Here is a 134,822-nt window from a genome sequence, read left to right as displayed (position 1 = left end):
AAAAATCTTTTTTAAGATTCATTTATTTTAAAGAAAGAGAGAGCAGGGAGGGAGGGGGGAAGGGAGAGGGAGGGAGAGAGAGAATCTCAACCAAACTCCCTGATGGGCACAGAGCCTGTCACAGGGCTCAATCTCATGACCCTGAGATCACGACCTGAGTTGATATCAAGAGTCTGAGTTAACTGACTGCACCCCCCGGGCATCCCACCAATGGAAAAAATCAATTAAAGATTACTCTACTGCGATAAGGACAGAATTATTGAGGGCTCAGATCCCTTGTAAAGTTTGGTAAGAAACCCCAACTCCCTGAGTGCCTGTGTGAAGGCAAAGGGAACATGGCACAAATTAAAGACAGGGAAAGTCATACATACCAACTACATCCTTATAAGTCATTAAAGAGTAAAGACTGTCACCTCTACACATATTTCTTTCCTTATTGCATAAATGTTTTTTTGTATTTTGATAGTTTTTTGTCTTCCTCTTCCCCACTTCCACTGTTTAGATTTGGCATGTAAGTAGAGGTTAACTATACACTATTTAAATATCAGGTTTATTGAGGTCTAATTTAGTATCTTAGTACTAAGTACCTTAGTAAAATTCATCCTGTTAACATATACAGCTCAATGAATTTTGACAAGTGTACAGTCATACAGCCACTACCATAGTCAAGATATAAAATGTTTCCTTTACCTCCAACATTCCCCTGTGCCCTCTTGAAGTCAATTTTCTTCCACAACACCCAGCTCTTGGCAACAACTGTCCTGAATTTTGAACCTGAACTTTTGCTTTTTATAAAATGTCCTATATATGGACTTGTGCACTATGTTCTCATGTCTAGCATCTTTCACTTGGCAGAGAATATTTTTAAGTGTATGAAGTGCTTAAAGAAGTAAAAATACAATCACACTATGAGTGAACAAAAGACCCAAAATGGAGCACAGAGAGCTAAGAAGTGGAAAAATTAAGAAAGAGAGAGTTTAAGGAATATGTGGGAATAGGATGAGAAGTTCTAATATAATCTCTTAAACTGCAGAAGAGAATGAAGGGACTGGAGAGAAGAAATATTTGGAAAAGTAATTGCTAAGAATTTTCCAGACCAGATGAGAGACAATGAATCCTTAGATCTTGGATGCAGAATGTACCATGCATGATAATTTTTTTTTAAAGAACATCTAAACACAGTAATGTAAAACTCAGAATATCAAAGACAAAGAGAAGTCTTTAAAAGGAGCTAAAGAGAAAAGGCAGATCACCTACAAAGTGAAACAAACCGACTAAGAGCAGACTTTTCAATAGCAACAGCAAACTCTAAAATACTGGAATGGTGCCCAAAATGCTGAGATAAAATAGCTGTCCACCTAAAATTACACATTAGAAAATTTTCTTTCAAGAAAAAAATATGAACTGAAGGTACTTTGAGATAAACATAACCAACAGCCTCTCTGAAGGAATTTATACAGTGTATAATTCAGGAAAAGGGAAAATAATCCCGGTAAGAAGTTCTGAGATGCAAGAAATAACTGAAGGCTAAATAAAAAGTTGTGAACATGTAGGCAAATCTGAACAAACATTTTATAAAATGATCGTAATGAAAATGTCTAATACATAGGGTTAACAAAAAGGTCAAGACATGGTAAAAAGGGATTGGTGAGAGCAATTTCTTTTTTCTTAAAGATGTCTTGCATGAACCTCAAGATAGATGTGGGATTCAAAACCAGCCTGTTCATGCTGTCCCCCTCAAATAAATAAACAAACCTTTTTTTAAGCTTCATAGAAGCTACACAGAGATTAATACAATCAATACCACAGTCGATTGAGTGAACAGAAAGAGGCCAGAGGCAACAGATCTCAGGAAATATTAGTAAACTCCACTTCCTGTGGGTAAAGAACACTCACCTTAAAGTGAGCCACCTCCACACACCACGAGTGCTGAGAGAGCTGGAAACCACTAGGCAGGAAGCAGCTGGTCAGAAGCTGTGTGGGTGGAAGTACAATAAAGGTGAAGGGAGAACAGAGAAATGCTCAGAGGTGGCTGATCTCAGAAAATGCCCACATCACACGCTTTACTGAAGGAACCACCTGTCATTGCATAAAGCATAATAAAAAGGGGACTGGCACATTAGTACTACAAAAAATACTATAAGAAAAAGAGATGTGAAGGGATAGCAAAAGGTAAGAGATGAAAAACCAGACAAGGAACAGATTAAAATTCTCAACAAAAGTTAACTACAGGGGCATGTGGTGGCCCAGTTGGTTGAGCGTCTGACTCTTGATTTCTGCATGTTGTGATCTCAGGGTCCTGGGATCGAGTCCTGCCTTGGGCTGTGTGCTCAGCTAGGAGTGTGCTTAAGGATCTTCTCCCTTTCCCTCTCTCCCCCTCCTAAGATAAATAAAACTTTTAAAAAAGTTAACTATAAACAAAACAAGTTACCGCCTCAGTGGAGAAAGTCTTCATAGCAGAAAGGCGAGAAATCTCTGAATTCAGGATCGAATTAGTAAGGGCCCAAGAGAGAATAAACATGATGCAAAATACAGTTAAGGAACACAGAGGACAAAAGTGACAAAAGCAAACAAAGTGGAATGGAAATAAAGTTCAAATGTCCACTAGAATTTTCTATCTAGGTGCTGCTCTGAACATCGAAAGGATAAACGTTAGCCATGTGTGGCTCTTGAGCTTATGACATGTGAGCGATGAGATCACAGAAGTGCTTTCTTAATTTGATTTAATTTTAATTAATTAAATGACCACATGTGGCTGGTGGCTACCATATTAGACAATGCAGGATGAGAGAGAAAATGATAGCTGTAGAAGATAGGCAAAGGAGGCAGAACCCCACATGTAACTGGAATTCCTGAAGAAGAAAACCAAACCAATGGAGACTTAAGTATTTATGATACAGTTCAAAAATCTACTTCACGATATAAATAAATAAATAAATCAACTTATAAGATTTTATTTATTTATTTATTTATTTTTAAAGATTTTATTTATTTATTTGACAGAGAGAGATCACAGGTAGGTAGAGAGGCAGGCAGAGAGAGAGAGCGAGAGGGAAGCAGGCTCCCTCCTGAGCAGAGAGCCCGATGCGGGACTCGATCCCAGGACCCTGAGATCATGACCCGAGCCGAAGGCAGCGGCTTAACCCACTGAGCCACCCAGGCGCCCCTTATTTATTTATTTGACAGAGAGATAGAGAGCACAAGTAGGCAGAGTGGGAGGAAGAAGGAGAAGCAGGCTCCCCGCTGAGCAGGGAGCCTAATGCAGAACTTGATCCCAGGACGCCGGGATCATGACCTGAGCAGAAGGCAGCCACTTAACTGACAGAGCCATGCAGGCACCCTCAAGATATAAATTTAAAAATCATTCCTAAAATAAAGGATTTGGGTATTTTTTTCAAATCAAAGTATATACCACATGCCAGGGAAAATGGATTCAAACACATCCTTTTTTTTTTTTTTTAAAGATTTTATTTATTTATTTGATAAGGAGAGAGAGATCACAAGTAGAGAGGCAGGCAGAGAGAGAGGGGGAGGCAGGCTCCCTGCCAAGCAGAGAACCTGATGTGGGGCTTGATCCCAGGACCCTGAGATCATGACCTGAGCCAAAGGCAGAGGCTTAACCCACTGAGCCACCCAGGCGCCCCAGATTCAAACATATCTTAATAAAATTATTGGATCGTGAAAACAAAGAAATGTTTGGGAAGCCAGGTATCTTCTACTTCCTCTAAAGAAAGTCACATATAGAAGAAAAAGATTCGAGCTGCCTTTGGATTTCTTCACAGCATCACTCACTAGCCAAATGTGCAGCAATACTTGAAAAATACTCAAAAGAAAGTGAAAACCAGGGATTTACCACCTGGCCAGGCTGTGTTTCATTAATATGACTACAGACACACAAAAACTAGGGGGATATTGTTCCAATGAGCTCTCCTGGAGAAAAGAGCTAAAGGGTAAACTTTAGTCAACTAAAAGACTATTGCAAAGACTATGACTATAGTCTGGTGAACATTTAAGCTAACATATAACCACTGGGATAAGATTAAGGTAAAATTTGGAGATCAGGATGGCAAATCAGTATTTAAATGTAATATGGTCTGACAATACATACATTATAGGATGAATAAAAAAATAGGAGGGGAAGGGAAAAAGAGGATGGCAAATATATTAAATTGGATAACTGCCTCATCTGTAATAGCCAGAGGTCAAATAGCCATTCAGAGATGGCAAATCAAGTAACAGATATAGAACCATATTTAATATTTCAAAGGTAAACATAAAGAAAGGTATTTTTTTTACAACTAACATTAGACCATAGGAAAAAAGGAGGGCAATGGGAAAGAAGACAAAACACATTGATTTTTAACACTAGCCACAGTAGGAAATTCATACTATCTAAAGAAATAGAGAATTAAGGATATTATATAAAATTATAATAATAAAAAGTAACATTGGAACAAAAGTGAAAACCTCTCTAAATATCAGAAGAGCCATACAACAAAAAGCAGGGCATTGTGAACATACTGAAAGACTTAAACAGAAAAATATAAAATACGACAACTTAAACCAAATATACCCATCATATCAACAAATATAAATGAGCTTAAATCATCCATGAAAAGAAAATTATTTTCCCAAACAATAATCCAGAAAGGTAAGATGTGAAAGGATATACAAAAAGTAATTTCAAAAATATAATAGGTAAATACAAATTTTTGAAAAGTGAGGTCTTGCTCTTAATGTCAGAAAGATAGAATTCAGATACTAAAAGAATTAAAGGAGGCAAAGAAGATTGCTCCGTAATTCTAAAAGGCACAATTCACAGTAAAGATACAACTCTGAATATCTATGTAATAAATAATATAGTAGTCAAATTAATAAGGTAGACATGTTAGGAGAGATAGAAAGAAATAAACTAGCAGGATGATACTTTAATTCATTCTTTTCAGTATTTATAAGTACCTATAGATAAAAGCAAGAGTTAAACAGATGCATATACACATTCAAACCTAGTGTGTGCACACACATAATTTTATTCTCTAATATTGAGAATATACTTTCTTTTCAAAGGACCATGGATACTCATCAAAACACACATGAGAAACCTCACTGAATTCTCAAAAGAAAAATAACAAAAACTTCATTCTCTGAATTCAAATGCAGGAATTAACAATAAAACCAGAAAACAAAGCTTTTACCTGGGGTCTTGTTCTTGGGGTCTCACAAGGTCTGCCAAGCTACAGTTTCATGTGAGGCTCACATCATCTTCAAGCTCACATTGTGATTGGCAGAAATTCATTTCTTTGTAGCTGTAAAACTCAGGGCAGTTGGAATCTTCAAGGCCAGCAGGAAAGATTTTCCGAGTTCAGGGCAGGTCCTAAACCCTCTTTGAAAGGGCTTACCTGATCATGTCAGGCTCCTGCAAGGTAATCTCCCTTTCACTAACTCAGAGTTAACAGATTAGATGCCTTCATTACACTGGCAAAAATTTCTTCCCCCTTGCCATGTAACATAGCATAATCATGGGAGTTTTCATAGAACCTGTCCACCCTCAAGGGAAGGGGATTTTACAAGGATGTAGAATGTTGCCTACTACACTAATTAAAATATAGCAAACAAAAACTAGGGAACATATTAAATAAAAACATGAAAGACAACACCTTATGATGTTGATTATTTCAGAAATATAAAGATAGCTCAAGAATATCATTTACACAGATACTAAGAAGGCTTTGATAAGGTTAAAAAAAATGCTTGATGTAAAAACACACTAAAAGTAAGAATAGCTTCTTCTTTCACACTATAAAATAAATTTATTTTACCCCCAAATCAAATATGCTGCTTAATGAGAAAACAGCAGGAGCATTTCCCCTGAAATCAGGAAAAGACAAAGATGCCTACTACCTTGACTGTTATTAACATTATACTAGAAATACTACCAATGCAATTGGAAGAGAAAAAAAAAAAATCAGTAGTATAAACATTGGAAGGGGGGGAAGCTATTACTATTTATACACCATGGGACTATGTACATGGAAATACAAGATAATTAATTGAAAGCTACTATAAACAATAATAAAATCCAGTAAGGTAGAGTACAAAATATATGCAAGTATGCATATATTTTCATATGTGCAAACAATCAGAAGGCAGACTGAAAAAAAGGCCCCACTTATTATAGAAACAAAAATATAAAATACCCAAGGATAACCTTAATAAGAAATTTGTAAGACCTAGTGCAGAGGAGGATGGGGTCTAAAACATTATTAAGCACACAAAAGATTTGAGCAAAAAGACCTTTTCTTGAAGAGTGAAACTTAATATCAAAGAGGTTTCAATTTTTCCTTTTTTTAAAAAAAAACTTTCTTTTTTCTTTTTAAAATCTCTTTCTTTGGTACATCTCACTGGCTCAGTCTGTAGAGCATGCAACTCTTGATCTCAGGGTTGTGAATTCAAGCCCCACGTTGGTTGTAGAGATTATTTAAAAAAATAAAATCTTAGGATGGTTCAGTCAGTTAAGCATCTGCCTTCCACTCAGGTCACGATACCAGAGTCCTGGGATCAAGTCCTACATCAGATTCCCCGCTCAGTGGGGAGTCTGCTTCTCTCTCTGCCTGCAGCTCTCTCTACTTCTCTCTCTCTCTCTCTGACAAATAAGTAAATAAAAATAAAGTTTGAAATACATAAAAATTTTAAAAAAGCTTAAATACTTGTCCGTAAAGCAAGTCTCAGCAAATTTCAAAGAACTGCTATATTGATCACACTTTGTGACTGTAAAGGAATTAAATTAGATGTAATAACAAAAATATTTTTAAAAATTCTCCACATATTCAGAAATTTAAAAATATACCTCTAAAGATGTGAATTCTCCCCAAACTGATATATAGGTTTAATGCATTTCCTATTAAAATCCCATCAAGATTTTATGTGGAAGACACAAGATTATTCTAAAATTTGTATGAAAAGGGCAAAGAACTATAATAGCTAATACAATTTTGAAACAGAAGAATAAAGTGGGAGGATCATTTTATCTAATTTTAAGGCTTTTTATAGAGCTACACTAATCAAGACTGTGTATTATTGACAGAGGGATAGACACATAGATCAAAAGATCAATGGAACAGAATAGAGTAGTCTGAAATACACCTACACGAAAATGCCCAGCTGATTTGGGACAACGCTGCAATAGCAATTCAAGGGAGGGAAGACTGTCTTTCCAATGCATGGTGCAAGTAATTGACATCTGTACACAAAAACCCACATGAATCTTGACGTAAGTCTCATACTTTATACAAAAATTAACCCAAAATATATCACAGACTTAGATACAAAACACATGACTACAAAACTTTCAGGGAAAAAAAGGAAAAAATATTCAAGATATAGCTCTACACAAATATTTCTTAGACTTTACACTGAAAACACAGTCAATAAAAATAAAATTAATAAACTGAACTCTATCTGGGCACCTGGGTGGCTTAGTCAGTTGGGCATCTGACTCTTGGTTTTGGCTCAGGTCATGATCTCAGGGTCCTGGAACTGAGCCCCACATGGGACTCTGTGCTCAGCAGAGTCTGCTTGAGATATTCTCTCTCCCTCTCCCTCTGCCACCTCCCCACCCACATGTGCACACTCTATAAATAAATAAGTAAGTAAGTAAGTAAGTAAATAAATAAATAAAACCTTAAAAAAATAAATTGAACACTACCAAAATTAAAAATTTTGCTCTGCACCTGGGCTACAAGGTTGGTTCAACACCTGGAAATCAATCAATGTGATACAACACATTAATAAAAGAAAGAACAAGAACCATATGATATTCTCAATAGATGCTGAAAAAGCATTTGACAAAGCACAGCATCCCTTCCTGATCAAAACTCTTCAAAGTGTGGTGATAGAGGGTATATGCCTCAATATCATCAAAGCCATCGATGAAAAACCCACAGCGAATATAAATCTCAATGGGGGAAAACTGAGAGCATTTCCCTTAAGGTCAGGAACACCGCAGGGCTGTCCACTATCACCACTGCTATTCAACATAGTACTAGAAGTCCTAGCCTCAGCAATCAGACAAGAAGAAATAAAAGGCATTCAAATTAGCAAAGAAGTCATATGATATGATACTTTATGTGGAAAACCCAAAAGACTCCACTCTAAAACTGTTAGAACTCATACAAGAATTCAGTAAAGTGTCAGGATATAAAATCAATGCACAGAAATCAGTTGCATTTCTATACACCAACAGCAAGACAGAAGAAAGAGAAATTAAGGAGTCGATCCCATTTACAATTGCACCCAAAACCATAAGATACCTAGGAATAAACCTACCATAGAGGCAAAGAAACTGTACTCAGAAGACTATAAAGTACTCATGAAAGAAATTGAGGAAGATACAAAGAAATGGAAAAATGTTCCATGCTCATGGAACTAATCAAGACTGTGTAGTATTGACAGAGGGATAGACACATAGATCAAAAGATCAATGGAACAGAATAAAGTAGTCTGAAATACACCTACACGAAAATGCCCAGCTGATTTGGGACAACGCTGCAATAGCAATTCAAGGGAGGGAAGACTGTCTTTCCAACAGTGAAAATATTGTGAAAATGTCTATGCTACCTAAAGCAACCTACACTTTTAATGCAATCCCTATCAAAGTACCATGATTTTTTTTGCAAAGAAATGGAACAAATAATCCTAAAATTTATATGGAACCAGAAAAGACCCCGAATAGCCAGAGGAATGTTGAAAAAGAAAGCCGAAGTTGGTGGCATCACCATTCCAGACTTCAAGCTCTATTACAAAGCTGTCATCATCAAGACAGTATGGTACTGGCAAAAAACTGACACACAGATCAACGGAACAGAATAGAGAGCCCAGAAATGGACCCTCAACTCTATGATCAACTAATCTTTGACAAAGCTGGAAAGAATGTCTAATGGAAAAAAGACAGTCTCTTCAACAAGCGGTGTTGGGAAAATTGGACGGCCACATGCAGAAGAATGAAACTGGATTATTTCTTTATACCACACATGAAAATAGACTCAAAATGGATGAAAGACATCAATGTGAGACAGAAATCCATCAAAATACTTGAGAAGAACACAGGCATCAACCTCTTCGACCTCAGCCACAGTAACTTCTTCCTAGGAACATCGCCAAAGGCAAGAGAAGCAAGGGCAAAAAGGACTTATTGGGACTTCATCAAGATCAAAACTTTTGCACAGCAAAGGAAACGGTTAACAAAACCAAAAGAAAACTGACAGAATGGGAGAAGATATTTGCAAATGACATATCAGATAAAGGACTAGTATCCACGATCTATAAAGAACTTACCAAACTCAACACCCAAAGAACAAATAATCCAATCAAGAAATGGGCAGAAGACATGAACAGACATTTCTGCAAAGAAGACATCCAGTTGGCCAAGAGACACATGAAAAAATGCTCCACATGACTTGGCATCAGGGAATTAAAAACCAAAACCACAATGAGATACCACCTCACACCAGTCAGAGTGGCTAAAATTAACAAGTCAGGAAACGACAGATGTTGGCGAGGATGTGGAGAAGGGGGAATCCTCCTCCACTGTTGGTGGGAATGCAAGCTGGTACAGTCACTATGGAAAACAGCATGGAAGTTCCTCAAAAAGTTGAAAATAGAGCTACCCTATGACCCAGCAATCACACTACTGGGTATTAACCCTAAAGATACAAATGTAGTGATCTGAAGGGGCACGTGCACCCGAATATTTATAGCAGCAATGTCCACTATAGCCAAACTATGGAAAGAACCTAGATTTCCATCAACAGATGAATGGATAAAGAAGATGTGGTATATATATACAACGGAATACTATGCAGCCATCAAAAGGAATGGACTCTTGCCATTTACAACTACATGGATGGAACTAGAGGGTATTATGCTGAGCGAAACAAGTCAGTCAGAGAAGGATGATTATTATATGATCTCTCTGATAGGAGGAATTTGAGAGGCAGGGTGGGGGGTTGGGGAGGTAGGGAAGGAAAAAATGAAATAAGATGGGATGGGGAGGGAAACAAACCATAAGAGACTCTTAATCTCACAAAACAAACTGAGGGTTGCTGGGGGGGTTGGGGAGGATAGGGATAGTGTGGCTGGGTTATGGACATTGGGGAGGGTATGGGCTATGGTGAGTGCTGTGAAATGTGTATGTCTGGTGATTCACAGACCTGTACCCCTGGGGCAAATAATACGTTATATGTTAATACGAATAATTTTTTTAAAAAGCAGAGTTGTCTGCAGTGTGTGGGAGTTATCAAGATATACCCTAATAGATGCGCACGCGCGCGCGCGCACACACACACACACACACACACATCCCGTTAGCAAAGGCTGGAAGACTTATTAATGAATGGTGTGTAAGGAAGTGTTTGTCCATTCACTGCCTGCCTGATCACAAAGCTAAACAAGCAGAGATTATAGTGGCCACATATGACAAAGAATAGACTTTACAGAATTAGTTCAGGAAAGTCACTAAACAAACAGCAGCAGCAACAACAATAAACGGCAACACCACCACCCTCTGGGAAGTGAAGGGAATCTGATTTCCAGAGTTGCCACATTATGTTATTTAAAATTTCTAGTTTTCAACAAAAACTTAGGAGACATGCCAAGAAGCAGGATAATGTGACATATACAAAGGGAGGAGAGGAAGCAGTTAATAGAAATTGTTTCTCAGGAAGCTCAGATAGATGGACTTCATTAGACAAGGACTTTACATCAGCTATTATAAACATGTTCAAAGAGGGGTGCCTGGGTGGCTCAGTTTGGTTAAGCACCTGACTCTTGATTTCAGCTCCAGTCATGAATTCAGGGTTGTGAGGTGGAGCCCATTCTGAATGGGGCTCTGTGCTCAGTGGGGAGTCTGCTTGAGATTTTCTCTCCTTCTCCCTCTGCCCCTCCTCCTACTCTCTCTCTCTTTAAAATAAATAATTTTTTTAAATTAAAAAATAAAAAATAAAATAAAATCAACTTTATTGAGGTGTGGAGCCTGCTTAAGATTCTTTCTCTCTTTGCTCCTCCCCCTTTATCTCTCTCTTTTCTAAAAAAGGTTATATATATATAATGTATATAATATAATGTTTCATATATATATTATACATTATATGTGTTATATATAATTTTTATATATGTATGTATATATATACATTATACACATATATACATTATATAATGTATAATGTAATATAATATATACATTATACATTATATAATGTATAATAATGTATATACATTACATTATACATTATACATTATATAATGTATAATGTATATAATGTATATAATGTATAATGTATAATGTATATATATTATACATTATATAATGTATAATGTATATATTTAATATACATTATACATTATATCATATATGTTATATATATATACAATTTTTTTAGAAGAGAGAGAGATTATATATATATATATATATATATATATATTTATTCAAAGAGCAAAAGGAAACCATGACTAAAGAACTAAAGGAAAGTATGAGAATGTCTCACCAAATAGAGAACATCAGTAAAGAGACAGTATAAAAGAGAACCAAATAGAAATTCTGGAATTGGAAAGTACAATATAACTAAAATGAAAAATTTATTGGAGGGGCACAACTATAGATTCAAGCTGGCAGAAAGAGGAATCAACAAACTTGAAGACAGCTCAGTTGAGATTCTCCAGTCTAAAGAATACAAAGAATAAAGGAAAGGAATAGAGAATGCCAGAGATCTATAAAACACCGTGAAGTATACCACTATATACATAATGGAGGTCCCAGAAGGAGAGGAGGGAGAGAAAGAAATACTTGAAGAAGTCATAGCCAAAAGCTTCCCAGACTGGGTGAAAACCATTAATCCACACATCCAAGAAGCTCAACACATTCTAAATTAGATAAATTCAAAGAGATCCATACCTAGACACATCAACATTAAACTGTTGAAAACCAAGGACAAGAGAGAATTTTGAAAGTAGCAAGAAAGGATTAAGGAAGCCTCAGTAAGATTAATAGCTGAATTCTCATCAATGTCAATATTCTGGGTGTGATATTTTCTGTAGTTTTATAAGATGTTACTATTGGAGGAAGCTGGATAAGGTATATGTGGAATCTGTATTATTTCTTACAGTTGCATGTGGATCTATAATTATCTCAAAATAAAAAATTTAATTTAAACACACACACACACATGCATGAAAAACAGCTTTTGGGACCAAGATGAAATCATAATAGAAGTGTAAAAAATATTTAGAAATGAGCAGCAATAAAAATACAATGTATAAGGCTTGAGAACAAACAAATACTTGATAGTTCAAGTAAACTTATAGTCTTGAATGTTTATATTAGAAATTAACAAAGTCTGAAAATTAAAGAACTAGACACCCGACTTAATTAGAAAAATAACAGAATAAAACCAAAGAAAGTGGAAAGAAGCAAATAAAAATGATTAGAGCATCAACAAAATAGAATAAAGAGGATAAACAAAGCCCAAAACTAGTTATCTAGGAGGAAAAAATTAAAATTGACAAGAAGGGTAGAGAAAAGAAAAAATATTAGTGACGCAAAGAGGGACATAATTACAGATGCAACAGAGACTTAAAGACAATATTTTGCAAAACTTAGATGGAGAGAATTCTAGAGAAATATAACTCAAGAAAAAAAAAATCTCATATAATTCTATGCCCATTAAAGAAACTGAAGATAGTTAAAATTTCTTACAAAGAAATCATAAGGATTAAATAACTTATTAGGTGAATTGTACCAGCTTTTCAAGAAGGAGTTCATTTTAATCTTTCTTTTAAAAAAGATTTTATTTATTTTTTTGACCGAGACACAGCGAGAGAAGGAATACAAGCAGGGAAGAGTGGAAGAGGGAGAACAGGCTTCCCACAGAGCAGGAAGCTGGATGCAGGGCTTGATCCCAGGACCCTGGGATCATGCATGACCTGAGCCGAAGGCAGACACTGACTGAGCCACCCAGGTGCCCCAGTTCATTTCAATCTTATATAAACTCTTCCAGAAAACAGAAAAAGAGGAAATATTCCCAATTCATTGCATGAGATTAATAAAGCTTAATTCCCAAAGCAATCATATTACAGCCAATCTCACTAGTGAACCTAGATGCAAATATATTACAGTATTAGCAAATCAAATCAGTGATGTATAAAAGAGGTAATAAATCATGACAAAGTCGGTCTAATTCCAGGGATACAAGAATGGTTTATTATTAGAGAACCAGTTCTTCACATTAACAGTAAAGGAGAAAACCAATTACCATCTTAATGGATGCAGAAAAGGCATTTGATAAAATTCAACACTCATCATGATAAAATAACATTTAGCAATGTAAGAATAGAAATGATCTTTCTTAATCTGTTAAAAGGTATTTAACATACACCTAAAGTAAACATCATTCTTAATGGGGAAATGTCAGAAGCATTCCCTTAACTGAGCAACAAGATAAGGATTCTATGATCACTGCTTCTATCCCACATTGTGCTGAACGTCAGTAAGACAGACAGATTGAAAGAAAGAGAAAGAAAGAAAGAAAAAAAGAAAGAAAGAAAGAAAGCCAACCTAGTATTTGAAAAGGGAAGATCAAAACTATTATTCACAGATAATATAATTATCTAAAGAGAAAACCCTTAAGAACATACCAATTATTAGAAATAATAAGAATTTAGCAAGGTCATTAAATGTGAGATGAATTGCAATAATATATTGCACTCCCAATACCAGCAGCTAACAGAAAAATATTTAAGATACTATTTACAATATAGACAGTCATGGCAATGACCTGGCTAGATTATATTTGAATTCTAGCTTGTCCTCCAGTCTCCTGTCAATTGTGAGCCCTCCTTAAATCCTTCCAATAAATTCTTTTTGCCTGAAAATGGCTAGATTTGGAGTTTTGTTGCCTGCAAACACATATCCTGTACTTATGTTATATTACTTGATATTTGGAATAAAATATGTGTCAGGGGTCCTCAAAACCAACCCCAAATTCAATGATGGGCTAGGAGGAATCATAGGACTCTGCCTGCAGCTGTATTTACACAGCTATGATTTATCACAGAGAAAGGATACAGAGCAAAATCAGTGAAGAGAAAAGGCTCATGGGTTTAATCTGGAGGAAACCAGACCCAAGCTCCCATGAGTCCTCTCTCAGTGGAGTGACACAGAACAAACTACTTCTCTCAGCACTGAGTTGTAACAACCTGTCACGTGTTGTTTACCAGCAAAGCTCATTAGAGACTCTGTCCGGGGGTTTTATCAGGGGCTGCTTACATAGGCACCTTCTGCCTTCTGGAACTATTCACATTCCAGACTTCCAGAAGGAAAGCAGGTGTTTAGCATAACTATACTGTTTGCACAGATAGTTTAGGCACAGTTGAGCCACCCTTATCAGTTAGGGTGGTGAGAACCTTCACAAAATCCAAGTTCCCAGATGCCAGCCAGGGGCCAACCTTGTAAGCAGGACTTTTAAAGGATGGCTGTTGGGCCTACTATGCTAGCTTTTTTCTGTATGATGGGCATTCTTTCTGCCATACTGAATTGAGTAGCTAATTTATTATAGCCACTGGTCAATTCATTTACTTAGTTCTGGAATAAAATCATTTATTGTTGAATATATTTCATATGAACTTATATGAAATTAGTTTTAAAAAACCAAGTAATACTATGAGGCATAAAAATAAAACCAGAAAGGGATGGCTGAGTAGCTCAGTCAGTGAAGAGTCTGCCTTTAGCTCAGGTCATGATCCCAGAGTCCTGGGATCAAGTCCCACATCAGGGTCCCTGCTCAGTGGGGAGTCTGCTTCTCCCTCTGCCTGCCACTCCCCACACTGCTTATGCTATTTATAAATAAATAATGAATAAATAAATAAAACAAACCAGAGATCCCTGCTTCATCCCAACTCCTGCTCTCCCAATTCGAAAGCAGCTATTTCAAACTCTTCAGTCATTTCTTTCAGTATTTATCTTTCATTTCTAAATAGCGTGCCTTTACTGTTCTTGATCTTTTGAATTATACGTTATTATCTTTCAACTGTAGACAATGAGGATTTAATCCTCTTAGGTCTCCCACCACTCACCTCATATTCCTAAAATTGTTTTATCATAATTATTAGCTACCTCTCTGTTCTGTTTTCCACTATTATAATTATATAAACATTTGCAAATGAGCCATATTGGCTCAACTGAAATTACATTTCTTTTTCATGTGAGTTGTCTTTCCTGGATTTAGTAAATGCCTGTTTTAAAATGTTCATATTGTAAGTACATATTATTAAATTCATCTACAAACTCTCCATCAGTATTTAAAAACCTCCTGTCATATGATCAAATGCTTCTGCTAATCTATCCATTCCAATGGTTTCCAGGGTCCTCTCTCTGTCCTCCAACTCCAGTGGTTGTATTCTAGGGGTGGCACACAATTTTTCTCAGGATTTCCCTTTACCATAATCCTGAGGTTGCCTTTTATTTCTCTCTTGTATTGGATCCATTTTATAGATCCCATGACTTTCATTTTTCTTGATTATTTTCTCCATCATTTTTGTGGAAAGGGTCATCCAATTGCTTCCTGAGAAAAGATAAGAGAACTTGCACCTCTGAAGATGTCTTTATATTATTTCCACACTTGATTGGTATTTTGGCTAGACTTCTATAGGTAACACAGTGTTCTCTCAGTATTTGAAAGGGTTATTATTTTGGCTTCTAGCTTGATATTATTCTGATTCTTAGTCTTTCTAAGAGATCTTTTTTCTCCAGAAGCCTTTAGGATCCTCCCTTTTTCTATTGCTATTTTAGGCTTTTTTTGCATTCATTGTACCAGAGCACTTCATTCTGTAAACTCACTACCTTCCTTTCTGAGAAAATTTCTCACTTCTCTTTCTAGATGTACTGTAAAGGAGATGTCAGGCTTCCTGAATTCATCCTCAAATTCTCTTTTTTAGGTTTACTTTTCTATTTCTTTCTCCTCTCTGGGAGACTTCCTCAACTTCACGTCCCAAATGTCCCTTTATATCTTTAAAAACCTTACATATTTTTCAATTTCAAGACTTTCCTCTTTTCTTTTTTGTCTCTCTCTCCCTGATAATATCATGTTCCTGTTTCAGGGATGTTACCTTTTGAGGCTGATACTCATTTGCTTGTCAAGCTTTCTTGTTTCTCTACATTGACTATTTTCCTTCTGTTTCCTTTGTTTTGGGCTCTGAATCAATCTTCTGGTGTTCCTTTCGCCTTTCTTTGCTTATGCTTGTGCTCAGCCCATACCATCCTCCCAGTTGACATTCAAACCAAATTTTAAGGTGGAGCTGAAATTGTACCTTCTTCACAGGACCTTCCTTCTTTTCTCTCTTCTCTAAACCCTCATGCTACTTTGCTTGTATCTCTCTGGAGTGGCTTATATGCTGTATGTATGTTTATTAATATATGTGATTTATTCCTGTGATTAAAGCATGGCCTTTTCACCTTTGCAGTCTTCACAAGCATAAAATAGAAAGTTACCTGCAACACAATTATCGAATGAATTATGTATTTTCACATATCGAATGAATTATGTATTTTAGTGTGACCCAAAGAGACTCCAGAGAAGTTGAACTGACTTATCATTTTCTCAATCTTTGGGCCCCCAGTCCCAGCAGGGGCTCCTATGTAATCTTTTGCTACCTCTTAATTCTTGATAATTGTAGCAACACTGTAAATGCCTCCTAAGTCTGAACTTGGATAACCTTCTCCTTTGTTTCTATGTCCAACCAGCCATCAAATTACTGATCTGTCTTCTGATCGATCTATCTATCTATCTATCTATCTACCTTTCTTTTTCTTTCAAGATTCTATTCATTTATCTGAGAGAAAGAAAGCATGAGCAGGAGGAAGGGGAGGCACAGAGAGAGAAGCAGGCTCCCTGATAAGCAGACAGAATTTGAACCCAGGACCCGGGATCATGGCCTGAGCCAAAGGCAGATGCTTAACCAACTGAGCCATTTAGCTGCCCTATTGATTTCTGATTAGAATTTTCTTTTCCCTCTTCTTTCTCTACCATTTCTTCTATTATTCTGGTTAATGTCCTTTTATTGTCTTAATACTTAATAACTTATAGTAAATTCTTCCTGGTTTACCTAATACTATTCCTAGCTCTAGCTTATCCTACACATAATGGGGACCATAATAATAATAATTGAGTTAATAAATTGGTAACGAGAAATAGGTCCATGTATATTGGACCTATTTTGTATATGTGCCCACTGTATCTTTGGAGAATCACCTTCTGCCTATGTCCTCTGGTTCTAGTAGTGGACAATGGCCAGACTTCATTAGAGTACCATGTCTTTCTGGTCATAGCTATCCATTCAGGTTGGCTGAGAGACTGCTGGAGACAGTATCCTGATGACATAATCTAAGTCTTTTGGCTTTGCCTAAAGCCAGATATACTCTTGGACTTTCTGATTATGTGAGTCAATAGATTTCCTTTATTAAACTAATTTTAGTTTGATTTTTAGTTTCTAATTTTAGTTAGATTTTTGATAATATGGTATGTAAAGCACTAAGCATACTACTTTGCATAGTATTAGGTATCGTTTTTATTATCCTTATACCTTTGCCATATCCTATATCCAATTCAACCTTTTCTTAACATCTGCCCATATAGACCAATAATTTCCTTGTTATTCCATGCATATTGTTCCTTTGCCTGGGCTGCCCTGCCACCAACCTAATAATGTCATTCTACACTCTTTTCGCCAATTCACATCCATCATTATTTAGAATCTGGCTTTGAAAAAAGCCTTCCATCTTCCTTTTGAATAATGGTAGCTCCAAATTGTTCAGTGTCTTATCTAATTTCTCCTGCATGTGTTTTCTAATTATTTCTAGTTTGCTTCTTGAGTGTACATTACTCAAGGCAAGGAAAAATATGATCACTGGGACCTTTTTAGGTTGAGATTTTGTCATTATTTTCCAAAACAACTTGCCCAGGGTTGGACACACAGTTGGTGTTCAGTGAGTGTCCGGTATAGGAATAAATGAATGGAATTAAATTTAGAAGGTATGATAGTCAATTTAAAGCCAGTTGTTAGCCTAAACTTTTTCCTTTTTCTAAGCAAACATTATATTCTTTTTTTTTTTTTTTTAAGATTTTATTTATTTTATTTGACAGACAGAGATTACAAGTAGGCAGAGAGGCAGGCAGAGAGAGAGAGAGAGAGAGGAGGAAGCAGGCTCCCTGCTGAGCAGAGAGCCCGATGCGGGACTCGATCCCAGGACCCTGAGATCATGACCTGAGCCGAAGGCAGCGGCTTAACCCACTGAGCCACCCAGGCGCCCACAAACATTATATTCTTAATCCAATTTCATTATGGCATAAAACTATCACAATGATTCCAACCTCAAACATTCTTCCCATTTATGGTTTCATACTTCTTTTGGCCAAGGTCTAAGGAAGGAATATTCTTTTAAAGATAATGTAACAATCAATCAAAACCTTTTTTCTCTTGTCATACATATTTTATTAATCCAGTAGTATTGCATCTGACCCTTCAGAGGTTTCTTGCCTTGGTAAACTAATGATAATAATAAAGCATTGAAGAAAATATCTTGAGATGCTGAAAAAAAAATTGAGGGGGATAAATTTTATATTTTCCTTTCCTTTTTTTGATCTAAATGGTAAAACATGCTTCTACTCCAAATAAATTAGTTTCTACTAAAAAACACAAAATTTCGAAAACTACTATTTGTAAACCAAAGGTCTGTGCCTGTGTTAGTTGAACTTAATTGCTATATGGGTTAATGGAAGGGTTGAGGGCTAGTGAATTTAAACTCTTTAAAATAGATAAAGATTCCAGCTAATTAAATTTAGTACCTCTGGGATTTTTGATACACATTCCAAATTTGTTTTTAATGACATAATTGTCCCACGTTACATTTAAGATTACATCATTGTAAACTGGTTATGTGTGGAGTTACACTAACAGAAACCAATCCCAGATGTCAAAAATAAGTAAATAAGGGGCGCCTGGGTGGCTCAGTGGGTTAAGCCGCTGCCTTCAGCTCAGGTCATGATCTCGGGGTCCTGGGATCGAGTCCCGCATCGGGCTCTCTGCTCAGGAGGGAGCCTGCTTCCCTCTCTCTCTCTCTCTCTCTCTGCCTGCCTCTCTGTCTACTTGCGATCTCTCTCTGTCAAATAAATAAATAAAATCTTAAAAAAAATAAGTAAATTAAAAAAATGTCAAAAGTAAATGTCAAAAAAACAAATTACAGTTGTTGTGAACAACTGTAATGTTACCATTAAGAAAGTAGAAGTTGCAAATAGAAGAGAAACACTCCTTTGAATAAGTTCTTACTATGAAAACTTTGAATAGAAAGACCTGGAAATTCAATGTATTAACTTCATGCTTTTTCAAGAGCATTTAAATCATTCTTTTTTACTTACTCTTGCAAGTGAAAACCAATGTATTTTCCCAAGGTATCTTATTCATTAAGTTTAGTGGGAAAAGAGCTCCCAATCACACAGATGGGAGCTGTGCTAAATAAATTCTGTGAACACTTACCAAGAAATAAAAATTATTAGTCATATGTATAAATGGATGTAGCTCATATTTTAAAAGAACAAGAAATGAAATTCAGTATTCTTGTTTCTTTTAGTTTTCAGGCCCCCCCCCCCTTTAACTAACAGTAATTGTAGTAGTATCTTGCCTCTGGGGCTTTCCCTTCCACAATTAATCATCTTGATACTATCTACACCTTCCCTCCAAATGATTATTCCCCCTAGCTTTAGAACACTTGACATTAATTCATACTCCTCCATCATCACAGTTTTCAAAACATTGCCCTGCCCTTGCTTAGCTCCACAAGACACTCCATTTTCTTTCAGAAAATTGGCCAACAGAAGAATTTTTGCTATCACTGTTTTCACTTCTACAAGGTGCTACTGTGTAATAGGAAAAACATCTTTGTAATACAAATTAGATTCCTTACTTTCATCAAATTTTCAAATTCAAAACACAATTTTTTAAATTCCTAGGGTAATGAACATCTATACTTCAAAAGTCGCAGTACGCTCCGTTTAAACATTTGGAAGACTTGCATCCTAAGACTATCTTTCATCCTCTGACTCTAGAATCGGTGTCCTTGATCATCATAACCAAGCAAGAAATTGTGAGAAGCTTCACCAAGCTACACCACCAGCGCGGGCAGAGGAAACGCTTTCAAAATATGTCATTCATCTTCACATTTAAAGGCAGTCTATCCATACATCTTTTACGCCATCATTAAATATTGGTACTTAAGACTTCAGTCATATGAGGTAAGCTTTCTGATTTATAGGAGAAAGGGGGGGGTGGCAAAGTCGTCTCCTCTTCTTAAATTTACTTATGGAGACAAAGCCAGTCTGATTACATCTGAAAGTCTGAAGTTGCCATTTGTCAAGTCTTTTAGAAAGCCGCTTATTGCATTAAATTAACCGATTCCTAGCCAAATCAGGTTTAAGGAGAGAGTGTTTCCCATGTCTACAGTGACAAACGAGTTATCAGACGTCCTTAAGTAGACTGTCAAACTTTTATGTTTACTCTTTCTAAACACATAGGGAGAGAATAGCACATAACGAAAAGTCAGGTCTTTTTCTTAAGAAGGATGTCCTACAGGGAACAAGATGCGCACCTGTACACAACAGAGGGTCTTTTCCTGCTGTCCTCACTGGGGGAGGGGATGGACATCGCTAGACCTTTGTCCTCCGGACCAGAGCACGGCCGGGGAGGAAGGGCGACTTTCTGGGAGTAATGCAGGCACCTGCACCTCAAGAAACTATAGGCCGGTTTTGACTCCAATGACTGCCCTGGCTTAACCTCTGGAGGAGCCCTCTAGCTCCGGGAGGGGGTTCGTTGCCCCAAACCGTAGTCACCTCTCCGCAGGGACAGGGGGAGGGGACGACTGGGCACTCTAAAGAGTTAGGGAATCCCCGTCTTTCCCAAGCAGACCCCAACGTCCCCCGCTCCCTTGTGGGGCTCGCCCCGCGGCGGAGGCTTGGCTGGGGTGAGCCTTGGCCGCGGCGGGGGCAGACCCCGTCTCTGCTCGGCGCCCCTACCGCGTCCGCACCGCCACCGTGAGGCCGAGCGGGGGACGGTGCCCCGTGGCGGCGGCGGCTCCGCGCTCCTCTCCGCGCCGCCCCGGCCGCCGCCGCGCCGGGGACGGGCGGGGGGATTTTCTTCCCGTTCCCCGCTCTTTCGCGCTCTAGCTCCTGTTCAGCGGGAGAGCCCGCGGAGCCAGGGAGGGAGCGAGGGAAGGGGTGGAGGTGGCGGGGGGGAGGCCGGAGGGGCGGATCCTGCCTGGGGGCTGATCCCTCCCTCCCCTCGGCCGGGCTCCGTGGCGGCAGCGGCGGCGGCAGCGGCTTCATTCCCCCTCCTCCCCCGGGAGCGGCGGCGGCAGCCGGGCCGGGGCCCCAGCGCGGGCCGGGAGGGGGCACGGCAGTGGCCGCGGAGGCCAGCGCGGGAGGAGGTCGCGCTCCGCTCCCCGGGCCGCGCCGACCTGCTCGACGGCTGGCCCGCCAGCGCCCAGGGGCCCCGAACGGTGGGGCCGGGCCGGCGGCTGAGGTAATGGGGGTGGCAGCGGGGCCGGACAGAGCGAGGGCGGGGGCAGCGGGGCCTACGGGGACCAGGGATTGCGCGGGTGGGGGGGCGACGAGAGGGAAGCAGGGGGCTTCCCGAGTGGGGCGGGGGCGGCGCGAAAGCGCTCTCCTGGAGCGAGGGCTGCGGCGGGGAAGAAGAAGCGGGTGAGGGGGGAGCTGAAAAGCGAGGACCCCCTCCCGCAGCCGCCATCTTGTTTCCCTCCCCCCTGGCCCTGGCTGGCGAGCCGCCGAGCCCCGCCCCCGCCATGTTCTCCGATTGGTCAGACCAGAGGAGTGTTCCACCCCCTGAGCGTCCCTTGCACCCCAGGTTCCTCCTGACGGGCAGGTGAGACGACCAATGGGCGCCCGCCTCTGTGCCCCGCTGGTTCGCTGGCGCTAGCTTTCTCTGTCTGAGGGTCGGACTCCGCGTCAGTCTGTCTCTGGCGCTCTCGCCCCCTCCCCTCAGGGGTGGAGATGTTATTTCCCTCCTTTCTCCTCGGAAGGGTCAAGATTCTTCTGGAAGAGGTGCCCTTTTAAAGGAGCAAGAGCCTTAGTTGAGTCTTTCCCCTGTCTCATGAGTCTCTCGTGGGGGTGCAGGGGATACAGCCTAATTGCAGAAACTCCTCGTTCTTTGGGGACCTGGGTGGGATGGACGAGTGGGGGCTTAGGGGTGCTGAGGAGCCCCCGGGGGTGTTGGGGGTATTTGGAGGTGTTTGTGGGAACGGCTGTGTGGGTTGAGAAAATCCCGCCAAAAAACTGGACTGTAACCTCCTTGTGGGCGAAACTCATTTCCTCAGCAGGAGCCCTTCCCTCTCCAGAATTTGCCCTTCCAGTGTTTAGAGGCAGGGGTAGGACCCAAGAGGTTCTCCACAGATACTTGCTGCCTGGATGAGGGCTAACCCAGGCTGCCAAGGAGGTAGCAGGTAGGGAGGAAGAATATACAGCGCTTTAACAAAGGAGGCTCCATACCCTCTGTCTAAACTATTTCTGGTTAGTGTTGAGGTAGATTTTCATACCTTTGCAAGGATCTCCCTTCCCACGAGGGGAGGGCCGGGTGGGTGTGGGGACAATGAAGCAGGTCTTTTGGCTGGGACTACCCCCAGGGAGTTGACATTTGTCAGGCATATAGTGGCCAAGGGCCTCTGAAACCTGGACAGAATTGCTGTGATGATTCTGTTGGGGTGTGTCCCTGCCTGGCCCTGTTCCTCAGCCAAGTTGTTTTTGTTTGTTTCAGTCACACCTTGGGATTGGAAAACCTTTTAAATAAGGATGTTAATAAACCTTATTAGCGTATGGCAACCCCTAAAAGGTAGATTTTATTCTCATTTTATTGGTGGAGTCTGGAGGCACAGGGAGATTAAGTGACTTTCTCCAGGTCACACAGGGCCAAGATTAGCACCTGGAGTGCCCCAGAGACTCATTTCGTTCTAGACCATGGCATCTCTGTGGTGTTCTTCCCAGTGAAATGAGTTCAACCCATCATCTCGGTTTGAATTGTAGCTTTATCACTCAACTACCTTTGGGTTGAGTGATACTTTTCTGAGCTTGTTTCTTCATCTGTAAAATGGAGATGATAAAAGCTATTCTGCCTCCCAAACTAGTGGAGAGAAATTTTAAGAGTAAAGGGGATTGGGCCACCTGGCTGACTCAGTTGGTAGAGCATGCAACTCTTGATCTCAGAGTTGAGTTCAAGCCCCACAGTGGGGGTAGAGATTACTTAGAAATTAAAAAAAAAAAAAATAGTATCTTTTAAAAAAAGGAAAAGGGATTTATAGTTTGCAAAAGTGTGCTAAATTATCATCGTCTCTACTTCATAGATAAAAATGGTAGATCCTGCAACCAAGGTGACAAACTCTTTTTCTCTTCGAAATCCTCTCACTGTGCGTACCTTCCCAGGTCTCTGCCCACACCTTGGGGTACCATATCCCCTAATGTCTTTCCTGGTAGTGATGGCCTCAGTAACTGCTACCACAGCTCCTTACGGGCTTGTCATAGTTCCCTTTACCCAAAGAGTGATGTGGGAAACTTCAGGGCTTTATCCTTGCTACACAAGGGTAGATTAGATGTAAGTATTTTTGAGGTAACAAAATGCTTTGAGAGTTTACCTCAGGTGTATTCCCAGTCACCTTGGCTGTAGGTCCAGTGAGGGTCCCAGATAGGCCACTTAAAACTCAGTGCCACTTGGGGCCACTCCTAGAACTTCCAGTGTTTCTGCTTAGAGATGTACTAGTCAGTGCATCCTCAGTGCTGTGATTTCCAGAGAAAACCATGCATACTGTAGTTTGAAGTCTTTAGATTCCACATAGTAGACATTTCAGGTGCTTTTGCCTCTTCATTTCTGGGTGTGGTCAGGAGATAGGGTTTTTTGATCATTGTAAGATTGGTTGGGGGAGGGCTCTAGACCAATGAGCTTTTGATCCTATGATGGGGCCACTGGTCATGTACAGAGCTTGCAAGTGCATATTATTCTTGTTTTCTTTTTTTCTGAGCCCTTGACCTCTCCTTCCTCTTCCATAGTTAGCTATCCCACAGCCTTATGTATATCGTTAGAAGTTTAGATGTCTCCCCATGTTGTACTGTAATGATCTCTTTACTTTTCTGTCCCTTTAATTTGATGGAGCACCTGGAGGGCAGGGATCAGGCAGGCATGTTGCATTTCTTTCATGCAACTAATACTTATTTAGTGCTTACTTAAGAGCCAGGCACCATTCCAGGTCCTGGGGATACAGCAGCGAACAAGATAGACAAAAATATTTCCCCTCACAGAGCTTACTTTTTTTTTTTTTTTAAAGATTTTATTTATTTGACAGAGAGAGATCACAAGTAGGCAGAGAGGCAGGCAGAGACAGAGAGAGAGAGAGAGAGAGAGGAGGAAGCAGGCTCCCTGCCTAGCAGAGAGCCTGATGCAGGACTCGATTCCAGGACCCTGAGATCATGACTTGAGCTGAAGGCAGAGTCTTTTTTTTTTTTTTTTAAAGGTTTTATTTATTTATGTGACAGATCACAAGTAGGCAGAGAAGCAGGTAGAGAGAGAGAGAGAGAGGAGGAAGCAGGCTCCCTGCCTAGCAGAGAGCCTGATGCAGGACTCGATTCCAGGACCCTGAGATCATGACTTGAGCTGAAGGCAGTCTTTTTTTTTTTTTTAAAGATTTTATTTATTTATGTGACAGATCACAAGTAGGCAGAGAAGCAGGTAGAGAGAGAGAGAGGAGGAAGCAGGCTCCCTGCTGAGCAGAGAGCCTGATGTGGGGCTCGATCCCAGGACCCTGAGATCATGACCTGAGCCGAAGGCAGAGGCTTAACCCACTGAGCCACCTAGGTGCCCCACTGAGCTTACATTTTTAATGGAAGGAAGCAAACATTCATGATAAATAGGCAAGTAACATAGCATAATAAAAAATTGTGAGTGTTACAGTGAAAAGTAAAGCAGGATGAAAGAGGTTTGCAGTTTTAGGGAAGAGTGGTGGGAGAGGCTCTCATTGAGAAGCAGTGTTTGTTTAAAAAAAAAAAAAAAAAACCAAAAAAACAAACTTGAAGGAGCAAGCTGTGTGGATGTCTGAGGGACAGGATGTTCAGACAGAGGGAAGAGACAGTCTTCTTTCTTGGTGGCCACTCAGGTGGAAGGGTAAATGAGTGCATGCCTGAACCTTTAGCCCAGTCTCCTGGTTTCTCCTTAGGCCTGTTCCCTTGATTCCCTGGTGCCATGAGGAAGCCTCGCCGGAAGTCGCGGCAGAATGCCGAGGGCCGGCGCTCCCCATCCCCCTACAGTCTGAAGTGCTCGCCTACTCGGGAAACCTTGACATATGCCCAGGCCCAGCGGATTGTCGAGGTGGACATTGATGGACGCCTGCATCGAATTAGCATCTATGACCCACTCAAGATCATCACAGAAGATGAGCTGACCGCCCAGGATATCACCGAATGCAACAGCAACAAGGAAAACAGTGAGCAACCTCAGTTCCCTGGCAAGTCCAAAAAACCTTCCTCCAAGGGCAAGAAAAAGGAGTCCTGTTCCAAGCATGCGTCCGGCACTTCCTTCCACCTCCCACAACCCAGCTTTCGCATGGTGGACTCAGGCAGCCAGCCAGAAGCCCCCCCGCTGCCTGCTGCCTATTACCGCTACATCGAGAAGCCACCCGAAGACCTGGATGCAGAGGTAGAGTATGACATGGATGAGGAGGACCTTGCCTGGCTGGACATGGTGAATGAGAAGCGGCGTGTAGATGGGCACAGTTTGGTGTCAGCAGACACCTTTGAGCTGTTGGTAGACCGGCTTGAGAAGGAGTCCTACTTGGAGAGTCGCAGCAGTGGGGCCCAGCAGTCGCTTATTGATGAAGATGCCTTTTGCTGTGTGTGTCTGGACGATGAATGCCACAACAGCAACGTCATTCTCTTCTGTGACATCTGCAACTTGGCTGTACACCAGGAATGCTATGGTGTCCCCTACATCCCCGAGGGCCAGTGGCTCTGCCGCTGCTGCCTGCAGTCTCCCTCCCGGCCTGTGGATTGTGTCCTCTGTCCCAATAAGGGTGGCGCCTTCAAACAGACCAGCGATGGGCACTGGGCACACGTGGTGTGTGCCATCTGGATCCCTGAAGTCTGCTTCGCTAACACCGTGTTCCTGGAGCCCATTGAGGGCATCGACAACATCCCACCTGCCCGCTGGAAACTCACCTGCTATATCTGCAAGCAGAAGGGGCTGGGGGCAGCCATCCAGTGCCATAAGGTAAACTGCTACACAGCCTTCCATGTGACATGTGCACAGCGGGCTGGGCTCTTCATGAAGATCGAGCCCATGCGTGAGACCAGCCTCAACGGCACCATCTTCACAGTACGCAAGACTGCCTACTGTGAGGCCCATTCACCGCCAGGAGCTGCCACTGGTAGGAGGAAGGGGGACTCCCCTGGGAGCCTCAGTGAGACTGGGGATGAGGAAGGGCTGAAGGAAGGCTGTGGAGAGGAAGAAGAGAAGGAAGAGGAGGAAGAGGAGGAGGAAGATGAAGGCCAAGGTGGGGTGGGTGGCCCCCTCAAGGGGGTGCCCAAGAAGAACAAGATGACTTTGAAGCAGAAGATCAAGAAGGAGCCGGAGGAAGTGGGCCGAGATACGCCCTCCACTGTCCCCATGGTCACTGTCCCACAGATACCCTCTTATAGGTAAGCCTGCCCAGGAGGGCTCCCCGTGGACCGATGGTTTCTTTTTGGGCTGGTATTGGTCCTGAGCCAGGACCTCATTCCCCAAGCATGGTTGGTGAACGTTTGTTCTCTTCTGTGCTGTCAAATTTAGACTTCTCCTTTGGACCCTGGTCTGGTTTGTGGTTTTGATTATACCCTGAGAGCAATGTGTTTCATTTGCTTCCAGGTGAGACAGTTAGTTGCTTAGAAACCCAGGTGAAGGGTGTCTAAAACAGTATTTTTCAACAGGTGCACAAGTGGCATTTGGGACAGGACAATTCTTCATTATTAGGACAGTCCTATACTTTCTCAATGTTTAGCATCTCTGATCTTTGTCTGTAAGTGCCATTTGCGTCCCCTCCCTCATTGCATGGGCTTTGTGACAAACTCAGACACTCCCCCACATATGTTACCAAAAGCCCCTGTGGGGATAGGACTGAGAACCACTGTTTCAGGGGGTCAGTATGGATGTCTCTTGTCTGAAAGCTCTGTTCTGGGAATGATGGGGGCTTTATGTGAGGGGGTGGTGGTGTGGGGAAGACATTCTGTTTCTCTTCTTGAGAAGCTTTTAGATTTAGGGGAAACAGGCTCATTCGATTCAGCTGTATAGCTAATCCACCTTGCTTCCTACTGAGTCTATAGAGGGACCATTGTACCTATTTTTGACCATCAATGAAGTAGTTGTTGGAGGGCAGAAAAGCAAAAGATCAGAAAGATTTCCCAGTGGATGCTCATCTGAAGGGTGATATTCTTTAGAAAGTAAACAGTATTAGAACAGGAAGGAATCTTGGAGATTATTGATCTAATGTAGTCCTTGCACCTTCTCCCATACCCCCAGATGAAGAAACTGCTGCCACAGGAGGTAAAGTTGTTCACTCCTTTATTCATTCAATGAGTTGTTTATTGAGCACTTACTATATGCCAAGTCCTGTTCAAAGGGCTGGAACCAGGTGGGAAGCATAGAACCTAACCACAGGCTGGGACTCATGATACCTCCAGGCTCTGTTCCTGTTGGCCTGTTTCTCTTGTTGAAAAGGATAGGGAGGAAAGTGTGCTAGAGGATAGCAGGGAATGAGTTGTTGTAAGGGGAGCACACACCCAGACTTGTCAGTCTGGGAAGGAGGCACAGTCGTGGAAAGAGAGTAGGAGGGGAGAGGCTCTTGTGGCAATCCATGGCTGGAGTTAGAATTCAGTCAACTGGAACCGTCTTTTAGTCACAGAGCTGTTTTTGGCTACACTCTTCCCTGTTGTTGAGCTGGTCCGTGCTTAGTAACATCCTTAGGGTGGCTGTGTCCTGCGACTAGACTTTTTTTTTTTTTTTTTGGTTGTTGTGTGTGCTCTGATAGATGTATCTTGCAGGGGCCAGCACAGCACGCTGGCTAAGAAAAAACTAGACAGACCTGCTTTGAATGCTTCTGTTATTACCTGTGTGACCTTTGGCAGGTTACTTTTTTAAGCCTTATTTCTTTGTAAATGAGTCTCATAGGGTTGTTGTGAGAAATAAATGAGATGGTATAAGTAAAGCACTTAGCACAGGGCCTGGTAAATAGTAAGCGCTCAATAAACGGTGGCTACTGCTGCTGCTGCTGTTATATTATTCTTTTCCCTACCTGCACAGATGCTGTGGGAACCCTCCATGGCCAAGAGGTTGTAGAGGGAGGGGACTGCCTGCATCTGGGCAGGTGTGCTTGGCATGGGCATTGGTGGGGGATCTGTTCTCTGGGGAAAGGCCTAGGCCTTGATTTCGTAAGCTTGGCTTTGGGGCAGGAATGTCTGACTGTGGAAAGGCACAGGGCCTGGGTGAGCAGTGTCCAGCCCACCATGCCCATAGCTTCTACTTTCTTGTTTAGCCACACTTACCTTCCTCTCAGTGGAGTGAGATGAAGAGAAAAAGTGGAGGAAACCCAACAGGGGCACAGAGGCCTTGCTTCCTCTGTGGAGAGCCAACTTTGGGACACAGGATGCTATAGCAGAGAGATCATCGATTCACATCCCATCCAGCTCCTTCAGCTTCCTAGCTGCATTAGTGACTTTGACAGTTCATCCAGCCTCTGTTCCTAAGCTGCCTTTCCATCTTTTGTTACTGTGAGACTAATGTTACCAATCTTACAACAGGGCTAGTAGGATAAAGATTACAGGCTCTCATTAACTCCTGCCCCTTTCACTCCCACCTCTCCCACCCCGCCCCCACCGCTGCCCCACGTATTATTGGCTTAAATCCTGACCTTACGACCTCTATTGGGTTAGTTTAGCCAGCTAAGTTTGCAGATTCTCCATCCTCTTATCCAGTACTTTTTTTTTTCTTTTTGTTCAAAATTAGACCTTTTTAAGCTGCTGAGATCTTTCATGAAAAACCAGAGGTCAGACAGCTCCAAGATGTTGCAGCTGAGCTCAGAAAGCAGTAGCCTGGTGTACTTCTAGTAGTTTCCCTTCCAGCTTGCCTGTGGATTATTCCCTGATCTGGGGGGACCCTCAGCCACAGGGCAGAGGAAGTAGTGACCACATTGCCCACGGTTTACTTAAGTCCCTGCTCTCTTTTGCTGCCTTTATCAAGAGTTCAGGGCACAGGCCTGTTTCTCAGGATCCAGGACCGTAGGAAACAGGATTCCTGGAAAAGTATTCTTTTGGAGAATCAGGACTATAAGGTAGGAGATGGAAAATCAAGTGATACATCTATCTCATGCCGAATCTGAGCTGCTTAACTTTGCTGTCTTTTTTTAAGCCTTTCTCTGAGGTGAGGCGTTTGGCCACTTTATTCTTCCTTTATATATAAGGCTCAGAAATGAAACGGGGTTTAAAAGGAGGCTGTAATCAGGGTTGCCCACTGACCTTGTCTTTCACTTCCCTGTGCCTCTACTCAAGGTTGAACAAGATCTGTAGTGGTCTCTCCTTTCAGAGGAAAAACCAATTCATACAGCGGCTTCACAACTACTGGCTACTGAAGCGGCAGGCACGGAATGGCGTCCCTCTCATCCGGCGCCTGCACTCCCACCTGCAGTCCCAAAGAAACGCCGAGCAGGTAGGTGAAGTGATCGAAGGGGTAGAGGAGGTGGAGTGTGAAGGAGGAGGAGGGATGGTTGGGGCACCCTCCCTGAGCCCTCTGCAGAGCCTTTGCCTGTAGGCGGTCACCCCTCCAGGTGGCATCTCCCAGGCATGACCTCCAGCATGTAGAGTTCTTGGGCCCAGACAGCATCTCCTTCTAGATGGGGGAGGCTTGACTTTGAAGCAAATTCTAGGGGAGAGTAGAGAGCAAGCCCAGCTTTCCATAGATATAGGGAAAACTTCATAGACGTGGCAGAAAAGAAGAAGTGGGTTGAATGAGGGCCAGGCAGTCGGGTTGCATGAATTAGGACAAGGAGTACTTTCCTTAAGACACTATACTGACATCTGCCAAAAAATGTTTCGTAGAAAACACATGAATATGCCATCTAAATTGTTGCACAGAGCCTGGCCAGTTGTGGTAGCTTTTTAGCCACAGAGCTCCTGCACGTTTAGCATTTACTGAATTGGTTGGAGACCTCCTGGTTTTTTTTTTCTTGTTTTGTTTTTCAACCGTCTTTAGTTCTTTTTCTATTTTCACTTGCTCCATTACTTCTGCCTTCTAATATTTCCACACCACCACCCCAGAGATGAAGCAGTCTTTTATGTGACTCTTATGCCCTCTGAGTTCTATTTGCTTGCACTTTGTCTTTTTTACCTAAAGTCCTGAAGTGCAAGTCTGCACTCCTTGAAGTGGTCTGCCTGCTCCTCTGTAGGCTCCTCTAGAACATCAGACACCTCCTTCCAGCCCAGCAAGCTGTACCTCACATTCTCACCATATTGGCCATGGTGCTGCATTTGACATCATGGAATCATGGATCACCTCGTCTTAGAGCTTCTCTGTGACCCCATTTCCCTCCTCCTCCATGTGGCTGGCTGCACCTTGTGTTGACCCGACTTTTTACTCCTCTGTAATAACATTCCCAGGGGCTCTACTGGCTGCCCATTTGCTGGGAGAGCTCCTATACTCTCAGTAGTTATAAGGAAGTGTGGCAATAGCTCCATGTTTCTTGTCTTGTCCTCATTCCTTTTTTCTGATCTCAGTCCCTCTGGGGCAGGGGCCCCACAGATGTCCACGTAGATACTGTTTCCTAGAATTCAGTTATTGGAAGCTGAATTCATTATCATCCTTCCTCTTGGTAAATGTATTTTTCCTTTTTTTTTTTTTTAAGATTTATTAAGAGAGAGAGAGCAAGGGGAGAGGCAGAGGGAGAGAATCCTCAAGGAGACTCCCCACTGAGTGTGGAGCTTAACATGGGGCTCTATCCCAGGAGACCATAGCCTGAGCCGAAATCAAGAGCCCGTTGCTTAACTGACTGGGCCATCCAGAGGCCCCTCCCCATTATTGACATGGATCCTTCTCTCTCCTAACCTCTGGCATTCCCCATCTTGGAGTTAATTTTGATTTTTCCTCCACGACAAGCCACAGTCAATCAGCTCTTATGCTGTTTTGGGAGGAGTTTATCAGTATGTGGTCCTTTGTCCCCATGCCACAGCTCCTCTGCTCACCCATGCCCTTCACCCCCTTAATTTCAGAAATAGCTTTCTAGGGAGTCTTCTACCTCTAATTCTTTCTTTGCTGTGTGACGGATACTGTCTTACACACCATTTTCCAGTATATTCCTTTTCCAGAATATATTCCCCTTTCTGGGCAGGCCACATCCAGGTGCTTTGCTGGAGTTGAGGCTTCTTACCAGCTGAATTCCTAGATATTCCTTGGCTTTTGTGGTTCTCTAGCTGTTCTGCTCTGGCCAGGCTATTTTTTTCATCAAGCAAAGAATCACTAATTCTGCCTTCATACTTCTTCCCTGTGGTCTTGGTTTTGTTCACTTATGTCCATCACCATGTGAAACCCTAGTAAGATTGCTTCTATGGTAAGCCTTCCCTGGCCCTCTCCAACACACTCAGATCCTCTCTATTTTATATCCTCTCAGCATTTTATATTCAGTGTATCTCTTGAGTTTTTATTATGTTTATATTGCTATGCCCTTGTGTGTCAAACCCTGTGCCTCTTCTTCCGCCAACTCTACTGTAACCTCTTCTAGGGTAGGAATCATGATTTTTGGTGCTGGTGGTATTTTAAGGTATGTTCAAGTTAGTTAGTACAAGCTTGTAGTAAGAACTTCACTTTGTTTTCTAGCCAAGTGGCAGCTCTAGGGTGAAATTCTTTCAGTTCAAGGTGTCTGTTAAGTTTCCTTCTGAAACTCTTTCTAGCCCCAAGGGGCACAGCTGCCCCCTGGCATCCTTAGGAGGCAGGGAAGCAGTCCTAGCTCTCACTCCAGCCGTGGTTATTTTGGGGCAGTTAAGAAATGTTGCTGCAAGGCTGGGGGAACTCAGGAGGGAGTCATGGGGCAGAGAAGGGGCAGAAAGGTTCTCGGGAATGTGGCTCAACCAGGGTGCAGGGCCCTTACCTCTCGAGACCCTGAGAGGCTGGAACACTGAGAGGACTCCGGGCATGAAGTGGGTCTCCAGCTCCACCTTCCTTTCCCTTCCTTCCTGCAGCGAGAGCAAGATGAGAAGACGAGTGCAGTAAAGGAAGAGCTAAAATACTGGCAGAAGCTCCGTCATGACTTGGAGCGGGCACGGCTGCTCATTGAGCTGATTCGCAAAAGAGAGAAGCTCAAGCGGGAACAGGTGGGGAAGAGCTGCCAGCCTCGGGTCTTTTATTCAAGATCTCTTTCTCCCACTATCAGTGTGACATCAGGAGAGCCAGGAACCTCTGCCTGGTGTCCACTTCCTCCCTTTCCGGCTCAGCACTGGATGCTCCAAGGCCTGCTAGTCTGTACTGGGTATGATGCTGCACATGGCTTCTAACCATGGGGATTCAGCATCTGGTGGCCTCACGCAGAGGCTTATTATATTACCTGGAGTTTCTGACTCAGAAAATCTCAGACAGAGTCTGATCTTGAGTATTTTGAAAAGCTTCTCAGGCCATTCTGATGGGCATCACTGCTGGCCTGGGAGCTTCCAAAGGTTTTCACTTGGCCCTTAAAACATTTATGGTCTTGATTAATTGAAATTTTCCAACCTTTAGACAAGGAGGGTCTGAGCATCTAAGCATGGGGAACGTTGAGGCAGGTAGTGTAACGCAGGGGTTAGGAATATGAGCTGTGCCACCAGATGATCTGAGTTTAAGTCCTGGTTCTGTCACTTAGTGCTCATGTGACATTGGTAAGTTGCTTAATCTCTTTATACCTCAGTTTCCTTGACTATAAAATGGGGGGAATAATAGAACCCATGTCCTAAGGTTGTGAAGAGGCGATATATCAGTATGTATAAAGAGCTTAGAACAGTGCCTGGGCACATCATAGGGGCTATTGAAGTGTCAGCTGGTGTCCTCATCATTACCGATCATCTTTGCCTCTCTGAAGTGTCCACTGGCACACTCTGCACATGGCAGAGAGTAAATACTATTAATTGAATGAATGACAAGCCAAAACTGTTCTATTCAGTCTAGGCATAGCAGCTGTTACTTGTATGCTTCAGAGGCCCGGGTTAAAGATGTTCCTTTCTTTCTTTGTCCAAACCTTCCTTCACTGTTCAGCCCCAGCACAAGCCCTTCTCTCAGAGGCTACAGGCTTCTGAGAGACTGGGCAGCTCTTGCTGTACCTAGCATGTGTGGGTGGCTTGGAGGGCATCTCAGGACTTCTCCATGGATTCAAACTGCCTGTGCCATCTCAGGCCCGGTCCCACAGCTGAGCTTTGCTTCTTGCCTCCAGTTCAGGGAAGTAAAAGGGAAAAGGAAGCAGACAGGCCTGTTTTGATGTCACCAGGAAGAAGGAACATTTCATAGCCTAATCCATGGCTTCCCAACCTTGTAATGTTAGGGCATACGTAGAAAATCTCATTTGTGCAACATACTACTATAAATGCACAAGGCTGTTGCTCCCTGAGGAGGGAATCCTCCAGGCCCTTGTTATCCCCAGCCAACCCAGATGCCCGAAGGGCCAGTGGGATCAATATCTCAGCATACTAAGTGAGAATTCTGGCCCAGGTCGCATTTTAAATCATCAGTGTGCTCTTTTGATGAAGTCAGACCTGGTTTTAAATCCTTTCTTGTCGGGTTAGTGACTTCTCGTCCTCCTCTTTCCAAACCTCAGTTTCCATATTTGTAAAATGGGGATAATAACCATTTCTCCCTCAGGGTTAGTGTGATGATAAACTGAGGTAATCTAGAGAGGCAGCATGGCATAGTAGTCAGGAGCACACACTGGAATCGGACTGTCTGGGACTGAATCCGGACTCTGCCCATTATTGGCTGTGTAGCTCAGGCCAGTTACTCTGGCTGTACTTCAGTTGCTTCTTTGTAAAATGCCTCATCTGTACCTACCTCATTATATTATATAAAATGCTTGTATTTATATAAAATATCATATAAAATGTTTAGAATGTTACTTGGCATTTAAGAAGGACTATGAAAGTGTTAACATATTATTGGAAGTTTTTGGTATAGTGCTTGATACATAGGTGCTTGATACAACAGCCACAAAGTGGTAGCTGTTGGTCATTATTTCTGGGCCAAGGGCTGGGTGATTGCTCCTCATATACTGGTCAGCTTATGTCCTTTGAAAATTTGTTGTACATGATTGGCGAAAGTTAAGTTATCAAGAAGTTGTTGGGTGCCTCTCAGCAAGGGATATCCTGATCTCTTTCCACCTTCTCCACAGGTCAAGGTCCAGCAGGCTGCCATGGAGCTAGAGCTGATGCCCTTCAACGTGCTGCTGAGGACCACACTGGACTTGCTGCAGGAGAAGGATCCAGCTCACATCTTTGCCGAACCTGTGAACCTGAGTGAGGCAAGTTCCCTCACACTTCCCGAGCAGTGAGCCCCTCCTGAATCGGAAGCAGGGTCTGAGTAGGCCAGAAAGGGGTTGGGCCATAGGGTGGACAAAACCTGGGGGTTTCTGGCAAAGCTAGTAGACTTGCCCAGGGTGAGGGGTCAGGAAGCCAGGGGGAACCAGGGCCCTGGGGCTTTGCCTGAGCCAGCGTGCCAAACCAGAAAACGGGGAGGCAAGAGTACCGGTGAAGGGTGCATCTGTTTGGCTAGTAAATGGTTATTGTAATTGTACAGGTTTTATATGTTTAGGTTCCAGATTACCTGGAATTCATATCCAAGCCAATGGATTTTTCTACTATGAGGCGGAAGCTGGAATCTCACCTGTACCGCACCTTGGAGGAGTTTGAGGAGGACTTTAACCTTATAGTTACCAACTGCATGAAGTATAATGCTAAAGACACAATTTTCCACCGAGCAGCTGTCCGCCTGCGGGACCTGGGAGGGGCCATTTTGCGGCATGCCCGGCGGCAGGCAGAGAACATCGGCTATGACCCCGAGAGGGGCACCCACTTGCCTGAGTCACCCAAATTGGAGGACTTTTACCGCTTCTCCTGGGAAGACGGTGAGAAGCCTGGATGGGTGGGGAGAAGAGGGACCAGGAGGAGGCACAGGGATGGAGCCCAGAGAGCCAGGGATCAGGGTGGGCCTTGGAGCTATATAGGGTAGACATGAGGAGGAGAGCTGAGAGTAGGCACAGGCTGAGATAAACCTGCTTGTGGCTGCAGTAGTTCCAGGAGTTAAAGTTTAACTAATTCACCGAGTATTTCTTGAGTGGCAGGAAAGGAAATCAGGTACTTGCTGTCTGTTTGAAAAGCTAAATCCTTACGAGGGATCTTCCTCTTCTGGATGCCCTCCCTGTGGCTTTGGAGCATGGAGCAGGGAGAGTGCAATGCTAGTGTATGCCTGGCTCTTTCAGAGGAGTGGAGGTAGAGGAGCAGGAAAACGGAATTGCTTCTGAGCCCTGCATTCTGCCTGTCCCTGCTCTCTGCTTCTCGGTGGCAGTAGCCAGTCACAGGCTGGGGGATTGCCAAGCTGCCTCGTGCCTGCTCCACGGAGCCTGTAATTATGATGTGAACTGCTTCCTGCAGATGTTTCCCAGATTCTGACCTTGTCCCTGTGGCTGCCCTCTGGGTGGTGGTGATACCAGGGCCAAGGCCTCACAGTGACACTGCTAGAAGCCACTGGCCCAAGCATTCCAGGAGAATATTTTGCATCCAAAGGATTCAGTCCCTTCCCTTTGCCCTGGGCTGGGCAGGTCCTTCAGCCCCTTCTGTCCTCCCTTCTCCCTGGCAGTGGACAACATCCTCATCCCAGAGAACCGGGCCCATTTGTCCCCGGAGGTGCAGCTGAAGGAGCTGCTGGAGAAATTGGACCTGGTGAGCGCCATGCGGTCCAGTGGGGCCCGGACCCGCCGCGTCCGCCTACTGCGCAGGGAGATCAATGCCCTTCGGCAGAAGCTGGCGCAGCCACCACCACCACCACAGCCACCATCACTGAACAAGACTGTGTCCAATGGAGAGCTGCCAGCAGGGCCCCAGGGGGATGTGGCTGTGCTGGAGCAGGCCCCACAGGAGGAGCCAGAAGATGATGGGGACAGAGGTGAGAGACGGGGCAGTCAGGGGGTTGGAGGCCTATGTAACGGAATAAGAGTTGAGCTGAAATCCCATAGTGGAAGCATCCTTCCCTGAGCTTAGGTCTGACCCTTGTGGGCAAGCAAAAACTGTTGGAGGGGTCACACTTCCATGTATATCCAGGGATGATATCCAAAATATTTAATAATCAGTAGAGACCAAAAGTCAGCAGCGTGGATGTTGGCTGTTGTTTTGGAGTGTGTTCTTGGGGACCACTGACGGGGATGTTAAATTGCTAGATTGTGGACAGGTTTGGGGAGTTTCAGAGACTGGGGCCCAGCAGGTCTTCACTAACCAGTAAGGAAGCATTATAGTGTTTTGTACCTGATATGACTATATTGCACATAATAGTTAAATATTAGCTCACCTTGAGCCATCATGCAAATAGGCTCTTAGAGCAGATTAAGTTGGGGTAGGAGAATAGAAAAGGAAGAAAGACCCTAAAGATGGTCTGGCTTCTTGAGCTACCTCATGGCTTTGACCCCAGCTGGCCAAGTCTGCAGACCTATCCCAAGCAGAAAGGCCAGATTGCAAAAGACGTCCGGAGTCTTTTCTTACCAGTCTCACCAGTCATAAAGCTGAGCTGCTTTCCATTCTTCCCCTTCATTGGGGGCAAAATTGTACTCCTCATACAGGTCCTCAGAGCTGAGCCTACAGCTTGGGGGGATGATCTGTCATCCACACAGCCTAGAAGGGTTCGGTTATCTCCAGAGCGTAAGGGGTCAAATTGCAAGAAATGGTCCATTTTATTTTAGGTTGACCAAGAATAAGGACATGGCTGGGAGGTCCCATTTAGCAGTCACTCTTTCTGATTCTTTAGGTGGCAGTCAGCATGCCACTTGTATCCTACTCCTGGACTGTGGCAGTGCAGCCCAGTGACTGGCCAGAAGAGCTTTTCCCAGTGAGTTTCAAAACAAAATTCCCAGGCCTCTCTTCTCAAAGAGTCAGAAGAAGGAAGTCTGGGCTGTGGCTTGAAAGTTGTAATTTTTAAAAGTTTCACAGTGGGAAAAGACCAGACATGTTTGGGAACCACTGATGTAACTTACTTGCTCTAATTTTTCCACATTTGTAAACTTATTCTCTCTGTTTGTACTACTTGCTTTACTTGGGTGATAGGAGACAAAATACATTGGCAGAAGGAAAAACACTTGAGTCGAATGCGCATTGTGTACTTCTAATCTGTAAAGCTGAACTTGCCTGAGGATGGAAGCCAGCTGGCTTTCAGTTTTCTCAGGTGTGGAGTAATGGTTTGTAACACTCATTTCATCAGATTCACCTGGTAAAGCTTTTTAAAAAAATATCCCATAGTTAGATATTTAGTTTCAGTTGGTCTGGGATAGGACCTCGACACTGGAATTTTTAAGAAACTTCCTAGGTGATTCTAATACACATGGTTTAGAATCATTAATGTAGATAAAGCTTAATTCTACATTCTCTTTGCCTCAGACAAGGAGACCTGGCATATGCGTCAAGATTTGTAATAGACCATGCCTTTGGTTCTTGGTCATCAGTGTCAGTATCTGGCTTGTAGGGGCAGACTTTTTCTAAAATGTTCAAGCAGGTTCTCTTTTTGTCTAACAGATGACTCCAAACTGCCTCCCCCACCAACCCTGGAGCCCACTGGGCCTGCTCCTTCCTTGTCCGAGCAAGACTCGCCTCCAGATCCCCCTACTCTGAAACCCATAAATGATAGCAAACCTCCAAGCCGATTCCTAAAGCCCAAAAAGGTGGAAGAAGATGAGCTCTTGGAAAAATCCCCTCTGCAGATTGGGAGTGAGCCCTTGCAACGCCTGCTCAGTGACAATGGCATCAACAGAGTATCTCTGATGGCCCCTGATGCCCCTGCTGGTGCCCCACTCAGTGGTGTGGGCCGCCGCACCTCAGTCCTCTTCAAGAAGGCCAAGAATGGGGTTAAGCTACAGAGGAGCCCAGATAGGGCCCTGGAGAATGGCGAGGACCACGGTGCAGTGGGCTCTCCTGCCTCTCCGGCCAGCATCGATGATGAACAGCACTCTCGGAAACGGCCAAGGAGCAGGAGCTGTAGTGAGAGCGAAGGGGAGAGATCCCCCCGACTGGAAGAGGAGACAGGTGACCACACCGGTGACTTCTCTCCTTCTCATCTGCTTTCTTGCTTTGCCTTGCCAGCCAGCACCCCCCCCCCCCAACACCACCAGTAGGCTGCCTCCCTCATGGTCCCTGTGGACCCAATAGAAGCATTGAGGGTCCGTAGTTTACGTTTGGGCCTGGCGCATGAGTAGGGGCCTGGAGGAAAAGGCTTTGAGAAAGTAATTTGAGACGGCCAGATTGTGTCTGGGGCCCTCTTTGGCCCTAAAGGGAATGCAAATCTATATGCCATAAAGTAGTTCCTACCTTCACTTTAGTTTATTCATTCATCAGATAATTCTTTGAGGCATTATCTTAGGCATAAGGGGAAAATCAGTGAGCAAAAGGCGAAAATCTCCCTTGTAAGGGAGAAAGACTAAAAGCAAATGAGTAGATTGTATATTCCATTAGAAACTGTGGCAAAAAGTCTAGCAGGAAAGGGGAATGGGGGCTATTGGGGTGGTATTAGAGAGGGTGGCCCGGGGAAGCCCGAGTTGAGGACATTTGAGTAAAGATTTGAAGGAGTTGGAGGCATAAGCCATTTGGGTATCTGGGGGAAGAACACTTCAAAAAGATAGGCTAGCAAGTGCACAGGCCCTGGAGGTGGAAGTGCCTGTGTGCCTGGGCCAGTGAGGAAGCCAGTGTGGTTGCAGCAGCTTTAGCCAGGGTGTGGGTGGAGATGGGGCTCCAGGGCTGGCTAATGGGGACTCTGTCACTAAAGAGTCCTTACTACACATCCAGCACAAGCTGGTTACAGGGTTATACAGTAAGTCAGACTGAGTTCCAGCTCTAGAAGAGTCCACAGTCCGGGGGGAGACCAGATGGTGTCCTGAGGTGCACAGATGTTAGAAGGACCATACGTGGTTGTGTGTTGGGGACACCACTGCTGGAGGCAGGCAGGGACTAGGAACTAGAGGACTTGGGCTTCACGAGGGGGCGGGGCCTGAGCTGGTCCTGTGGGAAGAAGGCAGAATATCGGGGAGTAGATGGAGCCAAGGGCTCAGGCCCATGTGCATGGGAACAAGGACAGAGTGCCTGTGAGGGACAGTTTGAAGAGAGGCTTCTTGGAGCACCAGGAGCCAAGGCTGGATGGGTGAGGAGGGCCTGGAGGTGCAGACAGTGTTGTGCAGTCTCAGTGGGATGGGGGAGGGCAGCTTGCTTGGTGGGAGGGGCCCGCTTTGGGCTTTTGCTTTTTGTGTTGTTCTCGTTCTTTTATGTGGTGGCTTTGGGCTGTGTGGCCAGTATATGCTTTTTGTCTTCCCACCTAACACTTTGTTTCTAGCAATACCTTCCCTTCCCCGTCAATAGATTAGTATATGGAATCAAGAGTCTGAGGCCTGGAGTTAGGCAGACCAGGGTTCAAGTCCCATCTTCTGACCAGTTGTATAGGTTTGGGCAGATGAATTAACCTTTCAGACTTATTTCTTATTTCTAGTAGGAGGCTCTAAGAATTGGAAATAGCCTGTGTGAAGTACTTGGCACGCAGCAGTCGATGGTCGCAGTTACCGCGGTCGTCTCCGCTCTGTGAGGAGCAGCCAGACAGCACTGAGAGGGCTGTGCACTAAAAATGAAAAATCCCACTATTGGGAAATAGGTCTGGGTGTCAGGCTCATCCAACCCGAGAGGGCCTACTCTACTGCTTGGGAACCTGCTAGAATCCGTTCATTCCCCAGCATCCCAGAGGCCTGGCACCCAGGAATATTTCTGTACAACTTTAGTGGAGTCTCCCAAAAATAGGTGTTGATCTTTGGCAGTCAAGGCAGCTGAGACGCAGCTGGCTTTGTGATTTAAACAGAAGCTGTAACATCATAGAGGCAGAGTCAGGTTAGAGTCCAGATATCTTGGCTCAGGCACCTGCTTTTACAGGTGTAGCTTGTACTCACAGTTCTCTGGCCAAGGTGTCTGACCGAGAGCTCTTGAGCTCTTGGCTCAGCTTCCAGACTCCTAGGACTCTGGAATGTGATTAGGAATCAGGGACTAGAGAGGAGAGTTGGAAGCCTTGGCAACTCATGAGCCTCACGTCCCTGGGATGACCAGACAGCCTTCATTTCCTCCAAAGGGCCCCTTTCTATAAACAGACTTCTCTCATTCATACCTAATACTGTCCTCTTTAAGTAAGAAGGTATTATTTTCAGAAATGGAGAAGAAGAGGTAAAGAGGACAAGGGCCATGTATTTCAGAGCCCAGTCCAGGACCTAGGGAACTCTTGACTCCCAGGCCAGCAAGGTCAGGTCTCCTTTAGAGGTGCTCAAGTCCCCTATCCTCAGCTCTGACCAGCTCTGCTAGGTATCTTGGGGTGGGACTGACACAGCCACTACACTTCCCCAACCTCCCCTGACACCATCCCAAAAGAATGAAGCTAGCTGTTGCCAGCTGTGTGATAGATAGGGTGTGTGAGTGTTTATCTGAAGAGGCAAGGTGGGTGGGCTCCCCAAGAGGCAGAGGAGACTCCCTGATAATTGAGACTTGAAATTAGAAGCAGATCCAGGGACTTAGGAGCCAGCTGGTGTAGGGAAGTCTTGGTATTTCCTTTTGTAGCCAACTGACAGTAACTGGTGTGAACTGTGTGCTGTGTTTCCCTTAAACCAGAGGGATGGGAAGGAAAATGCAGTGTCTGCTCATTGCCCTAGTCAACATTTCCCCCAAATCTTCACTGGGTCCTTTCCACCACCCAAGACCTGTCTCCCATGTGGGAAGAACAGCCACCCTCTTCCACCTGAGCCCTCCTGAGTCCTCACTGAGCCCTCATGAGGCAGCTGCCTCACACACCAGCATGGGTCAGGGGAAGGGGGTTTCCGAGTTGAGGCTTATTCTGTGTCCTTGGCAGGCGTGACCAACGGCTTTGGAAAACACACTGAAAGCGGGTCTGACTCCGAGTGTAGTTTGGGTCTCAGTGGCGGACTGGCATTTGAAGCTTGCAGGTAAGAACAGTTGTTCCCAAATCTTTGTTGGCAGCTCTGCCGCCTCCCCCTTTATTCTCTGTTCAGCTACAGATGGAACCTCCTCCTGCTTATCTAAGATTTTTCTTCCCCCACTCCTGCTATTTCCTGAGGCCTCTGGTCTATAGCACTGGTAACTCCTAGGAAATGGGGATAACCCTTGCCTCTTAGGCTGATCCGACTGGGAGGGGAGGAGTGGCGCTGATGGTTTGTGGAGCTGAATTTGGCTCCAGAGGGCAGGGACAGCCAAATCTCTTTTGCCCAGCGAAGTTAACATTTGAGCCAATCCCCCACCTTTGCTGCTGGGCCACTCTGATAACCCAGTTACAGACACGGTTTTGCCCTTTGCCTTTTGGGGTATCGTAGCAAAGGCATCTTGAGAGGTGTGGTGGGCAAATAAGAAATGAGCAGATAGGAAGTTTGGAATAGCCATTTATTCAAAGGTCCCAGCTCTTCTGCCATCCTCGAGTTGGGAACGGATGGGTTTCTTTTTCCATTCTTTTACCAGAAGGGAGGCTTTCTGAGACCAGAACATTAAAGTTCCTTCCAAGTCCAAGAGTTTATTGGATCCCTACACTCTATTATGGGTGCTCTGCCAGACACTATGGAGAGTGGGATTATTGGAAATGGGAGACCCTCAGTGCCACAGAGGAGAAACAAGTTGTCCTGAAAGCGAACTCATGGTCCCCCATCATGGCCACTGAATGGATCCTGGGTTCAGAGTAGGGGAGGAAAGGTCCCAGGGCAGCACTAAAAGACTCTACGTCCAGGTTTGAAGTGCTTCTAAGGCAGGTTGAGTGTGTGTTTTGTTAGTACTCACTCTACTGTGGCTACTGGGCTTCTGGGGGCAGGGGCCATGTGTGGCTGTGGGAGGACCCCTGCCATGGTATGTGGTTCCTTTGAGATTTCCCTCCCACCAAGCCTCAGAATCACCCTAGCTTTCTTTTTCCGTGGCCTCTAGAGATGTAGGGGCAATGGATGGGAAGAAACACAGTATTAGGCATAGAGGAGGCAGAGCTTTCAAAATCTTACAAGATGTTTTCACCTTGGTCCTGGGTTGGAATTCCTGAGTCCTTTCAAAGATAATGATGCCTGGAAACCCAGTTCATCGGCATAAGGTAGGAGTAGCTTAACAAACTATCCCCTCTTAGCCCTTGACTAAGGTTGGAAGGTGTGTTGGACCCTTTGCTCCATGAAGGGCTCTCGTCCCAGCCATGAACCACAGGAAGGGAGCCAGGCCAACCTCTGGTTAGCCTGCTGATTGGGCCGTGTGTTTGCTTTTGTGTAGAACTCTATTCCATGCCACCAGTTTCTCTAGAGCCCTGCTTAGTGTGGGAACAATGCCCTTGGAAGGCATTTCCTCTTTAAGTCAGTGGGACTCAGTGGAATTTCAGGGTTTAAAATAGGTTCAGGACTTCCAACTGTAAGATTTTTTTTTTTTTCTTTTTCTTTCCTTTTTTACTCCCTACACTGTGGTGATAAGTACATAAAGGAAGATTTTACTTACTAATTTTTTTTTTTTAAGTTTTATTTATTTGAGGGAGAGAATATGCACACATAGAGGGTAAGGGCAGAAGGAGAGAGAGAGAGAGAAACTTTAGCAGACTCTGTGTTGACCACGGAACCTGATGTGGGACTTGATCTTGAGACCCTGAGACCATAAACTGAGCAGAAACCAAGAGTCAGCTGCTCAACTGAGCCACCCATTCACCCTTTTAGTTACTAATTACTGGAATCATATAATCCCAGAAGTAGAAAAAACCTTGAAAGAACCTGTGTTCACTAATCCTATTCCCTTGCCCGCCTATGCTGGGGTTTATCTCTCCTGATGATATTCTGAGCCCGACTGGGGCTGTGCCTTCTATGGGTCACTTACTCAATTATTAATAATTGAGCACCTATTTCAAGCCAGGCATTGTTCTAAGTACTGATAAGATGTGTTCTAATGGAGCTTATCTTTTAGAAGGGACAGATGAATGTTAGACCAGTAAACAAAGTAATTATAGATTGGGTTGGCTGCTTAGATCTACGTAACTTGGGAAGAGGGCTGAAATGCAGGCCAGGTTGAGTCACTTGTGCTTTTCTATGAAATAGGAATACACGGACCTAGTTTTGTTGTATCTTCTTTTATTGAGCTCTTCCTCCTCAGAGCTCAGCTCATCATTTGATAGTACACAACATTAGTAGTTTATAATATTTAAAGTGAGAAATTAAAATTTACTGCCATTCATATAATAGTATTTGTTATATAACTACCATCTGTCATTTGTTGAGTACTGGGTATGTGAGTACCCTGTGTATTAATGCAGTAGATCCTCACAGCAGCCCATGGGGACACCAGCCTCAGAGAGGGTAGGTAACTTGCTCAACGTCATAGAACGCATGAATAGAAGAGCCAGGTTCTGAACCCAGGTAGTCGGCTCCAGAGTTTTTCTCTTAACCTCTCTGTTGTGGCCTCTTTTGTCACATTTGAAGATGTCTCCCCCGATCCATGGTAGGAACTTTGAGAGACCTCAGAGTCTGTAAGCCCAGTGGCAGATTTTTATAGGGTGAGTGGGAACTGAATCCGAAATGTAAACCGGGTGTTAATTTTTTTTTTTTTTTTCCTAAACAGGTTCTAATTTTGACTAGCAGGAAAAAAAGCTACCAACCTGCCAGTTACTGAAGGATTAGGATTCATTGGGTTCTGGTTGTGCAAGGTTTTCTGAATAAGACTATAATATGAAAACTTAAAAAAGAAAAAAGGCTATAATAAAGTCAGCTTTGATTCAGTTAAACAGGAGTACCCTACTCTCTCCAGCCAGTCCTGACGCCGGCATCCTTTTATCCCATCAGGGGTGTCCTAAGCATTTCTACTCTTCTGCAGATTGGTGCCCCATCTTTTAAGCATTTCTTTTTTGTTGAAAAAATTATAGGAGTGATGTTTCTCACTGTTTAGATGGGAACAAACCCTGGCTACATCATGCCCAGAGGCTTACAACTGTGGTGTACGTTAGAATTGCATTGAGAGCTATTTAAAAATATAGGTGCTTGGGTGGGTTCCACGTATACCATTATTCTGATATTACCATTCCCATTTTTGCTTTAGTACCTTATAGTCTTTGTCTAATATATATATATATTTTTACTTCTTTGCAGTAACCATATGGGAAAAAATTGGTCTTATTTGTTAAAAAAAAATCCATCTCTGTCTAAGAAAAACTTCACACACAAAGTGGAAGTGAGAAGTGGATTTTTTTTTTCAATTAAAAAATGTCTTTTCTAGTTAAGGAAGTAAGACATGTCCTTTATAGGAAGTTTGGGAAAGAGGCACATTTTTGTACCTCAAAAATAAATTATTTTCTAAAGAAGCAGCATGAACCATAGAGTAAAAGAATTCTGGACAGATGTGAGACTGGCCCTTCTCATGACTAGGGTGCTTAAACCTTGGAAGGATTGACAAGTGCCTGGATTGACCTTTCCTCTGGGTGAAGGCCAAGGTCCCTGGGCAAGGAAGCAGGCATCTCTATCCAGAGCCCTTCCACACGGATGAAGTGGTCCCTCAAAGCCTCATAGGAACTTTGTGGTTGGAAGCATATCGTGGGTTAGTGCAAGTTATTAGGGGAAGGTGAGAAACTATTCTCCTTGAAGGGTTTTTGCAGCTCCCCTCCTCTCAGGCATAGGAGAGCAGCAGTGGATGTATTAGTCATTGAAATTGCTCATTTTGCTCCCTCTGCCTTCTTGGTCTATATGCAGTGGTCTGACGCCCCCCAAACGCAGCCGTGGGAAACCAGCCCTATCTCGTGTCCCCTTCCTGGAAGGTGTAAATGGAGATTCTGACTACAGCAGCTCAGGTGAGGAGCAGTGTACTGGTGGATCTGGGGAGGCGGGGTAGGCCTTCCAAAGAACCAGCTTTGTGGGCTGCAGCCAGACCCGTAGCTCCTAAAACCCTTGGGCATGGAGATGTCTCTCCCTCCCAGGCCATCCAGGCCATTCAAACTCTTTTTTTTTTTGAACTTCATCCTAAATTTGAATAGTAATATATGCCCATGATAACAAAAATGAAAAAGGTACAGAAGGCTGCATAATGAAAAACCAGGGGTCCTTTCCTTAGAACAACCACTGCTAGCAGTTTCTTTTGTGTCTCCCTAGATGAAATTTATATAAGCCAAGACCTTTGCATATCTTTAGGAGAGTGCATAGAGAAGCTAATATACATGTGTTCCTCTAAACCGTGCCTTTTTTCAGTTAATAATCTATCTTGGAGATGCTTCTGTGCTTTTTATTGGCTGCCTGATGTCCCATTATCTAGGGGACAGTCCTTCACAGATGGGCATGTAGATTGTTTTCACTTCTTTATTATAATCAGTGAGCAACTTGTACACAGATCATTTTGCATCGCTGGGGAGCACGCACTTCTGTAGAGAAGTGGAGCTGCTGTATGTGAGAGAAGTATGTACTTGTAGTCTCCAGAGACATTGCCAGTCTGCCCTCACTGGAGCGATCAGTGACAACCTGGATTACTGAATCTCACACATTGCCCTGAGATTTCATGCGATCCAGTGCTTCCAGCTACATCCTCATGAGACATTCTATTCTGGCTGGTCCAAACAGTGACATACATGGACCGAGGGATTCAAGAACAGGACAAGGCAGGGCCATAGGAGAGGGCTGGTTGGTGCTCAGGTGGAGTGGGGACAGGGCGGGCTGTTCTCCGAGTCCATCTCTGTGCAGCCCTCCTGTGCAGCGGGGCGGTGCACTCTGGATGCCCCGTGAAGCTTCCATATAACACACAGGCGTCAGGGCCTCTCTTCTTTCCTTTTCCCAACTGCTTTACTTTTCCTTAGCATCAGTTTCTTTCTCATACGTGTGTTGAGGAATGCATGCCTGTGTGTTTCACTGTTGTCTGACTGTCAACGCCCAGAAAGCAGGGCTCATGTCTAGATGAATTGGATCAGCATCTAACACAAAACTGGCAGCGGATTGGCACCTACATTGTGATTCTGGTAGTGACATTTTACTCTTATTTTTAAAACCATATACTTATAAAATGATGCCAAAGGAAATTTAAAAATTTCGACCCTCTGATGTCCCATCATCACCTTAACACAGTTGTCTTCATTTCTCTCTGTGGCCTTCTGTTTATTTTAGGCACATTTTTAACAAAATGTTAATCCAGAACATTTCATTTTCTGCATTTTTCAACGTTTTCTCATACTTTTTTCATGTTGACATGATCTTTATTTATCTCATACTAGTGGAACAACGTATCTTCTAATCAGTGCATTATAGTTTACTTAACTCTTTTATTGTTAGACTTTTGGTTATTTCCAACTTTAAACATTATACATAATGTAGTAAATGTGTATTTTTGTTCAAAATCCTTTTATTCATTTTTAAAGTTATTTTTCTTTGAATACATTCCCACAGAAGGAATGTACTGAAGCAGATGATTCATACTTTTTTTTTAATGGCTCTTGAGACATACCGCCAAATTATATGTATTTTTTAAGATTTATTTATTTTTAGAGAGAGTGAAAAGGAGAGAGAAAGTGCATACATGCAAGCAGGGGGAGGGGCAGAGGGAGAGAGTCTCAAGCAGACTCCTGCTCGGCATGAAGCCTGACACAGGGCTCAGTCTGCACCCTGAGATCATGACCAGAGCAAGAATCAAGAGTCAGATGCTTAATCGACTGAGCCACCTACGTGCCCCCTGCCAAATTATATTCTTAAGGATTAGACTGGTCTGGAGTTTCTTCAACAGTGTGTGATTGCACCAGTTTCCCCACAGCCTTCCTCTTTAGTATTAGATTTTATCCTTTTGTTGTTACTGCTTTTGACCCAGTGCATAAAAAGCAATACCTTGGCGTGCTTGAGTGGTTCAGTCTGTTAAGCGGTTGCCTTCAGCCCAAGTTATGATCCTGGGGTCCTGGGATCAAGCTCTGTGTTCAGCTCTCTGCTCAGCAGGGAGAGTGCTTCCCCTTTCTCTCTGCACACCCCCTCCCTGGCTCATGTCCTCTCTTTCTCTCTCTCTCTCTCTCAAATAAATAAATCTTTAAAAAAGAAACAATACCTCATTATTAGTAGTACATTTTTAAAAAAATTATAAATGAGGGTGGTAATATTCTTTAGGAATATAATTTCCATTCTGGAGAAGTCTGGGGCCTTTTCCTTGATTGTGCTTGGTCACCTTGAGTTCTCAGTTTCTAGCTGTGGGGAGGGGAAGGGAGGTTCCTCTTTTTGTTCAGGAGCATTTGTGAAGTCCATCCATGTGTGCTGGTGCATCGGGTGTAGAACAGAGTAAGCTGGAAAGATGTGGTGCTGCCCTGAGCGGGACACCATCTAAGGTTCTGAGAAAAGCATGTCCATGAGGGACCTGCAGACCTGCTAGGCTCTGCCGAGTCCTGTGTATCCAGGTGATGTGGGTGGCCAGGCGTGGCCCTGTCAGGAAAGAACTCATTTATTAGCAAGTGGTTTTCCTGGGATGTCTGTCCCAGGCATCTTTTTCCATGAAGCCTCTATTGGGAGGCTCACCACGCAGGGAGGCCCAGAGAGCAGGTTGTGGTTTTGTCAAGTTGCATTGTCATTCTTCTTCCTGGGGTCCTGGTGATGAAGCAGTCATATTTTTCCAAGGAATACCATCCTAGGGTTCTAGTCCAGAGGTCAGCAGACTAACATATTGCCTGTTTTTTTGTAGGGCCTGCAGGCTAAAATGGTTTTTACATTTTTAAATGATTGAAAAGAAAATCAAAAGAAGAATGATATTTTATAACACATGAAAATTGCATGAAATTCAAATTTCAGTGCCTAAAAATAAAATTTTATGGGGACACAGCCATATTCATTCCTTTACAGAATATCTATGGCTGTTTTCATGCTGCAACAATAGAGTTGAGTAGTTGCAACAGAGACCCTGTGGACTGTAAAACCTAAAATATTTATCATTTGGCCCTTTACAAAACAAGTTTGCCGACCTCTGGTCTAGTCATAAGAACTAAGGAAAGGCCAGGGAAGAGGAAGGGTGGAGGGGATGTGACTGACTCATTCCTGGGTTGCCCCAGTCAAATGGAGGCCACAGGCAGGCCTCCTGGGCACCATTCCAAGTCCCCTTTGGGTGCTGTCTCCTCCCCTCCCCCACCCCCAGGCAGAAGCCTCCTGATGCCCTTTGAAGACCGCGGAGACCTGGAGCCCCTGGAGCTGGTGTGGGCCAAGTGCCGAGGCTATCCCTCCTACCCTGCCTTGGTGAGTCTGCCCCAGACACCACTCTCTTCCCTCCCCTGGGCTGTTCTGGCCCCCGTCTTGCCTTGGGGGCTTATCTGATTGGATCAAGCCAGCAGAGTACGGTGGGCGTCAGGGTGCCTTTAGCCACAGAAGAGAGGGAGGTTTTACCCCAGTCTGGGTGGGTCAACCCATCAAGGCCCCTAGCTTGGAGCACTCAAAATAGGGTAAAAGTATGAAGACAGAGACTTGGGCTCATAAGGATTTAATAGCATTTATTTATTTGCTTATGCATAAAAGTAATGTATGCTTGTTGTAGAGAATTTATTAAATATTTGTCATGCAAATTCTTGAAATACTGAGGAAGGTATGGTTTTTCTCATGTTGTGGGGAAGAAAATTGAGGGTCTGTCTGTTGCCTGTGGTCATCTAGCTATTAAATAGCAGGGTTGGAATTTGAGCCCAAGGCTCAACGTGTGTGATGGCAAAGCCTGTGTTCTGAGCCACTAAGTTCAAAATCACCCGTAGTCTCATCTATTCGGAGATTACCTCCTGGTGTATAGCCACTCAGCTTTTTAAAAAAATGCATAAATATGAGATCATACTCTGTTTAACCTCCCTTTCACTTAACAGTGTACCGTGAACACGCATGTCTTGTGCCATTAAACATTCTTTATCAACATCACTTTAATGACTGCATTATCCTCAGTTGTATGCATGCACCTTATTTAACCATTCTGTAGTTGGTCATTTAGGTTGTTTAGAGTTTTTCACTATGACAAATAGCTGGCAGTAAACATGACTGTAATTTTACTTTGTGCACATCATGATGGTTTCTGTACAGTGAATTCTTGGAGGTGCCTTCTTGGGGCAAGGTCTCTGCAAAATTCTGATACAAATTGCCAAACTGCCCTTCAGTGTCTACTCCCACCAGTAGTTGCTAAAATTTCTCACTTTTTCCATAGTAGCAGTAGCTAAAAATTCCATTTTTATCACCTTGATTGTTATTTCTTAGAGCTCCCTCTGTACTGGGGAGGTAATGTCCATCTGGCGCTGGAAGATAGTGATTCTAAACCTTTGGGGCATGCCAGAATCATGGAGGAATTTTTTAAACAATACGGATACTGAGGCCCCATCTCAGAACGACCCAGTGAGAATAAGGCCAAACTAAGCAATGAATAGTTTCTTAATTTTAATTTAATTTTATTTTATTAGAGAGCAGCATGAGATGGGTTGGGGGAGAGGGAGAGAGAGAATCTTAGGCTCCATACTCAGTGTGGAGCTTCATATGGGGCTTGATCTCACGACCCCAAGATGATGACTTGAGCTGAAATCAAGAGTTAGGTGCCTAACTGACTGAGCCACCAGATGCCTCTAGCTATAAATATTTTTTTAAAAACCTTCCCAGATGATCTGTAATCAGGATTGTGAACTACCCTGCCAACTGCTTGCATGTATACATGGTTCTGGGCTTCTTCTCATGGTTCTTTCGGGTCTAATAGCGGCTTCTTAAGGTCACGAAGGCGGAAACTCTGACCTTTTTGGGCTGGAGGAAGCTACAGCTCTCAGAGGTTGTACAACTTGCTGGGGCCATACTGGAATGCCTTTTGCCTACCTCACTCCCCCTATAATGGCAGGTGGGGGTATCCACGCAGTGATCCAACTGCTGAGGAGTTTTGGGCCTGGAGTCTGTGCCCTGTTGTCACTGAGACCCCAGCATAGTTGCCGAGGAAGTGCTTAAAGCTGTACAAGTTTGATACTCGTTTTTTTAAGTCTCACAGTGCAAAAACAAACAACAACAGAAGTCTAAAACTGGTCTCTTTTTTTCCCTTTTTAGTTATCTTCTTTATCATAACATTTTCTTTCATGATTAAATAAATTCAGCCACCACCTGAGAAAACCCACCACTTGAACACAGCCTGTGTTTTTATTTTGGTTTACGCTCTCCCAGTTCTCCTGTGCATTCTTAAATGTGTACTTGTGTCCATAATGAATATATGGTTTTCGAATGGTTTTTTTTGGCTCTTGTTTTTTAAAAAAAAAAAGTCTTTTTCTAGAAAATAATGTGCCTGTACTATAGAAGTTTTGGAAAAGTAGCAGGAACCCCACCGTTCTAGCACATCAGCTGTAAGCGTTTTGCATCATGTCTTGTCTCTGTTTATGTAGTAAGGCTCTAATAATAATGTATATAGACGTTTATTAGATAATGCGTTAAAGTGTATCACAAGCCATGTTGTTTTACATCTGCATAACATTTGAGCGAATGGTCCATCGTGTGTTATTTTGGGACATATTTGCCTGTATCTTCTTTAAAAAGGGAGGAGAGCTCTCCTTGAGGGGCGACTTACCCACCTTGCTTCTGCCCAGAGCAGGGGCGGGGGGTGGCATTTTTCACCATCTGCCCACTCTCCTCCCTCCCTTTCCAAGGCAGGAACCAGCATGGCTTAGTGAAGAGTGGCCCCCGCTATCTTCTTCAATTGAGGAAGTTCAGGAGGGCTTCGGTCCCAGGGGGCACAGACAGGCTGGGAGATAGAGTTTTGAACAAACTACACAGCTGGGGGCAGGGTAGGGGTGGTTCTTCCTTAGAGCACACTCTTAACCAAAACACCTGCTTTCAGCTGCTTATCTTGAGAGGGAACTAGGGAAGCTGGCAGACACCCAAAGGTAAATAGCCAGAGCAGTTTATTATGAGAACAGGCCCCCTGGGACAGGGTATAGAAATTAAGATTGTTCCATCTCTGGAGAAAGCTGTTTCCTCAGTACATTTCCAAGCCCCTCTGGCCTCAGCACACAGAGATGATCAGCCCACTGCTTTGGAAACGAGGTCTGTGTAGGGCAGCAGGCAGCAGAGGCTCAAGCCACTGTGGCCACAGCCAGCCATGTCCTCCTGTGCCTGGTGCTTTCCTCGGTCAGCTGATAGCTAGCTGTCAGCAGACTTCTCCACATCAGTAAGAAGATGAAATAAGATGGTGATGTGTGAATAAGTAGGAGCTTTGGTCACTGTCAGTGCTTCCTAGAGCTAGAGGTCATGGTTGTCAATGTCACCAGGCATTTTGCAGAGCCCCTGTCCTGTGGAGCTTGCAGCCCCGAGCATTAATTCCTCTGGTGGCCCTTCTTTCTAGGGCCCCTCTCCAGCAACCCTCCAAGTTCAGTCTTACAGCATTTTTCTGATGCCCACAAATGTACCTAGTCCACACAGCAGGCAGAATATAGTCAAGAAAATAGTGGGCAGCCAGGGCCTCTGGTAGGTAGAACCAAAGGGATGGGCCCTGTTGCTGTTGAAGAAGCTCCTTCCTAGCGGTGGTGTCTAGGAAGGCCCCGGAGCCTTTGATATGAATTGCAAAGGTTTTAAAGGGAAATTGACAAGGGCAAAAATGGCTTCTACTCCCTTCCTCTAAGGGACATTGGGAAGAATGAATTTGCCAGTCTGGCCTGGACATCACAGATACCCCCTCAATTCTGACACACATACACCAGTGTCCCCTCCCCCCACCCCTGGATTCACGTTGCTTCTGTTTCAGCTCTGGACCCCGAAGGTTCATGGAGCAAGCTCACTCATTGGAAGAATTGACTGAGCAGGGCTAGAGGATTAGACCAATGAACTGGGAAAGGAGAGCCGAGACTTCCATTTTGGGGTTCTGGGTGGTCACAGAAGAGGTCAGACCCCTTCATCACTTGGTTGTGGGCCTGGCTAAGGCCCTGCATAGCTTGTGGGGGGCAGGTTCAGGAGGGAGTTCTGGTGCAGTGTGCTCTGCTCACCCCCTCCACCCACAGCTAAGAGCCATCTTCTTTCCTGCCTCCAGATCATCGACCCCAAGATGCCCCGGGAGGGCCTCCTGCACAATGGTGTCCCCATCCCTGTCCCACCTCTGGATGTGCTGAAGCTGGGAGAGCAGAAACAGGCCGAGGCTGGAGAGAAGCTCTTCCTTGTCCTCTTCTTTGACAACAAGCGCACCTGGTGAGTGGGTGCTCCCGCCAGGAGGTTGCATCAGTGTGTGGGCTATGGGCCCGACTGGGAGGCTGTGCACACACTGCCATGCTGGGGAGGTCCACAGAGGGCTCTGGACTCCATGACCCTGCCTCCACCCACGTAGGGTGAAGCATTACCAGCAGCTGGCTGCCCCTGGCACGTTAATAATAACTGTCTCAGGTCAGATTCTCTGGGAAACACCTGAGGTGGAGATTTCTGTAAGGAGGCTTACTGGGGAGAGCTGTGGGGATGAGGGATGCAGGGCTGGGCAGAGGGACCTGTTGAACAGGGTCACACTTGCTACAGAGGCCTCCGCTGTTCCTCAGGGGAGCTCGGGAGCTGGAGGGCTTGTTAGCGATGTCACAATTTTGGTCTGTGCGTCTGTGCCTTTGTATCCTCCTGTCAACTAGTCAATGAATGCTGGTTGCCCCTGGGTGGGGGTCGGGGGCGGGTGTCACCTTGGGCCAGGTAGCTCCCTTGGTGGAGGGTGATTCCTGGAGAAGATTCAGCTGAGAGCCTCCCCATGGATGTGGGCATATGTGTCTTGGTCCTCGGGTTGGGGGATGTAGAGTTGGAGTTCTTCAGTCCATGGCAAAGGGCTTACTTGCCCTTCAAGATTTCTCTTAGCAGCAGGAAACTTTTTTCACTTCTGCTTCTATAGAATGAGGTAGGACTAGCCAGTCCAGATAATAATAGTTACTATTAATTGTTTACTCCGTGTCCTAATGCAAATTGATTTACATACATAATCTCATTTAATCCTCATTAAATCTTCCATCGAACCCCTCCAATCCATTTTGCAGCTGAGGAAATTGGGGCTTGGAAAGTTAAGACCTCATAGCCAGAACTGGGATACAAACCATGATCTGGCTGCAAAGGCTAGCTTTTAACCATATGTTAGATTCACCTGGGGATCTTTAAACACACACTCACACACACACACACACACACACACACACACACACACACAGATTCACCTGGGGATCTTTAAACACACACACACACACACACACACACACACACACACACACACCTGGGGATCTTTAAACACACACACACACACACACACACACCCCCCCACCCACCCACCCACCCACCCACCCACCCACCCACCAGCTGTGGTCACCACCAAGGAATTATTGATTCTTGGTATCAGCCCCAGTTCCTAGCCATAGTTCCCCAATGTCCCAAGGCAGGGTGAGGGCTAACCCTCATATGGGCCTCTCTTTGCTTCCAGGTCCTGACAGCCCTAAGCAGAGTGAGTGGGGCTCAGGGAAGGGCCTGGCTGCAAAATAGGTCCTTTGGAGACGACCTGCCTGGAGTGTCCCTGCCTGTCTCCTCCTGTTCTGTCGCCTCCCCTGGCTTTACTTGTCCTAGGCAGATGGCCCAGAGGGGCCCCCTCATGTGACCCACCACACCCCAGGCCTCTTGCTGTGCTTGTGTTTTAGGCAATGGCTTCCAAGGGACAAAGTGCTGCCCCTGGGTGTGGAAGACACTGTGGACAAGCTCAAGATGCTGGAAGGCCGCAAGACCAGCATCCGAAAGTCTGTGCAGGTGGCTTACGACCGTGCAATGATCCACTTGAGCCGGGTCCGGGGGCCCCACTCCTTCGTCACCTCCAGCTACCTTTAAGGGCAGGGCCTGGCCTGCGTCTGCCTGTCCTGCCTCTGTCCCATGAGGAACAGAGGCCTCTTCCTGCCCCAGCCAGTCATATGGCTGGCAGCTTCCCCCCTCCATGGCAGGCCAGGGACTGGGTTGTGTCCTCCCCATGGGCAAGGCCCCAGTTTTGACCAACTGCGTGGTTCCCCTGGTGGGCCTGCTGTGTGCCAAAAACTCCCACCTGAGCTTGCTCAGGGGCTAGTCCACTGATGAACCAGTTAGAAGTAGAAATAGCTGTGAGGCTTAGGCCCAGCCAAGGAGATGGACCTGAGCCCAGAATGCAAGAGGTCCTAGGCTCTTTCTCAGAGGTGTGCCTGGCCCCTTCCTCCCCACTTCCAGCTAACTACGCCTCAGGGCAAGTGAGGCTCTGACATTGACCCCAGAGGTGCTGTGGATACACGAGGGTCCCGCAGGGAAGCTCACGGAGCTCACCCTCTCCCCCCTCATCACCCATTCTTATACCTCTTCCCTGTCCCATCTTCTGCACCAGGGCCGTCTCTCTTTTTCCCATGTTCCTTTCCTTTCTTTTGTGCCAAATGGACAGAAACCATCACCAAACTGGTCTTTTTTTTCTTCTTCTTCTTTTTATGTCTCATTCCCTTTGAGGCCAGCTGCTATGCTAGGTGGGTGCCTCCGCCTGGTTCCTCAGGGCCCAGGACAGAGGGCAGCCTACCACTCGGGTGACCCCTCTACCAGCACATCCCCCCACCCGTATTTGCTGCAGACACGCAGCTGGGGCCAGGCTCTGAAGGCTTGCCTCCTTGACCGAGGCGAGGCCCCTTTTCCCCTCTTCCCCTCTCCCTGTGTGCCGAGTGGCGGGCTGAGGCTTGGTGGGCTCCTGTCAGACCAGGCTGGTTGGCCGAGTGTCCATCCGTCCACTTGGGTGGCAAGGGCTGTGGGGTGCATCCGTGCTCTTCAGCTGGGTCTGCCGCTAACCCCTCCTGTCCTGTCTCTGTGGGCCTCACTGTCTGCCGCCATGGATGGTGGGGCCCTGCAGTCCAGCCGCCCCCTGCCTGCGCTCTGCCCTGCCCAGCCTCTGCTGCTCCCGCTGCCGCACTCCAGGGGACACCATGCTTTTGTTTCTCACTCTCTGTCCTCTTCCCTCTCCTCCTTTCAACTCCCCTCTCCACCTTCACCTTCTTAAAAATGGAAGGAAAAAAAAAACAACTGTGAAACGGGGAATGCTGACTGACAAACCAACACAACTTTCAGAGGCTTCGATGTCTATTCTCTGGATGATTCTTTTCACCTCCTAAGCACCAAAGCCGCCAGGTCGCAGGCCACTGATCGCCATGTTGATTTTTAATCTGATGTTCTTTTTAATTGTTTTAAATTTTTCATAGGGGAGTTTTGGACAAAACAAAGTCACTGGGGAGATCACTGCCATTTTTACACACTCGACTTTTTAAAAATACAACCAACCAACCACCACAACTTCTTATACATTTGGGACACGAGCCAGAGTTTAAAAGGGAACCAACAAAACTCTCTATAACATAAAGGATGGGGTTTTGGATTTTGTACAATAATAAAAATACAATACAGCATATGGCTAGGGAAGGACATGGTGTATATAATTGTAAAATACTGTTCTAAATTATTGAGGCCTATAGTTTCCATTACTGGAGTCCTCCGTTGTGTGGCTGAGTGTTTTAAATGCACACAGTTTAAATGCCCAGGTTTGTTTAAAGGAGCCAATGCGTCCCCCTCTCCCCAGGTAGTCGGTCAGCTGTGGATTCTGTGACCTTTGTCTCAACCTGTGTTGTAAGATCTCGGGGCTTTCTCTCTCTTTTCTCTGTGTCTCTTTCTTCCCCCGAACACCTTCTCTTTCTTAGTCTCTTTTTTCCCCCAAGCTCCTTGACTCTTTCAGTCTCTCTCTGAGTCTTATTTTTAAAACTGCTCTTTTAGAATGGGAAGCGGCTCAGATCCTGCTGTGGCTCGGGGCCTACGTGTCTCAGTCGCGTCTGCTGTGAAGCACACGATGCTCTATTTATTGTAGAAAGTGACTTTATTTGCTTTCTAGAATTGTTTATAACAGATGGTATAAGAGAGGTAATAAACAGAGAAAAATCTATGCTTGTAAAGAATACAAAAGTTAATTTTACCTACTATAATATGACTGTCTGAAACTTATTTTCTCTCTGAGAAATAAATGTTCTAATGGGCAGTAATTGCTGTGCTGTGTTTGGTATCGTCTGTGGGGGCCCGCCCCTTGCTTCCTAATTTCTGTAGCCCACTGCCTCCTCAGAAGGTGGGAGCCATTAAGAATGGGGCTGTCCAGCTGTTGCAGGCTCCCAGCTGGAAAGGGCTCTGTCTGTCTTTCTCTTGGACTCCCGGGAGGGGTGTGAAGGTGGGCTCCAACGTTGTTTCCCTCCCAAATAGCTCCAGTCTCTCAGTCCTGTGGAAGGTCCAGCCTTCCGGCCCATGGCTCAGCTTTCCTGTGGCCCTGTTCCTTCGGGAGCATCTGTTCCTCATGCAGCAGGAGATGTAGCCCCGTGTCTCTAGCACCTGTTTACCAAGCTTGCCAAATCTGAGACTAGAGGATGCTCGCGTCTCCTCTGTCATTGTTGCTGTCCCCGTTCTATAGATAGCTGGGACACACAGGCCTAACGTGGGCCTGGCTCCTCCTGGCTCGCCAGAAGGGATCCTAGCGCCAACCTGGTCTTCATTTTGCAGATGACCAAACAGATCAGCAAGATTAAAAGCCTTGTCCAAGGCCAGCCAGCCAACTAATGGCAGCAGAATCCCACGACAAGGATCTGGCCAAGGGTTTCCTGGTGGGCTCCACAGCATCTCAGGGCTATGCTGGCCTTTTCTGTACCAGCCCCCCTCTCTCCCTGGCCATATATGGCTCCAGCGTTTCTGGAAAGGGACATCTTGAGGAGCAGAGAGTGAGTTGCCAGGGACAAACTGCTCCGTTGCTGGGCCCGGGACAGCATTTCCCCATCCCCTCCCCCGTCCCATCTCTGCTCCTACCTAGCTCCTGTGCTTGGCTGAGAGTTACGTGTCACAGCAGGGTAACTGGAGGACAGAGGTCTCCGGATCGCCTCCTCCAGGTGGCCTTCTCCAGGTGGCCTTTGAAATTCTCACTGAGGTCACTAGAGTGTAAAAATGCTTAATGTGATAATACAACATTGGCATGGTATCTGCCATGTGCTGATAATTTTGGAATTATGCGTTGGGGGTGCAGAGATGCACACCCCCGGCCCACAGGATGCAGGTCCACAGGTGGCTCACAGCCTGATTCCTGAGACATGTTGCGGACAGGTCTGAACAAGGAAGCCGGTGTGAGGGTCCCACAGAAGGGAGGAGTTTGAGAAAGACACGACATAACAAAAGCTTTCAGAAGAATGCAGCAATTCAGTCAATCCTTTAAATGGGCTTAAAAATCCCTCTATATAAATTTATATTATGAATTACAAAGGCAATACTTAAGGCAAGAAGGGACGCTCACCCCATAAAACCATTATGAAGATTTTGTTTTATTTTATTTTATTTTATTTTATTTTATTTTATTTATTTGACAGACAGAGATCACAAGTAGGCAGAGAAGCAGGCAGAGAAAGTGGAGGAAGCAGGCTCCCTGCTGAGCAGGACCCTGGGATCATGACCTGAGCTGAAGGCAGAGGCTTAACCCACTGAGCCACCCAGGCGCCCCTATAAAACCATTGTGAACAGAAGGAGAATGCCCAGAGGGGCAGGGTTTTAGCAGGTGAGGATGAGGAGAAAATGCCTTGTAAAGAGAGGAAGCAACACAGGCAAAGGCAGGGTTCAGGGAGCTTTTGGCGGGTGCTCTTCTCCAATGACTGGTGGCCGTCTCCATCTCTGTCTGCCTGGTGGTCACTGAGATCACAAAAGGGTGTGATGGTGTTCAGAGCCCTGTCGCTCATGGGCTGTGTGACCTCAAGTATGGTACTCGGCTTCTCTGAGCCTCCCAGAGGCTGACTTCAGAGAGGACCCTGAAGCCAGGGAGAGGCATTAGCACAGCCTTGGAGGATTTGAACGGGTAGGAGACGCGACTGGAACTTTGCAGCCAATTAGATGTCAGAGTCAAAAAGCAAGAGTGCAGACAGGGTTGCCACCTGGCTGGAGGCATCAGCTGTGGGTTTGAAGGGGAGAAAGGAGAGCTTAGTTTTGATGAGTTTGTGCCGCCCACAGGACATCTGAGAAATACCCTCAGCAAGCAGATGGGCCTGGGCCCCGAGTTCAAGAGGAAGATAGGAGCACTTGACAGAAACGTGGGGACACCAGAGCCCACCAGGGCAGTTTACGACAGTGGCCAAGGAAAAGCCCCTCATATCTGGAGCCCGGGGTTGGGGGTGGAGACAGCCTTCAGGGGGGTTCTGGTCACTGGGGAGGGCCTCACACTGAGGAAATCCAGTCCTAGGGAGCAACGAGGCCCACCCACTCACTTCACAGAAAGAGGTGGGTCACATGGGCTCAGCATCACAGAGCAGGAAAAGGCCATGCTGACCAGAAAGACCCCAGAACCCAGCACCTTCTACTCTCCACGGGCCCATGCATTCAGAGCCCTCAAGGTGAGCAGAAGCATCCTTAGCGAGTTTTATCAATCCCGTGATTAAAATTCATGGACCGAAGCCTAGAATATCTTGATATTGGAGCATGTGGGGGTACTGACTAGAAATACATTTCATTTTCCTCACAAGTTTAAAAATATAATTAAAGACATTTGCCAGACTCTGTCAACTTGGCCACTTCCATTAATGTATGAATTGTCATTAACCCTTGAGTGTGAATTTGCCTTCCAGATAGACTCCCCTGACCTGGCGAGGCTGTAAACTTTGAGCTGGAGGGGTCTCTCACTCAACCTTGGCACTTGGGGTTGGCCTTCTGCTCACCCTTTCCCTTCAAGGATAGCAGACGGTACCAAGGGTGGAAAGAAAAGAAATATATATATATGTACTTCCTACAAGTTGAATACTCTTGAGAGGGCCAGGACTCAGACTACCTGGAGTAGCAAAAGCTAATTGTCCCCAAATCTTAGAAGGGTTGTGTCAAAGAACCTGGTGTCCTTTGCTTGGCCCCAATAAGGCTGGTTGGAAGGATCTGGTTTCCGTCTAACTGCCCTTGCTCTTGAAGCGATGTGTGAGCTCCTTCCTCTTCCTTTCAGCTTTGTAGACTTCTTTAGGGGATGAAGAAGAAGTATTGGAAATTCGGCCCTGATGGCTCCTGATGTGCCCTCAGGGGACAGTCCCCTCTCCCCTAGCTTCACAGTCCAGAAGGGCCCCCACGGGATTTTACAAGCTGGTACTGGAAGATTGTAAAATTTGCTCCTTGCTGTCTCAGTCAGGATTTGTTTTTTAAAGCACAAAGGAGAAAACAAGATTATATTATAAAATTATATAATTTTAAGATTATATAATTATATATAAAATATATATTAAAATTATATAATTATATATAAAGTTATAAAAATGATTTTATATATAAAGTAAGAATATTATATACCCAGAAATAGCCATTTCCACCATTTTCGTGTCATTCCTCATAGTCTCCTGTTTTTTCCTAGACAGAGCACGTACTCCAGTTTCTTGCACTGGGTAGCTGGGTAAATCGGCTGCCCCGAGAGGCTGTGGGTTCTGACATCAGAGCAGAAGTTCTTGGCATGACCGGAACTCAAGGTCAAACACGTCTCCTGCCCGTCTTCGGCTTTTCTTCATTTGCTGTGTGTTCTGAACCGATCCAAGCCAACTGTTGCTTGTTTTTGTTTTCTTCCTTTTTGTTTTGCTAACATACTGGTAGTCTCCAGCGGTTGAAATTGAATGGGAATTCTACCTCTCTGTCCTAGGAACTTTGCTATTGGGTGTATATTTCCATGGAAATAAGTCCTAGACCAAATTCTGCCCTGTGTTCAAACATCTGCAGAAGAAGGACAGCCCCCAGTGGCTACACCATTTCTTCTCTAGCTTGAGCAGTTCCCACTCTGCTCCAGTACAGCCACCAGCACCTGGCATGAAAGGTCACTCCGAAGATACACAAAACACTGTTCTGAGGGCAAGGCCAGCAGCCAGGTTGGAAGGGCAAGTGGCAGAAGCAATGGAACTTTAGACCTTGAATTTTATTTTATTTTTTGAAGATTTATTTTTCTATTTGAGAGGGGGAGAGAGAGAGAGAACACATGCATGAATGGGGGGAGGAGAAGAGTGGGGGGAGGGAGAGAGAGAGAGAGAGAGAGAATGTCAAGCAAACTCCCTGCTGAGCACAGAGTCCCACGCAGGGCTCAAACTCCCAACCCTGAGATCATGACCTGAGCCGACACCAAGAGTTGGACGCTTAACTGACTGAGCCACCCAGGTGCCCCTTTGTTGTTGTCTTATATACAACTGTACATATAGTAATTAAGGTACACAAACCTCAAGTTTAATCTCCGTGAATTTGTACATGTGTCTCCACCCTAGAAAATGTGCCCTAGAAAGCTTCTTGTACTCCTTCCCAGTCCATAGCCTCCTTCTCCAAGGGTAACTACTGTCAGATGTCTACAGCCATAGATTAGTGTTGCCTGTTTTTGAACTTCATATAATGGACTCCTACAATATGCGCTCTTTTGAGTCTGGCTTCTTTCATTCAACGTTAGGTCTCTGAACCCCATCGCTGTTTTGCATGTAACTCTAGTTTGCTTTGAGTAGTATTCTGTCGTACAAATACACTGCGGGGTGTTTGTCCATTCTCCTGCTGGTGGGCGTCGGGTTGTTACTGCTGCGGGGCTCTCATGCTTGAATAACACTGCTGTGAACATTCTCATTTGTGCCGTTTTATAGACATGGAGCCCCTTTCTCTTCAGAATATCCCCAGGAGTGCTGGGACTTGGAGTCTGGCTTTAAGCATTTAGCTTGAGCATAACATTTATGTGTTTAGCATTATGAGTTTCTTCCAGTTTTCCACTGGTTGTATGCTTTGTGCTCCCACATCAATGAATGGGAGCCGGGTCGCTCCACATCCTCACCAACACTTAGCACTGTTAGCCCAGGGCTTTGCTCCTGGCAGCCTTGTTGACTGGCTTCCACTAAGCTCCACTATACAGTAAGGGTTCTCCCCTCCTGGCTAAGGTGCTTTTGCATTGGGGAACCCATTTCTCACTGCCACCCAGATGTGTGCTCTGGCTCTTTGCGCAATAAGGTACCTCTTGGTTCAGAGTAACACAACGCTCCCTGGGTCTCTTCTCCTTAACCCTGGCAGTTGAGCTGGAGACTACTGAAGCCAGCTTCAGGGTCACGATTCTCATCCAGACCCAACCTGCCAGCACTCCAGTCCTCAAGCAGTCCAGTCCTCAAGCAGGGCAGAAGGCCCTCCAAATCCTTGCCTACTGGCTGATGCCACTGTTTTGTGCCTTTACTTCTCTGGCTGGGGTCCTCAGGAACATGTTCATGACCCTGGTTCCTGTTGAGTTAGCGTGAACTAAGGATGTGCCGGGAGATTTCAATGAGGTCCTGGAGGAGAGGAGTAAAAAGGAATGAAGAGAGCCTGTTTGCCGTTGACTGCCCTTGGTGACACACAAGCACATTTTAGAGTCATCGAGGATGAAGGCTCAGAAGAGTGAAGTGAAGTTGTTCAAATCACCAGTAGGACGAAGGGCTGAGATAAGAAGGCAGGGTCGGGGAAAGAGACCGGGGGAATCAAAAGATTGCAGAGCCAGAACTGATGTGGGCAACTGTTCGAAGCCGGCCGTGTCCTTAGGGGTGAGAGAGTCACCTGGTTCTAGGCCTGACCTGTGGGACGAGGACACAGACTCCCCAGGGCTGTCCAGTGGGGTTTCTGGCTCCCTGTGCGACCCTGGGCACACCCAGGTTTGGGCCCTCCAAGTCCAGCCAGACATCCTCCTCCCGGCCAACCCCCCCGCCTCCTTTCCTCACACCCTCCCTTTTCTTCCCCGTTTCCCCACCCATCCCTACCACTCCCATTTCTCTGTCTTAGAACTTTATTATTTTTAAGTAGGTTTATAGGATTCAACATTTTAAAAACTCAAGACAATTTCCTTCCTTGAGCCAAGTCTCCCAGTTCCCCTTCCGCAGGCAACTAGTTTTGTCCGCTGAACAGGTAACATTCCAGAAATCCGTGAACACCGGTGTGCGTGCACATGCTTGGGTGTGTCCCTTTTGCACACGTGGTAACATACCTTCACACTAGTCTAGGCCTTCTCTGAAAATCATTTTTATTAAATATTGAGTATCTACAAAAATAGCAGTTATACAATAACATATAAATAAAACAAAAACTCCACAATGTAGTAAGACATCTGGTGTCTGCCACCTGTCCGAGACAAAGAAGCAGAGCTTTTTAAATCTCTTCCCACCCCGCACCTTTTTCCCCCAATACTATCCCGAATGTTGTACTTATCATGCCCCCCCTTTTTTCCTCTATAGTCCTGCCATATGTTTAAATCAGCACACAATAAATATGGTGCACTGTCTCTTCTTTTGGGATTTCGAAGAGAAGGAAGTGTATCACGCATGTGGTCTTATGCAACTTGCTTTTGTCCCACCGGTGAGTATGATCCAAGATTTGGTCGATGTGCCTGCCTGCGCTTGGTTCGTTGTCACTCGGTACAGAATTCCTTTGTATTAAGAGGACACCATTAATTTTTCATGGCACTATTTAAGGACATTTGGGTTGCTTCCCACTTTTGGCTTCTAGGAACAGTCCTGGTGTGAATGCTCTTTATCACTTCTTGCCTGGTGTGTATGTTGGGGGGCGTGGGGGTTGGTGGGAACTTGGGTTCAGGTTGCCCTCGGGGATTTGCAGGCTCCCACGGAATTCACAGCGTCAACTTCAGTAGCTGATGCCAAACTCTTTCAGAGTGCTTGTGACAATTCACACACTTGCCAGTGTGCTCGAGGTTTCCCTTTGCCCCACTTCCTAGCCAATACTTGGAATTAACAGTTTTTTTAAAATTTCCAGGCGGGTATGTGTGAAATCATCACTCATCATGCTTTAAAATTTGATTTCCCTGATGATGCACATGGCATTTGTTACTTAAAATATATCTTGGTGATTGTGGCATATCAGAGCAATGAGGACTTCCTCCTCCTTGCCTGGGCTGGAGAGTGTTTTATCGCATGCGAATCTGACTGATTTTACCAGCTCCTTGTTGGTAGAAGGCATGGAGTCAGTTCCAGTGTTTCCCAGACAATTCTTCAATGAATAGCTTTGTGTCTCGGTGGTAAAGGATGTCCCGATGTGGAAGAGTCTATATTCAGGAACTTTCTGAAATGTTGAGATGGAAATGGAAGCCCATTTTTGCTCCCCTCTGGCAGTGCGCCTGGCTATTTCCAGCACTTTCCCTTAATTCCCCGAGCTCCCCCAGGTAGGAGCTGTATCTGTCCTGTCTTGTGCCATCGCACTGTCTTCTTCCTTAGAAGGTGGGGACATTCATCTCTGCCCTCTGCCCCAACCCAGACCCTGCCCCACTCAGACCCATCCTGTTGGCCCTACACTGCTGCCCCCACCTGCACAGAGATTCCTCAGGGATGGGCCCTGCCCCCCAGCATCTCCTTCTTAGGACCATCCCCGGCTCAGACCTAGGCCCTGTAAGAGAGGGAAAGAGAGGATGAGTCTCCAAGGGGGCAGGCAACATATACACAGAAACAACCAGAAAGGCTAGGATGGATCACAGCCCAGCATCCAACAGCTGTGACACCCTGAGCAAACCCCCTTGACCCTGAACGTCACTTAATGTGTCTCTGGGGCTGGGGACGGCGTGGGACCAAGCACCCAGAGCACCCCCCACGTTTATGCACTTGGAAGTGGTAGCTTTCCTCATTATCAAGGATACTTCTAATTCAAGGATGTCCTGGTGGTGCTCTGACAGATGCAAATTCTGGATCTGAGGTGCCTGGAGGAAGGGGAAGGAAGTCCAAATCAGAGGGCCTTCCTGGAGGAGGAGGTATTTTTGTGGCCTCCATCAAGACAGGCTTCATTTAGGCAAGTGGGAAAATCTCTCTGGAGGAAGGGATTCTTGAAATCAGGAGTGTGGAGGGTGGAGGAAAGGTTTGAATATGCTTAAGGACAGATGAATGATTTGGGGAGAGACATGGAGTGTAAATGGTGTGGGACTGAGTGCCAGGGATGTGGCTGGAGCTCCACTGGAGGCCTCAGTGGGCATGGTAGGTCCTAGGGTGGGCTCAGGAGACATTCTGATTTACGCTCAAGTTCGAGAATTGCTGTTTTCAACAGTCAGGGCCTACACCCCCGCATGAAGGGATGTGGGGCTCAGTGGAGCTGAACCCAGTTATCGGAGAGCCCCGCAGCTGGTCTGCAGGGGTTTCCTTGGGGAGGAAGAATTGTACATTACACTTGACTCAGGACCCTTTTGCAGCTACCCACCACCGCCCACCCAGCCTTGACCTGGTACCCTGGAGGCACAGGGACTCCCTTGGGCCAGGTGCCTGGGGCAATGCATGGAAATGGAAAAGAACTGTGAATCCCCCCCTCAGGAAGTTTGGAAGCTGATCTGGAGAGTGGGAAGCCCTGGCTAGTTAAACAGCTACAGCAACCATTTTTCGTCTGAGTGCTTTTGAACTCAGCCTCGGCCTCCCATGAGTCCAAGTGGGTTTGACCAGGAGCCATTACCATGCTTCTTATCATGCGCCTTTCGTGCAGAAACTGAGCCTTAAAGAGATCAAGTGACGAGCGCAAGGTCGCACAGCTGGGAAGTGGTGGAACTGGGACTCACGCCCAGCCACCTGATTCTAGAGCCCACATGCTGCTTCTCGCCCCCTCTCCCCTTCCTTCCAGCGGCCCCCCTGGATACTACATTTACACGGCCTCAAAACTGAAGAGTTCAAACGGATGTGCAGTGATATTCCTCTTCATCTCCTTCCTAGAGACAACAAATGGGAAGAGTTTCTAACACCTAGTTTTAGCATCTTCTGCGCCTATATAAATACATATACTCCATAGAGACTCTCCCCTGCTCTTTTTGGACCAAAAAGTGGTAGCATCCTACATACTGTTTTGCACCTAGTTTTTTTTTTTTTTCTTTCTTTCTTTACTTAGTATTTCTCAGCGGTCTTTCCATGTCAGTTCACCAAGAGAATTTATTTTCCTTATCCTGCTTTATAGCCCATATTCATCCCGAGCTCGGGTCATTTTCCATGAGCAGGAACCTCTGCTGGATAATGGTCTAGAAGGGGAACTGCTGACCACACTCAGCACCATCATTCTATTATCACCAAATCTGCTCATAGACTTAACAATAAAACCACTTCTTTCTCCAGTAATCTGACCTCCCTCGCACTTTCTCTTAGAGACTCTGGCCATCTGGGTACACCGCCTGTCTTTTGGGTCCCTCTGGGTAAGAGAAATGCCACAGGCTGGATACTGCACCCCGGTGCCCAGCACACGGGAGGTGGGAGCTCAACACAGTGAGCCACAGGCCCTCTTCCGGAGAGTTCCATTTACTCTCATGGAATCTTTCCTCATTGGGTCAAAACAACCTTTCGTGGGCCTAGTGGGATGATCCCCCCCCCCACCACCCCGCCTTTGCAGCGGGGGCAAGGGGAGGCTTGCGCACACTTGGCCTAGGCCTCGGAGGCTGAGGAGGATCTAAAACCCAGGGCTCCTGATTCCCAGCAGACTCACTGCCCCCAGGGCCGTACTGCTTCCCAGCTGCTCTTACACTGCAAGGAGTGAGGGAGGAACGACATGCCCGCTCTACTCTCTGGCTGGTTTTCCACACAACAATAGGAACGGCATGGGGCCTTTCAAGTCAGTTTTTATTTGCCCGTTTATTTGCCAGCAGAGATGACAAAGATCAGAATATCGAGCCAACGTCTTTTTAGTCCTCCCACACTCCAGGCGTCTCCCTCTGCTCCCATTCGCTCATTTACCTCTCAGAGGCCAGGAGGATAGGTGCTGTTCTTACCCTGCCCCCTTGTCCAGGTGAGGTGAAATGAGGGGTAGAAAGGAGCAGAGCTGAGATTTAAACCCAGGCAGAGCCCATATTCTTAACTTCTCTATACCAAGGCCTCTTAGTTTGAGAGCAAACAACAGCTTTCCATAGGTGACACTCATAAATTATCATTATAATATTATTTCAACCTTCTCCAGAAATGGTGGCTATCTCCTTGATGTTTTTCTTATTTTTTATTTCTTGTATTATTATTATTATTACTGAGAGAGACACCGAGAGAGAACATGCATGCGCATGAGGGGAGGGGCAGAGGGAGGGAGAGTCCCACGCAGACTCCACGCTGAGCCTGGAGCCCCACATGGATTTTTGACCCTGAGATCATGGCCTGAGCGAGAACCAAGAGTCAGACACTTAACTGGCTGAGCCACCCAGGCGCCCCCTCCTTGGTATTTCAGGGGAAGCAAGAAGACCCTTCACCTATTAAAAAATGAACTACCTTCCCATCGGCTCTGGGCTGATTTCAATTGCACGGGGAGAGCGGCGTCTCTTAGGCTGACAGCTTGGATCCTTGAGGAAATGAAATTCTCCCAGGTACGTCCCCCCACCCTCCCCCTTTTAATGCTCAGGTCTGTCTCTCCTGACAGAAACAGCTCTCTCCCTTCCTGTAGTTCTTATAAAAACAGGAGAGGACATCCCTGAATGTAACATTAAATTGCACTGTTAAATATGTCTTTACAAGCTCCGTCACTCACCCTGTCAGTTTTGCGGATTCCTTGAAGGTCTGAGCTCCCTGCTCGCTGTCCTCACTCCACTCGTCCTGCCCACGATGCTCTGATTCTCTGTGTGTGGTGCTTTCGCCATTCACCGATGTCCTGGCCTCCCGTTTCCCTCCCTCTCCTGCAATGCCTGGGCTACTCAGTCCCAAGGTCAAGCCCTGGACAAGCCCAAGATCAAGATCCCACATTAAAACTTCTTCCCAGCTCACTCCTTCAAGCCTCACAGGTCCCACGGGCCCCACAGTCACTGACCTCATCGCCTTTCCACAGTGCCCTTCAAGCCTGCCTCCCCTCTTGTCCCAGCCTCAACTCCACCGTTACTTATTACAGCTCCTTTCTTTAAATTTTATGTATTTATTTGACAGAGGGAGAGAATGAGTGACAGAGCGCATGAGAAGGGAGAGGGTCAGAGGGAGAAGCAAACTCCCCACCGAGTGAGGAGCCTGATGGGGGACTTGATCCTGGGACTCCAGGATCATGGCCTGAGCCAAAGGCAGTCGCCTAATGACTATGAGCCACCCAGGCGCCCCTTAACAGCTCCTTTCTTGTCTATACCTCATCTCACCCCCAAGACAACCCCCCAGGGAGGCACTGTCATCACCCCCATTGTAGGGAAAGGGAAACATAGGCACAGGGAGCTTACACCAGGACACACAGAGTGAGGAAGGATCAGGGCTGAAATCCAAACCACCTTGTTTCAAGAGCCTTGGGCCTATAACCTTTTCTCTTCAGGGCTGGAAGTGTCACACCCAAGTGACTTGTCAGTTTAAGCAAGTTTGCCCCAAACAGGTTTGAGTCCTGTCTGCAAAAGGAACTTGACCCTTCTGAGACAGGGTGTGGTGTGGGCAAGATGGGCCTGGCTTGCTCAGCGGGCTGCCGGCTGCACTTCAGTCCTAAGTCCAAAGGGGAAGCCGCAGAGGATCAGGGAGAGGGGCTTGTCCCCTCCCACGTGCTCTTTTGGGCCGGGGCTTTCTGCACCTCAGCCCTGCTTGATTCTCACCACACACCTCCACAGGGAGCCAGTCATGGAAGTGACATTCGAACCAGACACATTTATTCCACTGAGAGGCTCCCAAGGCTGTGTTGTTACGCGGGACATACCAGAACCGCACAAGTAAGGCATTTCTGAGCTGTGAGCTTGGAGTCTTAAGCATTCTCAGTCACAGCTGAAGCTCTGACCATTTGGTCTTTCCTTTCCTATCCCTTGAGAACAGGAAAGTATTGGACTGAGGGGAGTTTTCCCCTGAGATGGGGAAAGGAATTTGAGCCCACTTGTCATCAAGTTTTGACTCCAAAAAAAAGGAAACAATTTGTTCTAATTTGCCAAACCTTAAGTCAAATGCTTTGTTTTGAAAACCGAATTGTCTATGGGATCCCGAGTTTGGCATTTTGTCTTTTTAAAGGTTACTAAATCTGTGAGAGTTCTTTTTTTTTTAAATATTTATTTATTTGAGAGAGAGAGAGAGGTCACGAGTGGTGAGGCGGTGCCAGAGGGAGAGAGAAAATCTCCAGCATGGTCCCCACTGCGTGAGGAGCCCTAATGGAGGACAATCTCAGGACTCCGAGATCAAGACCTGAGCCAAAATCAATAGTGGGCCACTTAACCGACTAAGCCACCCAGGCGCCCCGAGTCTGTGAGATTTCTAACTAGAGCACCCCATGGGGATAGAAAGAACCGTGGCCTGGGAGTCAGGATCTGGACTTGCTGTGTGACCTTGAGCAGTTACCTCCCCTCTCTGGGGTTTGGCACCATGGAAATGAAGGGTGTGCTTCTGATGAGCTCTGCATTCCCCTCTAGACCCGAAGTTCTAAGATAGGAACATGGGCTCTGGACTCAGACACTGGAGTTCAAGCCCTGTTTCATCATGACCAACTGGTACATGAGCAGGTTGGGCAGGTTGCTTAACTACTGTGGGATTCAGTTTCTTCACATGTAAAACAGAGATTGATAATGACTTTGTCATAAGGTGGCAAAGCCTGTTTTAGAAAATTCATCTAACTTGCTTGGCATAGGGAGCCGGCATAAACAGAAGATGCACTCAAGTTAGTACGACACGACCATGATGAAGTTTCTTTCTGTGTTCTTGGAAATCCATAAAGAACCAGATCACAAGGAGCACCTGGGGGGCTCAAGTGGTTAAGGATCTGCCTTCAGCTCAGGTCATGATCCTGGGGTCCTGGGTTGGAGCCCCTTGTCTGTCTCCCTGCTCAGTGGCAAGCCTGCTTCTCTCTCTCTTCTGTGCCTCCCCCTCCACTCTTGTTCTCTCCTGCTAGTTCTGCTCTCTCTCTGTTAAATAAATACATAAGTAATCCTAAAAAAAAAAAAACAAAAAAACAAAAACCAGATCATAAAAATCTGAACTTCCACCAATAAATAGTTATTGAGCACATATTTTGCATTTGTGGAGAACCCTTTCAGTTGGCTATACCCATTCTCAGCCCCTTGTTTGGCACGTCCAGCCACAGAGACTGGAAACACAGATACTCTGTCAGCCTCACTCAAAGCTTGGGGTGGCCGTATGATCCATGTTTTGCTGTGAGACATAAGCTACCAATGGCTTCTAGGAGAACTTTCTACCCCTGTGATAAAGGAGTCACCAGAGGGGAGCCCCCTGCCACAGTCTTTTTTATTTTTTTCTCCCCTTACATATGAATACATTATGCGGGGCAGTGGCAGCGTTCTTGTAACCATGAGGCACACCACAAGGAGAAAAAGCCAACAAGCCAAGCATATCATAGGGTATAGCTGGAAAGAGCTTGGGTCCAGCAGCTGCTGGCTGTTAGACTAGTCACCATTTAACAATACAAGCCCTGTTTGTTTAGGTGGCTATCAGCTGGGCTTCCTGTTCTTTATAGCTGAGCCTGTCCTCGCTCATATATCATTCAATAAACACTGGTTAAGTTAATACTGGTGCCAAGCCCCATTCAAGGTATGAAGTTTATGGGGAGGGAGAAGACATCCTTAAGGCTTTACAATCTATTCAACAGGAGAGTCGATATTTTTTTTAAGATTTATTTATTCCAGATACAGAGAGAGAGAGAGAGAGAGCATGAAAGCATGAGTGGGGGTGGGGGGGGAGGGGCAGAGGGAAAAGGAGACAAGCAGACTCGCTGCTGAGCATGGAGCACGACCTGAGGCTGGATCCCAGGACCCTGAGACCATGACCTGGGCTGAAACCAAGAGTCTCTGGCTTAACCAACTGAGCCACCCAGAGTCCCTTTTTATTTCTTTTTAATACAATGAAAATGTAAGAGGTCTTACAGTTGATGTCCTTCTGTGTTAGCACGAGGACATAAAGGAAGGACTTCTTTCCTTTCTAGACTGTAAATGTTTTTACAACAGATACTTTTTCTTACCAATACCCCTCCAGTGCCTTGCCTAGCATATAGTCAGTGCTCAATAAGTAATTGTTGAATGTGTTAACTGTGAGGGCAGCTTACCCTGCACAAAGGATGATCTCACTTTTATGCCCTTCTGAAGTTAGGTGTGTCCGTGTGACTTGCTTTAGCCAATAAAATATGAACAGAATTGATATATGTTGATGGTAGGCGGAAGCAGGTGAGAGCTGGAATGGATCTTTGTTCTTTATCTGCCCCTGGTGCCATGACCATTAAAAATCATCCCAGGGTCCTGGGATTAAGCCCCACATCCAGCTCCCTGTCTGCTTCTTCCTCTCCCACTCCCCCTGCTGTGTTCTCTCTCTCAAGGTCTCCCTCTCTGTCTGTGTGTGTGTCAAATAAATCCATAAAATCTTTTAAAAAAATGTTATTTTTAAGTAATCTCTATAATCAATGTGGGACTCGAATCCATAATCCTGAGATTGAGAGTTGCACGCTCCGCCAACTGAGCCAGCCAGGCACCCTTATGATTTTTGATAAAGAGCTAAATTGCTTTTGCAAAATGGTAGAACCAAAAATGTTCTGTCGTTGCTTATGAGAATTTTGTTTGACATTACACATGCAACACTTACAGTCAGGACATACCGCTCTGGTTCTGCTCATATGGTCTAAATATGGGGCTTAAGTTATAGATATTGTTAACTGAGCTAGAAGGCAAAATATTTCCTCTAAAAAACAAAATTGCAACCCTTTATCGAACAGCTAAGTAACCATTAAATAGCCAAGCAAATAATCCAACATTATGATTTTTTAAAACCTCTTAGGTTGTTTGTTTGTTTGCTTAAGATTTTATTTATTTATTTATTGCCAGAGAGAGACGTAGTGAGAGAGTGAACACAAGCAGGGGGAGTGGGAGAGGGAGAAGCAGGCTTCCCAATAAGCAGTTTGGTTAGACAGCAAAGGTCTGCATCATCAAAAACCGTGACAGCATCCCAACAATGAATTGGCCCCCTTTTGCCTACTATAGGACTAGGGAAACTGAATATAATAAATATCACTTTGTTACTCTGACCCTCATTTTCTCTTCTGTAAATGGGGGTTAAAAAAACCTTCTAACTCAGTATCGCTGTGAAAGCCAGATGAGATGATTATCTGAAGGTCTCTGAAAACAGATTAAGAAATTTACTAAGGGGCACCTAGGAAGCTCAGTCGGTTAAGGGTCTGACTCTTGATTTCAGCTCGGTTGTGATCTCAGGGTTGGGATCGAGCCCCAAAATGGGCTCCGTGCTCCACACTCCGCTGGGAGTCTGCTTGAGATTTCCCTCCCCCTCCCTCTGCCCATCCCCTGCTTGCACTCTTTTCTCTCAAATAAATAAAATTTAAAAAAGAAATTAGCTAAGTATCATGTTTTGTTTTCACTCATAATAAGACAGCTAACATCTATCCTGCAGTGTATAATCTATAGTAGTTCTCAGACTCCAATGTGTGTATGACTCCTCTGGGAGTCTTGTTTATTTATTTATTTTAAAAGATTTTATATAATTATCTGACAGAGAGACAGAAACAGCAAGAGAGGGAACACAAGCAGGGAGAGTGGAAGAGGGAGAAACAGGCCTCCCTCGGAGCAGGGACCCCGATGCAGGGGCTCGGGGTCATGACCTGAGCTGAAGGCAGAGGTTTAATGACTGAGCCACCCAGGCACCCCTGGGAGTCTTGTTTAAATGCAGATTTTCAGGGGGTCTGGGGTATGAGGTGCTGCTTCTGGCTCACGCACCACACTTTGAGTAACAAGGGTTTGCTGCAATTTGCAAGCATGACATTTTCTAATAGTAGATTCCAGGCTGACTTCAAAATCATCTGTTTGCACAGTCGTTATGCTTTCCACATTGTCGTATGATCAAAACAACCTATGGCCTTTAATATCCTACAGGTGATATAATTGAATGGCACAGATTTAGGAGGGAGAAACTGGAGTTTATACAGGACTTCCCTAAGTGCACTTGACATTTGCATAGATACTAGCTAAAAAAAAGATGTGGTCACATATATTTGGTGAACCTTAGGTTAGGCAAAATTAGCCCAAGTTCTTTATTGTAGTGTTATAACTTATGATGCTTTCTTTCTCGTGTAAGTCACATAAAACCCAAATTGAAATTGCTTAGGTAAACACTCCTCTCCCTCCCCCAATACAAGAATTCTGGCCCCAGAGAAGTTTCTAGGCTGGTTAATCCAGTGGCTGACTGATGCCATTAAGGGCCCAGGTCCTGTCCCTCCTCTTGCTCCACCACGCACGGCACGTGGGCCCCAACCTCAGGCTAGGTATCCTCATGATCAGAAGATAATGATGTCAAAAGAAGCATCACATCTTGATGCTGGCCCAAGGTGAAAAAAAATGGGCTGTTTCTTCTTTTAGTCTTTTTCTTCCAGGTATTTTCCAGTTCTAGAATTTCCATGAAGGTCTTTCTGTAGTTTCTGCTGTCCGCTGAGATTCCCTATCTTTTCATTCAAGTCCTTTCCTTTTTCATGTTTTCTTTTATAGTCTTGAACATAGTTATAATTGCTGCTTTAAAATCTGTGCCTGCTCATTCTTCCATCTGGGGATCTTGAGTCTGGTCTCCATTGATTGAGCTTTCTTTGTCAGATGGGCCATATTTTCCTGCTTATTCTAATGTCGAGCACCTTTTGGATGGTATCCTGAATATTGCAAGTGTTATGCTGTAGAGAAACTGGATTTCTGTTGTTCTTCTAAAGAGTGTTGCTTTCTGTGTTTGTTTCAGCAGGCAGTGGAGTGGGCTGAACTCCCAAACTGCAAACACTGTCTCCTCACTGGCAGACATGAGCAGACATCTTAGTGTAGATCTTTTGCTCTTAGCTGTGCTGCTTGCTGTCTGTCCTGCGCAAGCGAGCTTCAGAGATGCATGCAGTCTACACACAGAGTTTGGGGCTCTCGTTTTGTGGCTCCTTCTCCTTTCCAGGATTTCGCTTCTCACTTTCCAGCCATGTGTTTACCAGAACTCTATCCTCTGGTCTTTCTTTTCCTTCCTTCCTTCCTCCCTCCCTCCCTGCCTCCCTCTCTCCTTCCTTCCTTCCTTCCTTCCTTCCTTTCTTTCTTTCTAGATTTTATTTATTTATTTGAGAAGGAGAATGAGAAAGTAAGAGATCACAAGCAGTGAGAGAGGCAGAGAAAAAAGTAGACTCCCAGCTAAGTAGGGAGTCTGACGTTAGGCTCAATCCCGGACTCTGGGATCATGACCTGAGTGGAAGGCAGACACTTAACCGACTGAGCCACCCAGGCACCCCTGTCTTCTGGTTTTTCATGCCAGCACAACTGTGGACTTCTATCCCAATTTTAACCACCCCACATGCACCTGACTAGAGATTTCCCTCAGGTAAAAAGTATCAACAATTTAAAAATGAATCCAGTGCTATTTCCTTTTTTCCATTATCTGAGTGCTTTGGTCACTCTTCAATGTCTTCATAGTTGTTTTTTATGATAGTGTCATGAAGATCATGTGTGGTCCAATAGGTGCTGCTCAGCCTTTACTGGATGCAGATTTTTTTTTAAATTTAAGTATAACTGACATGTCAGTTTCAGAGGCATAACATAATGATTTGATATTTGTATGTATTTGCAAAACGATCATCACAATAAGTCTACTTAACATCTGTCACCACATGTAGTTACAAATTTCTTTTTCTTGTGATGAGAATATTTAAGATTTACTCTCTTAGCAGCTTTCAAATGGACAGCACGGCATGAACTATACCTAGCATGCTGTATAGTGTACTCCTAGGACTTATTTATGTTATAACTGGAAGTTCCTACCTTTTGAGCCCCCTCACCCATTTTGCTCACCTCCCACCCATTGCCTCTGGTTCCCAGCAGCCTGTTCTCTGTATCTGTGGCCTTGGTTGGGTTTCTTTGTTTTTGTCTGTTTAGATTTCACATACGAGTGAGGTCATATGGGATTGTCTTTCTCTGTCTGACTTATTTTGCTTAGTATACTGCCCTCAAGGTCCATCCAAGCCGTTGCAAGATTTCATTCATTTTTATGGCTGAATAAAATTCCATTATGTGTATACACATATGCACACCACAGTTACTTGATCCATTTATCCACTGGTGGACCCTAAGCTTGTTTCCGTATCTTGGCTCTTGTGAATAATGCTGCAGTGAACATGGGGGTGCAGATCTCTTCTTGAATTATTGTTTTAATTTTCTTTGAGTAAATGCCCAGAAGTGTTTGACCATATGGTATTTCTGTTTTTAATTTTTTGAGGAATCTTCATACTGTTTTCCATGGCGGCTGCACTAATTTACGTTCCCCACAACAGTGCACAAGTGTTTCCTTTTTCTTACGTTCTTGCCAACATCTGTTGTTTCTTGATTTCTGATAATAGCCATTCTAACAGGTGTGAGATGATATTTCATGGATGTTTTGAGTTGTATTTCTCCAATTTTCAGTGATGTTGAGCACCTTCTCATGTACCTGTTGGCATCTGTATGTCTGCTTTGGAAATATATCTATTCAGACCTTCTTCCCGTTTTTTAATCAGATTTTTTTTTTTTTTTGCTATTAAGTTGTATGAGTTATTTTTATACATATTCTGGATACTCACCTTCTCAGACATATGATTTGCAAATATTTTTCCTATCCCATCAATTGTCTTTTCATTTTGTTGATGTTTTCCTTTGCTGTATGGAAGCTTTTTAGTTTGCTGTGGTCCCCATTATTTATTTTTTTCTTTCATTGCATCTGATTTTGGTGTCAAATCCAAAAACTTATCACCAAGACCAATGTCAAGGAAACTACTGCCTATGTTTTCTTTTAATTTTATGGTTTCAGGGGCTTTTGTTCAAGTCCTTAATCCATTCTGAGTTCATTTTTGTGTGTGGTGTAAGATAATGATCCATTTTCATTCCTTTGCACACGACAGTCCATTTTTCCCAGCACCATTTGTTGGAGGTGTGACAGGATTTTTTTTTCTCCCTCAGTGCCTGCAGTTCTTGGTCACACTGCTTTGAAGAATGAGGAGGTAGAGCAGACAGAGATGCAGGCAGCGAAGCAAGGTGTATTGAGTGATAGCAGAGTGATAGTACAAAGCTCCTGAAGAGGGTTGCCACTGGAGATTTTAAGTCTAGATGTTTTTATGGGCTTGTTAGCAGGCTGTTTTCATCTGATGACCCCTCCCTGTGCCTGTTACCCAATCAGGTTTATGTCACCAATCTATCACCAGGGAAGGGGTAGAGGGCTCCTTTCAGGGCACTGTAAAATCCTTCCAAGGGTGGTCTTCTCTTAGGGTGCCCCCTCACCACTGTCCCTGCCTGTCTGCCTTCCAATTATCCTTCATGGGAGGCACTGTCCTTCACTCATTGTATGTTCTTGGCTCCTTTATCATAAATTAACTATGTATGTGTGGGTTTATTTCTGGGCTCTATGTTCTGTTCCATTGATCTAAGTGTCTATTTTTATGCCAAGTCCATACTGTTTGATTACTGCAGCTTGTAGTATAGTTTGAATCAGGGAGCATGATGCCTCCAGTTTTGTTCTTCTTTTGCAAGATTACTTTGGTTATTTGGGGCTTTTTATGGTTCCATATAAATTTTAGGATTGTTTGTTACATTTCTATGAAAAATGCCATTGGAATTTTGATGAGGATTGCATTGACTCTGTAGATTGCTTTGGCTAGATGGACATTTTAACAATATTAATTCTTCCAATCTATGAGTACAGAATTTCTTTTCATTTATGTCTTCTTCAATTTCTTTCATTAATGTCTTACAGTTTTCAGTCTTTCACCTTTCAAGGAGGTTTTTCACCTCTTTGGTTAAATTTATTCTTAGATATTTCATTCTTTTTGATGAAATTGTATGTTTTCTTAATTTCTCTTGTTAAATAGGTTATCATTAATGAAGTGCAATGGATTTTTATATATTGATTTTATATCCTGAAATTTTACTGAATTCATTGATTAGGTCTAACAGTTTCTTGGTGGATTCTTTAGGATTTTCATTTTTTTTTCTCTTTTTAAAGATTGTATTGATTTGAGAGAGAGAGAGCACCAGCAGGGTGACAGGGAGGGGGCAGAGGGAGAGGGAGAGGGAGAACAGGCTCCCTGCTGAGTAGCAGCCAAGGAGAAGAGGACAAGGATGTGAGCTCCATCCCAGAACCCTGGGATCATGACCTGAGCTGAAGGCAGATGCTTAACAGACTAAGCCACCTAGGCACCCCTCCTCCTCCCCCTCACCCTTCCTCCTCCTCCTCCTCCTCTTCTTCAAGAGTTTTATTTTTAAATAATGTCTACACCCAATGTGGGGCTTGAACGCAACAACTCTTGAGATCAAGACAAGCATGCCCTACTGACTGAGACAGCCAGGGGCCCCTTAAGGATTTTCCATCGTAATATCATGTTATCCTGTATGAAGAGTTTTTGTTAGTCTCTCTTTAAAAACCAAAGAGGCCTTTCTCAGAATTCCTCAGCAGGTTTCTTCTGTCTCCCTGGCCAGAGTTACAGTCATCTGCTCTTTCTTAATTCCCCTTGGGGGCGCCTGGGTGGCTCAGTCTGTTAAGTGTCCTGATTCTTGGTGTCAGCTGAGGTCATGGTCTCAGGGTTGTAAGATCAAGCCCCAAATGGGATTCCATTCTCAGCATGGAGTCTGCATAAGATTCTCTCTCCTTCTGTCCCCCAGCCCCCGCTCTCTCTCACTCACTCACTGTCTCTCTCTCTCAAATAAATAAATAAATCTTTAAAATTTTTTTTAAAAATCCCCTTTGTTCTGGGACTTGCTTGCCCTGAAGGGACATTGTTGCCCTGAAGAGGGTAAACAGAATTAGAGTTTGATTAGCTAGGAAGTTGAGAACCTCTGTTAAACCAGAAACCAAAGGAACTTACCTCCAAGGATTTTTCAGAGCCCTTAATATGAAGGTTTTCATTGTGGATCTCCAAGTTCTTTTTGTTTGTTTGTTTGTTTTTTAAGGTTTCTGTTGGTTTGTTTAAGATTCATTTATTTGTCAGAGAGGGAGAGCGTGTGTGCACAAGCAGCGGGACTGGCAGACAGAGGGAGAGGGAGAAGCAGGTCCCCCACTGAGCAAGGAACCCTATGTGGGATTTGATTCCAGGACTCTGGGATCATGACTCAAGCTGAAGGCAGACACTTAACTGACTGAGCCACCCAGGCATCCTGATCTCCAAATTCTTATCCCAATCTCACCTGAAGTATTTCTTAACTTTTATTTATTTATTTTTAGAGATTTTATTTATTTATTTGTCAGAGAGAGTGAGAGAGACCACAGCAGGGTGAGCAGCAGGCAGAACAGGCAGAGGGAGAAGCAGGCTCCCCACTGAGCAAGGAGCCTGATGCGGGGCTCGACCCCAGGACCCTGGGATCATAACCTGAGCCGAAGGCAGATGCTTAACCAAGTGAGCCACCCAGGTGTCCCTAACCTGCAGTATTTCTTAAACTTGATTATTTGATTAAGAAATCCTCTATCCACCGAGCTTATGTCAGAACTGAGTTCTGCAGGGTACTGCAGTACTGGTCTCAACTGGAAACAGCAACTTTCCTGCACCATCTTTGGCTACAACCCTCATGTGTGCTTCACCCAGCACTGAGATGTTTGTTTGTTTGTTTATTCATTTGAGAGAGAGAGAGAGAGCATGAGCATGGGGATGAGCAGAGGAAGAGGGAGAGAGAATCTCAAGCAGATTCTGCACTGTGGAGCTGGAGGCTGACGTGTGGCTTGATCTCATGACCTGGAGATCATGACCTGAGCCAAAATCAAGAGTCAGACGCTTAACCACCTGAACCACTCTGGCCCCCCCCAGGCATAGGTTTTATCAGTGTTTTCAACTTGACAGCTGTTTTTGAACTATGGCAATGGTTTTGACCAAAACTTGAAGTCTGAACCAATTGCTGAAATAAACACCAATAGTGGCCAAGTACGTGTTATCTCAGTTTTTGATGAACTGTTCCTGGAAGGTGGGTTTCTCCAGGAAAATCTGAAGAAAATGAGTTTTTCCTTGTAACAGCTAAATTTAGGGCCCAGGGCTTTGCTCTGATAATTATTTAAACTAAAGTAAACTAGGGGTGCCTCGGTGGCTCAGTGGGTTAAGCCTCTGCCTTTGGCTCAGGTCATGATCTCAGAGTCTTGGGATCGAGCCCCACATGGGGCTCTCTGCTCAGCGGGGAACCTGCTTCCCCCTCTCCCTCTGCCTGCCTCTCTGCCTATTTGTGATCTCTCTCTGTTAAATACATAAATAAATCTTAAAATATAAAATAAAATAAACTGAGGAAGTGGTGACTTTCCTGGGTTTACTACTTTGCAGGTTATCTAGACTCTGGTGCTGGGGAATGCCGCCTCCCTCTAATTGTCCTAAAAACAGTTTAAAATATGTTTTTAAAAAACTATTGAAAAGATGATGTAAAAAGACTGGTAAGGACCATTTGAAAGTAGAAAGATCCCCGCCATCCCACCACACAATGGGTTTCACTGTTACAGTCCTTTTCCACTTGCCACATTTTTATGTACTGCTTTTCCTTGATTCTAAAACAACATCACTTTTAAGATGCAGCATCAGTTTACTAAAAGCTTTTTAGGGAGAAAAAGAAACCACCACAAGAACCTATTAAGAATGTCCATTGATTATAAGATACATTCTAAGATCAGAAACTTTAAACTGTAAGGGGCAAAACTCATGCCTTAGGATTGAGGAATATAGCAGGAAAAAAATATTGATCTATTTTACTTTGCTATGTATCAGCAAGGGCTTTATTTTACTTTTCTCTCTCTCTCTTGTTTTTTTTTTTGAAGTAAGCTTTATGCTCAACAGGGGTCTCGAACTCATGACCCCAAGATCAAGAGTGAGATGCTCTGCTGAGCCAGCCAAACGTCCCCTAAACTTTCCTTTTTCTTTTTCTTTTTCTTCTCCTAACAAGTGTTTTATTTGATTTTTGAATTGGAAACATTCTCACATGGCTCAGCGTTCAGAAGGTACAAACGAACTGTCAGTGGCTTATCCTCCACTGCTCACCTCTTCCCCTCCCTCAGGCCCCCAGTGTTACAAGCCTCCTGCGTGCCATTCAGAGGTAGGTTAGCGAGTGAAACCGTAGATTCCCTGTCCCCTTTATAACACAGATCATAGCTTATTATACTCTCTTCTCTGAGCATTGCTTTTTCACTTAATACTATATCATTAAGATGGCTCAACATCGTGTCCAGCCCATGTTGATTTCTTTTGTTTTTCTAAAGCTACATCACAAGCATATCTCTAGCTTCCTATATAATTGCGGTAATTATCCTCTTCGATGACTATTTGATTTTGTGGGGTGGCTGGGCCACATTTAATAAGAACTCCCTGTTGTTGAGCATCCAGATTGTTTGCAGTGTTGCTGTGACAGGGCACTCGCTATGACCGTGGACTCATTCAGCAAGTATTTATTTGACAACCAACAATTGTGCTCCTCCTATGTACCGAAGGACTTTCCCCCAAGGGGCAGACAGGCAAGCCGCTGGAGCCGTTCTGGAAATAAATAAGAGCCCAGAAGTGTTTCCATTCCCCCAAGGAGTCTCTGAGTACAGTCTGGGCTCCCACATGCGGAGCGGAGAGAAGGGCTGTGATGCACCCATCCAGGGCACTGGCCTGTGTAAAGCAACAAGTGGGGTCACCGCTTATTCACTGGGCCTGTGAATGTTCTTAATGCGCATGCCCTGCAGACCCAAATCCCGCCTCCAGGTGCTGACCCGGCACAGCCAGGGTCACTGCTGCGCTGAAATTTACAAAAATTTCTAAATGCAGACGGAATTAACAGTGGTTACCGCTTCATAAGCATCTACCATATGCCAGGAGAACCCTCTGTGGGGTAAATATTATTTTCCCATTTTACAGATAAGAAAACTAAGACAGAGATGTTGAGTAATTTGCCAGCGGTGCAATGGTGAGGCTGGCATTGCAGCCCCTGGATTAAACCCTGGCAGCACTTTCTGTCTTTGTTTTGTGACCCCTGGCCCAATTCCTTTCCCTTCTTAAATCTCAAGGAGGGTAAGCTCAAGTGCCTTTAGTTCTCACTTACAGGATGCGCGATCTCCTACTTGGAGCATGGCTTTTCTTCCTCTCCAGAGAATTGCCTGCCAGCAGCTTTGAGATGGGGGCTCTTCTCCTCCCCTGGGAAAGAGGGTGCAGAGCCTCATCTCATCCTGCCGCTGTACAGCACAAGGAGACTCAGAGCCCGGGGCGGGCCCAGACCTAGGCACTCACAACTAGTCTTGGGACCGCAGGGCTCCAGCGGCGGCTCTCAGCTCAGACCTGCCCCCACCTTCCTTTGTCTTTCCTCCGCCCCCCTCCCCCCACACACCCTGGTTCCATAGACAGGTCCCCATCCCCTACCTCTCTCAGTTCCCCTCTCCCTTGTTCCGCAGACAGCTCCCCTGTCCCCCAGACAATGGCGAGTCTGAATCTCATCACCCTGGCCGGCGTGCTGCTGAGACCGCTGCCCTTCTGACCCAGCGACAGAACACATGTAATGAAGCCGTCCCGCTGATGCCGCGGCTCCTGCCCCGCTTCTAATAATTCAGTGTCTTCTCAGCTATTGCAAGGAAAGGCCCTCTTCACTTCAGAATCTTTCAAATGCCAAAACAAATAGCAGCTTATGGGAAAACGGGACTGTCCATACATTCTTCTTTGTTTACAGTCAAAGGAGTAACAGTGAAAACAGCACAGAAGATGGTGAACACTGGGTTTCCACCTGCAAACCCTGGTCCCCCACCTCAGAAGTAACCACCCATTAGTAATTTCTGGAATTTTACAAGCACACACATACGAAATCCCATCTCCCCCCACCTCCCCCAATGCCCTTCAACATAAATGAGAGTACACTGTTTGGATCCTTGGGTTTTTTATTTTCATTTTTCCTACTTACCAATATATCTCGGAGAACTTTCCATATGAGTACATCCGGATCTCCCTTATTCTTTACTATGGCTAAGGAGAATTACATTTATGACCATGCCATAATTCATTTACCTAGCTTTCCACCGATAGGCCTTTAGGTTACTTCTAGATTTTTTGCTATTACAATTGTATTGAGCAAACCTATGCATAGATTTCTGGGGACTCCTGTATAAGTATGTCTGTAGGATTAATTTCTGCAAGTATTTATTTTAAAACAGGTGGTGCCAAACTTCCCACCAGACTGTAGTTTTCCAATGGAGATAGAACTAATAACTTAGGCTTGATGGTTAAACCATTTAAAATAACCCAGACTCTATTTTGTATGGGAGAGCATTTTCATAACTTGAAGCCACAAAAACACAAATCATAAGGGAAAAAGAATGGTACATTTTAAACTTCTGTACCATAGAGACATCATAAAAAAAGTTAAAAGACAAGCCACAAACAGGGAGGGGATATTTGCTATGCATTTAATATTAGCTCGTATTAGTACCAACATCTACACATTCCTGACAAAAGACAAACACTGCTCCCACCCTAGAGTTTTAGAAAAGGTTAAGAACAGCAATTGAGAGAAGAGGAAACTGGATTGACCAGTGGATGGAAGAAATGATGCCCAGCCTCACGAATAACCAGGAAAATATCCATTGAACAACGAGATAGCATTTCATGTCACTCAGATTGGTAACATTTTTCATTCTGGTAATACCAAGAGAAGCAAAGCCATGAGACCTCTTACAAACTCTCAGTGGGAGCACAACTTGGCACTACCACTGTAGACAGCAGTAGTCAAATTGAAGGAATGCTCTTTGTATTAACTATATTTTCTTATTTTGTATATTCTGGAAGCTCTGGCCTGTGTGGCTTCCCTGACTGGAGAGGGACTGCCCTCCTATCCCACCCCTCACCCTAGGGCTAGTCAATTCTTGGAGAGAACAAAGAGCTGGGAGCACACACCATCTAGAGCCCAGACTCTGACCCACCTCCTCTATCGGGCTCCCATACTCTGGGAAGTGACATTCCTCTGCCCTCATCACCCAGAGCAAGCTACCAGACAGTTAGAGACCACACCTAGAGTTCATAGCCCTGGCATGGCATGTCTCCTGGTCTCTGGAAATGTAAGTGCAGATGTCCCTCCTTAACCAGTGGCTCACTTTCCGTGATTTCAGTTACCAGAGGTCAAACATGGACCAGAAGCAGATGATCCTCCTTCTGACATCATGCCTGAAAGCCAGTAGTAACCCCATGCCATGTCCCACGCCTGTGACGTTCACCTCACGTCATCTCATCATAGGGGCATCTTGTCATCTCACATCAGCGCGAGAAGGGTAAGCATGGTACAGTAAGATATTTTGAGAGAGAGACCCCATTCACACAACTTTTATTATAGGATTTTGTTATAATTGTGTTATTATTCATTATGGTTGCTAATCTCTTACTTACTGTGCCTAATTTATAAATTAGACTTTATCATAGATAGATAGATAGATAGATAGATAGGAAAAAACATCATATATATAGTGTTTAGTACTACCCGTGGTTTCGGGGATCCCCTGGGGGTCTTGGAGAATGTTCCCAGCAGAAGGTGGGACCACTGTAATAGAAACCTTCTTTCAATGGTATTAGCCTCTCCCATCATCACTCAGTCCCTTTGGAACATTCAGGTTTTGTGAGTACAATTAATACACCCACACCATGACCTGAAAAATTCCCATGCCCTACAAAGGAAGTGTTCACTGCAACATTGTTAGTTATAGTGAAATGTTAGAAACAACCAGAAGGTCCATCAGTAGAATGATAAATATGTTGTCCCACAATCCCATAATAGGTTACCCAAAAGCAGCAAAACGGAAAAGACGAGAGCCTTGTGTATCATAACACTGGACGATAATGGCAAATCGCAGAATAAATCAGTGTGTTTGCTTAAGTGAAATTTAGAAATATGTTTAAAACAATACTATACATTTTTTAATAAATACTATTCATGTAATAAAAGTGTAAAAAACATGGAGGAGACAAGTTCTGTCCAATCTGGGAACCTGGTTTCCCATGGGAAGGAGAGAGGGAGGTAAGATTAAGAAAGGGTTCAAAGGAGGTTCACCTCCACCCTTCGGTGTTTCACTCTTTTAAGCCCAAACAAATATTTGACTGAGATGTGGTAAAATGTTAAGGTTGTTCAATATGTCTGGTAGGTACTTGGATGTTTGCTGTTCTATTTTGGGTACTTTACTTTATGTGGGAGCTATTTCATAATGAGAAGATATGATTTAGGCTGCATGAATTATCTCAAGGTCATATAAAGGACAACATGACAGGATCCCTGCAAGCTCTGTCTCCACTTCCATTGGGTCAGATTTTCTCTCTCTCCCTAAGCTTCATTTTTTAAAAATTGCTGACTTTTTAGAAAAAGGTGTAAACATTTGCACCACATTCACCACGGAGAATACACCAATAGTCGATCAAAGATTCTTTTGCTAATCTCAGGGTGGTAGCCAGCATCCAAAATCAACCCTTGACAATTCCTACCTTCTGGTACTCACATCCCTCCTACATTTTACCAGGGTTGACCCATGTGGCCGATGGAATATGGCAGAAGGGCCGGTGTCACCTTTGAGATGAGGTTATAAAAAGATTACAATTTCTATATTGGGTTCACGCTATTTCTTGTTCTTCTCTCTCTCTTTCTCTCTCTTCCACTCTCTCTCACTTCCTTGCATCTCACTCCAGGGAAAGCACACCACCCTCTTGTAAACAGCCCCTTGGAGAGGTCCATGTAGTGAGGCATCAGAGCTTTCTAACTCAGAGAAGAACTGATGCCCACCAACAGCCATGAGAGTGTTGAACCACTCAGACAAGCCATTTCTGGCTTTCTAAAGCTCAGAAACTATGTAAGATCATAAGTGTTACTGTAAGGTATTAAGTTGTGAGGTAATCTGTGACACGGAAATCGATAACTCATAGACTCCATTGTGTCTGCCATGTTTCCCCCACTGGGTACTAGATGACTGTTATACTTCCAAACGTCGAGTTCTCACAGGGCAGCATCTCAGGCAGGAAAAATGGCGGATGGAGCAAAAGGGGCTTTCCCTATGTACCTTTCTCCTTTTACCAAAGAGGAAAGTCTTCCTTAGAAGCCACCAGAAGATTTCCCCTTGCTTCTCACTGACCGCAATTGGATCTAATGATTGTTTCTAGATCAAGGTGGGGGAGGGGTGCCTGGAAAATCAAGGATCAGGTCTTTCAGCTGCTTTATAGGGGTGTGGCCAAAGAACAAGTGGACAGGGAATGTCTATCATGGAGCTACCAGCCCTTCCCACAATTTCACTTTGTCTTGTTATTTCCACCCGGCACTCTTCACTTTTTCCTTCAAACTCTGTATTCACCGTGAACTGGAAAGTTAAGTCTGAATTAGATTCAGGTTAAACATTATTGGCAAGGTTATTCATGGGCGATGCCGTGACCTTCATTCTCACTCACCTCAAGAAACAACCCGTTTCTTCACTAAATAAACGTGTTACAGGATTTGAGCAGAGGGTGGTGTGCCATCATTGAACACTAACCCAGAATCCAGATGCTGCCTTTCTCTCTGAGAGCTGTGCCTGGCAGGCTTCACATATTTCATACTTATGGGAACTCCGGGTTCTTCCGTAAATTCGTTCCAGGTTGCCTTGTTGGGATCGTGCGTGGTGAGCAGTCCCTGTTTCTTGCCTGGGACTGCCTCAGGGACTGATGAGTCACATGGGCCGTGCCAACTGAGTTCAAAACCCCTGATGGGATTATGAGCCGACTTGAAAAATCAAATGCAGAAATTCTGGCATGTGATCTTTTCTTGATGTCCTCCACTTGAAGTTCTTAGGGCTTTCAGTGTAAAGTCAGAAACAAGGGGAGATGAGAAAAACCTTTTCAGGTGTTCAACTCCAAGGCCCAGGACAGGAGAGACCTGCGGCCCATGGGCCCTCATCAATGTGGGCTCCATAGGGACTGTGGTCTAATCCAGCAGCCAGGCCTGGGAAGCGGAGAGTGGGGCACCAGAGGCCACATCAGGACAAGGCACTGTCCTTGAAAGGGTAGTGGGCCCCAGCCTTCTCGAGCTCAGGCAGCCTGTGTCGTCGAGCAAGGTGGTCTCGCTTCCTATTTTACTGGGGATAGCGAGCTGAACCTCAAAAAAGAATACTTGTCCTAGGTTGTCTTTCTTTAACATAGCCCCGTGCCAACCCCCTCCGACTTCTCATGCTTCTCTGCAGCCTCAAGGACAGGGGTCTCTGCTCCCCTCTCTGGAAACTTCCCTCCCCCTGCCTCCAGCACCAGCATCTTCTTGTCTCCTCGGACACTTTTCCAAGTTAACCCATCCTCTACTCAGTCTCCCCCGCTCTGCCCCCATTTCCTTAAGTCAGCCAAAGGCTGCCTACCCTTCCCGACCCCCAGGCTGAACACGCGGAAACTGCAGTGACTCACCCTCATCCAGCCAGTCCCCTGGTCACGAGAGGCTCTGCGGCCGTTGTTGCATTAGCTTGTCTCCCTCCTGCTGCTGCGCTAGCCTGGGCGTCCACATCTCTAGGAGGCTATGGCGCTATGCTCCTTCCTCACCCTCCAATGCAGGTCTCCTTGCCACGCCTGAGCTCCCTGACAGCTCCTCCTTCATGTCACAAGTAGATCACGCCTTCCTCTTCCGACCCCATCTTTCCATCCCACCTCATCTCCCACGTCCATCTGTTCCAGAAGCCTTGACTCTTCTTACCCTTTAATAATAACAGACGTACCGCATGCCCGGCAATTTATAGCCATATCTTTCTAGCTTCTAGCTTCTTCACATCCCCCAAACCATGCTACTCGCCCTTGTATTTGCTTCCCTGGTAGGAGTCTCAGTGCTGCACAAGTCAGTCCTTAATTACAGACTGCCTCCTGCGTTTCTCTGGTTATTTCACATTGGCTGGTCTTATTCCCAAGAAGAGGTGAGCTTCATACCTCTCTCTGCACACATGTGCATGTGTGCGTGCCCACGGACACATGCATTTCCCTGTTACACACTCATTGGGTCAAAAGGTCTCTTCCCAGGGGCACCTGGGTGGCTCAATGGGTTAAAGCCTCTGCCTTCGGCTCAGGTCATGAACTCAGCGTCCTGGGATTGAGCCCCACTGGCTCTCTGCTCAGTGGGAAGCCTGCTTCCTCCTCTCTCTGCCTGCCTCTCTGACTATGTGTGATCTCTCTCTCTCTCTGCCAAACAAATAAAAAATAATCTTTAAAAAAAAAAAAAAAGGTCTCTTCCCAGATGGAGGAAGCAATTCTGTATCTGGGACTATCCACCCAAGAGAGAAAAGTCCCTTCTTACCAAATCCTGATCATTGCCCGCATTGTGGATTCCAGGCTGGACCAGGGAGGCAAAGCATGCATGGGAGTTCCTTGCGTTGGGGGGAGTATTGACATCACATTGTAACAGAGTGGGGAGCTGGACCGAGCATCGAGTAGGGGACTTGGTGTCCCATTCTAATTCTGTTTCTGCCACTGCATGGTCTTGTGGGGGAGGAGAGAGATGTGATCTTGCCAGCTTTGCAATATCCGAGGCAGAGAAATTTGTGGACTGAGGCGGGGCCCTCCTCTCCAGGGCCACTGTGTACAGCTCCAGAGGGGGCATGACCTGTAGCCAAACTTGGTCCCCAGGCACCAGCCCCTTGGCCCTTAGGGCTCCAAAATACCTCTGCCCCCGAGGTCCCCATATCTGGCCTCCCTAGCTGTGCATTCTTAGGGTTAAATATTGTCATCTCAAATTTATCATTAGAAGAGTGTGCTGTGCGAAGCTCCAGACAGAGTGATCTAGAGTTCAGTCCGATTTTTTCTTGTATACTTAGGAGATGACATGACAGTCTGGGACTTGGTGAGAGGGTGCTACAGGAGAGTGGGTCAACGTAGGGCTGGGGAGAAAGGGTGGGGAGAGATGGAGAGGTGGTGATGGGTGCGGCCCTGAAGCCTGACTTCTTTTCCTTTGCCATTTTGCCCATGGCCATGTCCTAATATGTGAACACACACACAAGTTCTTTTGCAAGAACAAATAAAAACAATTGTGTAACACACCACGCACGCCCCACAGGGCCTGGAAGAGGAGCCCAGGGAGGGGTGATGCTGGCAGAGCCATGGGTGGTGTAGGGTGTCCCCCTCAAAAACCATGACCGACCTGTTGGCTCTGGCCCCTGTGGGGGTGGGGACACCTTCTCCTTGGAGGGAGGCCAGCATAAAATTCCTTGGCTGTCGCAGCCTGTCAGAGAGAGAGAGGAAGCCTCTGATAACCATCAGCGGAGGTTTTGCAACTCAGTGTGTGGAGCCTCCTGGGCTGAGCAGTGCCTGCCTCCCTGGGATGGTCCCTGTGGCAGCTGCCAATGTTGCCCGTCGTCCGCAGCACAGTCCAGGGGCTGAGATGACTCTAGCCACACGATGAAGTCTGGGGGGTGCCCGCACGCCCAGGACACTGCTCGCACATTCAAGGTGTCGTCTGCACCTCGACTGGGGTCCGAAGCCTTTCACCAGCCTTTGGGACTGCCTCCTGGAGGAGCTCGACAGGCCCAGGCAGTGGCTGCCGGTGCCATCCGTGGGTGTCCCAGCCAACCCAGGAGAGACGGCCCCTTTCTAGGTTCTGAGTTGGCAGGGAAGCTTGGTCGGAGTTCCAGCAGGAGAGCAGCAGCCCGAGAGGCGAGCACCGAGGGGCCGAGGAGATGGAAGAACAGGTGTTCAAGGGGGATCCAGACACCCCTCATTCCATCTCCTTCTCTGGTAGTGGATTTCTCTCCTTCTACCAGGCCGGGGCTGTGGATGCCTTCCGAGACTTGGCCCCCCGGATGCTGGAAACCACCCATCGCTTTGCTGGGACGTCAGCAGGTGCAGTGATCGCTGCTCTGGTCATCTGTGGAATTGAAATGGGTAAGGCCTTTGTTCTGGGTGCCCTGGGGAAGTCTCTGGCGAGAGTCCCCGAAGTGGAGGCTGAGGATCATTTGGGGGTGCTTCGGGGACAGAGCCAGGCCTTCTGGGTGGTGGGAAAGGAAGAGGAGTGTTGAGTGGCCGGCAGGCAGTCCTCAAATGGGTCATTTGAGGTTGGGGTCATCCAGATCCCAGTCTCTGACCCACTGGGTGAGTGTGGACCCACCTCTCCCACTCCCCCAACACTCTTCTGCGATGCCCTGTGTGCCAAGGCCTGAGAGAGGGAAAGACAGCAGCCCCCTCCAGCATCCTGGTCTTGAAAGTCATGTCATGACACAGTCAGACATTGGGGTAAAGTGTCATTCCTGTTTGGCCTCTTTTAAAGTGCACATCTCCTTGGGTGGGGCAATGCTTCACATCTTTACCACTTTGGCAGGGTAGGTTTGTGAGCTCACCTTCTAGGTGGTTGGCGAGCTAGAGGCCTCATGGTTACGGGGATGAACCAGATGGAGAGAAACCGGGAAGGAATCCCAAGGATCTCACTTCACCTTCTTTCCTGCTAGTCCAGGTCCCCAGAGAGAAGGATGGGGTCCCACCTCTCACCCAGAGGGAGAAGCGCCCCCCTGGGCAGGGAAACTGGACAGATGCCAGGCAGTCCCACACGGCAGGTCTGGGCCAGCATCCTTATGGGCTGCCTCAAGTGTATTTATTCATTCACTGTGCTACTGTAAAGAGCCCGTGCCCCTGTGAAGCAGACATTCTAGAGAGATGAGGCAGAAAGTAAACATTCAGGCAGGTAACTTGATGATGTCACCTCAGGATGCCATGAGATCTACAGATAAAATGATAGCAGGAAAGGGACAGAGAATAAAGTGGGGGCTATTTTAGGAAGAGTGATCAGGGAACACTTTTTGGAGCAGGCAGCCTTGGAACAGAGACCCGAGTGATGTGAAGATGAGAGAAAGAACTTTCCAGGCAGGGGAGTAGTTGGGGAGCCAGGGAGTGGGGGCAAGGAGAAGGGAGTGGGGGCCAAGGCTGGAGAGGCAGGCAAGGGTCAGATGGTGCACACTCAATGCTTGGAGCAGGAACAGAGGAGCACAGACAGGCTAAGGGGGTGACGTGGGGAGGCAGTGAAGAGTGTGTGCTCCAGGTGGATTGGATCCCAGCTCTGCCGTTCCACCATGTGGACCTGGGGCAAATTGTTGGATGCTCTATGCCTCCGTTTCTGCAACTGTGAAGCAGAGATTTTACCTGTACCTAATTCCCAGGGTTGTTAAAGGGTTAACTGAGCTAGAGTGACTGGTTTATCACAGTGCCTAGCACATGGCAACTGCTTGGTGTTTGCCAACTACCTGGTTGGGGATTTTAAGGAACCTCGACTGCTGGGCAGAGGGAGTTGGAGGGGGAAGGGCGGCTGCCAGGAGACTAGCAGGAGACTATGGCATGTGGGTCTAGGGAGGGATGAGCACGGCAGGCAGCCGGGTCTTGAGGGGCAGTGAGAAGCTGGTGGGTTCAGGATGTACATTGGAGGTTAGACCCAGTGAGACTTGCCGAAGGGCCAGGGGCAATGCAGGAGGAAGGGGTGCCGGTGGGCTGCCTTTCTGCCTGGGGACCTCTGTGCTGGGTGAGAAGTCTGTCTTCATTTTAAAGAATAATAGTGATGCCCATTCACCAAGTACCTCACGGGCAAGATAATTTTTTCCTTCAAATACCTCAGAAGTTATACATTCTTTCTCACTGTAAAAAATTCAAATCATGCAAAAGTGTATAGGGTTTTTTTCTTTTTAAAGCCTCTGCTCACCCTCCTTGTCCCCAGTTCCACTCTCCCTTCTGTGGCCAGTTCTAAGGGCTCTGCGTAGATCCTTCTAGATCTTTTTTTTCTTTTTCATTTAAAAACATTTTTTAAAAATTCCAGTATAGTTAACATAGAGTGTTGTATCCTTTCAGGTGTACAATTTAGAGATTCATCAATTCTATTCATTATTTGGTGCTTATCATCATAAGTGTGCTCTTAATCCCCTTAACCTATTTCACAATGCCCCCACCCACCTCCCCTCTGGCAACCATCTGTTTGTTCTCCGTAGTTAAGAGTCAGTTTGGGGGTTTGTCTCTTTTTTTCTTTATTCATTTGTTTTGTTTCTTAAAGTCCACATAGGAGTGAAATCACGGTATTTGTCTTTCTCTGCCTGACTTATTTCACTTAACATTATACCCTCAAGGTCCATCCACGTCATTGCAAATGGCAAGATTTCATTCTTTTTTCTGGCTGAGTAATTATCCATTCATCTATCAGTGGACACTTGGGCTGTTATTATAAAAAATGTTGCAATAAACATAGAGGTGCACGTATTCTTTTAAATTAGTGTTTTTGTATTCTTTGGGTAAATACCCAATAGTGGAATTACTGGATCAGATGGTAATTCTATTTTTAACTTTTTGAGGAACCGCCATATTGTTTTCCACGGTGGCTGCCCCAGTTTGCATCCCCACCAACAGCACACAAGTATTCCCTTTCCCCCACATACTCACCAACACTTGTTGTTTCTTATATTTTTGATTTTAGGCCTCCTGACAGGTGGGAGGTGCTGTCTCCTTGTGGTTTTGATTTGCATTTCTCCCCAATGATGAGTGATGTAGAGCATCTTTTCATGTGTCTGTTGGGCCCCTACATGTTTTCTAAATGCTCAGAGCCCTCTTTGAATATAGCAGTTAATGCTCCCGTTGCACAATAGACCCTAGAAAAACCTTCAGAAATGGGCTGCGTGAGAGCCCACATGCTCTCTTGTCTGGGAATCCCAGAACTCCTGCCCTTGGAAATAGTCTGCCTCTAGGATACTCTCCCTTTCCGGGTATCTGTGTCACTCACCTGCTCTGTTGCTCCCTCCATCTTCACATCTTTACTGCGGCTTCTTAAAATACACCACCTGAGAGAGTCAGTGGAGTTTCATCCTCTGACATACACAGACTTGTCAAAATGCATTTGTTTCAATCAGTTCAACCCATACTGCCCAAAATGGACTCGGACAGGCTCTGGGAGGCATGGACAGCAGTTGGGAGGCACTGGAACTCATGGGGACACCTCACTGTAGGTGTGACCAAGGCCTGGACCACGCACATGCCCGTAATCAGGATGGAAGTTCAAGGAGGAGTGAGATGCACGTGGGACTTGCCCTTGTCATTCATCAACCAGTTCATGAGATTTACCCACGTCATTCGGTTTAACCACCGCATAATTTACTGTTAACTAGCACTTCCTTGTATAAGGCACTGTTCTAAGTCTGCGGCATATTAACTTACCTGGTCCTCCCAGCAATCCCCTGAGGTGAAAACTATTATTGTCTCCATTTACAGAGGAGGAAACTGAGTCACAGAAGGCTTAACTAACTTTAAAGCGATACACACAAGCACAAGGTAAATCTGGGATTAGAACATGGTCTGAAAAAAAAAAAAAAAGAACATGGTCTGGCCTCACCTTTTATTTACTTATTTATTTATTTTTATTAAAAATTTTTTGAAGATTTATTTATTTAATTTTTTAAAAAGATTTTATTTATTTGACAGACAGAGATCACAAGGAGGCAGAGAGGCAGGCAGAGAGAGAGGAGGAAGCAGGCTCCCTGTCGAGCAGAGAGCCTGATGTGGGGCTCGATCCCAGGACCCCAGATCATGTCCCGAGCCCAAGGCAGAGGCTTAACCCACTGAGCCATAAATAAATCAGGCACCCAAGATTTATTTATTTTAGAGAGAGAGTATGCACAAGCGGGGTGGGGGGCAAAGAAAGGGGGCAGGAAGGAGACTCTGCTGAACATGAGTCCCATGCAGGGCCTCACTGTCACAATCCTGAGATGGTGACCTGAGCCAGAACCAAGACCTGGACACTTATCTGACTGAGCTGCGCAGGCATCCCTGGCCTCACCTTTTAAACCACTCTGTTTCTTGACAAAGCAGGGTCAGGGAGTACAAATACTGGTTGTACGGATCCTGGGGTCAAGGAAGTCTCTCGAAGCAGATGGGAATTTGCACCTGGACCTGGAGAGGCTGAGGGAGTAAGCCACAGGAATATCTGGGGACAGCATTCTGTAAAAAGGGAGAGGTGACTAATGTAACTCCCTGTCATCAGTCAGAAACAGCAAGAAGGAGGACTCCATTTCCTGACTTTCTTCGAAGATCTTTACCTCTTTCAGTGTATGTTCCATTAAGACTATAACACGGCTCATCTAGCCATTCTGTAGATGGGATGGCCACGGCATGAACATCCGTGTTCATGTCTCTCAAGCCCACATAGAATGTTTCCCTAGGATATTCATTCACATTAACATTACCAGACCTGGGGTGCCTGGGTGGCTCAGTCAGTTAAGCATCTACCTTTGGCTCAGGTCATGATCACAGGGTCCTGGGATGGAGCCCTGTGTCCAGCTCCTTGCTCAGTGGGGAGCCTGGTTCTCCCTCTCCCTTTACTGCCCACCCCCTGTTTTTGAGCTCTCTCTTTGTCAAATAAATAAAATCTCTTAAAAAAAAATTACCAAACCTGACTATTCTCCAAAGTGGTTGTACCCATTTAAACACTAGCAGTGTGTACAAGTGCTAATTTCCCTACAATGTCACCAGCTCCTGGAACTGTCAGACTTCAGTTCTAAGTCAATCTAATGAGTGTGAAACTACATCTCATTTTATTTTGGTTATTTAATCTTCGTATCCTGATTGGTAGTCATGTTAAGCATGAATTTGTTGTATGTATTATCTGTGTATTTATTGGCTACCGTGTGCCCTCTTCTGCGACCTGCCTGTCTGCTCTTGAACTTTTCCTGTTTTCTTTTTCCACCATTGCCTTGTTCTCTTTAACTTGCAGCTGTTCTACCCACAAATCAGGTGTCAATCACAAGCACTGCAGCTCTTCTGTTCCACTCCGTGGCTTGTCTTTTTATTTAGGATCTCTTTTGTCATTCAGAAATCTTAAGCACAGTCAAATGTATCAGTCACTTCCTTCTACACTTTCTGTGCTTTCATATCTTTACTTTGTTACAATGATCTCTTCTGTATTTTCTTTCAAGTTTCTAGGGTTTTTTTTTTTTTTTTTTTGCTCTTAATTAATCTTCATTAATCCAGCTGGATTTTATTTTGTGGCTAGTTTGAGGCAGAAATCAGAAGGTTTCATTGTTCTGCCACATGATAACCGATGCCCTCACACCATTTATAGGCAATCCTTTCCACAGTGGTTTGAGATGCTCTCTTCTGGCTCACTCAAGTGTCTGGATTCTCAAGGGTCTGTCCCGGGAGTCTCTCTTCTCTCTCCGTGGCAAATTTGTATATTTCTGCACCACAGCTCACTGTTTCGATCACTGTAGCTTTGTTACACATGGCAATTCCTCTCCTCTGCTTTTTTCTGAGTTCTTCTTCAAGTATTGCCTCTGTTATTCATGACCCCTCTTTCTCCTTGAGAAAAAAACTCTGTTGGGATTTTAATTGAAATTATATCTTCCCATTTATAAATCTAGTCTCTTTCTTCTGGCCTTTTGTGAATCAAGAAAGATTCTGTGTCTTTTTTTGGATTTATTAGCTTTTGTTGCTCTGAAGAATGGGTTCTTTTTTCCAATGGCATTTTCTAATCTAATTGATTACTGTTGATATAAAGGAATGTTGATGGTTTTTGCATACCGATCTTGTTTTGAGCAAACTTGTGAATACTCTATATAGTTCCAAAAGTTTGTTGGTAGATAATTTCATATTTTATATGTAAACAATCACCATATCTCCATAGAACCAGAGGTTTATCTCTTTTTAAAAAAAAAAAAATTCTTCGGGTTGCCTGGGTGGCTCAGTCAGTTAAGCCTCCGACTCATGATTTCTGCTCAGATCATGATCTCAGGGTCATGAGATCAAGCCCCATGCTGGGCTCTGTGCTGAGTATGGAGACTGCTTAAGATTCTCTCTCCTTCTCCCTCTGCCCCTCCCCTCCCACTCGTATGCACATGCTCTCTCTCTCTTAAAAAATAAAAATTCTTCAACACGTGGCATGTGGGGCCTCTCTCCTGGTCACACTCCCTCCTCTTCTTCCAGGCTGGGCTTTCTGCCCTGAGATTACATGTTTTTTTCCTGTGAGAACAGAGGCAGCAGTGGGTCCACCTTCTGGAGACACGTGCCAAGCCCTGTGATAGGACCAATTTGGGGTACGTGAAAATGTTTGTAAAAACACTTAGCACAGTGCCTGGTTTTCATTAGTGATGCAGTAACGGTTTCTGTTCCTTCATGCATCTACCCAAGAATAGATGGTCTTTGTGACAACTGGTGGGGGCACTCAGAATTTCCAATCTGGTCAGAAGTGGGTCTGGGAACTTGCCTCCAGCTGCAGTTGCATAATTTTGAAAAATAAAATAGCTTCTTATTAAATAATGGGGATTTGGTGGATTTAAAACCCCATCTCTGCTTTAGCTATTACTTGGCACCTTTCCCCCAATAAAGACTATATGGTAAGAACTTCCTTCTTTCCTTCCTTCAACAAGTATTTTCTTTTTCTTTTTTTAAATTTTATTTATTTATTTGACAGAGAGAGAGAGTAAGAAAGCACAAACAGGGGTAGTGGCAGAGGGAGAAGCAGGCTTCCTACTGAGCAGGGAGCCCAGTACAGTGCTCAGTCCCTAGACCCCTGGATCATTACCGGAGCTGAAGGCAGACACCCAACCAGCAGAGCCACCCAGGCACCCTTCAACAAGTGTTTTCTGAGCACATGCTAGGCTCTGCAGAGGACACAGAATTATAACACAAAATGAAACTCCACCTTCACCCTCAAGGAACTTAAAGCCTACTCAAACTTAAAGGCAGATACGAAGTGGGTATAATACAAGAGAGTTCCCACTGAATGCTGGCCAATTCAAAGGCAGGGGAATGCAGAGGAAGGGAGCGACACCTCCAATGGTTGGAAGCCTCACAGAAGTGGCATCTGAGCTGGTGTTTGAGAGGTGAGGAGAAGTTCACGGGGAGGGATAGGTTGGGCAAGTGCCTAGGCTTCTAGTGAGGACAGGGCATTACAACACAACAATAACACATGGGGAAATGTGATGCCCCCAGGGGGTGGGGACCCTGTACCAGTGTCAGAGAAGCGGCTTTTGACTCTGTGAGAGTTACCCAAGATGCAAAATGGCCGCTCCTAAAAACCCAGTATAAACATAATTCTAAAAAGAAAAAATTTTTTCATGATAGGATACCATGCTCTACTGCCGTAATTTTACTGTTCTCTTCCAGTTATTAAAACAACCTTCATTATATCAGTGGTCCTTGGGGCACCTGGGTGGCTCAGTGGGTTAAAGCCTCTGCCTTCAGCTCAAGTCATGATCTCAGCGTCCTGGGATCAAGCCCCGCATCGGGCTCTCTGCTCAGTGGGAAGCCTGCTTCCCCCTCTCTCTGTCTGCCTCTCTGCCTATTTGTGATCTCTCTCTCTGTCAAATGAATAAATAAAATCTTAAAAAAAAAATCAGTGGTCCTCTCAGCTGCACATGCGAATCACCTGGGGGGCTTTTAAAATGTCCAGTGCACAGGCTTCTCACCAAGCGAATTAAATAAATCATGATCTCCCAGGGTGGAACCCAGGCACTAGTGCTCATTCCAATTACAGAAGTTTCCACTATTTCAGCCGTGGGTAGGGGGAGACCCAGTGCGCTTTGAAACACTAAGATGTAAGGGCACCTGGGTGGCTCAGTTGTTAGGCAACTTCTTTCAGCTTAGGTCATGATCCCAGAGTCCTGGGATCAAGTCCTGCATCAGGCTCCACGTTCCGTGGGGTGTCTGTTTCTCCCTCTGATCTTCTCCCTCTCATGCTCTCTCTCTCTCTCAAATAAATAAGTAAAATCTTTAAAAAATATATTAAAAAGAAAAACTAAGATGTATGACCTCCCTAAGACTCGATGAATGTCTGATGAATTTCTGACCAGGCAGTGGAAATGGTTCGGGCATTTCCTATGCAAACCTGCCAAAGGCCCATCATGGTCTTAGACTAATGGCAATTCTCTGATTATTAATGGGGAATGGCTTTTTCCAGGATAAAGAGAAACCATTTCACTAGAGTGCCCTTAGGTTGTATTAGATTCTGTGAATTCCTCTAACTGGCCATAAATGAGGAAGACTGATTTTTGATAAGGGATTGTTGGTCCATCCCTTCCCCTTAGCCAATCCACATGTTGAAATCACTCTTCGGACAAATTGGTAGATGCCCCTGGCCCAGAGCTGCCCCTGACTGTCTTTATTTTTCTCTTCTTTTTTTTTTTTTTAAAATTTTATTTTTTATTTATTTTACTTACTTTAAAAAAACATTTTTTCTCCCCTATTCTTCTCCACACTTTGGTCTTTAACTTCCAAAAACAGCTTTGTTGAGATTTAATTCACATACCATCCAATTCATCCACTGAAATCACATAATTCAATGGTTTTTGGTATATTCACAAAATGGTGCATCCATGGCCACAATCATTATAGAAGATTTTGATTACCCCCCAAAGAAAGCCCATACACCTTTAGCTGTCACCTTTGAATTCCTGCAAACCACCCCCCAACAAGGGTCTGGAAGTCACTAATCTACTTTCTGTCACTGTAGATTTGTCCAGTCTGGTCATTTCTTACCAATGGGATCCCACAACATGTGGTCTTTTGTGTTCAGCTTCTTTTTATATTTTTAAAAATATTTTTCTTAGATTTTATTTATTTGAGGGGCTCAATCCCAGGACCCCGGGATCATGACCTGAGCTGAAGACAGACACTTAACAGACTGAGCCACCCAGGTATCCGTAGGCATCTTTAAGTAACAGAGTATTTTCAAGTGCACCCATGTTATAGCCTGTGCGACTGTTTCATTCTTTTTATTATTGAATAATATTCTATTGTGTAGCTATCACCCATTTTATTTATCTGTTTGTCATGTGATATACATTCAGGTTGTCTTTGCTTTGGGCTTTTATGAATAACTCTGCTTTAAAACCCTCATGTTATGTTTTTAATACTTATTAATAACTTTTCTTTAATGAAAAGATTGCAAACCTGTCAGAGAGGGCAGTATCATGATTTCCCAAGGACCCATCCTATAACTCCAGTAATTATCAGCATTTACTAGCTGGATTTCAGCCACAGACTCCCTGCCCTGCTTGGCTTTGTTTTGCTTTCTTTCTTTCTTTTTTTGTTTTGTTTTCTAATAATTTTAAGCTCACATGGAAATTGCAGGAAGCCTCACTGGGCTCTGTTTTCCGCGCCAGTGTTCCAGAGCAAGTGTCTCTGCGCAGATAAGGACTGGGAGCCCAAGGAAGCCCAAGGGAACAGGGCTTGTTGAACTGCTCGTAGCCCAGATAGTGAGGGGCAGGCACCTGCTCCCGAAGCTGTTCCCCAGTTCTTCTCAGTGGGTGAGGGGAGTAACCAGCGGACAGAGCTGACATTTAGCTGAGCTCATCAAATGACTTTGTTTCAACCTCTAAAAGTAATTATTTCCCAATACTTCTCACACTGCCTTCCCAACAATGATAACTCTGGCCTCCCCATCCTTGCCCACACCGCCCCAAACACCCAAACCACTAAATAAAATAGTAAAAGGGTGGGGCGCAGGATCAGGGCTGGCTTCGGGAGCTTTTCTTTTCGCTTCCACAGCAGGTAGACTCAGGATGCCTCTGTTCTCTGCCTCTTTGCTCCAGCTGTTCCCTGAGGAATGCGTCCCTGCCTCTCTCCCCATGGAACATCTCCCCTGCCTCCAAAGCCTACCTCAGACGTCACCTCCCCTGAGAGTGAATCCTGATTCCCTTCAGGCACTGAATCCCTTGAGGTCCCACAGTCGGCTCTCTGATAGCGCTTGTCTCACAGGCCAGAATCCCTACGGGAAAGAGCACCTGACTAGGAATCAGAGATTTCTGAGAACCAAAGTGTCCCGTGGCCAGATTATGAGCCTAGCTGGCCACACGCATTGTTTTCATGTGGTCTTTCACAGTAGGATTTGGTAAGGAAGGAGGTGGGGTTCAAGCCAAAACTGGTGTGACCCCAACATCCAAACTTTGTCCACCCCTCCTTTCCCTCTGGTCCCAGGAATCCACTCAGCAGTGAGTGACCTTGGACAAGCCACCTTGAGCTCAGCTCAGTTACTGTACAACGGGGGAGAACAGTGCCTGCCTCCCCCTCTCCACAGCCTCTCCCCTGACAATCACAGTGGTCTCTATGAAGGAGCATTGCAAACTAAGGGACTGATAGTCTAGTTGCTTTGGTTGGGTAGCAGAGGCTTCCACAAGACGGAAGAGCATTGCTCATTCATGTGGTCTTTGCACTCTAGTCCCCCAAGGCCACAACTGACCACAGGGAAGAAAATAGAGACTTTATTCTGGGAAGCCAGGTTTCCATTAAAAATTGCAGGTTCCAGTTACTAAGGGAGAGGAAGAGAATGGATGGTGGGAACAACTAGCATCTCTGCCACAGCCACCATAGTTGGAGATATGGTGGTGATGGAAAAACTCAGTCCCTGTCTGGGACCAAGACCATGACTCCATAATTGCCAGGTCAAGTCCAGTGTGTTGGCTGGGAGGGTCTCATTTCTGAGCCATCAGTAGGCTCCCCCACCCCTCCATGGCACCTGGGGGTGTGAGTGCCTCAGTCTTGCTACTGGGGCCTGGGTGGGGCACCATGACACCCCTTACATCCCCCACCAAAAATGACCTTCTGGTTTTCTCTCGAGAAATATTACCTCCTCCCCAAACACCTTCCCATTGTACTCTACTGTATCTCTTTCCATGATCTCTAGTTTACCCACAGACTCTGTCTGCCTGTCCTAGTGCTTCATGATATATGGTCTTAATTGTTTCAGAAGCTGGGTCTTATTTCATCAGCTAGATTGGGTGAGCCAACTGAGATCTCATGGGTTCCCTGGCTCCACAAACTGCTTGTCCAACAAGAAATGCTTGAAAATTCCTGATGATTGCTGGCCATTGGCAGGTATGATGTTGAATGTATTTCTGCAATTTCTATTTTGGGGTTTATCTGACTCTTAGACAACTTTCTGCACTTATGGGTATGGATATGGATAGAATTTCACAGAAGGAAGGTCAGTGAGTCCAAATTTTTCATTCTACAGATAATTGTATTTAGGCTTTGGGAAAGGAAGTAAGCGCTGAAGGCAGACCTTGTTTAAGCCAGTGGTTTCCAAACTGTGTTCTGAGAAACCCCAAAGTTCTATGGGAAGGAGGGAGGTTGAGGGGCAGGGGAGATAGGGAACAAGAAAAGGACACACACTGAAGCCCCTGGGACCTTCCCCAGCTTCAAAAAGTATAGTCCTGCTATTGTCCATTCTTTTAAAAATTTCATTTAGAGTAAATTTTCCAACAATTTTTTTTTTAAGTTTGAAAGCTGCTGTTTGAATCTAATCTACGTAATGTGCAAAGAAATTAAGGGCCATATTTTGAATGAATTACGGTGATAAAATAGACTATTCATTCATTTGTTCATTCATTCATACTAGGTCCTAGGGATCTAGCAGTGAACGAAACAGCTGTCTGCCCTCATGAAGCTGACCTTGTCTTGGTGAAATCAAGCCCTAAATCATCAAACTCATAGCAAAACATCATCATGCATACTCCAAGGGGAAAATAAAGCAGGAGAAGGGTGTGGTGAACGATTAAGGGATGAAGTTTCAGGTGCAAAGTTCAGGGGAGGCCTCTCCAGGCAGAAGGGAGGGAGGAAGAGTCAGGTGAGCTCAGAGTGTTCCAATGAGAGACCAGTGGCACAAACATGCTTGAATTCTCAGAAAGGAAGGCAAGCTGTCCCTCTGTGCAGGGAATAGGCTTTAAAAGGACCTTGCAAAGTACACAACAGGGCCAGAGGAGCAGCACAACAGGGCCAGAGGAGCAGCACAGGCCCTGCCCCACATACATGTACACAACAGGTCCCAGCACGCCCCCTCCCATGGAGAGAGAGTCAGCTACAGGCGTGTTGGTCTGCCTCCTGCTAATCATAGTGAGTCCTTGGCCAGCCAGTGACCTGCCTTCCCTTGGTTTTCCCATCTCTAACCTAGGCTGGGGTGGGGAGCACATGCTTTGGACATCGTAGTGAGGGACCAAAGAAGTCATGGATGTTACTAGCACAGTGCTTGGCAAATATTAGTCACAAAATAAGTCTTTGGTGAATGAAGGCTGAGTGAATGGATGAACAAGTAAAAAAACCCAAAAACCAAAAAACAAAACAAAACTATCTTGAAATAGAAAAGCATAGATACAGCAGCATTTTTTCAAACTTCACTGAAGAATGTCCTTCGTTGTTAAACTTACTAAAACAAAATGACTAGACTGCAACCTGGTCCAGTTGATATTTTTAATATTCTAACTGTGAGCTCATGGGCACGAGGACTTAGTTTTTGTGGGAATTCTGTGTGATCTGGGCAGTGACCGGACCTACCTGAGCTGGTTGGCCTTGGCCTTAACCTGCCTCCCCCCAACCCCAAGCACCCTAGGGTTATCACCAACTCAGGATCAATTGCCTAAAAGCAGGCAAGGGGCTTTGAATTCTTATGGATGACTTTTTTTTTTCCCCCCACCCAGAGCCCTAGGCAGAAATAAGCTCCTGGCACCTTTCACTGGCCCAGCAGTTAATGTAGCATCCTGGCTTTCAGCAGGGGTCTCAGTGCCCCTCACACAGCCCAGGACCACAGCCTCTATCCCTTCCGGTTTCTGGTTTGATAACCATATCATCAGCTTTCTCTCTCCTGGCGCTGGCTTTCAATTCCTTCATTTGTTCCTCCTCTTTCTTGTGAGTTCAACCATATCTCACGACTTTTATATCAGGCTCTCTGTTGTTGTCGTTGCTATTCCTGAAGCTGGAAAGTTTCCTGGACTGCTGGAGCGGAGTCTCTTCAAACTTCTTTAAAGACAGGAATGAGAACCTCCATTTCCCCCCTCTGCGTGCGTGTGTGCGTATGTGTCCCCGCATGCGTACGTGCTCGCACGCATGCGCATAGGTGTGCGCGCATCCCAGGCGGAACCTGGAGTTCGGTCCTGGGTGCTGGGTGCGCTTTCAGAATCAAAATGTCTTCTTCGGATATCATTCTCAGTTACTTATCTGCCTGAGATGGCAACAGTTCCTGTAAAAAGTCACTCTGCTCTGATTCATGTCTTGGTGTCATGCTATTAACAGCCATTTATCAAGCACCTAGAATGTGCCAGGCACTGTGCTCAACGCCTTGCACGAATCATTTTCTCTAATTCTCTCACAACTCCATGAGGCAGACACTATATTTATACCCATTTTAGAAAGGAGGAAACAGGTATTTAGAGAGATTAGATAACTTGCCAGGGTTTATACAGCAGAGCCAAGACTGAGCTCTCTTAATTTCTACCTCCTCCATCCTCTTAAATCAACGAGTTCAGATGTTGCTTTGCAAGCAACTCGACTGTTTTCCTGCCAAACTCTGTGGCCAAGCAATTATTTGCACATTGCTTAAGAAACTGAGATCCAATGACGTAATAAATGCAAAAGGGACTTTTTAATAAAATGCCATAGAAATCATATCACTACACAGTGATGGTTGGTTGTAATGACCATGTTGAGATTGGCATCTTTTAAGTCGCTCAAAGTAAACATATGCTTTACATGTTTAACCTCTCCAGCCAAGTGGATAAAGGTTCATTTTCCCCAAACAATCCTCTCAAACTCTTAAGGAAGAGAATTGAATGGCAAATCTGGTCAGATGCTGAATGTGTTGGTTGCACCTACAAACAAATTGTTAGAACATTTAGAAAACAACTCATGCAGGGCCCTTCCTGCAATCTGTTTCCCCCAACATCAGCAGGCATTAACTGAGCCCTTCCTGAGTGGCAGGCTCTGTGTGTCTGACAGCTGTGGTCATCTGTGTTTATTGTTTTGTTTTGTTGTTTTTACTTCAGTTATAATAAATGTGTAACTTTGGAGTATTGTTGGATTTACAGAAAGATTGCTGAGCTCATACAGATAGTTTGGCATGTCCTTCAGCCAGCTCCCTCCTAATGTGAGCATCTTCATAACTATGGTACACTTGTCAACACTAAGAAATCAACATTTGCACGTTACTATTCATGATGCATTTCACCAGTTTTTCTACTAACATCCTTTTTCTGTCCCAGGATCTTATCCAGGATCCCTTCCTGCATTTGGTGGCTCATTTCTAAACCCGCTCACTAAATACTAAGATAGTATTGTCTTCCTTGCTTTACTTTGGGAGTAAATTCAGCAAAGATTGGTGAGCTCCATTTCTGATTCTATAGGGCAAACAGGCAAACAAATGATAAACCTCCAAACCTCCTTTGAGTCAGGATTTGACCCATTGCTCCAACTCTGTCCTCATAAAACCACCGCTTAAGGAAAATTCTCCTCCCTAGCTCCAGCTCAGGGCCTTGATAGGGATCAGGATTGGGCTTGACAGAGAAGACTGTTCTGTGGTTTGCTTTCTCACAATTCCAGGTCCAGCTGAGTCACTGAAGGTTTTGCCTTTCTGACCACCATTGGAAAGATTCCTAACAACACAGTAGAAAAGACACTCTTTGATGTCCCTCTCCAGTCCAGTCTTTAAATTTTGTTAAATATTCATTATTAATTTATTCAGCATACCTTCATTTACTGTAGTGTGCTGGGTACTGAATTAAGTGTGGGGGCTGTAATTGGGAACCAAACAAATAGTCTCTGTTTGTGAGATATTAAATAGTTTATTTATTCATTCTTGAATACCTACTAATCGTTGAACACTGGGCGAGGCTATCATGGGAGAGAAGGGTCTTCTTATGCAGGCCCTGTCCTCAAGGGATGCAGCTAGCCAGAGAAACAGGACAGGCCACTCAAGGCAGCCTGAGATAAATGGTGTGGAAAATAATGGGAAAAAGAGGGGGAACGGTGGGAGTGAACAGGGAAGGCTTCAAGGAGGAGGCCCAGATCTTAAGCTGGGCTTAAGGGTGAGGTCTGCATGGTTTGAAAGAAAGAAAGAAGGAAGGAAGGAAAGAAGGGAGGGAGAGAGGGAGGGAGGGAAAGGAGAGGGAAGGGGAGGGGAGGAAGGAAGGAAGGAAGGAAAGAAAGAAAAAGAGAGATGTGTGTAGAAGGGTAATAAGCAGGATTGTGTACTTGTGTTTAACCAAGAGAGATGAGACAGACCGTCCTGAGGAGGGGCTCTGGGTGTGGGGTTAGAAGAGCAAATGTTTGAAGACGTGATTTGGGTTCTGTTGCTCTAAAAAGAGTCTTCCTGTCTGCCAGGGACATCTGAGCCCTAGGAGGTATGCCTAAACTAAGTCCTGAAAAGGCAGATCCCAGGAGCCTTCATGGAACCACCTCTTTGCCTCACAGTGGGAAACAGGCTCTGAGAGACAGAGGGCATGTCCCCAGTGGAGGCAGCCAGCTGTGGTGGAAAGAACACCAGCTTTGGGGCCTTCAGGATGTGGAGGCCTAGCTCTGCTGTTTTCCAGCTGTGTGACCTTGGGCGAGTTACTGATGAGCCTCTGTTTCCTCATCTATGAAGAGATAACCCTCAAGAGAGCATCTTGAAGATGAAATGAGACAGTGAGGCCTCTGAGCCTGGCATAGAGCCAGCACCAGGGAGAAACCAGGAAGTGGTAGCAAACATGGTAAGTTCAGTAAGCAGCGGGGAGGACTAGGACACTGTGGTTTCTAGAGCTTCAGGACTCCTGTGACATAGGTGGAGAGAGATATTGGTAACAGAGCCGACCATCCGAAGTCTCAGACAGCTGGGGCAGTGAGTGTCCCCAGTCAGCAGAAACAAACTTTCATTATCATGGTGTTGGAAGATGGAAGCATGGGTGTTACTCTGTGGTGGCACCCTAACTTGAGCATATCTCGAATGAGGAGATGTTCAGAGATGGCCTTCAGTCTGTAGAGCAGAGACTCGCTTGGAGGTCTCTTGACCACCTTCCCCTCTACCCCCACACAAAATAAAACAAAACAGAAACAGCTTTTAAGACTAGAGAGTGACTAGTTCACAGCTCTTGCATTATTCTGGGGTCCCCTCAGTAGTGAAGGGAGAGTCTGACGGGTAGGACAGGCCAGAGCCTAGAAAGGGGACAATGTTGGTTTCTACCTTGGAGCAGGATCCTGAAGACTTCTGGGCTCACTAAAGAAAAAGAGAGAACAGAGCAGGGGCAATGGCCCTCAGAACATTCTGAGGTTCCAGAGAACCTTCTAGATACATTCCCTCTCTGCCTGATTTATCTCAAGGTGATCAATAGATCCTTCAGTGGAAAGTTGGGGAGATGGTGTCCGGATTCTGGGGGAAAGGCACACAGGGGCTGGGTGAGGCCCCAAGTGCTGGAAAGAGTCCCACTGGTATCTTGATAGGAACCAAGGTGAGGAACAAGTGGGAGGCACTGTTGTTTCCATGGCAAGCTGATATAAACCGATTTGAACTTTTAAAGCCAGTTCTATAGTAAACTCTTAGGGTTAGAAAAAGGTCTGTGTGAAAGATTGTTATCACCCATAGAAGAGTATTGGCTTGGGTTTGTTTTGTTTTGTTTTGTTTTTAGTATTTACTGTAGATCAGAGCTGTTTTTGCCTTTGGCTAAAGCCTATAATGTGCATTCAGAACAGAATAGAAAAATACAAGTTTTCTCATACATTTTTCTTCTAGTTCCTGTTAACATAGACTGTGTGACCTAGGGTCTATCCACCTTGATTCATTTCTCCATCCATCCAACCACACAGCCAGCCAGCTGTGTTTATGGAGCTTTGTATTCATCCTGGGCTTGATTTCTTATCTGCAAAAGGAGAGAATTAGTCTGGTTTCATATTTTGACCTAAGCTTCTAGAATCTTAGTAGTTTCAAGGTGGTGCTTTCAGCAACCACCTTCCTAGGGTGGGATGGGGGCGACTCAACAGGGTCTGAGACCCCACTTGGCTTCAACCTAGAACAGCTCTGCTTTTAGCTGTCTTATGTATTGGATTTCCACTTGTGATTTCTTTGGAACAAGGGCTCCCTGCCCGCTGGCCCAGAAGGTCTTCCCGTGGCAACACTGCTGCTTCAAGCCAAACTATTTTCCAATCAATGGCCCTGCAGTGTGGGGTATGGAAATAAAATGGTGAATAAGCGAAGGTCACTACCCCTCGGGGGCTCACTGTCACTGTGAGGATCAACTGAGAATGTAAGCGTGAAAACCCGCTTTGGGTAAAAGACTGTTGTTAAGATAATAATAATTTTTATTATTATAGTGAAGTTGGGCAGTCAAGATATACCCACAGGGAAATGCAGCCTATAATTCAGCCCGCAATTAGGGACCAGGTAGGAGGAGCAGACTCCCAGGTGCTCCACGCAAGGACTCTGAGAATTGCAGGGCTTTCCTGGGAACGCAGCTCTGCTCGCCGCTGTCTCCCCTGGGGTTGCTGCGACGCCTGCTTAGCGGCCCCCACCCCCCGCCGCGCTTATCGCTCCTGCTGTCGGGGAGCGGGGCTGGCGGCAAGAGGAGGGGGGCGCCAGGCGGTGATTGGCTGAACCAGAGGTTGTTGCTAAGCTACCAGTCCGCGGGAGACTGGGGCCACGTAGTCCCATCCTCCAGGGCACATCTCTCCCCCACCGCACACCCCATCCAGGCACCCTGTGAAGGAGATTCCCCAGCAGTTTAAATTGTCAGCTGCCAAATACCCATCTTTCTAGGATTTTTTTTTTTTTTTCTTTCTCCATTTAGCAGGAGGTCATGTGGAGGAGGGGAAGAGAAGCTGTTTTATTCGCGGATCACCTTGAAGAAGCTGCTTCTCTTTCTGGACCTCAGTGATTCCTGAGGTCCATTCATTTATTCATTATTCATGCAGGCATTCGTGTTGATTAAGTGCCTCCCATGTTTCAGGCACCAAATTAGGAAATACGGACAAAAGGATAAATAAGACAGTGACCATCCTTGCTCTCATGATGCCATGTTGGCAGGGCGGTAGAGGAGATTAGATGCTTAAGCAAATTAATAAGATAATAAGACAAACCTATATCTAATCCCCTTCCTTCCTTTTCTGTGATATTTCTAAGCCCTGCGCCTTTTTCGTACTAAATCTGTAGGGCCCCCCAGGTTGACAAGGGAGGGAGTGCGGACGTTAACAGTGCCTTTACTGCATGACAGCCAGCCTATCACCCCACTACAGTCTGAAGCAGAGGGACATGCTCATCTCTACAGTCCATTTACTGTGCTCTTTTGCATCCCCAAGTAAGCCTAAGCACACCTCAATAAAAATATGGGGCAAGAATCACTGTTTCCTGTTCAGGTGAGAAAGCCAAAAGCCAGAAACATCAAAAAGACTTTTTTTTCCATGGTCACAAGGAAAATTACTGCCGTAACCTGACTGATAGCGAGCACATACTACATGCAGGCGCTTTAAAACAAAACAAAACAAAAACAAAACCCAATCTGCCTCCTAACCACCCACTGAAGGAATTATTATTCCCATTTTATAGGTGGCAAAATTGAGACCAGAAGAAGTTAATTTGACTTGCTGATGATGGCCCAGTTGGTGTGTGGCAAAGCTGGGATTTCAATCATATCCCCTGGCTCCACAGCCTGAGCTTGTTCCGTAAAATGGGTCTGGTCCTAGAAAAGAGTCAAAACTCTCTGAGTGGCTGAGACCTGGAGTGGCTTCCAAATGCCCTTTAAATCTCCTAGTCCGGGATCTTACTTATTTTTCTATTGAAATTCTTGGCACAATAGGCTCATAAACTTGATGCATTGGCCACAGGTACCAACACAGTTGGCCTGGTTATCCATTCATCTATCTGGGATGATCTTGCCTTCAAGCTTTTACTGGGTAATGACATTGAGTAGCTCTTCCCTGTGAACACCTCCATCACTTGCTTTTCCTCCCTGTCAGGTTTTATTGAACAAACACTGGGCACCCACCCAGGGTCATGGGAGGCTTGGTAGGCAAAGGTGAGTATGGTCCATCCTTGCCATCGAGGAACTCCCACCTTATAACAAAGGTTTCTGAAGGGCCTTCCCTAGGCAAAGCACAGTGATAGGACTTAGAGAGGGGAGGACCATAAGGATCTTCCCCCAGAGAATCTTCTTCTTGGCTTAGGAGACAGAGCGCACTTAGATAATAAAAGGTGTGAAAGGAGGTGGGAGGAAGCAGAAGTGTATGTAGCAAGCGTGGGTTGGGGGTGGGAGAGCCAACCTCGAGTCCCCCGTGGTGCTGCTTTTAAATCCCATCTTGCTGTGGTCAGTGTGGGATACTGTGTCTCAGAGCCCGGCAGCCTGCAGCTTGGAAGGAGGCCTTTAAATGGGAGAAGGTGCTGGAAAGTACAGAGATGCATAAAGAAGCAAGCTAAATTTATCCCTTCTCCCAGAACCCAGCAATTGCTATGCTTAACACTTGACTTTCTACCGACAGAGTCTTGTTTAACCAGAAGGTTAGTTGCTTCTCTCTTGGCTGGGAAAAGAGAGAGAAAGAAGGAAGAGACACATTTAAGCATCTGCCTCTGGCTCAGTTCATGATCTCAGGGACCTGGGCTCGAGTCCCGCATCAGGCTCTCTGCTTGGCAGAGAGTCTGCTTCTTCTTTTCCCTCTGTGATTTCTCTCCCAGACACATAAATAAATAATCTTGAAAAAAAAAAAGAAAAAAATAAAGAAAGAAAGAAAGGAAGAAAGAAAAAAGGAAGAGACAAAGAGAGACAGAGAAAGGGGTTGTTGGAGACTCTGAAGACAGAGGCACAGGGAAAGACCTGAAAAGGAGCAAGGAGAGCTAGGGTTAAAGGAGCCTTTGCTCCACAGCCCCAGGGAGCAGCAGGAGAGAATGTGAAGCTGGGTACCTGAGTGGGAGAAGTCAGACAATCTCTTGTCCCCTCCCTCTCTGACTACATGATCCTGGCTAGAGGGCTGCTAATTTCTCGACAGCACCACTTTTTCCAATGGGAATATCCTGGGGATGTCTATACTATTCCTATTGTCTTGGCCACTGCTTTGTCCCTGTCACCCATCACCACTCCTGATGAACTAAGAGCGGACTGTAAATGGATGCTATATAAAAGCCATGATTAAAACAAGCAGTATGAGACAAAATATGCATGCCTTTGACCTAGCATTCTCACCTCTAGGAATTTATCTTGAGTACAATTATTAAGGACATAGAGGAGAAAAAACATTAGCACAAGATTATTCCCTGCAGCATTGTTTAGAAAAGCAAAGAAACAGACTACATAGCCAACCCCTCCTGGGCACCTGCTCAGCAAATAATGGGATAACATTACAATAGCTTTCCATGCTTCTTGTAAATTGGGTTATAAATAGGCACTTATTGATGTGGAAAGACATGATTTAATAGGTTAAAAAAGCAAGTTACAAAATAATATATACAGTATGACTTCATGTAAGTATTCTTATAGGTAAGTAACATATAGTCTAGAAAGACGTAAATGAGATGTTGATCTCTGGTTGAAGGGATTCCAAGACACTTTAATTTTTTTTCTTTTTGCATACCTGCGTTTAAAAAAAAGATTTTATATCTTTATTTGAGACAAAGGGAGAACACAAGCTGGGGGAGAGGGTCAGAGGGAGAGGAAAAGGGAGATGCAGACTCTCTACTGAGCAGGAAGCCTGATGTGGGGCTCGATCCCAGAACCCTGAGATCATGACCTGAGCCAAAGACAGATGCTTAACCCACTGAGCCACCCAGGCGCCCCCATATCTGCATTTTTAAAAATTGTTTTTCTCCCAAGGAACATGTATTTCTTGGCAGTGGGAACAAATCTCCTTCCGTCCATCCTAGCGAGCATCTGCCGTGGGGAGTACAGGTGCAGAGGGATGAGCTGAACCAGGTGCTCCTGGCTCAGAGGCATTGTGGGAAAGGCCACCAACCCATGCAAGGCCACTTAAGCTGCTCATTAAGAATTCCCAAAACGGCGTGTCCCCACCCTGGTTTGACTCCCCATCCTCACTGGTCTGGTGGGGCGAGAACTCAGTGACCCAGCCCCTTGGTATCCAAATGCGCAGTTGCTTCGTAACTACATAATGATGGTGAGTTGGCTATCCGTTTCCCTTGAGGGAAAACACTGTAGGTACAAGTTGGGACACGGTAAAGCTAACCTTGCTAAAATCACACCTTCTCACCTCCCGGGAGCACCCTCCCCTGTAACAGGGTGAAAGCCAAGATGTTATGTTGTCTTACTCAGGTCTGTCCCTACTACACGTAGGCAGTTGTGATTCTGATTGTTGGTGAGGGAGGGTGGGGGGAAAAGACGGTCACCATGGCAACCCAGGCTTTCTCAGACTCTGGGATCAGTCCAAAGTGCAGAGAAAGAAGGTGGGATTTAGAGTCAGAACAAACATCGTCAGGCTGTCTGACCTGGGGCGAGGCACTTAGCTTTTCTCTGCTTCGGTCTCTACATCTGTAAAATGACGGTGAAACTCTTCATCCTACCCATCTCCAGGGTTAAGGAGGAATCATCTGTGAACTGTAAAACACAGAAGAGGAGAACTGCCCTGGCTTTTGTTTGTTTCCAAATTGCTGTGTGTGACTTTGGGCAAATCATTTAACCTCCTGTGCTTCAGCGGCTCTATTTGTAAATGGGAAAATAATGCCCGCGGTGATGACTCTCCAGATATATTGTCAGGCACCCATAAGAATCCCGGAATCTCCATGATGTAAAGAATCTTCACACTTATGCAGGAATCCCTTCCATAAGTTCTCTGGCTTAGGTACTTGTCCCACCTCTGCTTGATTACCTCCAGTGGCAGAGAGCTCATGACTGCATCACTTCCCAAATAACCATCTACATGACATTGCTTGTAAGAGAGTTCTTCAGCATAGGATGTTCTACAGTTAAATATTCATTTAAAAAAGTTAGCAGTCCTTTTCAGAGCTTCTAATTTTGCTGGAGGGCTTGCACAGGGTAGGAGTTAGCAGCAACAGGCAAGGAGCAGGTACAGGCCCAGCTCTAGAAGCCTGTAGTGGAAGGAGTATGGGTTCTGGGGTCACACATTCTAGGTTAAAATCCCACTTTGTTCACTCACCAGGTGGTTGGCCTTGGGCAAGTTGTATTATCTCTCTGAACCTCAGTCTCCTGATCAGTGAAATGAGGCTAGAAATGCCTACCTCATAGTATTGCTATGAGATCCAGCAGGAGAGAAATTCTGTTCAAACTTACGGCCCTAACTTCCCCAGGGGAATTCTGGGTACTGGGTGGGGGACAGGTTACACCTTCCTCTGCAATCCCCTGAGCAACACATCCACCCTCTAAGCCCCACCTGGCACATGTAGGCCCTCATGTGACCTGGCTGTGCTCCCCTCAGAAAGAGGGAGAAGCTGCTTCTCCCTGTCCTGGAGACACCTGCAGCTTGGCCTGGCTTAGCTTGTGCTCCATACCTCTCGGCCTTCTCTCCCTCAGTACTGTGCCAGGGGCTTTAAAGGGAAGATGGAGGCCATGGTTTCAGGACACAGGTCACCCATCCCTGTAGGTGACCTGCCTCAGGGCCAGTCCCCTTTCCCTGCCCACAGATTTGGTGGGCCCCAAGCTGAAGATCACAGTGTGTCCCTTGGTGAAGGCTTTCAATTGTACCAGTGTTTTAATAGGAATCTCATATGAGGCAAAAAAACCTCTGAGGTCCCAAAAGAATGTAGTCTGGTATTAGATTTCCAGGCAAGTTGGGGAAAGACCGTGTGGGGTAGGCAAGTGGTCCTTTGTCTTCAGTCAGGATGGCTGGCTCTAGTTTTGTTTTTGTTTTTTTTTTTTAAGATTTTATTTATTTATCAGACAGAGATCACAAGTAAGCAGAGAGGCAGGCAGAAAGAGAGAGAGGAGGAAGCAGGCTCCCCATGGAGCAGAAAGCCCGATGTGGGGCTCGATCCTAGGACCCTGGGATCATGACCTGAGCTGAAGGCAGAGGCTTTAACCCACTGAGCCACCCAGGCACCCCGGCTGGCTCTAGTTCTGCCATTGATGAGCAATGGCTTAATTCTCCTGTGCTTTGTTTTCCATGTGTGCAGAATGACAGGTTGATCCCTGAGACCAGCCCTGCTTCAGAAGTCTTGGGGTTTCCTCTGTCGGGTATAGGACAAGGCGGAGGGCTGCTGACCTGCCCTCTCTTCTCTGCTTCCTCCACAGATGAGTACCTCAGAGTCCTCAACGTCGGTGTCGCAGAGGTGAAGAAATCCTTCCTGGGGCCCTTGTCGCCATCCTGCAAGATGGTGCAGATGATGCGACAGTTTCTGTACAGGGTCCTGCCCGAGGACTCCTACAAGGCCGCCACAGGGAAGCTCCACGTGTCCCTAACCCGGTTCACAGATGGAGAGAGTGTCGTGGTTTCAGAGTACACATCCAAGGAAGAGCTCATTGAGGCAAGGGACGGGGCCCAGGGTGCAGGGGTGGGGCCCCAGGGTGGGGGCAGGGCCCGGTTATTGTTGTGGAGGAGTGTGGCGGCAGACCAGGGAGTAGATCCCAGTTTGTGGAACCAGCCCTTCATTCTGTACCTTCTTTCCCAATGGCTCTTGATAATAAGACTCAATTATCACCAAATGCGTTATCACATTGGGTGCTCTGTGCACCATTCTGTGCTCATTAATATAAATCTTAGTTGTGAGTTATTATTGTTGGCAAGTGCTGTGGATATGCCCAGTTTTCTTTCAGGACAAAAGTGTTAAGTGGCATGGACTTCCCTCCCATATCCCCACTCCCCTCTTCTCTCCCGAATACAAGACCCTTGCCATGCAGCCTCACAGCCCCACGCTGGGAGCTGGGGGAATGAATGGGCAGTAGGCATGGACACCTCCTCAACTTACCTCATGTCCCTCTGCATTTTTTTAGCACTCAGCTCTTTGAGACTTTTCTCTCCCTTCTACCTCCTGTCAGCTCCTACTCTTACTTCTGCCAACCAGAGCAAACCACATACAAAACAGACCCCTGGACCTTTGTACTTGCCGTGACATCTGCCTGGAAAGCCCTTCCCCCCTTCCCAGCTCACGTCACCTGCTTGACAAAACTAGTCGCTCTGCCTGGGAACTTCCCTTCAACACCTGCCTGTCCCACACTCTCCTGGGTTGGGTGCTCCTCCTTAGAGGCCGCAATGCCCACCATGTTCACCTCTATCCTAGCCCCTGTCACCCTGTGTGCCATCACCTTCTTCCTTACTCTCCCCTGTCGAGCACTCCCAAGTGGGCGCATCTCACTCTCCTTTGGTCCCAGAGCCTGGACCTGGCCACACACACATTAATGGCTGTTGAATTCCGCTGGATTCATGGAGATATGGACCAGAAGGGACCCTGGAGGTCACTGAGGCTGCCTTGTCTCTTTACAGCTAGGACATGGGTCCAGACTACCAAGTAGGTTAACAAGGGCCCACCTCTTTGGGGCCAGGTCAGGAATTGAACTTGGGGCTCAGCTCCCCAGGGCAGTGTCTCCGCCTTGGATTTAAGAAGGACCAGGTTGGTGGTGGCCCAGAGGCCTGCTGGTGAGCCCTCCCCACCCAGCCACAAGAGCCTCACTCTCTGCGGGTTCTCTCCCTACAGGCCCTCTACTGTGGCTGCTTTGTCCCTGTGTACTGTGGTCTCATCCCCCCAACTTACCGTGGCGTGGTGAGTTCTTCAGCATGGGAGAGGGTGAGCAGGGACCCAGGAGTGCCCTATGGCCCACATCTGGGAGAGTAGAGGGGTGGTCTCAGAATTCAGTGGGAAGACCAAGAGTTGGTAACACTCTTGTGTTTTTCTACTTAGAATTTCCAGTAAAGATGGATTTCTGGGGCTTTCAGATGAACTTTCCTTCCATACACTGGGCTTTTCTCTGGGCCCACCAACCCAATACTGAGCCTGGCTAGTCAGGACTCCATAGCCTTGCTGGATTTTCCCGTACTTGACAGAGAGCATAGAATACAGACCCTGTGACATTGGTACCTGGAACCGTAAATGATGGTGACCTTTAAAGTCATCTAGGCTAATGCACTTGAATCACCGGTTGAGGAGGGGGAAGGTCTTGTAAAACAATGCAAGTTCTGATCCCCTAGCCCTGGAGCAGAGCCAGAGACCCTGCCTATCTCCAACCAGCTTTGGCTAGAGTTGCTGGTCCTCAGACCGCGCTCTGAGTAGGCATATCTAACACATGCCCTTTCCTCATTTTATGTAAAAAGAAAATGAGAAAATGAGTCCAGAAATCAGTATTCAGCTAGGAGATGGAGCACATATTGCTTATGTCAGCCGTGTGCTTCCCAGGCACCCCAGAGAGTTAGAACCTCAGAATCTGTGGTCCTTTGTTCACAGCTGAGGCAACAGAAGCCCCAAGAGGGAAGGGCTATGTGGTGGCTGGTGGCCAGACCATGGTTGGGGGTGTTCTGGAATGTGCTGAGGATACCCGACCTCAATAGAGGGAGGCAGTTTGGACTCACAGCGGTCTGGAAGAGGGGATAGTGCCCAACCTGCTCAGATCCACCATGTGTTCACCTTCTAGAAAGACCATGGGAACAGGCTCCATTCCCCCCCGCCCTGCTTTTAGCAGTTGAGTGGCTGAGGAGGGGCAGCTGGGATGGGGAGCTGTGACAGGGGAGCATGTGCTCCTGCCTTATCCAGAGTACGAATGCCCCTCCCTCCCCGGGCTCAGCACCTTCGAGATGGCTGAGGGGAGACAGTGTAAGGACAGAGCCCTGGGCTGGGAATTCAGGGGCCACTGTGGACACACCATGCACCCACCTGGACCTTGGTCTCCAGGCTTGTCCCAAGGGACCCATTTCCTTGGTGGACTCCCTGAAGAGGGAAGAGGACCTCTCTGATCCCATTAGCATTTACGACTTTGCCTCCCCCCGCCCCATAGCGTTACATCGACGGGGGCTTCACGGGCATGCAGCCCTGCTCCTTCTGGACCGATGCCATTACCATCTCCACCTTCAGCGGGCAGCAAGACATCTGCCCCCGGGACTGCCCGGCCATCTTCCATGACTTCCGCATGTTCAACTGCTCCTTCCAGTTCTCCCTGGAGAACATCGCCAGGATGACCCATGCCCTGTTCCCGCCGGACCTACTGGTGAGACAAGGGGCCTGGAAGGAAGGGGAACAGGGGGAAGCTGACAGGGCCTGAGGGAGCCAACAGGATCTATGCAGTTCCATCCGTGCCTCCTTAGACTTCCTCCTACACCTGCATCCTGGATTTGTGGCTAACTAGCTGTGTGACCTTGAATGAGGCCCTTAGGTGCTCCCAGCCTCAATTTTCTCCCCTGTAAAAGGAGATGATGTCAGAACTGCTGATAGGACATTACTGGAACTTTCCCACTCTGACGTGCAATGTAGGCTTCAGCAACCATGGCCCATGGGCCAAATCCAGCCAGTGGCATGTGTTTTGGGTTTTGTTTTCAATTTTATTTATTTTACTTGTTAAAAAATATTTTATTTTATTTTATTTTGATAGACAGCACGAGTGAGGGGGAGGGGCACAGAGAGAGGGAGAAGCAGACTCCCCAATGAGCACTGAGCCAAAAGCCTGACTCGGGGCTCAATCCTAGCACCCTGAGATCATAACCTTTCCAAAACTGCTCTAAAAAAATTAAGTCTACATGTCTTTACAAAATGCATGTCTTTCTTTGGCAAGAAGTGTGATCCTGGGAGTAGGCACCAAGTTTTACTTATTTCTTTGACTACACTCACTATGTCTACAAAGGACTTTGCTTATAGAAGGTTCTCAGCAATTGTTGTTTGAATGATAACTCCTCTAAGCCAGTTTTGTGACTTACAGTCTAATTATTGTTTACAATCCAGCATCTGCCTTACACTAATTTATTGGTAAAGAGTATGACTATTTACTCTCATAAAAGCAATCCACCAACAGGCAGTTCAAGAAAGACAGAATAAATACATTGTATTCATGAGAGCCTCTCGAACTTGACTTTCTGCTCACCATCAGGGCTCGACTTTCATTCTCAAGGTGGTTTGTTTTTATATAGACTGTGAGCTCAGAATGGGCTCTCCATTTTTAGATAGTTGTAGAAGTAGGAGAAAGAGAGGGAAAAGAAGAGGAAGAAGGAAAAGGAGGATGAGAAGGAAGAGGGAAGAAGAAGAAGATGGAGGAGGAGGAGGAGGAGGAGGAGGAGGAGGAGGGGGAGGGGGAGGGGGAGAGGGAGGGGGAGGAGGAGGGGGAAGGGGAGGACAAGAATGGGAAGAAGAGACAGAGACTATCTGTGGTGTTCAAAACCCCAAATATTACTCTCTGGCCCTTTATGGAAAAGCTTTGTGAGCAATATCTCATGTAACCCCCTAGCATCCTTTGCAATAGATACGACCACTGTTCCCATTTTACAGGTGAAGAAACTGAGGCCGTGAGAGGTTACAGCCATAGAGCCGCACAGCTAGAAAGTAACAGCACTGGGATTTAAACTCGGCTCTTCATATGGCCCTCGTGCACCTTTTCTGGTTCTACTACAAACGTCTCACCCTCTCCTGCCCAGGGGAAGCTGATGATCAGCTGTAAATGATTTAACACATTAATGACCCGCCACATTAGTGGACACAAGATCATAACTGCTCCCCACTTCTTAGCAGATAGTGAGGGATGAGACACTGGATGGGTTCATTTTAAAAATCCATTAAAATAAAGCTCAAAGGCAATGAAAGGAGCTGCTCTGGGGGAGGGGACCTCCACTCTCTCCATTGCTGCAGCCTTTGTCATTGTCCTGCTCTCCCCCCTTGCAGATCCTGCACAACTATTACTACCGAGGGTATGAAGACACCGTTTCTTACTTGAGGCGACTGAGTAAGTACGAGGTGGGGTCATTCTCTGGACAAGGTTGGGGGATGGGAGGAAGGATGGAAGAAATGTGGGTTCTGGAGGCAAGTAGGCCATGATTCTGGAGGCAAGTAGGCCATGATTCTGGAGGCAAGTAGGCCATGATTCTCATCCCCCTTGGCTGTGTGAACTCAGGGAAATCACCTGCCCTCTCTGTCTTGGTTCCTAATCTGTAAAAAAGGTAAATCTTGGTTCCTGACACCTACTAACTGTGTGATCTTGAACCAGGGATTCATCTCCTGGGACCTCGGTTTTCTCATCTGTATAATAGGGCTGATCATGGAACCACCTCAGAATTTTATTCCTGGACCCAGTCAATCCAGCCCACTGACCCTCTGATCTAGGAGACAGGGCCCTCCTCTCGCCTTTCTGCTAGACAGACTCCTCCTGACCCTGACTCTACTTGAACAGCTCCCCACCTCCTACACATTTACATGGGTGACAGCTATGAAAATTAAGCTCCAAGTGCCCTAAAGGGGGACCACATGAGGAGTGTCAGTGGGGGGTAGGGATGGGGTCTCACCTATGGTCTCAGGAAGAGGAGGAGCTGGCAAGGGCCTGAGGTCCTTTCCACATATTCCTTACCTCAGGAGACCCCTCTGCACCTGGCTGCCTGGTTACCAAATGTCCCTGTCTCTCCCCTAGAACTTCTTTCTCTTCCTCTCAGGGCAAGCCCGGGGTGGGGGTGTAGTGGGTGGGTAAGTTACAAAGTGCCTTGCTTTAGCATCTCTGGTCTCTCTCAGCTCCGTTTCATGCTTCCCCACCCTTCCCCCCTTAGTTGATGTGGACGTCGTTGTATAAATGACAGTCTTCAACCCAAGGGTGAGACTCTAATAGGAGCATTTCAGCATCTGCTGAAGAATCAGGGCAATGTATGGAGGATGGTGGGTTTTTCCAGGGCCCTAGAATCACTCCAAGCAGGAACGGACCCAACTCATAAGGAAGAAGATGTCTCTTGCTGGCTATCAGCTATTTTCGATTCCTCTCCCAAATTGCCAGTGTTTGCATGGCTCTCAGTGCAGGTTCCTTCAGCCCCACCCTTAAATCCTCTTGGGTTTGGTAGGACTGGATTTTCCTCTCGGCACCAGATGCAAGCAGAAGGTATGACGCATCCTGAGAAATTGCGGCTGGTGCCCAGAGCCACACTCTTAATTCCCACCTGCCATCTGGGAACAGAAAAACGGGAGTCCGCTCCAGCCTCCCACCCTACTGCTTTCTGGATGGGGGTCAGCTCCGGCAGAAGGCCACACCTGCAAGATGTCACCCTGAATTCTTCAGCTCACATCCTGGCATCCCCCTTTTCTGCCCTTCTCAGGACTCACATCTGCCTAATTATTCCTGCTGCCGGGCGAGCTTCCCTCTCCACCCTTGGCCTCCCCAGGCAGCAGCCTCCTGCCAAAGGGAAGGGCACTGCTTGCTGGTATGCTTGAAAATCCACATTCCCCACACAGACATGTGGATGTGGGCGTTGAGTGAGGTTGGAGCTCAAAGGATGTCATGTCTAAAATTATCCATCTGGCATCCAGGCGTGCCTGGCCAGAGCTTCTTTCCTACCCCCTTCCCTCCCTTCCCTTCCTCCCTTCCTCCCTCTCCCCACTTCCTTCCTTCCTTCCTGGCATTCTTCCTTCTCTTGCCTCCTTCCTCGCTCACACAATTTGTTAAGTTCCCGCTCTCTCACTTTCTCACACACACACACACACACACACACACACACACACACCTGTGAAGTCAACACCACAATCAAGAGAGTGAACCATTATCCATCATGCCCAAAGTTGTCTTCATGATCCTTTGTGACCCTTCCCACTTTCCCTCAGTGCCCCCAATTTACTTTCTGTCATTCTAGAAATTTCCAGTATGGACTTACAGTATGGGCTTGATTTTGTCTGCATTCTTTCACTCAGTATAATCATGCTGAGATTCATCATGTTATTGCGTGTATAAATAGTTCATTCCTTTTTACATTCCACTCCATCTATGAAAACCCCACAGTTCATTTCTCCACTCACCCATTAATGGACATCTAGTTTGCATCCAGCTTGAGCTATTATGTATAAAGTTCCTTTGAATACTCATGGAGTCTTTGTATGAACCTATGCTTTCCTTTCTCTTGAGTAAATACTGAGGAGTGGAATGTCTAGATGGTATGGTGGATGTACATTTAATCTATACTTATGTAATATACAATTATATATATATATAATTCAAGCAGAACACATAACATAAAATTTACCATCTTAACCAGTTTTTAAAGATTTTTTATTTTTAAGTGATCTCTACACCTCATATGGAGCTCAAACTCACAACGCTGAGTTCAAGAGTTTAACGCTCTTTCAACTGAGCCAGCCAAGTGTTCCACCATCTTAACCATTTTTAAGTGTACAGTTCAGTTGTGTTAAGTATATTTACACTGTACAACCAATCTCCAGGACTTTTTTCTCTTGTAAAACTGAGACTCTATACCCATCACTCAGTGATTCCATCTTTCTCCTTCTCCTAGGCCCTGGCTACCACCACTCTATTTTCTACTTCTAGGAGATGGACTACTTCAGATACCTCATATCAATGGAATCACACAGTACTTGACTTTTTGTGACTGGTGTATTTCGCTATCATAATGTCCTCCAGGTTTATCCATTTTGTAGCATGTGACATACACCTGTGTGCATACTGCATTTTCTTTACCGAAAAACAATTTGAATTGTTTCTTCTTCTTAGCACAAGTTTCCAAATGTCTTATTTTTCAATTCTTTGGGATATATACTAAGGGCATATACTCAGAAGGTATGTTTAACTTTTTAAGAAACTGCCAAATTGTTTTTTGAAGTGGTTGTACCATTTTACTTTCTCATCAGCAATGCATAAGAGTTCCAGTTTCTTCATATTATCACCAACACTTGAAATGGTCAGTCTTCCTAATTACAGCCATGTGAATAGTTGTGTGATGGCATGTGATTATAATTTTAATTTGTATTTACTTAATGACTAATAATGTTGAGCATCTTTTCATATGCTTATTTGCCATCTATATATCATCTTTGTTGAAGGGTTCAAATCTTTTGATCATTTCCCACCCAGACGTATAATAAGCTTTATTTTTAAGAATAATTTTAGGGTGCCTGGGTGGCTCAGTGGGTTGAGCCACTGCCTTCGGCTCAAGTCATGATCTCAGGGTCCTGGGATCGAGTCCCGCATCGGGCTCTCTGCTCGGCGGGGAGCCTGCTTCCTCCTCTCTCTCTCTGTCTACTTGTGATCTCTGTCTGTCAAATAAATAAATAAAATCTTAAAAAAAAAAAGAATAATTTTAGATTTACCGAAAAAAATGTGAAAATAGCATGAAGAGCTTCTATGTACTCCACATTCCATATTATTATGTCTCATATTTGTTAGAAGTTATAGTATGGTACGTAGAAAATTTGGTACATAGTTTAGTGTAGTGTTGACAATTAATGTACTAATGTTGGTTATTATTAACTGAAGTCTGTATATTCAGATTTCCTTTGGCCATTGAGAGCTCTTTCAGTGGGCTCTTATTTATTTATTTATTTTTAAAAGGTTTTATTTATTTATTTGACAGAGAGAGATCAGGAGCAGGCAGAGAGAGAAGGGGAAGCAGGGTCCCCGCTGAGCAGAAACCCCGGTGCTGGGCTTGATCCCAGGACCCTGAGATCATGACTTGAGCCGAAGGCAGAGGTTTAACCCATTGAGCCACCCATGCACCCTTCAGTGGGCTCTTTTGCCCAGCTTAAAAATTGAGTCGTTTTCTTATTTAAGAGCTTTTATGTATTCTTGATAAATGCCCTTTATCTGAAATATGATTTGCAAATATTTTCTCTTGGTCTGTGATTTCTTTTTTCAGTTCTTTAACAGTCTCCTAAAAAGGAGTTTTTAATTTTGATGGGGCCCATATTATTAATTTGCTTCCTTTATGGATAATGCTTTTGGTGTCTTATCTAAGAAATCTTTGCTTTACTCAAGATCACAAAAAAATTTTTCCTGTTTTCTTCTAGAAGTTTTATAGCTTTTTGTTTTTTCATTGTGTCTATATTTCATTTTGAGTTAATTTTTTAATATGGTTCAAGAAATAAAACAAAGCTTTTTTTTCCTTTTTATTTAGATGACTACCTGTTCCAGCATTGTTTGTTTAAAAGGCTATGCTTTTTCTGTTGAGTAAAGTCAGTTGTCTCTGTATGTCACGGGTCTATTTCTAGACCTTTTGTTTTGTTCAATTGATCTATTTCTCTGTCTCTACATCAATATACTGTCTTAATCCCTGAAGCTTTATCGTAAATCTTGATAACAGGTAGTCTTAGTTTTCCATCTTTGTTCCTTTTTTTTCTTTAAAAGTTGTTTAGGCTATTCCAAGTCCTTTATAATTCCATATGAATTTTAGAATTAGCTTGTGAATTTCTACATAAAATGTGATTGTGCTGTATTTGTCCCGGCAACATAGTCACCACCTTAAGACTTCCCCTCTCCCTGATCACCAGGAGAAGGCCTTTCCTCCAAACAACTTCACAGAGAAACACAAAGCCAACAGAGGGAAGTTTTCTCAACTTTGTACTACCAAATATTCAAACTCAGCCTGCTCTGTCTCCCTCCTTCTTAGAACATTAAAGGAAGCAACCCTTTTCTTGCCTAGAGCCCACCCCCTACCTGTGCTCAGACCCCTTCCCACCTCAGCACTCTTGAATTATCCATTATTTCATCTCTCTTTTATATATCCAATCCCCACTTCTCAAATGGATCCTTACCAGCAACTTGTAGGTCTACCCCAGTCTTGCCCATTTTAGAATCTTGGCCTGGGTTCCCCTCTCCCCCTCCTCACTCAGTCCTGGCTCTCTCCTCTTCTCACTCTGCTTTTTCTCCCTAGGCAACCTCCTCCATGGCCACCATCACAGCTTCAGTGACCATCCATAGACGGATTCCCAAATGTAACCTCTAACCCTCAACTCTTCTCTGAGATCCAACCCATATATCTGACTGCCCACACTTTTCATCTCTCCTTGGATATCTCTAAGTCCCCCTAAAATCCACATATCCTCAAACAAACTTTAACCTGTGTCCTCCTCACTGCTCCCTTAATCCACCTTCTTCCTGTTCACCCTGTCAGCACCAGCATCCACCTGGCTGTGCAAGCCAGCTCCCTCCTCTCTTCCCCCGAGTCAATCCATTGTCAGTTCTCATTTATTTTACCTCCTAAATAGAATCTTCTAGTTTTTCTCTCTCATTCCAGGTGCAAGCCCTAAACACCTCTCCACCGCACCCTTACACATTTCCCTGGGTCCTCTAGGCCCTTCTCAGTGAGTCTCCACACAGCAGTCACGGTGATCTTGTCAAAACCAGAGACAGTGCAGCAGCCCCACTGCCTGTAGGTCTTTCATGGTCTCTGTGAAAACCAAGGGCCCTCAATGGTTTCTACAAGTATGGTTGGGCTCCAGTGGCCTCCTCAGCCCCATCTCCCACCAAAGTGCCCCCACCCCTGCTCCAACCACACTGACCTTTCAGGCCTTCCTCATGCTCCCTCAAACCTGTGGCATCTGTGTGTGCTGTTTGTACTGTCTGAAATGCTCCTCCCCATCCCACACCAACACCCCCTGTACCCTCACTCACCCTTCAGATCTCAGCGCAAATGTTGCTCCCTCAGGGAAACCCTCCTGAAGAAGTCCTCCCTGCTTCCCTCTCTCTCATAACATCATGTTCCTTTTTCACCTAGAACTTGTCCTGGTAAAAATGAGATTATCTGGATAATCAATGCCTGTCCCCAAGCCAGACTGTAAACTCCAAGAGGCCAAGAACCATCACACCTGTTTTTGTCTCCCTCACTCCTCAGTACCTGGTATAATGCCTGGCACATATAGATGCTCAATAAACATCTGTCGAATAAGTGAATCAATACACAATCAAATACTCAATATAAATTTGAGTAAGTAAACAAAGGCCATTAAAAAGCACTAATCCTGCTTATGAAAATAACTTGGGAAATCACTTTTTGAAAATGCCATGCTGATGCCAGGGGCTAGTAATGCCACCGGTGACCCAATGCCATTGTTTTCCTAGATGCTGCTTACCTCAATTCTCCCTCCAAGAGAGTGATGTTCCCCCGTGTGGAAGTATACTGCAATATAGAACTTGCCCTTGGCAGTGAGTGCCCTGAACGCAGTCAGTCAAGCCTCCAAACAGAGCAAGAAGAATCCATACAACCTCACACACAGTGGGCTCCTGAAGGGGAAGGAAAGAGCTGCCACAGTCCACTTGTGTCCTCACCTGTGCAGACACCTGAATCCACACATGAGTGGCCTGTAGAATCACCTGTTTCACCACTTGTCTCTTCATTTGAGCAGTCACCTGCATCTCCACTGGCCTCATCACCATCACATTCTCCAGCTGACTTGCCCCCTGTATCACGCCCAGCTGTGCCCTTACCACTCAGCTCCACACCTGTGCTGTCTCATATATCACCACCACAGCAGAGGGTACAAACGACTGGATCACCGCCAAGATCCCCACCCTCCCAGTCACCTCTGTCACCCAGGCCATCCCTGGGGTCTTCATCTGTGGGGACATCTCAAACACTGCCCCTGTGTTCTCCTTCAGTGTCACCTGGACAGCCACCTGTGGAGGAACTGGGCCCAGAACAGCCCCAAGGTATGGACCCTTCTGGCTTCTCCCACCTTCCTTATGTCTGGAGCCCCTCAGCAAGTGTGCCACAACATGGGAGTGACAACCATTGCGTTATTATTTTTTTAATTATGTTCAGTTAGCCAGCATAGTTGTTGTCAGTTAGCCAACATCATTAGTTTGTGTGTGTGTTGTTAGTCACCATAAAATACATCATTAGTTTTGATGCAGTGTTCCAAGATTTATTGTTGTACATCATTAGTTTTTGACGTAGTGTTCAACAACTCATTAGTTGCCTATAACTATTGCGTTGGGAGGTGCATTGGTAAAGTCAGCAGTTAGCTTTAGCCATTCTACCTGTTTTGAGGATAGGCCACCACAAGGGGGCAGTGTTCTTGACCTTTGTTCTTGCCTTTTCGTCCACTGATTGTCAAAGGTTGGTCTCTGACCTACAGCAAACTCTACACCTGGCGGACTTGTTAGGGATGAAAATTCTCAGGTCATACCACAGACCTACTAACTCAGGGTGGTGGGACCCAGCTATCTATCTTTTTATAAGCCCTCCGGGGGTTCTTTTGAGAACTGTGATTGAGAACTACTGTACCAGAAGGTTTTTGTTATTGTAATAACTGCTCTTCCAGGGCAGAGCTACTCCAAGAGTGCTCCGTGAGCCAGTGCTGGTCCCCAAACTATTTGTTACTAATTCACAATGAACTGAGTACAGAGGTTGAAAGTAAGCATTTAGAAATGTTTACAGCCATGACATCCAAGAGCTTGGTCATTTTCCTACTAATTCCTTGTATTGTATGTCACAAAAGTACTAGTCCATTTGGATTCCAAAAAAAGATTTTAAAAAAGATGGTTCTTTAAAACTGGTATTGTCTACAGATAGTTTGAGAAGCACTGCTCTAGAGGCTTCAAAGATAAACAGCTCTCAGCTCCTCAGGAAATCTCCCTGGCAGCCGAGGGGATGACAGAGATACCAACCCTTTTCTTTTTTTTTTTAAAGATTTTATTTATTTATCAGGGGCGGGGGAGAGAGCGAGCACAGGCAGACAGAATGGCAGGCAGAGGCAGAGGGAGAAGCAGGCTCCCTGCTGAGCAAGGAGCCCGATGTGGGACTCAATCCCAGGATGCTGGGATCATGACCCGAGCCGAAGGCAGCTGCCCAACCAACTGAGCCACCCAGGCGTCCCCAGAGATACCAACCTTAAAAACACAGCACAAATGATTAAGTACTACATTACTAGCAAACACAGAGTGCTGGAAGTACTCATAGAGATTAAAATCACTTCTCTCTGGGGGGTTAAGAAAGGCTTTTTGGAGGTGACAGATGAGTTGAAATGGGCAAGATTTTGTCACCTTCTCTCGTCTCCTCTATTTCTACTTTTGACTATAGCTCCTCTTGCCTCTTCAAATCTGAAAGATGCCATGCCTTTGGTTAATGTGAAGGAAGCCACCAGCAAGCCTCACATAATGTAAGTTTCTCCTTAACTAGGGACACATTCTTTCCTTTGGTGGGGGGAGGAGGGCCCAGCTAAATGAAATTTTCCTTCTTTTTAGCTGCCATAGCAACACTGGGATCCTTTTCTGGTTTGTGTGATTACAGTCCACCCCTTTACATTTCTCTCGTCTTCAGTGGGGGCAATGAATGGGAAATGAGCTATTTGTGCTCACAGTGTCATTCTCGTCAGCTCCTTCCTGTACTCACTGGGGAATGCCCCTTCTCTGAGTGCAGTGGGAGAACGTGCACCCCCACCTCCCATGTCTTACTCTCTGGTGGTGTCTCAGTTCAAGGGAGCTAGCAGGCATGCTGCATCCTAGCCTGAAGTAGGCTATTTCCTGGCCAAATGAATTGTGGGACTCTGTCAAAGGCCTCCTTTAATACAAATTATATTCTATCAGCACAATAAGCAGGCTAATATTCCTATGTTATAGATAGTCCTCAGAAAGTCTTTTTTTTATAATACTCATTAATTGTCTGGGTTGTGTGACATGTTCTCCATTACTTACCTTCACAGTTATTCTGAGAGGGCCTGAAGATTGGTAGTTGTTGTTTTTTAAATATTTATTTATTTTTATTTTTTTAGATAGCACATGAGTACGGGGGTAGGGAAGTGTGGGGGGTTTTGTAGGGGAAGAGAGAGAGGGAGAGTGAGTCTTAAGCAGACTCTGCAATGAGTGCAGAGCCCAATGTGGGGCCCAGTCTCATGACCCTGAGATCATGACCTGAGCCGAAACCAAGAGTTGGAGGCTCAACTGACTGTGCTGCCCAGGCACCCCAGGACTGGTATTTTTTTAAGTTCCTTGGGGGTCACATTACCCAGGCTCCCTTTGCTGGCTTCTTTCCAGTTGGGTTAGCCAATGGAAGACACAAGCAGGAGATCAGAAGGTGGGTCAAAGAGTACCTCTCCCCTCCTCAACCTCATCCCTCCTGCCTCGGGGAAGTTCTGGTTGTGGTTGGGGTTCTCCATGGCCACAGTGGCACCTATTGGCAGAGCAGGTCCTTTTGATGTTCCAACTCTATATTGTATCAAATATATCAAAACATACCTGGTTCTCACATTAAGTACAATTTTAATTATAAAACTTTTTGAAAGAGTTTTCATGAATTTAAAAATTTTGTGCTTGGGCATATACTATGCATTTTGTTCACAGGGTTTACACTTTATTGCATTGACTTATAACTTACAAAATTTCAGTTGAGTTTCAGTTGACTCATTAGCATGATGTTACTTAGATAAATGGTCATTGATTATAAATACAAATGTTTGTTGTGGGAAGTCTGGGGCTTAGCCAGGGTTAAAAGACACTGGTGTGTCTATCTTGTGAGCTGGAGCAGGGCCCTGATAGTGGAGGACACAGGACAGGTCATTAACAAACTATTTATTTCATCTGTTGCCCAGAGGGAACCCCGCTGAAGACTCCAATTGGATGAGCAAGATGTTTAAGAAGAACAAACAAAAGACAAGTAGCACCAGAATAAGCTTCCCAAGACATCTACGATCCAAAAAAACAGGCGGCAAATTGCAGTGAGCATGATTAATGTTTCTCAAGTTCCATGGGGAGTAAAAGCTCTGGGAAGAGTCCACAGGAAGATTACAAGGGGTCAAGGAAGAGTCAGTAGGAGCAGGTGTTAGGAGCTGGACTTTGGAATCAGACCCACCCAGTATATATTCCCTTCTCTGCCATAATCTTACTCAGTGATCATGCTTAGGACATGTGATCTTTCTAAGCCTCTATTTCCTGATCTGTAAAACAGGGATAATATTGTGAAGGTTTAATGAGACCCACATATAAATTGTTTAGCAGAATGCCTGATGTGTAATTAACACTCAATAATTTTGTAGATATTAGTGTTATATGCAGAGGTTAACTAGGACTTCTCAGCTTCTGAATTCACATTCATATTTAAAAACCAACCTAGACAGATGTGTGACCTTGTGACCCTCAAGAGATCCAAACTGTTGCCAGGGTACAACTAAAAGTCCTTACCAATGTAAGCTGCTTGTAGTTTTTTGGTTATTTTACATTGTTATTGGTTCCATAAGTTTTAACTTTTATTGAGCACCTAATGAGTACCAACCACTCTTCTGGGCTCTAGAGAAAGCAAATTGAACTAAATCCTCAACTTTTTTTTAAAGATGTTATTTATTTATTTGAGACAGCGTGAGAGAGATCACAGAGAGAGGGGGAGAAGCATGCTGAGCAGAGAGCCTGATGCAGGGCTCGATCCTAAGACCCTGAGATTATGACCTGAGCCGAAGGCAGATGCTTAACCTACTGAGCCACCCAGGCACCCCTCGATCCCCAACTTTTAAGAGTTTACCCCAAAATTGAACTTCAGACCAAAGACAAGAACCAAGTCTTAATTTTTTACTGAACTACTTTTTTAAAGGGACATGCATACATACATACACACTTACAGATGAAAAATGCCAGCTTCAAACACAAACCAAGCCAGGAGTAATCAACAATGATTTTACTGGATTATCAAAATATTCTCTGACTGGAACAGACCCACACAGCTATCTACTTTGCTTCAAGCCTCCATTGGTCAGAAAAATGCCCCAATCATTCTAAGTGACATCCTTCCGTGTTGTTCCTATCCCAGGTGGGCAGAGAGATGTATCAGACAGATCAGGGTCAGAGTCTCACCCCAGCAGCCACAGGCCCACTTTGAGGTCTGGGCAAGTAGGTACTTGGTGGGTTGGGGGAAGCAGTATGGTGGGAAGGAGATTCTCAGAGCTGCCGTAGAAAGTGGGGCAGAGGCATGTGTCAACTTTTGGATTAAATGATGGGGAGGGAAGGTGCCCATCCTGTAATCCAGCGGGCAGTTGGCAGTCCCTTGGGGTCATGGAATTAGTGAATCCTGGGATTAGTTTCGCTCTGTTCCTTGGTCTTCAGCCCCAAGACTTCTTTGACTTTTGAGTGTCCGTATCTCTGTCTCTAGGAGCTCAAGGTCAAGTTTGGTCAGGAGAACACAGGCAGGTCTGCTGTGGGGGTGAGGAAACTTCCTTGGGGCTGGGAGTGCCATCTGGAAGCCAGGCCCAGGCTCGAGTCCCTTCATTCCCGGGCCAGGTCTCCACCTGTGCATCGGAGTGGTGGAACTGCAATTCAGCCAAAGCTACCTTGGTCGATAAACTTCTAGGAATCAAGGTACTTTATACAGAAGCAGGCTGTGATAAAAACAAACAAAACAACATTCACAGCTGTGGGAAACCCTGTTGTCAGTAGGTCACACATGCCATCTGTGGTGTTCCTTTATAGAACAGATTATGAAACTGCCTGGAAGCAGTTTACCAGTTAATGTTCTTAAGCAATTCCATGCAAATTCACTGCTCTGAGCTTCAAACACCAGGGTAGGGGGTAGAAAAGAGAAGCTCAGAAAGGTTAGGTATAGAGAAGGAGAGATCCAGAAAGAGAGAAAATCTGCTCATTTCCTAACAGAGTACAATCACAAGAGACACTGTCACATCCATGGGCTAGTCCTGTGCAACTTCTGGCCTCCAGCAGATATTCCTCCCAATAAAGAGGAAAGAAGCGAGAATAAAAACTACAGGGTAGGGGCACCTCGGTGGCTCAGTGGGTTAAAGCCTCCACCTTTGGCTCAGGTCATGATCCCAGGGTCCTGGGATCAAGTCCCGCATCGGGCTCTCTGCTCGGCGGGGTGCCTGCTTCCTCCTTTCTCTCTTCCTGCCTCTCTGCCTACTTGTGATCTCTCTCTTTATCAAATAAATAAATAAAATCTTAAAAAAAAAACAACTATAGGGTAGAAGTTCCATACATTAATATCTCTCTCTCCTTCTCTTTCTCCTTGTGTGTTTCTTAAAGATTTTATGTTCTTATTATTTATGCATCCATTCATTCATTTGCGAGAGAGAGAGAGAGAACCATTGAAGTGGAGGGGCAGAGGGAGAAGGAGAGAATCTCAAGTAGACCCCATGCTGAGCATGGGGCCTGACGCCAAGCTCGATGCAGGGTTCTCTCTTACTACCCTGAGATCACAACTTGAGCCAAAAGCAAGAGTCGGATATTTAACCGACTGAACCACCCAGGAGCCCCTCCCTTTGTGTTTTTAAAATCAGATGTTCAAAATCATACTCTGATCCTGGTTGTATTAGTCAGTAATTTCTGTTTGATAATGCTACATAACAAACATCCCCCACATCTCAGTGGATTCCAGAACACATGTTTCTTTTACTCTGTCAGAGTTCTGTGGGTTGTCTGGTATAGCTCTGCTTAGGCTACACATTGGGGTTGAGTCTGCTCCCTGTCCCTTTCATTCCAGGACCAACAGATATGCCAAATATGCTCTGCCCCTGGACTGTGGCTAGATAAGTGTGTCAGCCTGACTTTCCTCTGCTAAGCTTGGCTCTCAGATATGTATGTCAGCCTGACTTTCCTCTGCTAGCCTTGGCTCTCCTCCCATAAGAGTTCTGTGGTCATCTGATTCAGGTTGTGTAACAGGCCTGTAAATGGCAAAACAGATTGAGAAATTCAGCGACTGCCTACAGGCTCTAAATGGAAAAGGGGGAGGTCCCTCTTGCTAATTACTACTCAAATCCTCTCAACAGCTGCCAAGTCTGTCAGACTCCTCTGATTTCTACCATTTCTATAGCTAGAGAGCTCCTCCTTTGAGTTACTGTGGAATTTCCTCCTATTCAAATGGAAATGTAATGATAATAGTTAAAACTTACTGAGTAGTTATTATGATCCAGGCATAGAGGCACAGAGATGGTGAGCAACATGCCTAAAGTCACAGAGTAGGGAGATGGCAGAGCCAGGATCTGAATCCAAGTTGTCTGTAACCAACATCTTGGTGTCAAACACTAAGGAATACAGCCTCCCAGGGTAAAAGGAGCCCTGGAGTGAATCAGATGTCACAGGCTCTAGTCTACTTTGTCTGGGCAGGGAGAGGCCTGGAGGTGCACTTACAGGTGCACGGGCAGACATGGCAGGGATAGGGCAGGCTGGCTTAGGGACCATGCTAACAAAGCTGGACTTTTTGGTGCTAGGGGGTTATTACAGGGTTTAAACAGAATGACACAGTCAGAGTTAAAAACTATCCAAGAATGGACAGGTCCCCAGGCCAGCATTTCTCTGAGGTACAGTCTGCAGGAGTCTTCTTGCAATTTCCTTGAGAGGGCCAATGACTGCCCAGGGTCACACAGCAGGTAGGTATTTCTCTGAGGTACAGTCTGCAGGAGTCTTCTTGCAATTTCCTTGAGAGGGCCAATGACTGCCCAGGGTCACACAGCAGGTAGAAGAGGCCTTGAAACATGAGGTTTCCCACTGTCCCCTTTTTGTATCATTACTCCTCACATGTGCTTTCTTGGCATCTTACATCCAGGTCTGCTCCCTGCCCACTCGACTTCTCTCTTCTCTCCACTTCTGAGACAGTTTGGGTCACCTACAGGCCTCACCCCAGCTGGATCCAGGAATACAGCGACCCTGAGGTGTGGAACTGACCAGGATGACCCTGGAAGCCAGACACTACCTGCTCTGTGCCCAGATGTTGCAGTGACCTCTGAGCTCCACCCACCCAGTTTCCTTTCTGACCCCACCCACCTCTTCCTGGTCATAGTGAAGGCCAACATGAGCCCATACATTGTTTTGTGCACTAAGAAAACAGTACCCTTTCCTGGAGAACTTGATTGCCAGCTCCTGGAAGATTGTGATAACATACTGATTTTGTCAAAACAATTGACTGCCACCTGCTAGACATCTGTATGAATGGTTTACAAAGACACCAAACTGTACAAATAACCTGTGGCATAAATATTTCTGTGAGATGCCTCCCCTCTGTATTGGCAGGGTCTCCTTGTACAGTCTGCAGTTTACACAACCACACTTAGCACTCAAGAGGTCACTCTACTTCCTTCCTCTTCCTGAAAAACCAAATATTAATCAGACTTTTGTAAATTGAATAACATTTCAAACACTCTTTTTTCAACTCCTGCTCTGCAGATGGAATTCTCCATTTGAAAAAACAAATAAGCAAACAAACAAACAAAAAAACCCCTTGTATAATAAATTGGGATTTGCTAACTGATTTTTTGATATAAATTGAGATTTCCAACTTCCACGCATCCAATTGGCTAGAATGGGGCCTGGCTCCTTGCTTGGGGCTGCCTATAGGAAGCTGTGGATGTTCTCAGTGGAAATATGGGGAGGAAAGTCCTCGATGAGGGACTTAGAAATGATGACTCTCTGTCCTTTTTCTAGGAAGCTGTGAACCAAGAGAGAACTTGAGCTGGAGTGGGAGAGAATGTGATGACCCCAAGGTAGAGCCTTCTCCCCAAGGCTCTCAGATGCATCCCCCTTACCCTAGGCCTTTTGGGGACCAGGTGTTGCCCACTACCAAGCCTGTTGGTGTGGAGGTCATGCTTCCCTTGGGCAAGCACTCTTTGCCTAGACATCCTCTCAGCTTCTCAGTGGACCTCCAGCCCTTCCACTACTCTGCTCTGGACAGACAGATGGACACCAGCATGGATGGGCTCTGAAGAGCCCACAGTACTTCCTCCTTCTGGCTGGCTGAATTCTAGGCCTTCCTTCCTCTTCTTTGAGAGGGACTGCATCCATCCTGGCATCCCAGGATCTAGTCTCCAGGTCGAACACGTTGGGGGGGGCGGCGAGTGCACTTTCCTCTCTCGTGTGGTGTCAAGAGACCAAGTTCTTTTGTTTTGTTTTGTTTTGTTTTGAATTCTCCTAGTGGACCAAAGGCTTGATCTGCAACCACTGGACTCTTGGCTGCTCACCGGAATCCCTCACAGAGCTCATCAGGCATGAGGTCCTTCAAAGCTCCCCAAGGCTCGCAGTTGCTTCCATGTTGAGCAGGCTGCCCTGTGCTCCTGTGAGTCCCGCTGTGGTTGTGGAGGAAACAGGAGGCCAGATATCCCTTCCTTCCCCGTCTCCCAGTAGGAGGGCGGCACGAGGGCCGAATCGTTTTGCTGTTCATGCCTCAATGAAAACATTCCGTGAGAAAGACACGCTCTGCCTCAATTTTTCCATTCCACCCAGGGAATAAAAAAAAAAAAAAACCCACAAAAACGAGCCCCACTGCTTGCTGGAGTGTGGATAACCTCCAGTCCCGGTCAGGCCCAGCAAGGAAGCCCGGGCTGCCCACAGACCTCAGATGTATTTGCTTAGCAAATCCTGGAATGCAAGACCCAGAGGACTGGGGTGTAAGAGAGCCCTGAGCTGGGTTGGGGCCTCTGGGAGATGCATGCAAATGTTAGACAGGCAGTGTGGGAGGCTGTGCTAAGGGGGCCTGGTGGAACCTACATTTAAGGGGACCATGTCAGGGAGCAGGAGTCCGCACAGGTACCCTTCTGAAGGTTCTTCCAGGAAGAACCTAACTGATGTGGAAAACAAAGACAAGAGAAAAAATTAAATTTCCTTATTGCCGACAGCCCACTGATGAGTCCTTGAAATGGGCAGAATGACCTCCTTCTGGGAGCTTAGCTGCCTCAATATTGACACTTCCCTAAGGGCAAAGGACAATCTTACCCTAACCCCCCAGGATCCTGTCAGTCTGCTTTACCATCTAAAAATTCCTGTGGAAAATTCCTTTATCTCTACCCCCAAGATACAAGTTGGCAATCATCTTCCAAAATATGGCCCACTGATCTACATGCAAAGGGACTCATGACAGAGTTTCTCCTAAACAGTAATAAATGACCTTTTCCTAACCATAGCCAGCCCCCTCTAGTCCCCTCAGTATCCTGGAAACTTTGCTTCCAAAATACTCCAGAGGCCTGCGCTGTCCCTAAAACCCTCCCAACTCGAAAGTATATCCTCAGTCACCCTTCACAATCCCAGGGCAGCCTTTTCTGCTCACAGGTCCTGTCCCCATGCTTCAATAAAACCACCGTTTTTGCATTGAAGACGCCTCAAGAATTCTTTCTCGGCCGCCAGCTCCAAACCCCAACATTTCCTACATCGCTAACTAACTGTACCTTTAAGAGGCTGAAAAGAATCAAATCTCGGGTGTTCCTACACCCTCTGCCTTCTCTGACACTCTGATTCTGTGGCCCAGACTAGTCAGGGGGATCGTGCTGGGGGCCACATGGGTGGGGAGAGACCGGTCCCACCCAGAGGGGTCCTCCTGGCTGTGGTCTCCTGGCTTTCCTCCCAGGAGTGGTCTTGTGGTTTGTCCGTGGCTGCAGGCCCTAAGGGATGAGGAGGCATCTGGAATGCTTATTCCCTGGTGCTCAAGGGGGAATGGAACATAATAGTCATTGTCATTCTAACTTAAAGCCTGTGTTTAGAGCCCAGATGTTGTTATGTTACAGTTATGGGTATTGATAAATCCTCCTGTATATTTTTCTTCCTTTTGCTTATTTCCGTTTTCCCCATGACAAGGTACTTAAGAGAACTCTTCTTGCATTAGTTCCAGGGTTGCTAGATAAAATACAGGACACTGCGTTAAATGTGAATTTCAGACAAACAATGACTCATTATTTAGTATAAGGATGGCCCCAGTATTGCTATTATTTGTTGTGTCTCTGAAATTCATATTTAATTAGGCTACCCATATTTTTATTTGCTAAATTTGGCAACTCTAATTGGCTCCTCTCTCCTTATAATGCCTTTTTTTAAAAAGCCAATACTAGTGGATTGTTTTTGTTTTTGTTTTAATGTGCCAGTCACTGTACTCTGAACTTGGAGGTCTCACTGGTGCGGAGGCCAAGGGCAGAACATTCTCTGGTCTTCCAAACAAGCATATCCGGACGACCTCTACCTCATAGCCCTCTGTGTAACTCAGCTCACGTCCCAAACTAACCAGGTCTTGGCAGACCCCATTATCTCTGACTTACTCACTTAGCCTCCTGACTTCTCAGGGTCAGAAATCAGGTTAATTATGCCGTGATGGCACTTACCCACCTTTTCAAAGCCTTTCAAAGCAGCAGGGACTCCCACGTACCTCTGTGCTCTTGAGAACCTCTGTGATGTGAGTCGAGGGACCCCTGCCCACCTTTGCACAATGCTGTTCCCACCACCAAAATCCTGTGATGAGGAAGGTCCATGAACTCCCCGAGGGTGGGGATGGTGCCTTTTACACGTATGTATTGAACAGAGCTAGATCAGACCAGGCACATAGTAAATGTTCAATAAATATTAGTTGAGTGAATGAACTAATGGATTAGATAGTTCGGGAAGGCACTAAATGGGTTCTGGGAGCTGGAACCTGGGCTGGTTCTGGCTATAGGTGGCCAGGTGACCTTGAACGGGGCATTAGCTCTTTCTGGTCCGTGAAGTGAGGTGCTGCCCTCTTCTGCCCTCCTCAGAGCATTACAGCGAGCCTTCAAGGTTTGGGAGCGGAGCGGTGGTTGGGAAAGAAGCAGATCTATGTACCGCCTTCCCCAGGAAGCCTCTGGAAGAACTCACGTGTTACCTGAGTGAGAGTCAGGGGAGGAGGTCTTTAAAACCTTTTAGCAGAGACCACATTCTCTGGATCAAAATCTAGACACAGTATTCTGTCCATTTTTACCCCAGTTCTGAGTGACAGTTTGGGCACCAAAATTAGGGACTTCATAAAACAGACGATGTAGAATCAAGACTGACCCAGATGTTCCTGGACATACAATTAACTGTCATCTTAACAGTCACAGAGTAGTAGAACATCATGTCCCCGAGGGCCTCATTCTGTGGGAAGTCAGGCGAAAACCCAGGTCTCCGATGTTCAGGGCACTCCATTACTGGCTCAACAAGTTGGCACCCCAAGGAGCAGACCTTGGGGAGCAACCAGAAAGGGCCTCCAGGTGGGGAAAGGGAGGCTGACCCTCACAGTCTCGCAGGCCCCAGACTGGCCTAGATGTGGGCGGTGGCCTCCATCTTGACAGCATTGTGAATAATTCAGATGAGACTTTGGCAAAAGTCAATTTCTTTATTTGCTTAAATAACAATACAAAAATGAGACTCAGATGCCAGCATCGGGAACTCATACCAAATACTCATACAACTTAAAGAACATCATCCCAAATAAGAAACTATGTACAGAAGGTTCCTGACCCTCATTTCAAAACTGATTCTGATCTTTTGCATTTTGGGGCAGTGTTCCTGAACACTAAAATAAATCCATAAATAGATCACCTCCCCCCCATGTCTTAGAATCAGCAATAAAACCAAATGACTTGCTGAATATGCTTTGTTGAACTTCCTAAAACTTTGCATCAGGTTTGAGGCCATCCCATCTAAGTGTCCAAAGCCTCTCTCTCTGCCCTTGGTTTCACCCCCCTCTCCAGTCCTACCCCACAGTGATCACCACATTCAACATAGCAATACAGTGTCCAATCAGGGTAATAAGAGAGAGTCTAGATTTTAATACTTTCTCCCCTATGGCTGTGTGTTCCAGGCAATGTCCAATGGCTATGTTTATAACCCTGTTGGGCAGACATGTAGATAATGGACATCTGGCAAATTGCCCATCTGAGCCAAACTGTTCAAACTGTTCAGCTCTGTAGAAGGCAGAGCCTCTAATAGCCCACACGTTGCCTTTGTACAAAAATAAAAAGAAGCTCCTTTCTCAAGATACTTTACTGTCATCAGGTAGAAAACTGCTGTCATAAATCCACAAGTCTACAATGTCTAGGAAGTGAATAGCATGGCTTGGGGTATGGTGTTCTCAGGCAGTGCACACCCATGCAACCATTCATGGCAATCCAGCTTAAAGCCTTTCCCCATGTCCTGAAAACTACCCAGATTTTAGCTATAGTCAGAATGACAACATACATGGACAAGGCACTGTGTAATTTTCAGAAATCTTCACATTTGTTTTCTCACTGACTCTGGGCAAAACCCCACGAGATGGGAGAGGTACAAGGCATCAGCGTCCCGTCTCTGGACATGGGATTATAGGACACAGGATTGGAAGGATTCTGAGAGACTAGAGATCCCCAGTCCATAGGTCTTCGTCTTCTCTCTGAGGCCTGCAGACCTCCTGAGAGGTGTCGGTAAATCCATACTGGCATTAAGCACTG

At 45.5% G+C, this 134,822-nt stretch overlaps 2 protein-coding genes and 1 long non-coding RNA gene across 9 annotated transcripts; 2 read left to right on the top strand and 1 right to left on the bottom strand.

Annotated features, from left to right (window-relative positions):
• The first annotated feature begins 21,436 nt into the window (after positions 1-21,436).
• BRPF3 (bromodomain and PHD finger containing 3) lies at positions 21,437-56,346 on the top strand. Of its 3 annotated transcripts, XM_032340489.1 has the most exons (13): positions 21,437-21,615; positions 25,307-26,783; positions 29,664-29,820; positions 32,343-32,474; positions 34,508-34,636; positions 34,927-35,239; positions 35,971-36,276; positions 37,890-38,396; positions 41,239-41,332; positions 45,086-45,183; positions 48,474-48,571; positions 52,350-52,504; positions 53,965-56,346. In XM_032340489.1, the coding sequence occupies exons 2-13, from the start codon at positions 25,333-25,335 to the stop codon at positions 54,146-54,148; spliced, it is 3,624 nt and encodes a 1,207-aa protein (XP_032196380.1). In that variant the 5' UTR covers positions 21,437-21,615; positions 25,307-25,332; the 3' UTR covers positions 54,149-56,346. The 3 variants fall into 3 exon arrangements, with proteins under 3 accessions (XP_032196380.1, XP_032196381.1, XP_032196382.1); XM_032340490.1 differs by lacking the exon at positions 48,474-48,571 and having other exon boundaries at positions 53,965-54,071; XM_032340491.1 differs by lacking the exons at positions 41,239-41,332; positions 48,474-48,571; positions 52,350-52,504; positions 53,965-56,346.
• Positions 56,347-62,336: 5,990 nt separating this feature from the next.
• Positions 62,337-85,740, bottom strand: LOC116588855. The gene is made up of 3 exons (XR_004285111.1): positions 85,565-85,740; positions 84,587-84,967; positions 62,337-63,718 (listed from the first exon to the last, which is right to left on the bottom strand). It is a non-coding gene; the product is annotated as an uncharacterized LOC116588855 (long non-coding RNA).
• A 1,647-nt stretch (positions 85,741-87,387) lies between these two features.
• On the top strand, positions 87,388-130,861 carry PNPLA1 (patatin like phospholipase domain containing 1). Of its 5 annotated transcripts, XM_032340485.1 has the most exons (11): positions 87,388-88,018; positions 111,064-111,296; positions 112,464-112,529; positions 113,755-113,964; positions 115,623-115,683; positions 121,777-122,364; positions 123,737-123,815; positions 125,244-125,369; positions 129,191-129,296; positions 130,066-130,124; positions 130,553-130,861. In XM_032340485.1, exons 1-10 carry the CDS (start codon positions 87,814-87,816, stop codon positions 130,090-130,092), a joined length of 1,701 nt encoding a protein of 566 aa, XP_032196376.1. In that variant the 5' UTR covers positions 87,388-87,813; the 3' UTR covers positions 130,093-130,124; positions 130,553-130,861. The 5 variants fall into 5 exon arrangements, with proteins under 5 accessions (XP_032196376.1, XP_032196378.1, XP_032196375.1 ...); XM_032340487.1 differs by having other exon boundaries at positions 130,070-130,861; XM_032340484.1 differs by having other exon boundaries at positions 130,066-130,861.
• The last annotated feature ends 3,961 nt before the right edge of the window (positions 130,862-134,822 follow it).

The sequence above is a fragment of the Mustela erminea genome, chromosome 4, assembly GCF_009829155.1.
Source record: "Mustela erminea isolate mMusErm1 chromosome 4, mMusErm1.Pri, whole genome shotgun sequence".
NCBI classification, from domain to species: Eukaryota; Metazoa; Chordata; class Mammalia; order Carnivora; family Mustelidae; genus Mustela; species Mustela erminea.
Note: the sequence above shows the minus strand (reverse complement) of the source record. Positions and strands in the feature narration are given on the sequence as shown.

Excerpts from the sequence above, each read along its gene's own strand:
- BRPF3 (XM_032340489.1), top strand. The coding sequence starts at position 25,333 with ATGAGGAAGCCTCGCCGGAAGTCGCGGCAGAATGCCGAGGGCCGGCGC. Across the intron at positions 29,821-32,342 it reads CCCAAAGAAACGCCGAGCAG|CGAGAGCAAGATGAGAAGAC; the intron begins GTAGGTGAAGTG and ends TCCTTCCTGCAG. Across the intron at positions 34,637-34,926 it reads AACCTGTGAACCTGAGTGAG|GTTCCAGATTACCTGGAATT; the intron begins GCAAGTTCCCTC and ends TTATATGTTTAG.
- PNPLA1 (XM_032340485.1), top strand. The coding sequence starts at position 87,814 with ATGGAAGAACAGGTGTTCAAGGGGGATCCAGACACCCCTCATTCCATC. Across the intron at positions 88,019-111,063 it reads CATCTGTGGAATTGAAATGG|ATGAGTACCTCAGAGTCCTC; the intron begins GTAAGGCCTTTG and ends CTTCCTCCACAG. Across the intron at positions 122,365-123,736 it reads GGGCCCAGAACAGCCCCAAG|CTCCTCTTGCCTCTTCAAAT; the intron begins GTATGGACCCTT and ends TTTTGACTATAG.